Source organism: Phacochoerus africanus, chromosome 16 (assembly GCF_016906955.1).
Source record: "Phacochoerus africanus isolate WHEZ1 chromosome 16, ROS_Pafr_v1, whole genome shotgun sequence".
NCBI classification, from domain to species: Eukaryota; Metazoa; Chordata; class Mammalia; order Artiodactyla; family Suidae; genus Phacochoerus; species Phacochoerus africanus.
Genome location: NC_062559.1, coordinates 32,766,216 through 32,894,830, shown reverse-complemented (window position 1 = coordinate 32,894,830; position 128,615 = coordinate 32,766,216). Strand labels below are relative to the sequence as shown.

Sequence of the window (128,615 nt, the reverse complement as noted above, 5' to 3'; positions counted from 1 at the left end):
CTAGCCTGGGAACCTCCATATGCCGTGGGTGCGACCCTACAAGACTAAATAAAAAAATTAATTAATCTTTAAAAATTGCCTTTATATTAATCCTTCTGAAATTTCATTATGTTTAAGCTTAGGAAAACCCTATATTTTATTTCTTGATTGATTGATTTTTTTTTTAAAGGTCGAATTCCCAGGATAGGGGTAGCATCAGAGCTGCAGCTGCAGGCCTATGCCACAGCAACACAGGATCCAAGCCGCATCTGCGACCTACACCATAACGCACGGCAGTGCTGGATCCTTAACCCACTGAGTGAGACCAGGGTCAGACCCAAGTCCTCATGAATACTAGTGGGGTTCCTTACCACTGAGCCACAATGGGAACTCCTATTTATGTATTCATTTATTTATTTTTTACAGCCATACCTACAGCATATGAAAGTTCCCAGGCTAGGAGTTGAATCAGAGCTGCAGCGAGGCCTACTCCAGAGCCGCAGCAATACCAGATCTGAGCCACATCTGTGACTTACTCTGCAGCTTGAGGTAATGCCAGAAACTTAACCTGCTGAGTGAGACCAGGGATCAAATCTGCATCTTCACAGAGACTACATTGGGTCCTGCTGAGCCTTAGTGGGACCTCCAGAAAAACCTTGTATTTTTAATTTATCCATCTTTTTTTAATTGAAGGATTCTAACCATTCTTAAATTCTGGAAAAATATTGGCCGTTATTTTCCTTTCTTCTGTTTTCTCTTATCTGGAACTCATTTCTAATATATGTTAGAATTTTATCTAGACTTTATGCTTCCATCGTATTTTTTACTTTTTTTTTTTTTCTTTGTGCTGTTTTCTGGAAGAATTTTTCAGTTTGATTTTATAGCTACTAATTTCTACTCAGTCTATTAAAAAAAACTTTTAGGACTCTTTTTATTTCTTTTTTTTTCCCCTTGAAATACCTATTATCCTTTTAAGATCTATTTATCACTTTATGGCATTGCCCTCCTTTTAGGATTAAATGTACATATTTTTAATCCTGTTCTGACTGCTTATTTTGCTGTATTTTAGCATCTGTTCTTCCATTTGCTATATTTGTCATCTGTCTTTCACAAAGTGTTGACTTTCTTCAAGTGTAAGAAATTGTTGCTTTTCCACAGTAGCTTTCCTGCTCTGACCCCCCAAGCCTTCTTTTAATTTGATAGAGTTTTTTTGCTTGTGGTCCTCTTTTGAGAGTTACCTCCCAATTTTCAATGCAGCTATATTTATATTAAGTTATATAAAACATATTCTCTATTATTTTTCTGGACTCATTTAGGAAGGGGGTATTTTTGCATACACTAATTTTACCTTCTTGAATTTTGTTTTATACCTTTTTTTTTTTTTTTGGTCTTTTCAGGGCTCATCCAAGGTATATGGAGGTTCCCAGGCTGGGGGTTGAATCATAGTTGCAGCTGCCAGTCTACACCACTGACCACTGACACAGCAATGCCAGATCCAAGCCACATCTGCAAACTGCACCAGAGCTCCCAACTATGCCAGAACCTTAACCCACTGAGCAAGGCCAAGGATCAAAACTGTGTCTTCATGGATACTAGTCAGATTCATTTCTGCTGAGCCACTATGGGAACTCACCCCCACCCCCTACTTTTTGTCTTTTTTAGGGCCACACCCGTGGCACAGGCATATGGGAGTTCCCTGACTAGGGGTCGAATTAGAGATGCAGGGGCTGGCCTATGCCACAGCCACAGCAACGCCAGGTCCAAGCTTCGTCTGTGACTTACACTGAAGTTCACTGCTTCAGTGGATCCTTAACCCACTGAGTGAGGCCAGGGATTGAACTCAAGTCCTTATGGATACTAGTGGGGTTTGTTATAGCTAAGCCACAGTGGGAACTTCTTGTTTTAAATCTTCTAATTGAGTATTACTTTATTAGAAATATATTTCATTTTTTAAATGGGGCCATCTCACTGAACTTTTAATATTATACTTAGCATTTTTTTCTAAAAATGATGCTTATTTTCTTCCCACTTTTCTTATTTTTCAATCAAAATGTAAAGCATTGTTTAATAATTTTAGTTTGACTTTCAATAGGTGGTAAAAATAGGCCATTTTTGTCATGTTCCTGACATTACTGGAAAAGCTTTAGTAGTTTCACCATTAAACATATTCTTGGTTAATTTAAGAAGGATGTTTGATGAATATGTTCTTTCATTCTTCCTGAGAAATTTTTCATTGTATGTTTTAGTTCACAAACTGGTTTTGAATTCAATCAAATTCTGTTTAAGAATCTTTTGAGGAGTTCCTGTCCTGGCTCACTGGAAACAAACCTAACTACTATCTGGGAGGATGTGAGTTCGATCTCTGGCCTTGCTCAGTGACTTAAGGATCCAGCATTGCCGTGTATTGGTCGCAGATGTGGCTCAGATCTAGAGCTGCTGTGGCTGTGGCGTCGGTCGCCAGCTGCAGGTCTAGATCTGATTTGACCCCTAGCCTGGGAACTATGCGGTGGGTGTGGCCCTTAAAAAAAAAAAAAAAAGAATCTTTTGGGATGATAGATTGATCTATCATATTAATTACTATCATATTAATTACTAATATTAATCTATCCTTGCAATTCTGTAATAAACCCTCACTGGTCTTTTAATTAACCATAGGATTAAATACCCAATATTTTATTTTGGATATAATTTGAAGAGAGATTTGTACATGATTTTATCTTCTAGTATTATCTTTTTAGATTTTTGCGTAAGTGGTATATCTGTTCTATTTAACAAATTTGGTAGTTTTCCTTATATTTTTATATTTTGCACAACAGATTATTTGGTATGGAAATCACCTCTTAACTTGGAAAGAACTCAATCCTGAAAAATTTGGAACTAGAGTTTTTTGGGGTTTGTGGGCCTTTGTTTTGTTTCTGAGAGGTATTTCTTTGTTAAAATATATATTTTGGGGTTTCGTGGGTTTTTTTTGAGAGGTAGTTCTTTATTAAAATATATATGTGTATTTTTGAGAGGTAGTTTTTTATTAAAATATGTATATATTTTTTAGAGGTAGTTCTTTATTAAAATAAATACTGGTATTTCAAGATTTTACTCCTTTTGGGTTTCTCTTAGTAACTAATATGTTTTCATAATATTGACCATTTGATCAAGATTTTGCAATTTTTTTAGATAGTTTAAAAGTGTGTCCTATATTTAAAAATTTAATTTCTGCGAACTCACTTGATATCTTCTATTTCCTTGGTCCCCATGTACTCTCCAAAACACCTGTATTCCACTAATTTATTTACCTCACTTCTTGGCTTGGCCATTTGCTATTTATCTTGAGAAAGAGTATAGGGTAGTGGTTAGGATTAAGCATTTTGGAATGAGTCTGTCTGGAACACTTAGTTCTATGAGTTTCTCCATGTGTAAAACAGAAACAGCATTTCTTCATGTGGTTATCATAAGTATTAAATGAATTAATATTTGTAAAGTATTTAGAATAATCTCCAAAATTAGTAAGCTCTCAACTGTTAGCCATTTTCATTTTAATTGAGATCGTTATAGCCTTTCAGGGCTTCTTTCCATTTTTCCCTTCTCTCATTTTTCAGATCAGCTCCTTAATACTCAGCACTCATCAATAAAGGCATAAAGCTTTTTAGGAAGCAGGTTTTAGGAAGCAGGAAGAAGGCTACAAATACTCTTAATGTCTCTTATCTTTATCACATCTAATCATAAAAAGAGACGAAATAATAACCTTTGACTTTCACATGTAAAGTGATTTAGTCCAACTTTGCTTCATCTTTTCCTCTCCCTTGTCCATTTATTACTTTCCCATATACCCTAGGAATTTAATAGCTTTCTTTCAATTTTGTGTTAGTTATGCATCATTTATATGTTATTTATGCTTTATTTATTTGTAGGTGTTCACTTTCTTTCCTTTCACACTATACCCCCAATTATATATATGGCTCAGTGGCCCCAAAACTATAAGGAACTGTCTGAATACACAGAGTTTGAGGCTGCGCAGAAAACCTACCGAATGACAAGTTCTAGAGGTGCTGCTTCCATACCTCTTTAAAGGCCTCATTTCCAGGTGATTCCAGTTTAATGCCATGTTTGGGACTCATTGTTGTAGCCAATAGAGAAATGAAACTAAAAGCCAAAACCGGTGAGGGGAGCGGTGGAGGTGAAGAGGTGGATGTTTGGTTGACCAAGTCCCCTTCTCCAGTAGCTTAGAACACCAAAATTCTCCTAGTTCTAATCCTACATCTCTGACTACTTTTTCTTCACTTTATTTCTTTAAATTGCTTAAAAAACTGGCCCACTTTCTCTTGAATAGATTATTCCTAATGTCCATTTGGTCCTCTTTTCCTTTTTTTCGTGCCCTTGGCTAGATCTTGATGTGAATTTCACTTCAGTGCAGCTGATTCCCAAGGCCATGTGCCTCAAGTTTCTCCTGAAATCCAGGGCCTGTTTTAAACATGCCTAAATGCTATTTCTTCCAAACTGAACTCTTCCTCTCATCTCTCCTTCATGTGCTTTCTCCTCAGAGCCCTGGCTCTGCTTTCCTCTGTTACCACTGTCTCTACCATAATTCAGCCTCATTTTTTTGGAAAGGACTACATAGCCTCCCTTCTTCAGTGCATCCTGGTATCCAATTAGCCTTCTTAAAATATCATTCTACTCTTAAAAGATTCTTAAACTCGGTCTCTTTCACTTGTTTTTCACTATTTATAGAACTCAAATACATTAGCCTGATAACCAAGACCCACCACAATTGTTGCCTTATTATTATACTCTTATTTCCAAGTAATTTCTCTTGAGTGCCATGAGCTCAATCAAGTAGAAATAGTCTCTTATTAAGAGCCCTTATTTACCCCCTCTGTGTTCTCATCTCATTTCTCTACCCAGAATATTTTTTTCCTGTTTTATTTGTCCTAACCTTAGCTTTTCCTTCAAAGTTCATTTTAAATGCCACTTTCTCTAGGAAGTTTTCTCTGATTGCCTCAGGTGAAAATATTTTCTTCCTTTGATTTCTCATAGATTTTTATCTGTTAGGTGACTGCAGACACTACCTTTTTTGTATTTTCCTTTTCTGTTGTTGTTTAATTACTTTTAAAATGTACAAACTACACTAATTCACACAATTCAAATAAGTTGCGCTGCACAGAGTAAAAAGTGAAAGTTCTTTTCAGCACTTTGCCGGAGCCACTCCCATATGTACATGAAAACTGTATTACTTTTTGATCTACTATGTCCTTCTAAAGTCACCATTTCTCAGCGTGTTGGCCGTAAACTCCACTCCGAATCTTGGAGTGGGGGGGGGGATTAAAGATGGAGGCACCTGTGCATCAACCCAGCCCTGAATCAGAACCACATCAAAGTGGGACCTAGGAAGCTACACTTTGATCCATTCTCAGTCAAACTTAAATCTTGTGAAACATTAATCTTATCTTCTTTCCATGTGTTAATAGGAATTCTTACACAAAAGTATAATTTGGTTTTGTTTGATCGTTATATTCCTGTTACCGTTATTTGACTTGCTTTTTTACTTTTACTAACTCATCTTAGAGATTTTCTCAAGATAGGACACAGAGATCCCTGTGGGGTTTTGTTTTTGTTTTTTTCTGTTTTTGTTTTTTGTCTTTTTGCCATTTCTTGGGCCGCTTCTGCGGCATATGGAAGTTCCCAGGCTAGGGGTCGAATTGGAGCTGTAGCTGCCAGGCTACACCAGAGCCACAGCAACGAGGGATCCGAGCCGCATCTGCAACCTACACCACAGCTCACGGCAACGCCAGATCCTTAACCCAATGAGCAAGGGCAGGGATCAAACCCGCAACCTCATGGTTCCTAGTTGGATTCGTTAACCACTGAGCCACGTTGGGAACTCCCATGGTTTTTTTAAAAAGTTTTAAACAAGTATACAAGATCATTGTAATTGATTCATATTAACTATTTTTCTATTGATGGACATTTAGTCGTTCTAGTTTTGCTGTTATTAAGAATTGTGCTTCAGTGAATACGTAAAATTTGCAGACATGGTGATATGTTTATGGGTTAGAAATTGCTGGATTAAGTGCATATTCAAACTGTTGATATTGCTAAAATTTTCACCAAACTTCCTTTTTGAATTTATACTAAATTTCTCCCAATTGTGAAAGAGAATATTCTGATTCCCCACACCCGCATCAGTACAAATTTCCATTTTTCATTTTTGTCAGGCTGATGGATGAATTAGAGTATCTCTGTTGTTTTAATTTGCTCTTTTTCTCTTTATTAGAGTTGAGCCCTTTGTCATTTTATTTTTTCAATTTGTATTTTTCCCGTGTGAACTGTCAGTTCCTATTTTTGTTCATATTTATTACCATTTATTCAATTGTCTACCACCAGCATTATTGTTTATTCTTTCTCTACTGACTCGAAATGTCATGTTTGTCTTATTCTAAATTCCTATATGTACATTGAGCAGTTTCTGGAGTTTATATTCTGTTCTATTTATCTTTTTGCACCTATACCTTACCATTTATAGTATTACGACTTGTACATTTTTGTACCAGCATTTTCTTTATTCTTTGTTAAAAGATTTCTTGGTTTTTCTTGACTATTTTCTCTCTCACATGGAATTTTAATCAGGTAATAAAATTGATACAAAAGTCTTATTTGGGTTTTGATCGAGATGGGAAAATTTGATATTTTCCAAATATTAATATTTCCCCAAGTCACAGATTTATCTCTGATATTTAGTCTTCCCATCAGGAACTTGACGATGCCTGCAGCTATTCAGTCTTACATTATTTGGTAAAGTTTTAGTATTTTCTTTATAAAGGTTTCAATACTTTTTAATATTATATTTATTGCTAAGTATTTTTCATTGTTTATTTTTGCAACATGAATGGGATATTTTTCTACTAGGTAATTGGTTTTTAATGATTCATAGGAAAGCTAACCTACTAAACTTTCTTATTAATTCGCATAGTTTTTTTGGTCATTTCTCTTATACTTTCTAGTCAGTGATATCATCTATAATGAGCTTTATCTCTTCCTTTCCAGTATTATACCTCATTAATTTATCTCATTTTACTAAATTAAGTCTGTTTGTATTTTGAAGACATCTAGTGCCACTGGGCATCATTATTCTTCTTTCTACCCTTAATGAAAATTTCTTACTTGTTGTTCATTAATTATGAGGTATTCCTGTAGGTTTTTGGTAGATTCTTTTTGTCGTCTTCAGGAGGCTTTCTTCTATTAATCTAAGAGCTTATTCATGAATGAGTGTTGGATTTAAAATATGCTTTTCTGAGCATCCAGATGAGTATATGGTTTTTCTCCTTAATTCGTGCATATAGTGACTTCCATCATTACTTACCTGAATTCATTCTCGAAAGAAAAAGAACCCTCGTTGGTAAGAATTGTGTCAATATATTACTTTCACTTGGTTTTTTTTCCCAGTGTTTTATTTATTAGTTTTGCATTAATAGTTGTAAGTAAAATGGCCTGTGAGATAGGTAGGATAATAGCATTCCAAAGATGTCCTAATTCATGGAACATGTGAATAGACTGCTTTACTTGGCAGAGACTTTACACATGTGATTTAGGTTAAAGACCCTTTGCTGAAGTGGTTTTCCTGAATGATTCTCATTGGCCCAACCTAGTCATGAGCCCTTAAAAGGGGAAAAACCTTTCCTGGCTGCAGTTAGAGATAGATGGAGAGAGATCCAAAGAGGAGCAGAGTTCTGAATCTAAGACAGACATGTTCTGACATCGCTGGTTCTAAAATTGGAAGAAGGGAACTGTGAGCCAAGGATTGCAGGTGGTCTCCAGCTGGAAAATGCAAGGAAAGGAATACTTTGCCAGAGCCTCCGGAAAGGAATGCAACTTTGTGAACACCTTGATTTTGGCCCAGTGACACCCCCGTCATACTTCTGACCTTCTAAACTGTAAGATAATGAATTCATGTTTTTTAAGCTACTAAGTTTATGGCAATTTGTTATAGCAGCAATAGAAATTTAAATACAGTTTGTAATTATATCTATGTGCTCTCCAAGTCTGAATCAACTATAGTTGAAAGTTCCCTTTTTCTTTTTGATATTTCGAGTTCTTGTTAATGCTTTGGAAGAAATTTTAGAAAAAAAATCATTTGTAGATGTTTAATAAAATTCACCTGTAAAACTACTGCTTAATGTTTTCTCCTTTTTAAAGGAGAAAATATTTTACTCTCTTTTCAATTTTTTCAGTGATGTTTCCTTTTCCATCTAAAATTTACTTATAGTTGATTTAGAGTGTTCTGTCAATTTCTGCTGTACAGCAAAATGACCTAATTAAACATATATATGTATACACACACACACACACACACACACACACACACACACACACACACACTTGTTTTTCTCACATTATCCTCCATCATGTTCCATCACAGGTAATTAGATATAGTTCCCTGTGCTATACAGCAGGATCTCATTGCTTATCCACTCCAAATACAATAATTTGCACCTATTAACCCCCAAATCCCAGTCTTTCCCACTCCCTTCCCTACCCCCTTGGCAACCACAGGTTTGTTCTCCATGTCCATGAGTTTGTTTCTTTTCTATAGATATGTTCATTTGTGCAATGTATCAGATTGCAGATATAAATGATATTGTCAAATATGGTATTTGTCTTTCTCTTTCTTATTTACCTCACTTGCTATGAGAGTCTCTATTTCCATCTATGTTGATGCAAATGGCATTATTTTGTTCTTTCATATGGTTGAGTAGTATTTCATTGCGTATATATACCACATGTTCTTGCTCCATTCATCTGTCAACTGACACTTAGGTTGTTTCTATGCCTTGGCTCTTGTGAATAGTGCTGCAATGAACACAAAGGTGCATGTTTCTTTTTCAGTGAAAATTTTGCCTGAATATATGCCTAGGGGTGGGATTGCTGGGTAGTTGTATTTTCAGTTTTTCTGAGGTACCTCCATACAGTTTTCCATAGAAGTTGTAACAATTTACATTCCCATCAGCAGTGTAGGAGGGGACCCTTTTCTCCACACCCTCTCCAGCATTTGTTGTTTGTAGGCTTATTATATTCCGACCAGTACGAAGTGGTATCTCATTGTAGTTTTGATTTTTATTTCTCTAATAATTGGTGATGTTGAGCATTTTTTCATGTGCCTGTTGGCCATCTGTATATCTTCTTTGGAGGGATGTCTATTCATGTCTTCTACCCATTTTTCAGTTGGTTGTTGTTTTCTTGTTGTTGAGTTGTACGAGTTGAAGATGAAGCCCTTGTTGGTTGTGTCATTTGAAATTATTTTCTCCTGTTCCATAGGTTGTCTCTTTTTTTATGGTTTCCCTTGCTGTGCAAAAGCTTGTCATTTTGATTAAGTCCCATTGGCTTATTCTTGTTTTTATTTCTATTGCTTTGGGAGAATGACTTAAGAATAGATTTGAAAGATCAACATCAGAGAATGTTTTGCTTATGTTCTCTTCTAGGAGTTTGATGGTATCTTCTCGTATGTTTAAGTCTTCAAGCCATTTTGAGTTAATTTTTGTGGCATGGTGTGAGGTGTGTTCCAGTTTCACTGATTTGCATGCAGCTGTCCAGTTCTCCCAGCACCACTTGCTGAAAGAGACTGTCTTTTTCCCGTTTTATGTTCTTATCTCCTTTGCTAAAGATTAATTGACCACAGGTGTCTGGGTTTAATTCTGCATCCACCATCATGGTCCATTGGTCAGTATGTCTGTTTTGGTACCAGTACCACACTGTCTTGATTACTGTAGCTGTGTAATATTGTGCGAAGTCTAAGAGAGGTATGCCTCCTGCTTGGTTTTTGTTCCTCAGGATTACTTTTGGCAATTCTGGTCCTTTGTGGTTCCATATAAACTTTTGGATTGTTCTAGTTCTGTGAAAAATGTCATGGGAGATTGATAGGGATTGCATTGAATCTGTAGACTGTTTTGGGTAGTATGGCCATGTTAATGACAGTAATTTTTCCAACCCAGAAGCACGGAATATCTTTCTGTTTCTTTGAATCCTCTTTAGTTTCCTTGATGAATGTTTTAAAGCTCTCAGCATATAAGTCTTTCACCTCCTTGGTCAGGTTTATTCCCAGGTATTGATTTTTTTGGGGTGCACTCTTAAAAGGTATTGCATTTTTGTATTCCTTTTCTAAGATCTCATTGTTAGTATACAGAAATGCAACTGGTTTCTGAATGTTAATCTTATATCCTGCTACTTTGCTGAATTCATTGATCAGTTCGAATAGTTTTTGTGTGGAGTCCTTAGGGTTTTCTATGTATAGTACCACCTCATCTGCGTCGAGTGGCAATTTTACCTCTTTTCTTCCAATCTGGATACTTTTTCTTTTGTTTGTCTGATTGCTGTGGCTAGGGCTTCCAATACTATGTTGAATGAACGTGGTGAGAGTGGGCATCCTTGTCTTGTTCCAGATTTTAGTGGGAAGGCTTTCAGCTTTTCCCTGTTGGGTATTATATTGGCTGTGGGTTTGTCATAAATGGCTTTGATTATGTTAAGGTATGTTCCCTCAACACCCACTTTGGTAAGAGTTTTGATCATGAATGGATGTTGGATATTGTCAAATGTTTTTTTCTGTGTCTATTCAGATGATCTTGTGGTTTTTGACTTTCTTCTTTAATGTGGTGTATGATGTTGATCGATGTGCATATGTTGAGCCATCCTTGTGACTTGGGATGAATCCCACTTGGTTGTGGTGTATAATCTTTTTTTAAATGTTGTTGGATTTGGTTGGCTAAAATTTTGTTGAGAATTTTCGTGTGTATATTCATAAAAGATGTTGGCCTATAATTTTCTTTTTTGGTAGTATTTTTGTCTGGTTTTAATAGTAGAATGGTAGTGGCTTCATAGATTGTCTTTGATAGTGTTCCTTCTTCAACCTTTTGGAAAACTTTAAGAAGGATGGATTTAAGTTCTTCTTTCTATGTTTTGATAGAAGTCACCTGTGAAGCCATCTGGTCCTGGACTTTTGTTTGTAGGGAATGTTTTTATGATACATTCAATTTCCTTTCTAGTGATTGTTCTGTTCAGTTGGTCTATGTCTTCTTAATTCAGTTTGGTGGGCTGAATTTCTCTAGAAAGTTGTCCATTTCTTCTAGGTTGTCAAATTGTTCACAGTATTCTCTTACAGTGCTTTTTTTTTTTGTATTTCTTCAGTATCCATTGAGATTTCTCCTTTTTCATTTCTATTATATTTATTTGAGTTCTTTCTCTCCACTTGGTGAGTCTGGCCAGAGGTTTGTCAGTTTTATTTACCCTTTCAAGAACTAGATTTTGGTTATATATATTTTTTTCTACTGTTTTTTTGAAATCTTTATTTTATTGATTTCCTCTCTGATCTTTATGATTTCCTTCCTTCTGCTGGCTTTAGGTTTTATTTGTTCTTCTTTTTCTCATTCTTTTAGGTGGTGGGTTACACTGTCCATTTGAGATTTTTCTTCTTTGTTGAGGAAGGCCTGTATTACTATGAACTTCCCTCTAAAAACTGGCTTTGTGCCTTCCCATAAATTTTTAGTGGTTGTGTTTTCATTGTCATTTGTCTTGACATACTTTTTAATTTCCCTTTTGATTTCCTTGTGACCCATTGATTTTTAGTAGCATGCTATTTAGTCTCCATGTAGTCAGTATTTTTTTTCATTTCCTGTGGTTGGCTTCTAGTTCTATGTCATTGTAGTCAAAGAAGATAATTGAAATCATTTCTATACTCTTTTATTTCTTGAGGTTATTTTTGTGCCCCAGTATGTGGTCAATCCTTGAGAATGTTCCATGTGCACTTGAAAAGAATGTATATCCAGATTTTTTGGCTGTAATGTCTTAAAAATGTCAATTAAGTCTAACTTTTCTATTGTGTCATTTAGGGTCTCTGCCACCTTGCTGATTTTCTATCTAGAGGATCTGTCCACTGATGTGAGTGGGGTGTTAAAGTCTCCTACTATTACTGTATTCCATTGCTTTCTCCTTTTATGTTTGTTAGTACGCATTTGGGTGCTCCTGTATTAGGGGCATGTATATTGACGAGTGTAATATCCTCTTCTTGAATTAACCCTTTTCTCACTAAACAGTGTCCTTCTTTGCGTTTCTTTATGGCCTTCGTATTAAAGTCTATTTTGTGTGATATGAGTATTACAAATCCTGATTTCCTGTCTTTGCCATTCACATGAAACATCTTTTTTCATCCCCTCACTTTCAATTTATATGTGTCCTTTGCCCTAAGGTGAATCTCCTGTAGGCAGTGTATTGTAGGGTCTTGTTTTTTGTCCAATCTGCCGCTCTGTCTTTTGATTGGAGCGTTCAGTCCACTGACATTTAAGATAATTATTGATAAATATATGTTTGTTGCCATTTTAAAGTTTATTTTCAGGTTGATCCATGTTCCTCCTTTGTTTCTTTTTTTTTTTTTTTGGTTGGATGATTTATTTTCTGCTCGTTTTGTGAATGTATCTTTTGATTTAGACTTGTGGTTGCCTTATTTTTCAAGCATGTTTGCCCCTTCCTATATCTGCTTGTTTTAGCCTGGTAGTCAGGTAGGCTCAAACACATTCTTAAAAAAAAAGTCTAGATTTTCTCAATTTCTTTCCCCACATTTTATGATTTCAGTATCCTTTTTTAACATCTTCATGTTTATCCTTTTGCTGTTCCTTATGCTTATTGTTGCTTTTACAATAGGTCCCCCCCCCCCTTTTAGGATTTGTATACTGACTTATTTAAGTGATTACTTCCCAATTGTGATTTCCTCCATCCTATTTCTTCTTACTGCTTTTTAATTTAGATGAGCCCTTTCAGGATTTCTTTTAGAGTGGGTTTAGTATTGCTATACTCTTTTAGTTTTTGTTAGAAGGAGAAATAAAGAATTTCTCCAACAATTTTAAATGATATCCTTGCTGGGTAGAGTATATTCTAGGCTGCAATCTTTTCTCGTTGAGAGCTTTGAATAGATCTCGCCACTCTCTTCTGACCTGTAGTGTTCTGTAGGGAAAAGAGCTGATGGCCTTATGTAGGTTCCCTTGCAATTAATTACTTGTTTTTTCTCTTGCTGCTTTTAGAATCCTTTCTTTGTCTGTAACGTTTGTCATTTTTATTATACTGTGTCTTGGTGTGGGCCTGTTTGGGTTCCACTTGTTTGGGGCCCTCTGTGCTTCCTGATATCTGTTTGCTTTAGAATTGGGAGGTTTCAGCCATAATTTCTTCAACTATATTTTCAGTCCCCTTTTCTTTTTCTTCGCCTTCTGGAATCCCTATTATGTGTAGATTGGCCTGCTTTGTATTATCCCATAGATCTCTTATATTGCTTTCATGTTTTTTTCATTTGGTTTTCTGTCTGCTGTCCAGATTGGGTCATTTCCATTATTCCGTCTTCCAAGTCACTAGTTGGTTCCTCTGCATTATTCATTCTGCTCTTCAGTGATTTTAACTCAGTTTGCATCTCTGCAAATGAATTTTCTAATTTTTCTTGGCTCCTCCTTAGAGCGTCTAGTTCCATTCCTAAAGTAATCTGCATTATGGTCTATGTCTGCTCTTAACTCTTTCATATTCACCCTTAATTCCTTCCGTATTTTCACTGTCTCCTTTTTGAACTCAGTGTCTGTTAGACTGCAGAGGTCCGTTTCAGTGTTTGCTCCTTCAGGTGAGTTAATTTGTTCTTTTAACTGGGAAGGGTTCCCGAGATGCTTCATTTTGCTTATATTTTTCTTATTCTGTGAGTTTAGGGAAACCAACTACTGGAGTCTTGGAGGGCTGTTTATATGCACGAGTGCCCCTGGGTTTTTCGTGTGGTCTTCCTGTTTATCTTTGGCATGGGAGTTTGGATGCTTGTGGGCTCTTTCCTCAGTGTGAGCAGGCTGTTGTCCCCTGGATAGGGTGCTGCGTGTGCTTCTGGGGAGATGGAGGCAGTGGTCAGGTCTAGTAGCCAGTGCCTGGTTGCTGGGCCCTTGACAGTAGCAGGGACCCATAGGAAGGTTGCACAGGCTTCTCCTAGTTTAAGGGCTGTGGGAAGTGGCAGCTAGGCTGAGGAAGGTGTAGGCAGCACCCAGAGCATTTGGCAGTGTCAGTGACAGGATGTGTGCATTCCCAGGGGCGTGAGAGCAACAGTGGGTGGTGCTCATTTGCCCTGCTCTCCTCTGTGTTGACCTCTGCGATGACTGAGTCCACAAGTGATACTTTCTCATAGACCCCTAGTGATGGTGGGCCATACCCACCTCTGGAGTCAGAGGTGACTGCAATGGTTTGCCCAACCACCTTTAGACCATGCAAGAGGTGCCCCATTGCGCTTAGCACATGCAGGAGGCACTGCTGCCCATAGTCTATGCATGAGGTGCCTTGCCATCCATAGCCCCACCCTCTGAGAGTTCACATATGCAGAAAAAGATATTCCTATGCGGTCTACCCCTCTTCCTCTTGCCCTCTCCAACCATGGCTCCTTGCTTCTCCTGTGGGCCCAGACCTCCTCCCTGTTTCCCTCTGTTGTGGTGCTCCGCTCCACAGCCCTTGGTGTACCACTCCTTGGCACTCAGGCTTTCTCCACACAGCCAGCCCTAGTCCTCTCCCCGGACCCTATCCGGAGTCTGAGTCTCAGTGCCCAGCCCTCTTCTGAGCATCTCAGGCTGTGGTATCTGGGGAGGTGCTACCAAGAGTCTTTGTAGCTCTCTCCCTGCTTTGCCCTCCTCAGTCCAGCTACTATGCTTTTCTCTGAGGCTTGAAGGTCTCTCCATCTCAGCTGATCTCTTTGTCAGTTAGGTGGCCTCCCAGGGTGTGGGTTTCTTTCCTCTTTCTCAGCTCCCTCTCAAGAGTGCTAGTCCTGTCCTGATTCCTTTCTCTCTTTTTTTCCCTTTTGTTCTGCCCAGTTATGTGGCGGGTATTTTGCCCTTTTGAAGGTTTCAAGTCTTCTGCCAGCATTCAGTAGATGTTCTGTGTGAATCGTTCTACATGTAGGTGGTTTTTTGGCGTGTTCTGGGAGATGGTGAATGACATATTACTCCTCTGCCATCTTGATCCCACCTCTATCTTGTATAATAATTTTCATGTATGTATTTTGTCTTTCCTACTAGATTGAAAGTTTCTTGAAGGCATAATCTGTCCAATTTATCTGGTATCAGAACTCCTATGTAAAAGAATGCCTTGCACAATGTAATGAGAACACTTATATGCACATCTCATTCATCTTTGCATCCTCATAGCACTGTGTACAAGGCCCACTCTTTTTTTAATCATTTTTTCTTTTAAAGTTTTATTAAAGTATCATTGATTTACAATGTTGCGATAATTTCTGCTATACAACAAAGTGATTCAGTTATACACTTACACATACTAATTCTTTTTCAGATTATTTTCTCACATAAATGATCACAGAATATTGGGTAGAGTTCCCTGTTCTATACAGCAGGTCTTCATTGGCCATCCATCCATATCCGATAGTGTGCACGTACCAACCCCAAACCCCAATCCATCCCTCTCCCTCACCTGTCCCCCTTTGCTAACTATGTTTGTTTTCAAAGACTGAGTCTGTTTCTCTTTTGTAAGTAAGTTCTTTTGTATCCTTTTTTAAAAGATTCCCCATATAAGAGATATCATATGATTTTGTTTTTCTCTGTCTGACTTACTTCACTTAGTATGATAAGTTTTAGGTATATCCATGTTCCTGCAAATGGCATTATTTCATTCCATGAGATATCTATATAGATACACCATACCTTCTTTATCCATTCGTCTGTTGGTCTGTTGATGGACATTTACATTGTTTCCATGTCTTGGCTATTGTAAATTGTGCACAATGAATATTGCAGCATGTGTATTATTATTTCCTCTGGATAGATGCCCAGGAGTAGGATTGCTATATTATATTGCAGTTCTATATTTAGTTTTTGAACAAACCTCCATAATGCTCTCCACAGTGGCTGCACTAGCCTACATTCCCACCAATAGTGCAACAGGGTTTCTTTTGCTCTGCACCCTCTCTAGCATCTATTGTTTGTAGACTTTTAATGATGGCCATTCTGATTGATATGAGGTAATACCTCATTGTATTTTTGATTTGCATTTCTGTAATAATGAGTGATGTTGAGCATCTTTTCGTGTATTTTTGGCCCTCTCTATGTCTTCTTTTGGAGAAATGTCTATTTGGATTCTCTGCCCATTTTTGATTGGGTTGTATTTTTTTAATATATAAAGCTGTATGAATTGTTCATATATTTTGGAGGCTAATGCCTTCTCAGTTGTTTTAGTTTGCAAAGATTTTCTCCCATTCTCTGGATTGTCATTTTGTTCTGTTGAGGTTTCATTTGCTGTGCAAAAGCTTTCAAGTTTAACTAGGTGTCATTTGTCTGTTTTTGTTTTTACTTCCATTATTACTCTAGGAGGTGGATTCAAAAAGACATTGCTACATTTTACATCAAAGAGTGTTCTGCCTTATGTTTTTCTCTTAAGAGTTTTATAGTATCTGGTATTACATTTAGGTCTTTAATCCATTTATTTTTTTGTGTGGTATTAGAGAATGTTCAAATTTCATTCTTTTACATGTAACTGTTCAGTTTTCCCAGCACCATTTATTGAAAACAGTCTTTTCTCCATTGTATAGTCTTGCCTCCTTTGATGTAGATGAGTTGATCATAGATGTGTTGGTTTTGGTGATTATAGCTTTGTACAGTGTCCACTCTTTACATAGTCATTCAAACAACTATATTGGCTAGGCAACTCAGGCAATGTGGTAAATGAACATAAACATCAAAGCTTGATAGACCCAAGTTACATTTTGTTTGAGGGTCTTTTCTAACTCTGTAAATTTGGACAGTTGTTTAACATTCAATGGTTGTTTCCTCACTAGTGCAATAATGATAATGGTACTGACTTTGTAGGCTTGCTGAGAGGATGAAAGTTAGGCACTGTTTGTGGCATGCTTACTAACCATAATACCTGATATGATTTTATTTAGAACTGAGTGGTATTTTTCAAAATGTGTCTTTTCTGTTGCTCCTTGGTAATTTTCTAAGCTGTTGGAATGTCAAAATGGGATACTCAGTCTTCAATTGTTCTTGTGTACAAGGCTTTTATAGTGCCAGAGCTTTAGTTGGTGAATCCAAACACTCTCCATGTATAAGGTTACACCTATGATTGGAATGTGAATAGAAGCAACAGTAGGCATGTTTAAGAGTTAGAAAAGTCAGTACTTCTGCAGCTGAACTATGTTTCAAAGATTTTATTCCCATTTAATGCTATAATGTGCCTAGTATCTTCCCCCTCAGATAAATCGGTAATTCTCCTAGTTCGTATTAACTGCCATTGTTTATATTTATAGGAACTCCTTCATGCTTAATAATTAGATAGTTGTGCAACCACTTCAGTATGCTTTGCTCCTCTTGATGGTAAATATAAATCATGTTTTAAAAAGACAAGACAATCTTGTGTTGACATTTGTTTTGTCCTTGCCATTGAAGCTTTGCAGGGTAGGTTGTAATGAACTGAGTATCTTTAATGTCATTTGCTGGGAATTCATAAGGAAGAAAATCCCAAGATAAAATTAACACCATCTGACTTGCTCCGTTGGTTCTAAGGAGTGGATATCAGAGATTTTGAATGGATAATGACGGTGGAGATGTCATGGTCATGATGAATGGTCAATGTGTGTAGAAGGCACCAGAACAGGCAAATCTGAGAGCAAATAACAGGGCCATTAAAGCCTATTTGCTAAGATAAATATTAATCACTATGTGTTGTATCCATACCAAGTGACAATATTGTGTTGTTAACTTTATAGAAATTGTTTTTAAACCTATCATCAACCTTGCAAAATGTGTGGATTAAGAAATAAGTCCTGAAATAATTTGCCCAAGTTGTCATTATTTAATAGCAGAAAACTATCTGGATATAAAGTTAGTGGAAAGTAGTTGGAATCATCTATCCCTTCCATGAATTAAGAAACTGCTGGGGCACTGCTTGTGGAGTTGAAGAGATCAATTCATTAAATCTTCCTTTTAAATATGGAGTAAAGCTAATGATGGCTTACAAACTTAAATTCTTTTATTGGCAGTGAGAGGGAACTGGGGATTGGATGCCACAGAGACATGGTGAGAAAATAGGATCTGAAATTAAGGTACAAGAAATCTAAATGGGTAGGAGTAAGCAGAGGGAGCAAAAATGAAATTACCTAGTATTGATCTAAGCTCCATTTTATGCAAACCAATTCAGACTTTTCTGAAGTATAAATTTAGCTATAGCATAATTCTGAGAATACATTAAGTAATTAACAATATAAAAGAGAACTAGACAACTACTGCCCACCCCACCAGCAATAAATTTATAAACTAAGCATTGGTAGTGATCCTGTGTCCTCTTGCATTCTGTAAGGTAAAATGAATTCATTCGCAAATATTGATTACCTGTTTGTACAAGGCACTTTCTAGGCCAAAGATACAGAATAGGATGGATGAGGGCTGTGCCATCTCATATGTGTGTATATATATATACATATACATATATATGTATATGTATGTATATATATACACACACACACAAACAAGGAAAAAAATAAACTTGGAAAAAACAATACAGAGACTACTTTCGATCATGTGGCCTAGGGAGGTTCTTCTCAGGAGGTGACATGTAAGCTAAGATCTGGTGACCAAAATGAACTAGCCATGCAAATCCAATATAAGAGCAAGAAATTCTAGCGGGAGGGACTAGGTTCTACAAAAGTGGGCACAGGCTTGTTTCCCAACCCCAAACCTCCAGGATTTTTAACATAGAAGGTGAAGGAGAATGTAGGAGGCTGAATTGGGAAAGGCAGGGAGGAGCAACTTCATTTACATTTGCTACTTTCATGTTGAAGGATACTCATATTTAAGTAAATTACATCTAGATTGTGTTTTTTTGTTTGTTTTTGTTTTTCTTATTTTTAGGGCCTCACCTGCTGCATATGGAAGTTCCCAGGTTAGGGGTTGAATCAGAGCTACAGCTGCTGGCTTACACCACAGCCACCGAAACTCTAGATTTGAGCTGCATCTGCAACCTACACCACAACTCATGGCAATGCTGGATCCTTAACCCACTGAGTGGGGCCAAGGGTCAAGCCTGTGTCCTCATGGATACTGGCTGGGTTTGTTACAACTGAGCCACAACGGGAATTCCCATCTAGATTGGTTTTGAATGGTGTGCCAAAAGATCACATGAACAGATTTCATTGAAATGTACCGTCACATACTGCAGTGCAAGAATATGCTATTCTTGAATTTTAAGGATTTTCTTGCCTCATATTAATGCTAATGTATTTCTTTTTCTTAATTTACATTGTCAGCCCTGAAAAGTAAAGCAGATATCTATTGCTTATAGTACCTAGTCAAGTGTAATAGTGTGTTAATTACACTATTAACTAGTGAAGCCTCAGTTGGCGAATCAAGCATGACTAAGGAGGAGTTCCTGCTGTGGTACAGTGGGTTAAGGATCTGACTGCAGAGTCGCAGTTCTCTGTGAAGGTGTGGGTTCAATCCTAGCCTTGCTCAATAGGCTAAAGATCAGAGGTTGCTGCAGCTGTGGCTCAAATGTCCCCCCCACCCCCCAAAAAAAGGTGGGGTGGGGATGGGGGCAAGACTAAGGAAATGGTTTGTGACATTCTAAGTCCCATAGCAATAGACACCATTCTCCAGGCCACCAGGGTCCCTCCTACCTTAATAATACTGTTGACACAAGCTCCAGACCTTTTCATATCAAAATGTTAACTTTGAAATTTCCAGGTCTCTTGCACTCTCGTATTTTAATATGTGCTAATGCTTCAGCAGGGCTGGAAAACATAAGCTCCTTTTACAGTTGAGCCATTAATTAGCTCCTGTTTCTGTCTCAGGTTGTTTCTCAAGCATCCTTTTACCTGCAGGCAGGCTGCAAGGATTTAGCCTGCTTGCTTCTCCTCTTTCCAGCAAATCATGCATCTATTCTTACTTTCAGGCCTGGCTTTGGGAAACATGTTGTCTCTTGGATTCCTAGTGAAAAGGCCTGTGGCAATTTAAAAACTATAATTGTTTTCCTGCTGGCTTCATCTTTCCTACATATTTTAGCCTGTCCCTGCAAACTCTTAACAAACAGGGGATGAGTTATAGGACAGGAGCTTGAGGGAGAGCTAAATTAACACTGGCCATTGCCATGTTTGTATACTTTTTCCTTGGTAGAAGGCACTGGTTAACTAAGAAAGATTGGTAGGTAGGTCTGGGGAATAAATGTAAGTGACTTAAATGTGGATTTATTAATAACCCCATGTAGAATATAACTCTGTGACAACAAATCTTTTATATATCTGATTTGCCACCAGCTCAAAGGTGTATGGAAAGAATGGTGACATTAGGAGACTACTAAAAGATTTACTTGGTTGTGACTGCCTTCCGTCGATAAGACACTCATGCAGTAAAAAGAGGCACGTATATTCTCCTGGTTCTTCTTGTAAAGAACTGCAAATAAGCAGAGGTCCAGGAAATACTACCAGGCATTGTTCTGTCTTTGTGTGTGTTGTGCGTATTTGCCATTTTCTTGGGCCGCTCCCGCGGCATATGGAGGTTCCCAGGCTAGGGGTCGAATTGGAGCTATAGTCACCGGCCTACGCCAGAGCCACAGCAACTCGGGATCCGAGCCATGTCTGCGACCTACACCACAGCTCACAGCATTGCCGGATCCTTAACCCACTGAGCAAGGAGAGGGATCGAACCTGCAACCTCGTGGTTCCTAGTCGGATTCGTTAACCACTGAGCCACAACGGGAACTCCTGTCTTTTGGGTACTGCTTCCTGCTACTTTCATGGTTTACATGGGCATTCCAATACAATATTAATAAATTTGTTTTATAGTCTCGTAATTATTAGTGATGAATTCAAGAACCAGTTTTGTAGTCAATGCCCATACCCTAATTCTTTCTATTTTCTTTTAAAAACATAGGTACCATCTTTGGTACCTGATAGGCCCAATCTTAAAATGTTTAAAAATATATGATGCAAAATAGTTGTCAATGTCATTGCTTGTCTTTAAGAATGAAAAATATTGGTGTTTTATATTATTGCAAAAAGTGAAATAGCTTTGTATTAATTGAGCAAAGGTGTTTAAAAATAAAATTCAGTTGAACACTGCTTTTGAAAACTCAAATTTACCACTCGCTATTGCCACTCGTAACAAATTCTTCCTTGAAAACTACATATTAATCTAGAGCTCATTCCGAAACCAATTTGGGATAAACTCAGGTTTGAATGTGTGTTTTAACAGAAATTAAGAGATTACAATTGTTACACTTTGAATTTAAGACAAAATAAGGTTTAGAAAAGCTAATACTCATCTCCTTTTTAACATTCAGAGGTCCCTAATTAAATTGTTAGCTATTGTAACATGTTTATTAGGTATCAGGTAATATAGACCACCACTAGCAATCTTGGAGCTTTATGTTCAGTGGGTCATGGACATTAATTTTTATTGTTAATATCATGGAAGTTACTACAAATCTGGTTTTTGGGAAAAATCAAATTACTATAGTACAAAAATTCTTCATAATAAATTTTTTGATTAGTAATTTAGAGGAATTTTTCACCTTCACTAGCTAACAACTTGCAAAAGCAAGTTTACATTCGGCTTACCTAGGACGTGGACTCTGGAAGAGGGATACCATTGCACTGTGCTCAGAAAAGTGAGGGAACATGAGCAAAACGCTCTCTTCCATAAATCAGAATTTATTTTTAGTTCGCTCTCTTCTAGAGGGATAAGCAATACATTCCTTTAATCTATGTGTTTGCAATTTGCTAGTTTTTGCTGTTAAAAATTTTTTTTTGCCTCCTGTTGCATTTTTAGGAAACAAGGGACTTAGTTAAGCAGGGGCAGAGGTGCAGGATCACTAGGACATCATTCGTAGATACAGATGTTGGCTTCATGTAGAATGTCTAGTGTCATTGTTAGATCATAAGTTCCGTGAAAGCATGGGACTGTGACCACAAGAAGCCCTGCTGTTTCCCCAGTATACTGACAGGGTAGAATTCAAATATATGTTCAATGAATAAAGAACTCTTTCACATCATGAGAAAGCCATCTGCTGCCCTAAAGATAACTGACATACTTAGGTAAATGATCTCAGATATAATTAACTTTCAAGCAAAGTAGAAGATGATATGGTTGACATATAATGAACTAGAATTTATGGTGGCTGTTGTCACTCTATTTACTGGTGAACCAGGACAATGGGGAAGTTTCTTGAGCTCTCTGGATCTTAGTGGATGAATTTAAGGGAATGGACTATTCTAAGTCATTTATGTTTTCAATTGCTTCCCAATTTTGAAATCATTTAGCAAGGTAGGTCACATACCACAAAACTTTCTCTTCATAAGTAACAGACAACGAATATTAGAAAATTTAAAATTTTTAATAAATGTGCTTTGTTCACAAAATGTGAAAAAATACAACAAACACAAACATACATTTTCAGGTAAGCCACCTCCCACCACTTGGCAACTATGATATAAACCACTTGATCTAATCATAATCCCAAAGAATACAAGCAGATGATCATTTGTTTTTGAAGCATCGAATTATTTTGGAGAATACTGTTGTGAATGTGACAGGAGGCCCCTTAACATCTTTATATCCAAACAAAATCATTCTTAAGAGTACCCATACAGTATTAGAAAGCTCTGTTAACTTCTCTTGTCATTACATATATAATCTGGCACCAAGTCACATGACTACTTATATTTTAACATTTATATTTCAAATTGGCTTTGGTGGAATACATATTAAATTCTGCGCCAACCTAATTTCAAAGAAGATGAATTTCCAGTAACAAATGAGATATATAAATCCAAACAAATTTATACTAAGTGGGATTACAGATTTTATAAAGAGATTTTTTTCTTTAAAGTACTACTTAAAATACATCATGCACACTTTGGAGCATAAGCAGAATCAACATCTGTAAACAATCAGAAGAATTTATAGCACCAACATTTTAGCTGTAACACAAAGGCTAACTCCAAGGTCATAAACTCACACCGGCCTGTCAAAAGAACTGTTTTCATTTACTTTCAAAGCGCTTTTGTTTGGTATTTGTTTTCTTTGCCCTTGAGATATTATTTACCCGAATCACAGGGAACAAACTCTATGGTAATGGAGGTACTAGCAACACGTATTTCTGTATTAACTTGAACACTCCCCGACGACTTCTCCCCCCGCCTTCTTTTGGGGGAGCTACAATACTTGACCTGTAGTGCTTAATTGGAAAGGAAGTCATAATTATTCCCTAATTAATTAAGGAATCTTGTGCTAGTGAAAGTAAATGAAAAACTTCAAGTTACTTCTGGCATATATGAGCAACCAATATTTATTGCATTTACTCAACTGACTTTTAGGTTAATTACAATCTTGTTACTTAAATTTAGAATGTGAAATTTAATTTGAAATATCGGGTACACACACTCACCATTTATATCTTAAAGGGTAAATTTTGTATTTCTAAATAAAGTTTGACATTCAAAGTTAACTACAGCAATTCACAATAATCACAAAAACACTTTTACCAGGGTAAAGAAGTGCAGTTTATGAATTTAGGATCAACTATTGAAAATGCAAGTTTTCTTTAAAAACACACATACATAACATTAACCATGAAATCTGAAACTGTGATATTTCAGTGCAAAAACCTCAGTATGAGGTAATTTTAATGTAATAACCACTTGAAAAAAAAAATCCACACAGTGGCACTCTTAAAAATGATAGTTTACATGACAATTGCTGGCTGACAAGACAATGTGGACTAGATGTTCTTAGCCATTTAAACTAATCTTGTCTTGTTGGACATATTTCTCCGTTATCATTTGCTTCTGATTCAGAAACACAGAAAGGCATTTATCAATGTGGAAAGGGAAAACTCCCACAGCCAACTAATGGTTTATATATTCAAAGAAATTTTCTGCTAGGATTTAGATAGAAATTAGAATACCGAAAGGTCAAAACCATTTTATGAGATTACTCGCAGGTTAATTTAAATTTTTTAATATAATTCCAGACTTGTAGTGCAGCACCCTCCTTAATGGAAAGGTGAGGACCTTATTAAGGTTGGTCTAGGTAGAATATAAGCTCTCTTACAAGTGCAAACCCTTTCACAAAGGTGTTTCAGGTCAGTATTGAGTATTACATTGTTCCTTGCTTAAATAGAAAATTTTTGTACATGAAACCTAAATTTAAAAAAGGTAAAAGTGAATTTTCATAGTTAAATGCATTTAACAACAAGGCTCAAGTCAAAAAGAAAGATATGAAAACTCTATTTTGGCAATGCTGTTTACTCTACTGTGCTAATCAACTGGAATACATACTTTGGGGGAACTCTCTCCCCCATGTCTGATGCTGCAAAATGAGCAAGAAAGAAAGAATAAGAATTATCAATTACAAAAAGTTCAGGGAATATTGGATCAAGACAAAACTGAGTCAAAATGGCTTTCTGTAACAAGTAACACGTTAGAAAAAAGAGTAAGATAAGTGCATCACAAAACTACTAAACCATTCTATCTCTGTGTCACATTTAACTTGTGAGTCATCAAAGTGCAACTACAGCTTTCTACATGTCTTAGTTTCTCATGGCAATGGTTTGAAGTCAACACTGAAAAGATGAAAATAGGAAAAATACATAGCAAATTATGCTTCATTTTTCACAATAGCACTAGAGAGAAAAATGTACCTTTCTATGATATCTTAGTGCTAAATGCTAAAGTAACAGTGGTTTCTGCTATGACAGGAATCACTCTGCATGAAACTTTAAGCTTTCTATATAAGAATAAATTTTAAAATCCAGAAGTAGAAAAAAATAGCAAACTCTGTAAACCTTTGCATTTCCTCTATGCAAACCAGGTTTTAAGTACTGAGTTCATGTTAGTATTTCTGATTAGTGTAAGCAATTAAGTTTAGGAGTCTGGACTGAAAGAGCCTTTTGCTTTTATACTAACTTAAAAGTAATATGGGATCTTCTAGCTCATAGAAAGGAATAGAGCTGGCTTGACTTTCTCCAGAATCTGAGTCATATGGAGCATCAGGGAGCTCTGTGAAACCATATGCTAGTTGTTCATCTTCTATATCTGATCGAACGTAGCAGGAAGGGTTAGAATATTCCTCATCTTCTATACTGTTGAAATCTTGAGGAATGTATAGCATCCTGGGTAGTTCCTACTAACCAAGTCACTTGTGGTTTTTAGGGAGGTTTTTCTAAATGCCATCAGATGCATATGTGAAAATTTTGAATACTTGAAACGTTTAAAGCCCAGGGACTCGATAGCAATCTTCCAGCTTTTCATCATCATAGCATGACGGTTCTGATGGGAGGAATCAGGTGTGATGATGAGCAATAAACCATTTAACACTAACAGTTCATGGGCTTTCTTGCAACAAATCCATCGCTGGTAAGGTGACGGAAAATAAGAAAGAAGGAGAGAGAAAACAACCACATGGAAAAGTTCTCCAGGAAGAATATCAATAGGATTTTTTAGCTGCTTCAAAAAGGCATCTATAGCATCTTGAGCAAGCTGGAGTGGTTGCTGAAGCTGCAAGTTCAGGAAGTCACATTTATATACACTCTGCAGAAAGGGAAAAATAAGTTATATTAAGAATTTTAAGATTATCTATACCTAATTACATAGATTTTAAACCACACTATTTCAGAGCATTTCTATATAATTCAAACTTTAATAGTGTATCTTTCCCTTTTAAATTATTCTATTGGCACAGACTTAGTCAACCAAAACTCTTACTCAGAAAAATCTCAAAGCATAATTAAGCCTAGAGTCTTTCTAGTATTCATTTAAAAATATCTTTTTGTGTAAAAATTAATTAAAAATTAGAAGTAATTTTTAAGCATATATTTTTAAAATAGTAAGTTTATTTGAAATTTAATGTGGATAAGAGCTTACAAGACGATTTGTTTGTAAACATAATCATATTTATATTCATTTAAATATTTATAGTTACCAAAACCAGGCTAACATTAAAAATAAACAAGAAATACCATGAAATAAAGATGAAACAAAGATGTACAAGAGGATAGTGAAAGTAGCATTAAAGATCTGCAAAAGCAAAATACCAAATTTTTTTTTTTTGGGGGGGGGCTTTTTAGGGCCACAGATGAGGTATATGGAAGTATCCAGGCTAAGGGTTGAATCCGGGCTACTGCCGGTGTACACCACAGCCACAGCAATGTGGTATCCTAGCAGCCTCTGCAACCTACACCACAATTTACAGCACTGCCAGATTGCCAACCCACTGAGTGAGGCCAGGGATTGAACCTGCATCCTCAGGGATACTAGTCATATTGGTTTTTGCTGTGCCACAATGGGAACTCGAGCAAAATACCAAAATTTTTAAGGTCATGAAAAACATCTTTTCAACCATTAACTTTATCATCTCAAAAGTAATTTTAGTAATACATTTATCCTATTAAAAGTTAATCTCTTGAACCATATTGTATATTAAATTTATTAACTAAGTCAAATGACTGAGATACACTACAAGTAAAGGAATAAACAGCACTGTATAATTTGCTGATTAAAACTCAATGGAAATAATCTAGAATAAGAAAGCAGTTTAAAATTAGATAAATTAGTTACCCTTACATATAACAATAGTTAATTATCAAAGATATGAGCTAATACCTTAGTCTCTCATCCTTGTTAGTATGTAGACAACTGGTCACATACCGATCTGGACTATGTATAGGGACGGTGATAGTCCAGATCACCGTCCCTAATAGATAGGGAAACACAATTCTGTTATAAGAAAAAAGATTGTTTTTCTTCTACCTTTTGCTCCTTTTTTTTTTTCATTGACGTATAACTGAAATATAACTGACACACAAACAGAATTAAAATGTACAGTTTGGGTAAGTTTTAACATTTATACACTCATGAAATCACCACTATAATTACTACTCTAACTGAATTAAGTTTTTTTGTGCCCCTTAAATAATCCTTTCCTTATACCCTTTCTGTTCTTTCCTTTCCACTAGGCAATCACTGATGTGATTTCTACTACTATATATAGTGTGTATTTTCCAGAATGTTTACATAAATGGAATAATACAGAATATTATACTCTTATTTTGCCTGGCTTCTTTTATACAGTACAATTATTTTGAGATTCATCTTTTTTCATGTACTGATCATTCATTCCTTTTTAGCACTGATATATATCCTACTATATCAAGGATATATCATTGTTTGTTTATCCATATACCTTTAATAGGTAGTTTGGTTGTTTCTAGTTTTTGGCTGTTAACACATAATGCTGCTATGAATGAGCACTCCTGTTTGTCTTTGAATGGACATGCTTTCATTTGTCTTAGGTAAATATTGAAGAAAGGGGTGGCTGGATCATGTAGTATATGCATATTTAACTTTTAAAGAAACTCCACAACTAGTTTCAAAAGCACTTATTGAAGGTTTACATTGCCACCAGGAGTTTATGGGATTTCCCGTTCCTCCAAATCCTCAACAACACTTGGAATAACCAGACTTTTAAATTAATCACAGCCATAGATGTGTAGTAGTATACTGAAGTTTTAATTTGGATTTCCCTAATGAGTGGTGATATTTACCTTTTTTTTACATGTACTTATTTACCATCTCAGTATCTTCTCTGGTGAAATAGCTATTAAAATCTTTTGCTGAATTAAAAATAGAATTCTTTTAAAATTTAAAAACCTATATTCTTATTGAATTTTGAGAGTTCTTTATTCTGGATACAAGTCTTTAATCAGATATATGACCTGAAAATATCTCTCTGATTATCACTTGTCTTCTCTTTCTCTAAACAATGTCTTTTTCTTTTTTTACTGAAGTATGGTTGATATTTTACAATATTAGTTTCAGGTATAGAGCACAGTGATTCAATATTTTTGTAGATTATACTCCATTAAAAGTGATCACAAAATAATAGCTATATTCATTCCTCAGTGCTGTACAATATATCCTTGTTGCTTATCAATTTTATACATAGTAGTTTGTATCTCTTAAATCACATACTCCTATCTTGCCCTTCTTCTCTCTCCCCACTGGTAACCACTAGTTTGTTTTCTGTATCTGTGAGTTTGTTTCTGTTTTACCACATATATTCACTTATTTCATCTTTTAGATTCTACATATAAGTGATACTGTACATTATTTGTCTTTCTCTGACTTATTTTACTAAGCATAATATTCTCTATTTCCATCCAAATTGCTGCAAAAAGGCAGAAATTTCATTTCTTTTTTATGGCAAAGTAATACTCCTGCATGTGTGCATGTGTATTATAGCTTGATCCATCCATCTAATGATAGATACTTAGGTTGCTTCCATATCTTGGCTATTATAAATAATGCTGTTATGAATACTGGGGTACAACTATCTTTTCAAATTAGTGTTTTCATTTTCTTCAAATATATACTCAGAAGTGGAATCACTGGATCATAGAGTTTTTTTATTTTTAGTTTTTTGAGGAACCTCTGTATTATTTCCCTTAGTAGCTTCACCAGTTTACATTCCCACCAACAGTGTAGACAGGGTCCCTTTTCTCCATATCCTCTCCAACATGTGTTATTTGTAGGCTTTTTGATGATAGCCAAAAGTATAAGGTGATATTTCATTGTTACTTTGATTTGCATTTCTCTGATTATCAATATCACGCACATTTTCATGTGCCTGTTGGCCATCTTTATGTCTTCTTCAAAAAAATGTCTAGCTCTTTGGCCCATTTTTAAACTTTTTTGGTGTGTGTATTTTTTTTTTCTTTTGATATTGCATTATATGAGTTATTTACGTTTTGGATGTTAAACCCTTATCAGTCATATCTCTTGCAAATATTTTCTCCCATTCTATAGGTTTTCTTTTCCTATTGCCAATGGTTTCTTAGCTGTGCAAAAACTTTTGAGTTTGATTAGGCCCCATTTGCTTATAATTGCTTTTATTTCTTTTGCCTTAGACGAATCTAAAAAAAAAAATTGCTACGATTTATATCAAAAAGCATTCTGCTTATGTTCTTGTCCAGGAGTTTTCTAGTTTCAGGGTGTACATTCAGGTCTTTATCTACTTTGAGTTTGTTTTTTGTCAATAGTGTGAGGCAATCTTTAATCTCATTGTTTTACATGGAGCTGTCCAGTTTTTCCCAGCACCACTTCTTGAACAAAATATCTTTTCTCTGTTGTATAATTCTCGCCTCTCTTGTCATACATTAATTGACCATGTGTGTGTGGGTTATTTCTGGGCTCTCTCTTCCATTCCATTGATCTATGTCTCTGTTTTTGTGCCAGTACCATGCTACTATGTAGCTCTGTAATATAATCCAAAGCCGGATAGGGTTATACCTCCAATTTTTTTTCCCCCCTCAAGATTATTTTGGCAATTTGTGATCTTATGTGATTTCATGTGAATTTGAGGATTAATTGCTCTAGTTCTGTGAAAAATGTCATGGGTGTTTTGATAGGAATTGCATTAAATCTGTAGATTTCTTTGGGTAGTCAGATTCTTTTAACAAAGATTTTAAGTGAGATTTCTCTTTCTGGAAGTTCATTATTAGTGTATAGGAAAACAAAAGATGTCTATATATACTAACCATGTATCCTGGCAAATTTACTAAATTCATTTTTTTAGTTCTAATAGTTTGGTGGTGGAGACTTCAGGGTTTTCTGTATAAAGTAACATGTCATCTGCAAGAGTGACAGTTTTACTTCTTCCCTTCCAACTTAGATGCATTTCTTTTCTTTCTTTTTTTTTTTTTTTGCAAGACTGTGTGTCTAGGACTAGCAATATTATGATAAACATAAGTGGTGAGAGTTTTTATCATAAATGGATGTTGAATACTTTTTCTGTGTCTATTGAGATGATCATGTGACTTATTGTTTTATTAATGTGGTGTGCATCACATTAACCTGCAAATAATGAAATATCTGTGCATTCCTAGAATAAATCCCACTTGATGACAGTATATGATCTTTTAACATATTGCTGAATTCAGTTATCTAATACTTTGTTGAGAATTTATGTATCTATATTCGTCAAAGATACTGGCTTGTAATTTTCTTCTTTGTAGTGTCTCTATTTTTGGTATCGGGGTAATGGTGGCCTTGTAGAATGAAATTGGGAGTATTCTGTCTTTTTCAGTATTTTAGCTAGTTGGAAGAGGAAAGGTATTAGTTATTCTTTGTATGTTTGGTTGAAATCCTCTGTGAAGCTCTCCATTTCTAGGCTTTTGTCTGATGGATTTTTTTTTTAAATTACAAATTCAATTTAGTTACCAGTAATCACACTGTTCAGATTGTGTTTCTGCTTGATTCAGCCTTGGCAGGCTGTATATTTCTAGAAATTTATCCATTTCTTTTAGATTGTCCAATATGTCAGTGTATAATTATTCATAGTATTCTCATGATTTTTTTTTTTTTTTTGGTATCTCTATGGTATTGAGTGTTACTTCTCTTATTTTGTTAATTTGGGTTCTTTTTTTCTTGGTGAGCCTGACTACAGGTTTATAAGTTTTGTCTTTTCATAGAACCAGCTCTTGGTCTCACTGATCTTTTCCATTATTTTTTGGTCTCTATTTTACTTCCTTCCTCTCTGATCTTTATCATTTCCTTCCTTCTGCTGACTCTGGGCTTTGTTCTTTCTTCTCTAATTCTTTTAGGTGGTACACTAGGTTGGTTTTTTTGAGATTTTTCTAAAGGAAGGTCTGTGTTGCTAAAAACTTCCTTCTTTGAACTGCTTTTGCAGTTGAGTTTTCCATTTCCATTTTTCTCAAAGAGTTCTCTGACTTCCTCTTGGATTTTTTAATTGACCCATTGGTTTTTAACCAGTATGTTGTTTAGTCTCTCCTTGTTTGTTCTTTTCTCATTTTTCTTCCTGTAACTGATTTCTAGTTTCATATATTGTGGTCAGAAAAAAATGCTTGTTATAATTTCTATACTCTTAAATTTGTTGAGACTTATTTTTTGCCTAACATGTGACCTATCCTAGAGAACACTCTATGTACCTTGAAAACAACATCTATCTTGCTGGTTTTGGATATAATATCCTGCTTATATTGAGTCCAAGTGGTCCACTGTGTCATTCATGACCACTGTTATCTTACTAGTTTCCTGTCTGGATGACCTGCACATTGATGTCAGTGGGGTGTTCCTCTAATAGTATTTTATTCTTGTCAATTTCTCTCTTTATGTTTGCCAGTATTTGCTTTTTAGGTGCTGTTGTGTTAGATGTATATATGTTAATAAATGTAACTCTTAACCAGCTATAATGGAAAAAAATAAAAATCATTAAAAAAAGAAGTATGAGAAGGAAGAAACTAATCAATAATAAAAAAATAAATTTAACTCCTCTTCTTGTATTGATCCCTTTATCATTATATAATGTCCTTCTTTGTCCTTTGTTATAGACTTTGTTAAATTTTGTCTGATACGAATACTGCTACCCTCATTTTCTTGTCGTTTGCATGAAATATCTTTTTCCATATTCCCTCACTTTCATTCTGTGTTTGTCTTTAAAGTCCCTCATAGGCAGCATCTAGATGGGTCTTATTTTTCATCCAATGAACCATCCTATGTCTTTTGATTGGAACATTTGGTCCACTGGCATTTAAAGTGATTATAGCTAGGCATGTACTTACTGCCATTTTATACTTGTTTTCTAGTTGTTTTCATAGTTCTTCTCTGTTTTTTTCTTTTTTTCTTCTTTTGTGGTTTGATGAAATTTTAGTGTTAAGCTTCTGCTCTTCTCTTTTTAATTTCTGTATATCTATTTTAAGTCTTTTATTTATGGTTACCATAGTATTGATGTGTACTGACCTACATCTACTTAAACTGGTAGTCATTTAAGTTCACATTCTAAAAGATGTATATTTTTTAACTCCTCTCCTATACATTTGTGTTTCTGATGTTATATTTTACATCTTCACAATTCTTTAATTGTTCATTGCAGTTACTGTTGCTTTCACAATTTTGTCTTTTAACCTTCAGGCTGGCTTAAGTGGTTGATCCTCCTTCTTTAATATATATTTGACTTTCCTAATGTGATTTCCCTTTCCTCTATATCCTTCTTTTCCACTTGGTGAAGACCCTTTAATATTTTTTTAAAGGTACATTTAGTATTGATGAACTTCTTTATTTTTTGCTAATCTGGAAGTTCTTTATCTTTCCATCTACTCTAAATGATAGTTTTGCTGGATATCATAAGTTGCAGGCTTTTCCCTTTTAGCACTTTGAATATATCATGCCATTCCTTTCTGGCCTGCAAAGTTTCTGCAAAGAAATCAGCTGATAGCCTTATGGGGATTCCCTTGTATATGACTCTCTGTTTTTCTCTTGCTGCCTTTAAATCCTATCTTTAACTTTTGCCATTTCAGTTATGGTATGTCTTGGTATGGGTCTATTTGGGTTCAACTTCTTTGGGATCCTCTGTACTTTCTGTACCTAGATATGTTTTCTTCCTCAGGTTTGGGAAGTTTTCAGCCATGATGTTCTCAAATACATTTTTGATCCCCTCCTCTCTCTCTTTTCCCTTGGGATTCCTATAAGGCAAATGTTGGTATAATTAATGTTACCCCAGAGATCTCTTATACTATTTTCATTTTTTAAAATTTGTTTGTTTTGCTCATCTGATTGGGTGTTTCCACTATTTTATCTTTTAGATCAGTTATGTGTTCTTCTGTATCACTTAATCTGCAGTTCATTCCTTCTAGTGTGTTTATTTAAGTTACTGAATTCATTTCTGACTGGGTCTTTTTGATATTTTCAAGTTCCTTGTTAAAATTTCCACTGTGTTCATCTATCCTTTTCCTTAATTCAATTACAAAATTTTTTTACCAATGTTTTTGAAATAGTTAAATTGCTTATTTTTCTTTTTTCTTTTTCTTTTTAAAGGGTTTTCTCTAACTCATTCAATTGAGAGCACTTCCTCTTCCTTTTCATTTTGCTTAACTTTCTTTGCCCCTATGAATTTAGGTGGAACAGCTACTTATTGTGGTCCTGAAGTGGTGTTCTTATATGGGAGCATCCCTCTCCAGAATGTGCTCTATGCTTTTGGTGGGAGAGATGGATCTGACAAGGATGGAAGTCACATCTTTCCTCAGTATGTGCCAGCAGCTATGACCTTGGTAGGGACTAAGGCTGGAGACAGAGGGGTGCAGTAAAGTCAGGTGTAAGGTGGGGCTCCACCTCTTTGCTCAGTGGCCATCACCACTGGATTAAATGTGAGTTTTCTCCTTTCCCAGCCTCAGAGTGGAGGAGTACTGAAGCAAAGGCGTGCCTGTGTGGGATCTCAACTCATGGTTACTGCAGAGATCTGAACTGTCTTCCACGCACTGCCTATGCAGGTGCCTGCCACTGTTTTTCTCATTATGCTCAGACATAGCCTTGGCTGCAAGTCCCTTTGTCTATCACAGTTGCTCACTGCCCCTAGCTACCCCTGCCCAGCTGTGGGGTTGCACTGCAGGGCACATAGATTCTTGGCATAAGTCAGGGCATAAAGCTATGGTAGGGCAGCTGCTAGAGTTCTGGGCTGCTTCTCATGTGCTGCCTGAGCCAACAATGGTTGCTGTTGCCACATCTAAGCTCTGTCCTGGGAACCTCTGTAAACCCATGACCAAATTTTCTCCCCAGTTGTGGCAGCTCTAGGTCCTGTGCCATGTTGCAGCATCGAGTACATGAGGCTAGAGCATTCACTCACTTTGGGCTAGGGAATGTGCTAAGGCAGTCATGGGAAACCTGACAGGTATTAAAGTCTTTAAACCACCCTCTCTGTCCTACCTTGGGGGCAGGCCAGCACAAATGTGTTCCTCACTAGTGTATTCCAGGCTTCCCAGCAGTCTCCAACCAGCCAAGGGAGAGGTTCAACTTCCCCGTGTAGGAACCTAGAACTGGGACACTCAAGCTTTTTCTCTGAGCCCCCTCCTAGAGGAAAAGGTCTCAAACTGATCACTTTTCTTCCCTTCTTGTCTGATTATGTCGGAATTTTTCTTACAGACTTGGTTGTACAGGAGTCCTTGTGTCAGATTTCAATTAGTTTCAGTAAGAATTAGTCCACATGTAAATGAACTTTTGATAGGTTCATGGGGAGAAGTAAGTTCTAGGTCCTCCTATTCCACCATCTTGATTGATGTTTCTCTTAACAGTGCCTTCTGAACAGCACTTAAGTTTTAAGTTTTATAAAAGCCAATTTATCAATTTGTTCTTTCATGGACTGCTTTTTGTCAAGGACAGGATATATAAGAAATATTTTCCTTGGTAGTTCTCGTCATGGTGCAGTGGTTAACGAATCCGAATAGGAACCATGAGGTTGTGAGTTCGATCCCTGGGCCTCACTCAGTGGGTTAAGGATCCGGCATTGCCGTGAGCTGTGGTGTAGGTCGCAGACGGGGCTCGGATCCCGAGTTGCTGTGGTCTGGCGTAGGCTGGCAGCTACAGCTCTGGTTAGACTGACCCCTAGCCTGGGAACATCCATGTGCCACGGGTGTGGCCCTAGAAAAGAAAAAAAAAAAAAAAGTTTCCTAATCCAACATCAAAAAGATTTTCTTTGATGCTTCCTTCTAGAACTTTTACAGTTTTAGGCTTTTCACTTAGGTCTATGAGCAACTTTGAGTTCATTTTTTTGTATATAATGTGAATTACAGGCTGAAGTATTCCTTCTATTTATGGATATCTAGTTGTTCAAACACTATTTGCTGAAAAACTACCCTTTCCATCTTACTTAAAAACTGGTATTCCATAAGTTTAGCCCTATTTGTAGATCCTCTGTTTTACTTTAATCTTGACTCTAATACAACACTGTTTTCATTACTCTAGGTTGAAACTAAATTTCGAAATTAGGTAATGTTACTCTCCAACACTGTTCTTTTTGATCAGGTTTGCATGAATTGACAGATCAAATTTGGGAAAATGAACATGTTAATGAGTTTTTTTCCCCCCACCAATAAACACTGTAAATCTCTCTACTTAAGTCTTCTTTACTTTCTCTTAATAATTTAGTTTTCAATGTGCAAGTCTGCCATATTTTTGTCAGCTTTATATTTCAAATAAATATATGCTCATATATTAAATACTTCATACTTCTGATACTATAATAAATGGTACTATCTTAAATATCTACTTGATTGTGGCTAGTATATGAATTGATTTTTTTTGTACATTAATCTTCTATCTTGCAATTTTGTTAAACTCACTACTAGTTTTCTTTTTTTAATTATTTTATTTTTTTCCATTACAGCTGGTTTACAGTGTTCTGTGAATTTTCTACTGTACAGCAAGGTGACCCAGTCACACATAAATATATACATTATTTTTCTCACATTATCATGCTCTATCATAACTGACTAGATATAGTTCCCAGTGCTATACAGCAGGATCTCATTGCTTATTCACTCCAATGGCAATAGTTTGCATTTACTAACCCCAAATTCCCAGTCCATCCTATACACCCCCCTCTCGCTTGGCAACAACAAGTCTGTTCTCCATGTCCCTGATTTTCTTTTCTGTAGAAAGGTTCATTTGTGCTGTATATTAGAATCCAGATATAAGTGATATCGTACGGTATTTGTCTTTCTCTGACTTACTTCACTCAGGATGAGAGTCTCTAGTTTCATTCATGTTGCTCTGCAAATGGCAATATGTTGTTCTTTCTATGGTTGAGTAGTATTCCATTGTGTATCTATACACACATCTTCTTAATCTAATCATCTATTGATGGACATTTACGTTGCTTCCATGTCTTGGCTATTGTAAACAGTGCTGCAATGAACATACGGGTGCATGTGTCTTTTTCAAGGAAAGTTTTTGTCTGGAAATAGGCTCAAAAGTGGGATCACTGGGTCATATGGTAGTCCTATATATAGTTTTCCATACTGTTCTCCATGGTGGCTGTACCAATTTACATTCCCACCAACAGTGCAGGAGGATTCCCTTTTCTCCACGCCCTCTCCAGCATTCGTTATTTGTGGACATATTAATGAAGGATATCTGACAGGTGTGAGGTGGTGCCTCACTAGTTTTGATTTGCATTTCTCTAATAATCAGTGATGTTGAGCATTTTTTCATGTGCTTGTTGGCCATCTGTATATCTTTGGAGAAATGTCTATTCAGGTCTTTTGCCCATTTTTCCATTGGCTTGTTGGCTTTTCTCCTGTTGAGTTGTATAAGTTGTTTGTATATGTGAGAGATTAAGCCCTTGTCAGTTGCATCATTTGCAACTATTTTCTCCCATTCTATAAATTGTCTTTCTGTGTGTGGTTTTTTTTTTTTTTTTTAATGGTTTCTTTTGCTGTGCAAAACCTTGTCAGTTTGATTAGGTCTCATTGGTTTATTTTTGCTTTTATTTCTGTTGCTTTGGGAGACTGATCTGAGAAAACATCTGTAAGGCTGATGTCAGAGAATGTTTTGCCTATGTTCTCTTCTAGGAGTTTGATGGTATCTTCTCGTATGTTTAAGTCTTCAAGCCATTTTGAGTTAATTTTTGTGCATGGTGTGAGGTGTGTTCCAGTTTCACTGATTTGCATGCAGCTGTCCAGTTCTCCCAGCACCACTTGCTGAAAGAGACTGTCTTTTTCCCGTTTTATGTTCTTATCTCCTTTGCTAAAGATAATTGACCACAGGTGTCTGGGTTTAATTCTGCATCCACCATCATGGTCCATTGGTCAGTATGTCTGTTTTGGTACCAGTACCACACTGTCTTGATTACTGTAGCTGTGTAATATTGTGCGAAGTCTAAGAGAGGTATGCCTCCTGCTTGGTTTTTGTTCCTCAGGATTACTTTTGGCAATTCTGGTCCTTTGTGGTTCCATATAAACTTTTGGATTGTTCTAGTTCTGTGAAAAATGTCATGGGAGATTTGATAGGGATTGCATTGAATCTGTAGACTGTTTTGGGTAGTATGGCCATGTTAATGACAGTAATTTTTCCAACCCAGAAGCACGGAATATCTTTCTGTTTCTTTGAATCCTCTTTAGTTTCCTTGATGAATGTTTTAAAGCTCTCAGCATATAAGTCTTTCACCTCCTTGGTCAGGTTTATTCCCAGGTATTGATTTTTTTGGGGTGCACTCTTAAAAGGTACTGCATTTTTGTATTCCTTTTCTAAGATCTCATTGTTAGTATACAGAAATGCAACTGGTTTCTGAATGTTAATCTTATATCCTGCTACTTTGCTGAATTCATTGATCAGTTCGAATAGTTTTTGTGTGGAGTCCTTAGGGTTTTCTATGTATAGTACCACCTCATCTGCATCGAGTGGCAATTTTACCTCTTTTCTTCCAATCTGGATACTTTTTCTTTGTTTGTCTGATTGCTGTGGCTAGGGCTTCCAATACTATGTTGAATGAACATGGCGAGCGTGGGCATCCTTGTCTTGTTCCAGATTTTAGTGGGAAGGCTTTCAGCTTTTCCCTGTTGGGTATTATATTGGCTGTGGGTTTGTCATAAATAGCTTTGATTATGTTAAGGTATGTTCCCTCAACACCCACTTTGGTGAGTTTGATCATGAATGGACATTGGACTTTGTCAAATGCTTTTTCTGCATCTATTCTGATGATCATGTGGTCTTTACTTTTCTTTTATTAATGTGGTGTATGATGTTGATCGATGTGCATATGTTGAGCCATCCTTGTGAACCTGAGATGAATCCCACTTGGTCATGGTGTATGATCTTTTTAAATGTTGTTGGATTTGGCTGGCTAAAATTTTGTTGAGAATTTTCGTGTGTATATTCATAAAAGATGTTGGCCTATAGTTTTCTTTTTTGGTGCTATTTTTGTCTGGTATTGGTATTAGGGTGATGGTGGCATCACAGAATGTCTTTGGTAGTGTTCCTTCTTCTTCAACCTTTTGGAACACCTTAAGAAGGTTTGGTAGAATTTGTGTGTGAAGCCATCTGGTCCTTGACTTTTATTTGTAGGGATTGTTTTTATTGACATATTCAATTTCATTTCTAGTGATCAGTCTGTTCAGTTTATTTCTTCTTGAGTTAGTTTTGGCAGGCTGTAAGTGTCTAGAAAGTTGTCCGTTTCTTCTAGGTTGTCAAATTTGTTGGCATATGATTGTTCATAGTATTTATTCTCTTATGGTTTTTATATTTCTGCACTATCTATTGTGACTTCTTTTTATTTATTTTATTTGGGTTTTTTTCTTTCTTCTTGGTGAGTCTGGCCAAAGGTCTGTCAATTCTATTTACCTTTTCAAAGAACCAGCTCTTGGTTTTATTGATTTTTTTTTTTTTGGTATTGTTTTTTGAATCTCTATTTTATTGATTTCCTCTCTGATCTTTGATTTCCTTCCTTCTGCTCACTTTAGGTTTTTTTTCATTGTTCCTTTTCTAATTAATTTAGGTGGTGGGTTAAGTTGTTGATTTGAGATTTTTCTTCTTTTTTGAGGAATACCAGTGTCGCTATGAATTTCCCTCTAAGCACTGCTCTTGTGGCATCCCATAGATTTTGAATGGTTATGTCTTCATTATCATTTGAGGTATTTTTTAATTTCCATCTTGATTTCCTCACTGACCCATTGGTTTTTTTTTTTTTTTTAGTAGCATGTTGTTTAGTTTCCATGTAAACTCACTAGTGAGTTCTAATAGCTTCTCTGTAGATTCTACAGAAGAGTCTAATAGATGATTGATATCATCTGTGAACAAAGACATTTTTACATCTTTCTTTCCAATCTGGATACCTATCATTGCTTTTTCTTGTTTTACTGCACTGGCTAAAACCTCTAGAAAATGCTAAATAGAGGAGGTGAGAGTAAATATCTTTATCTTGTTATTATTTCATTTTTATTGAAAAAGTCTTTTTCTTTCACTATTAAGAATGATGTTAGCTGTAGGTCTCTTAATGTACTACTTCAGTTTTTGAAAAGTTTTTTTAATGGTATATATATGTTTATTTTTAACCATTTTTAAAAACAGAAGAATAGTTCATTTACAATGTTGTATTAGTTTCAGGTATAACAGCAAAGTGATTCAGTTATGTACATACCTATGTACCTATAAATACATACATATTTCTCTTCAGTTCTTTCCCATTATAGGTTATTACAGGCCACTGAATATAGTTTCTTGTGCTAGATAGTATAGAGGTCTTTGTTGTTTATTTTATACATAGTAGTGTGTATATATTAATCCAAAACTCCTAATTTATCCTTCTTCTCTCCCCACTGTCCCTTTTGGAAACCATAGTGTGTTTGCTATTCCTTTCCTCTTTTTTTTTTTTCTTTTTGGCTCCTCCATGGCATATGGAGTTCCTGTGCCATGGATCAGATACAACTGTAGTTGCAACCTGTGCCACGGATGTGGCAACACTGGATTCTTTAACCCACCGTGCTGGGCCAGGGCTCAAACCTGCATCCTGGCACTGTAGAGCCACTGCCAATCCCACTGTGCTGATCCATGTTTGCTATTTCTGTTTGTTGTCTATTTCTGTCTTGTAAATATGTTCATTTATATAACTTTTTTAGATTCCACATACAAGTAATATCATGATATATTTTTTTCTGACTTACTGCACTTAATATGATAATCTCTAGGTCCATTCATGTTGCCACAGATGGCATTACTGCATTCTTTTCTTACGGCTGAGTAATAGTCCACTGTATGTATGTGTATATACATATACACGTGCACACACACGCCATACCTTCTTTATCCATTCATCAGTCAATGGCATCTAGGTTGCTTCTGTGTCTTGGTCTTTGAAAACAGTACTGCTTTGAACATTAGAGTGTGTGTATCATTTTTAGTTAAGAATTTTCTCCAGACATATGCCCAGGAGTAGGATTACCAGATCATCTCGTAACTCCATTTTAGTTTTTGAAGGAGCCTCCATACAGTTCTCTATAGCAGCTGCACTAATTTACATTCCCATCAACATGTAGGAGGGTCCCCTTTTCTCCACACTCTTGCCAGTATTTGCTATTTGTAGACTTTTTTTTTTTTTGGTCTTTCACGTCTTTTTTTTGGGGGGGGGAACATCTGCGGCATATGGAGGTTCCCAGGCTAATGGTCTAATCAGAGCTGTTGCTACCAGCCTACGCCAGAGACACAGCAATGCCAGATCCAAGCCGTGACCGCGACCTACACCACAGCTCACAGCAACGCTGGATCCTTAACCCACTGAGTTAGGCCAGGGAATGAACCCACAACCTCGTGGTTCCTAGTCATACTCATTTCCATTGTGCCATGACGGGAACTCCTGTAGACTTTTTAATGACAGACATTCTGACTGGTGTGAGGTGATACCTCATTGTAGTTTTGATTTGCATTTCTCTAATAATTAGCAATAATGAATGTCTTTTCATACACCTATTGGCCATATGTATGATTTCCTTGGAGAAAAGTCTATTTAGGTCTTCTGCCTCTTTTTGGAATGAGTTATTGTTTTGATATTAAGCTATATGAGATGTTTGTATATACTGGAAATTAATCCCTTGTTGGCAACATCATTTGCAAATATTATCTTGCAGTCCATAGGCTGTCTTTCACTTTGTTTATGGTTTCCTTGACTGTGCAAAACCTTTAAGTTTAATTAGGTCCCATTTATTTGTTTTTATTTCCATTTCTTTGGGAGATGGATCTAAAAAAAATCTTACTGCATTTTATGTTAAAGAATGTTCTGCCTATGCTTTCTTCTAGGAGTTTTATAGTATCTGGTCATAATTTTAGGTCTTTAATCCATTTTAAGTTTATTTTTGAACAGGTGTCAGAGATTGCTTTTTGAACATTAAACCCATTTTGTACTCCTGGAATAATCCAAATTTAGCCAAGTTGTATATTAACCATTTTGAAATATTGTTGGATTCAATATGGCAAAATTTTGTAGAGAACTTTTGTGTTTATGCTCATAACGGATATGTCTCCTAAGTTTTTGTTGTTGTTCAGTAAAGTCTGTCTGGTTTTGGTATCAGGATAATGGCTTCATACAATGATTTGGGAAGTGAAGCCATTTGATCCTGGAATTTTTAAACTGCCAATTCAAATTTCTTTAATACATTCATGTTATCTATTTCTCCATGAGTAAGCTTTTGGTAGTATGTTTCTTCCAAGGAATTTGTCCATTTTAAGTTGTGGAATTCACTGGCGTAAAGTTTTCATCATATTTATTATCCTTTCTTTTAATATTGGTAACATATGTGATGGCACATATTTCTATTTCCTATTGGCTAGTGATTTACCTGTTTAATTGATCTTCTCAAAGAAGTAGCTTTGCTTTTTCGTCAAATTTTCCTATTATTTTTTGAAAATTTTATATTCCAATGATTTCTGCTGTGATCTATATTATTTTCTCATACTTTGGTGTGGTTCGGGTCATTCCCACCCCCAAATGGAAGGTTGATAGCATTGCTTGGAGACCTTTCATCTTTTCTAATAAAGGTGTTTAGCACTGAAAATTTCCTCTAGGTACTACTTTAGTGATTTTGGTGGCATCCTATGAATACTTTATGTTTTTGTTATCTTATATCTTTATTTTCATCCCAAAATACGATCTAATTTTCCTGGTGAGTTTCTTCTTTGCTGTTCTAAGTGTTCCATCAATTACTGACAGGGATAATGAAATCTTCAACTATAATTTTATAAATGTCTATTTGTCACTGCTAATTAATCAGTTTTTGGTTTATGTATTTTGAAGCTCTGTTATTAGGTGTATAAATGTTTAGGATTGTTCTATACTCTTGATGAATTGACCTTTTTGTCATTGTGAAATGACCATTTTTATTGCTGGTAATATTTTTTGCTCTGACAATTACTTTGATTGTGAAACAGATACTATTTTTTCTTTTTTTCTATTTTTTTTTCTTTTTATGGGTACACCCACAGCATAGAGAGGTTCCCAGGCTAGGAGCTGAATTGGAGCTGCAGCTGCAGGCCTATGCCACAAGCCACTGCAACAAGAGATCCAAACCACATCTGCAACCTACACTGTACCTTGTGGCAACACTGCATCCTTAACCCACTGAGTGGGCCAGGGATTGAATCTGCATCCTCATAGAGACTACATTGGGTCCTTAGCCTGCTGAACCACAAGAGGAACTCCCCACATCGTTTTTCTTTTGATGAGCCTATTTGTGTCTTTATTTATTTTTTTATTTTTTTTGTCTTTTTGCTATTTCTTTGGGCCGCTCCCGCGGCATATGGAGATTCCCAGGCTAGGGGTCGAATCGGAGCTGCAGCCACTGGCCTACGTCAGAGGCACAGCAACGCTGGATCCGAGCCGCGTCTGCAACCTACACCACAGCTCACGGCAACGCCGGATCGTTAACCCACTGAGCAAGGGCAGGGACCGAACCCGCAACCTCATGGTTCCTAGTCGGATTCGTTAACCACTGCGCCACGATGGGAACTCCCCTATTTGTGTCTTTATAATTGCAAGTGCATTTTTGTTTGTCTTTTTAGGGCTGCTCCCATGGCATATGGAGTTCCCAGGCTAGGGGTCAAATTGGACCTGCAGCTGCCAGACTAAACCATAGCTACAGCAATGCCAGATGTGAACTGCATCTGTGACTTAAACCACAGCTCATGGCAATGCTGGATTCTTAAACCACTGAGCAAGGCCAGGGATTGAACCCATGTCCTCATGGATACTAGTTGGGTTTGTTACTGCTGAGACATGATGGGAACTCGGAAGTACATTTTTTTTATGGCCACACCTATGGCATATGGAAGTTCCTGGGCCAGGGACTGAATCCAAGCCACAGCTGAGACCTACACCACAGTTTTGGCAATGTTGGATCCTTTTACACATGGTGCAGGGCCAGGGATTGAACCTGCACCTCTGCAATAACCCAAGCTGCTGCAGTCAGATTCTTAATCCACTGTACCACAGTGGGAACTGCTGAAGTGCATCTCTAATAAGCAAAGTATTTTTTTGACACTTGCTACTTTATCCAATCTGAGTATCTCTATCTTTTAATTGGCATATTCAGGCATATCTATTTAATGTGATTATTGGCAAATAGGTTTAAATCTATAATTTTGCTATTTATTTTCTATTTGTCCCATCTGTTCGTTGTTTCCCTTTTTCTCTTTTCTGCCATCTTTTGGACTAAAGAAATTTCTTTATGATTGTGTTTCATCCTCCTTTACTGGCTGATTACTTCTTTATTGGATGCCAGACATGGTGAATTTTACTTTCTGGGTACTTGGATGGCTTCATATTGTTATATTTTCTTATTTCATAAAAAAAAAATCTACTGGAGTTCTCGCTGTGGCACAACAGGATTGACAGCATCTCTGTAGCTCCAGTACACAGGTTCAACTCCTGGCCTGGCACAGTGGGTTAAAGAATCCAACATTGCTGTATCTGTGGGTCATAACTGTGGCTAGAATCTGATCCCTGGCCCAGGAATTTCATATGCCAAAGGGCAGCCAAAATAGAAAAAAAAAAAAAAAAAAAAAAAACAAACAAACAAAAACAAAAAACCCCAAAAACTTAATTTCTTGAAGTACAGTTGACTAACAATATTGTATCAATTTCTACTGAACAGCAAAGTGATTTAGTTTTTTATGTACATATATTTCAAAATTAGTTATAGGACTCTAGAACTGTAAAAGTCTGATTCTACTACTGAACTTAATGTATAGTAATTCTTTCACTCTAATGACTTCACAGTTGAAAATTTATAGCCCTATCCATAAACAAACAATATTTTAAGAATAATATTTAAGCCTGAGGAGATCAAATGGTCATCATGTCTGAGCAGCCCCTGAAGGACATCTCTAAGGTGTGTCTTGAGGAAGGAAGAGGACAGACTCTATATACAAATATACCTGCACTTTAAAACTAGAGCTTCTGACTACACAGGAATTGTCTGCAGTGGTAAGCTAAGAATAGCTACTTTACTATAAAGAAAGTATGTGTCTATCTTTAAAAGTAGAGGTATTAGTGACACTTTTAGCATTTTCTTATTCATCAGTGTTACACAGATTCAATACAGACAGTCAAGCTCATCAATATTAAATAAAAATTCACATGAAAGTTGACTCTCCATGTAGCAACTTTCAATAATAATAGCAAACACTCCTTAAGTGCTCACTATAAAGCACTTTGCTCAGTGCTTTACTTTTCCTGAAGTAAACATGATACCAATTCTATAAGGTCTGGCCTATTAGCAACCCCACTGTACAGAAGAGAAGACTGAGGTTCAGAGTGAAAGACTGAAAGTAAGATCTCAACCTTTTATTCAAAAAGTACTTAATGAGTACTTAATATGCTAAGCACTCTTTTAGGTGCTGGGAATATAGTGAGAGAAAAAAAAATCTGACTCAAAGAGTTTATTTGTTAACAATAAAAGTGTAATTTATAAAGGAATTTTTGTGCCTGGCACCCCATATTCAAAGCAAAATGGCAAACATTATGAATTAATGTCACTGAGGGAAAAAAAAATCTAAAGGTAGAAGAAACATTCTTTGTAAAAAGTTAAGTAGTTTTATCTACTAAGTACAAATGGCTGGAATTTAATAAATTGTGGCTGTCTCCAAAGCCCCTGCTCTTTCCACTATTCTGTAATGTCTCTATATCACAGTGTATTTTAGAAAGAAAAGCATTAAAAAAAAAGACAAACCCAAATAAACAGCCCAAATACTATAGCTATCTGGGAATCTTTGCAATCTACTAAGGTTTCTTGATTGTAATAACAGACGATAAACAAAAAACAAAACAAATTGAAGACAAATATGTTATTATTCAAATTAACATAGGCTAACTAAATGCTCAAATTTTGACAGAATATCCACTTAGTTTTGAATTGAAATAATCTCTTATCAACTTGTACACAGGAAATATATTTGCCTTTTCAGGAATGTAAAGACAGTGCTTTACTTAGTAAACAGACATGTAAAATATTCAAATCTCAAAAAACAAAACAGACAACTACACATACCTCTACAGCAGGTACAATGTCTATGCCAACAGTCAGAAATTCCTCAAACTTCAGAAATGGGTTAAAGCAGCTGCCAACATCAAGTAATCTGATCTTTCCTGAGGTTTGTAGCAACCTAAAAACAATTATTTTCAGTATGCTTTTATAAAGTGAAATACAGTTTAAGAGGAAATTAAAACATTTGAGAATAAAAACAATCATATTCCTTTACATGTTTAAAAATTACTGAGGGCCCTGAAGAGCTCTTTTGTGTATGTGGGTTCTATGTATCAATAATACCATATTTGAAATTAAAGACTGAGTGGTTTAAAAACATTAACTTATACAACAATAATACTATACATTAAATCATACTTTTAAAATAAAAATCTAGATTAGCAAATAGTAAAAGTGAGTTAATGTTTTACATTTTTTTCAAGTCTCTTTAATGTCTGGCTTAAGAGAAGACATATGGATTCTCATATCTGCTTTGCATTCAAGGTAACATCTCATACCATGAAGTTTTTAGAAAATTTAACCCTATACTCACAGGAAAATGGTTAGAAAAGAAAAATGACATTTTAGTATTATTTTCAAAATAATACCCCCCCCCACACACAGAGGCCACCCTTTGAAAACTGTCTTTGTAGACGAAAGAATTCATTCACAAATTAATTCTCAGTAGTCAATAAAATGATTTCTTTGGACTTTAATTTGTCTCAATGATTTTATTTTTTTCTATTATCTTGAAGTACATTGTTCTGCCAATTTCTGCTATACAGCAAAGTGACCCAGTCACACACACCCACACACACTCCATCATATTCCATTACAAGCGACTATAGTTCCCTGTGTTACACAGCCAGATCTCACTGAGTATCCATTCCAAATGCAGTAGTTTGTATTTACTAGCCCCAAACTCGCAGTCGATCCCACTCCCTCCCCCTCTGCAACCACAAATCTGTACTCCAAGTCCATGAGTTTCTTTTCTGTAGAAAGGTTCATTTGTGCTGTATATTAGATTTTAGTTAAGTGATATCATATGGTATTTGTCTTTCTCTTTCTGGCTTACTTCACTTAGTATAAGAGTCTCTAGTTCCATCCATGTTGCTGCAAATGGCATTATTTTGTTCTTTTTTATGGCTGAGTAGTGTTCCATTGTGTATATACACCACACCTTCTAAGTCCATTCATCTGTCAAGGGACATTTAGATTGTTTCCATGTCTTGGCGATTGTGAATAGTTCTGCAATGAACATGCAGGTACATGTGTCTTTTTCAAGAAAGTTTTGTCTGGCTATATACCCAGGAGAGGGATTGCTAGATCATATGGTAGTTGTATATGTAGTTTTCTGAGGTACCCGCATACTGTTTTCCATAGTCATTGTACCAAATTTACATTCCCACCAACAGTGTAGGAGGGTTCCCTTTTCTCCACACCCTCTCTAGCATTTGTTATTTGTTGACTTGTTAATGATGGCTATGTCTCAAGGATTTTAAAAGGACCAACCAAAGAGAAAAGCAATAACAGAATAGTATTTTTTATAAAAACCAGATGTGACCATTAAAGTTAGTCAAATGCAACTAAAATGGATCTGCATAGCAAATAAGGATGAAAGAAAAGAGTGGATTTTTGCTGGTTTGAAGCCTGTAGTCCTAATGTTTAGACAGTAAAGCAATAAAGAAAATCAACTTCAGATATATGCCATTTTCATTATCTTACTATCAATTTTCTTTTAAAAATTATGAGTAGATACTGGAAACATAAAGGAAAGAAATACAGGAAAATAAGAGGGTGAAAACAGAATCTTGGTTCTTTTTCTTTACACCTTGACTAACATACTGCCTTATGGTCCATTAGAGAGGTGTTAAACTACAGACTGTAGGTTAAGCTCCTGGAAAAGGTACTTAAGTCAAAATAATATAATCTAATGATTTTTTTTTTCAGAAAAGGAATGCAAAGAATTGGGATTATAAGAGCCTGATGTCCTACTATATTTATATAAGTATCCATAATCACCATTTAATTATAAACGAACTATATAGAAGACCTATTTGAATACAGTACATGACACTTTATAGTACCATAAAAACAATATAAACCAATTAAAAGATTTTTATCAAGAAAATTTTAAGAATGTGTCCAAAGAAGGAATTATGAGGGTATAAGGAAATATAAGGAATAGCTAGAAAATTTCTGAGCAAAAAGAACTGCTCCTAGGGCTCAAGAGGTAATTTTCTCTACTGCAGCCAAATTAGGAAGTAGATTACTATGTAGTTTAGGCGATGTACATAACAAATAATAATCTTTAAAGCTGAATTAAGTTTAGCAATATTTGAAATACCACAGTATTCTAGCTCCAAGGAAGAAGGGGATCAGTGAACCTCTGTGGCACAGGTTCCAAGTTGCTAAACAGTACAAAAGACCCAGTAGATAGGGGCAACAGAAATGTCAGGCATGAAGCTGACGTTTGCTGCTGAATTAACAAATCTGAATACTCAAATCATAACTAGTTAAAATACATAAGAATCTATAACAATGTGTAATACTAATACATTAGTAGATTACATGTTAAGAACCAGAGTTTTAGAATCACAGAAACTAAAATCCAAACCTGACTCTGTCCTTTATCTGTGTAATAGGGAGTCAACAACAATGGTATCTTCTCTTAAGACCTGTTTCCAGGACTAAATGAGATAATGCATTTGTAATGCTTGACCCAGTATCTAGAACATGGTAAATGCTCAAAAAGTGGTAGGTATTACTGTTGGCTATCAATATCATGTTCTATGTTAAATCTTTTGTGGTTTGTCCACTAATAAGTGATCTTCCCGAACACAGTAAAAGCAGAATTTGCCTCACACTAAATTCTATACTCACAGATTCTAGTAAACTGAGTAACAAAAAATTTCTGACGGTCTTTTTAAAAAAAGTGCTTCTTGGATCCAGCATTGCCAAGCTGTGGCTTAGGTAGCAACAGTGGGCTTGGATCTGATTCCTGGCCCCAGAGCTCCATATGCCACAGGGTGGCTGAAAAAGAAAAAAAAAAAAAGTGCCTCTTATAAATAAAAATTTCCCCCTGGATGGAGCATCCCAAATTACTCAACCTAATCACCAATAACTTAATAACATGGACTAACTTAATAACAAACTCTCAGTAATACACCTAATCCATTTCAAACTTGGTTAAGCTCTGTAATTATTTTTTTCATCAAACATTTATTTACAGTTTAGAGACAAATCACAACGTGAACAGAACATCCAAGTAATCACCACCAAGGTCAAGAAATAACACACTATCTGTATCCTAGAAACATGATTCTCCCTGATGCCAACCCACCCCATTGTAATGGTAGCTACTATCTTGATTTTAGTGATAATCATTCCTTTGGTTTCCTTTTATAGTCTTACTACCTATGACTGAATGTTTTCTGAATAGTATAGTTTGGTTTTATACTACACATTTGCATTCATGGCTTTCTTCTTTCATTTAATATTAAGTCTGTGAGTGTCATCTGTGTTTCTGTAGTTAATTCACATTTATTGCTGCATCGTAGTACCTTTATACAACACATCTCATTGTGATTTTGATTTAAGTGGCACTGAGTCTAAACATCAATTAACATCTTTACAGTATTGAGTCTTTTAATCCATGGTCATGGCACAGTTCTCCATCTACTTAGTTTTTTTCTCCACTGTCTCCTGATAGCTTTAACAGTTTCTCTTAAAAGGTTTCCATATATCTTCTGTTGGATTTACACTTCTTGTTAATTCATTTTTAATGCTATTACTGCTTTTCTTCTATGGATAAACCTTACTATTTTTTAAAATTTAATTTTCAGTGTTGGTTACAGAAATACAATTCATTTTTTATAATGATTTTGTATCCAGTAACTTCACTAAGTTTCTGTTATTTTAACTGCTTATCTGTATACTGAGAATTGTAACTAAGTGCATAGTTACATAACCTATGAAAAATAACATTTGTATTTCTTCTTGGCTATCCATCTACCCACCCGTCCATTTATATTTGCGCCTCACTCCTTTGCCCACAACTTATAATACAGTATTAAACAGGACTAATACAAGCAGGCACTATTTTGTTTCCGGTCTCAGAGGGAATGTTAAGTATAATATTTACCATTAAATATAATGACTGTTGCAGGTTCTTTATAGAACCCTTTGATAAAGCTGAAGAAGCTTCTTCCATATTTTGCTATTTTCTTTTAAATAAAAATTCACACAAATATATGTTGGATTTTATCAAATGCATTGTATCAAATGCTGCTGAGATACGTGTACTCTGTCACATAAACAGATTAATATAACACTGCAGAATTAATAAAACTTTAATCTTTAAATTATTGGGAAGAACCAAATTTGGTTATAGTAAATTATTCTCTTCATAATTTAAAGGATTTGTTTCATGTATTTATACATAGTTGGTTCTCACTATATGTGGTGGTTCTGGTTTGGAAAGTCGCCACAATCTTTGAACCATGCTCCTACGGGCAATATAAGGTTAGGCCTCTGGTTATAACATTTACATAACCAGATCAATACAAAACTTGGATTTATGTGTATTTCTGATTAAAGATACCTTACTTATATATATTATGGTACATTAACCCTGAACTCTCAGCCAACAGAATTATAACTCATGCCTAACGGAAGCATATCTTCTCTTTAAGGCATGATTCAGACTTTCTGTGCTTAGACAGACTTGACAGCACTTTAACATTATGCTTAAGGGTCATTTAAAAAGTGACATCAGATCACTTATAACTGGAATCTAATATCCAGCACAAATGAACATCTCCTTAGAAAAGACTTGGAGAAGAGACTTGTGGCTGCCTGATGGGAGGGGGAGGGAGTGGGAGGGATCGGGAGCTTGGGCTTATCAGACCCAACTTAGAATAGATTTACAAGGAGATCCTGCTGAATAGCATTGAGAACTTTGTCTAGATACTCATGTTGCAACAGAAGAAAGGCTGGGGGAAAAATGTAATTGTAATGTATACATGTAAGGATAACCTGACCCCCTTGCTGTACAGTGGGAAAATAAAAAAAAAAAAAAGTGACATCAGGAGTTCCTGTCATAGCTCAGTGGGAACGAATGTGACTAGTATCCATGAGGACGTAGGTTTGATCCCTGGCCTCACTCAGTGGGTTAAGGATCCAGCATTGCCGTGAGCTGTGGTGCAGGTCACAGACGTGGGCTCAGATCTGGTGTTGCTGTGGCTGTGGTGTAGGCTGGCAGCTGTAGCTCTGATTCAACCCCTAGCCGGGGAACTTCCACATGCTGTGGGTGTGGCCCTAAAAACCAAAAAAAAAAAAAAAAGTGAAATCATCAACAAAAAGTTTACTGAAGAGACTGAAAAAGGAACACTTTTATACATGACAACTAAAACGATAAGGCAGAGCTTGCCTTATTTGACTTCAGCTGGGAAGGTGTGTTTGCGATGACTCAAACTTTTTGCCACTCTGCATGCCCATGAACGACTCTGAAAATGCCATGAGTACTAATCTCAGAGTTAAATTTCAGCAAGTAGATGAATTTGCAGATACTGAATTTTTGAACAATGAGGATAAACTATATGTATGTGTGTGTGTGCACATGTATATAAAAGAGTTATATATAAATTAGGGTTTTTCATCTATGTTCATAAGTGAGACTGGACCATAATTTTTTGTTCTTGTACTGTCCACAGAGGGTTTTAATATCAAGGTTTATGCTAAACTCTTAAGAGCATAGAAGAATTCCTTTCATTCTATTTTTAAAGAGTATGTGTAAGAATAGAATTCATTTTTTTCCATGAATGTTTACCACAACTTGCTGGTAAAGACATTTGGGCCTGAAGTTTTATTTTTTGAAAAGATTTTTACCCACTGATTTAATGTCTTTAATAAACATAGGTCATTCTGTCAAATTTTGAGCAATAAGTTATTCATTATACTTCTGTGATCTTTTAAATGTCTTCACTATGTATAGTATCATTCACCTTTCTGAATCCTGAAGTTGGTTATTTGTGACTTTGGTTTTTTGTAATATGTCTCACTCAGAGCTTTCAAATTTTAATATAGCCCTTATAAAATTTCAACTTTTATAAAATTTCAACTTTTATCTGTTGACTTTTTCCATCTTCTTGCTTTTTACTATTTCCTTTTCACTTTTTTAATTTTTAACTTTTGAGGTAGATTCTTCTTTATAATACATGTATTTAACTATAATTTTGCTTTAAGCAATGCTATAGTTATATCCATAAGTTATAATGAAAAGCATTTTTATAACATTTTTTGAAAAAGTTTATCACAAAAAGGTGTTATTTAGTTGAAAATATATTCTAATTTTTATTACAATTTCTTCAGCTCATGGATTTTTTGGGGAGGTAAAGGTTATTTACTAATGTCAAAACCTTTGAGTATTTCCTAATTGCCATCTGGTACCCGTATCTAGCTTAATAGCATTGTCTGTACAATTCAACCCTATGAGTCTGACATTTGCTTTATAAATTAGCATTTTAAATATTTGATATAATTTTTAAAATTTACAAATTTTCATTAAAATTGTATATAAATGTTATATATATAGCTGAAATGAATATTACTTTGTAGTATGGGGGTACAATAGTCTATATATGGCTATTAGTTTGTTAATTATATTGTTCAGATACTCTGTAGTCTTACTGTGAATGCTTGTCCTCTGTTATTGAGAAGGTATGTTGAAAGATTTTTTTTTTAACTTTTTTGTTGGTTCCTAGAAAAGATGAACAAAATTGATAGAGGCTCAAAGAAAAAAGGGAGAGCGCTCAAATAAATAAACTTAGAAATGAAAAAGGAGAAGTGGGAATTGACACCACAGAAATATATAAAGGATCATAAGAGAATATATGCCAATAAAATGGACAACCTAGAAGAAATGGGCAGATTCATACAAAGGTACAACCTTCCAAGACTGAACTAGGAATAGAAAATATGAATACACCAATCACAAGTACTCAAATTGAAAATGTGATTTAAAAACTTCCAAAAAACAGAAGACCAGGATTTTATCACTTCACAGACGAATTCTAGTAAACATTTAGAGAAGAGTTAGCACCTATTCTTCTAACATTCTTCCAAAAAACTGCAAAGGAAGGAACACTCCCAAGCTCATCACCCTGATACCAAAACCTGCCAAAGATACCACAAAAAAAGAAAACTATAGACAAATATCAATGATGAACACAGATGCAAAAAAAACCTCAGGAGAATATTAGCAAACCTAATCCAACTATATAGTAAAGGATCATATACCATGATCAAGTGGGACTTATCCCAGGGATGTAAGAATTCTTTAGTATCCACAAATCAATTAGTGTGATACACCACATCAACAAACTGAAGAATAAAAACCATGTGATCAACTAGATAGATTCATAAAAAGTTTCTGACAAAATTCAAAACCCATTTTTTATAAAACCTCTCCAGAAAGTGGGAATAGAGGGAAATTGCCTCAACATAATAAAAGCCATATATGACAAACTCACAGCTAACATCATTCTCACTGATGAAAAACTGAAAGCATTTCTTCTAGGATCAGGAACAAGACAAGGATGTTCACTTTCACCACCGTTATTCATTATAGTTTTGGAAGTCCTAGCCATAGCAATCAGACAATAAAAAGGAATGAAAGAAATTCAAATTGGAAAAGAAGAGAATTCAAATTGGAAAAGAAATGGAACTATCACTGTTTGCAGATGACATGATACTATACCTAGAAAAACCTAAAGATGCTATCAGAAAATGGTTAGACCTCATCAATGAATTTGGTAAAGATGCAGGATACGAAATCAATACACAGAAATCTACTGCATTTCCATATACTAACAGTGAAAAATCAGAAAGAAATTGGGGAAAAAAACATATCTACCACTTCATCAAAAAGAACAAAATACTTAGGAATAAACCTACCCAAAGAAACAAAATGACCTGTATTCTGAAAACTGTAAGACACTGATAAAAGAAATTAAAGACGATACAAACAGATGCAAAGAAACACCATGCTCTTAGAATGGAAAAATCAACATTGTTAAAATGACTATACTATTGAAGATAGTCTACAGATTCAGTGCAATCCCTATCAAATTACCAATGGCATTTTTCACAGAACTAGAACAAAAGTTTAAAAAAATAATATGGCTACTACTGAGTCATAAATAAGAACAAAATAATGTCATTTGCACCAACAAGGATGGAGCCAGATTATCAGACTAAATGAAGTAAGTCAGAAAGAGAAAGACAAATACCATATGATACCACTTATATGTGGAATCTAAAATAACGGCACAAATGAACCTCTTTACAGAACAGAAACAAATTCATGGATATAGAGAACAGATTTGGTGTCGTCAAGGGGGATGGGGAAGGGAGTGGGATGGAGTGGGAGCTGGGGGTTAGTAGATGCAAACTATTGCATCTGGAGTGGATAACCAAATGAGGTCCTGCTGTATAGCACTGGGAACTATATTCAATCATTTGTGATGGAACATGATGGAAGATTATATATATATATATATATATATATATATATATATATATATATACATAGATGTATAACTGGGTCACTTTGCTGTACAGCAGAAATTGACAGAACATTGTAAATCAACTATGATAAAAATGTAGAGAAAAAAATGATCATACCTCATAAAAAATAAATAAAAATTGTATGGAAATACAAAAGACCCCAAATAACCAAAGCAATATTGAAAAAGAAAAAAGGAAGTGGAAGAATAAGGCTTCCTGATTTCAGACTATACTACAAAGCTACAGTAATCAAAACAATATGGTACTGGCACAAAAACAGAAATATAGATCAGTGGAACAGGATAGAAAGCCCAAAAATAAACCCAGACACCTATGGCCAACTATCTATGACAAAGGAAGCAAGCACATACAGTCGAGGAAGGACAGTCTCTTCATTATGCTGGGAAAACAGGGCAGCTACATGTAAAAGAATGAAATTAGAAATTTACTAACACCATACACAAAAATAAACTCAAAATGGATTAAAGACCTAAATGTAAGGCCAGATACCATAAAACTCCTAGAGGGAAACACAGGCTCTGTGACATAAATCACAGCAATAGCCTGTCTGATCCAGCTCCTAGAATAATGATAATAAAAACAAAAATAAACCAATAGGACCTAATTAAACTAGCTTTTGCACAGCAAAGGAAGCCATAAAAAAACCCAAAAAGACAACCCACAGAATGGGAGAAAATCTTTGCAAACGATGTAACAGACTAGGCTTAATCTCCAAAATTTACAAACAACTCATACAACTCAACAACAACTAAAATAATAACCCAATCCAAAAATGGGCAGAAGACCTAAACAGACATTTCTCCAAAGAAGACATAGATGGCCAGTAGGCACATGAAAAGATGCTCAATACCACTAATTTATAAGAGAAGACCAAATCAAAACTACAATGAGGTATCACCTCACACTGTTCATAATGGCCATCACTACTAAGTCTACAAATAACATGTCGGAGAGGGTGTGGAGAAAAGGGATCCCTCTATACTGTTAATGGGAATGTGAACTAGTAGAAACCATTCTGGAGAACAGTATGGAGGTTCCTCAGAAAACTAAATATAGAACTACTATATGATCCAGCAATCCCACTCCTGGGCATCTATTTGGACAAAACTGTAACTCAAAAAGAAACATGTACCCCTATGTTCATTGTAGCACTATTCACAACAGCCAAGAGAGGGAAACAACCTGAATGTCCACTGACAGATGAATGGATTATGAAGACATGGAATACTACTTGGTCATTAAAAAAACAAAACAAAACAAAACAGAATAATGCTATTTGCAGCAACATGGATGCAACTAGAGATTCTCATATAAACCAAAGCAAGCCAGAAAGAGAAAGACAAATACCATATGATATCACTTATATGTGAAATCTAAAATATGGCACAAATGAACCTATCTACGTAACAGAAACAGACTCACAGGCACAGAGAATGAACTTGCGGTTGCCAAAGGGGATGGGAAAGGGAGTGGGAGTTCGGGTTAACAGATGAAAACTATTACATTTAGAATGGATAAACAAGGAGCTCTTAACTGTAAGAACTGTATAGTTCTTGATTGGGAATGATATCCAATCTCTTGCGATGGAACATGATGGAAGATAATATGATAATAAGAATACATATATACATATGACTGGGTCACTTTGTTGTACAGCAGAAACTGGCACAACATTGTAAACTGACTATACTTTGTTAAACGATTTTTATTTCTTTTTTATTAGAGAGTATTAGTAGAACAACAAAAATCTTCCAACTTTTTTTTAAAGAGGAAGAAAAAAAAAGATCTCTCTAAATTTATTTGAATGATAGTATTTTTCAGTTTTGCAAAAAAACAAAAAAAACAAACCTCAGTAACGATAAACCAGAATTAGAGGATTTGGAAATGAGGTAGATGTTTTAAGGAAGGGATGCAATATCTGGGTATACCTTTCTTTGTAATTTTAACTTTTCTAAGTTGTTAATGTTTCACATATTCAGAAAAGAAAATTAAATCACAGGAATGGGAAAAAAAAAACCAAAACAATAAGAAGAGAAACTAATATACCTAGTTATTATCTAGTAACATAGAAGAAAAAAAAATTCAATAACTCTGAACACAGTATTATGACTATAATAATTTCAGTGGGTGATATTTTAAGGACAAAAACCTGCAAAGAAATCCTGAATTTTACTTTGTTGTTATTGTGGTACTGGTGCAGCCATTTTAAAATTATTTTGTGTGTACTGAAGGGCTGAGCATATAGAGAAATAAACTAAAGTTGGGAGATTTGAAATCAAAATAGGGTAAAGCAGGGAAAGAACTCTTTAGTAATGAACTAGAATTAAATATATATAATATATAATAGAGTATAGATGCAATGATGTCCCAGTAGCACTGAGGATACATAATACCATAATTTGGTCCCTTGTGAAAGAAACTCACACTTCTTAAAGAAAGGCATTCCAAGATTAAAGCAGAGAAAGCAAAAGATGAGCCTATATTATCTTGTACAAGAAAGTAAGGTAATGCTCAAAATCTTACAGGAACATATTAAAAGGTCAGAGAACGTAGCTTATATAAGTTTCCAATGGCCTAATCTGGGATGACTGCAGCACTATAATAATGATAGGAATGAATTATAGTACATTGAATTTTTAAAAAAAATCTATCAGTTAATAGAACTTTAAAAAAGAACAGGAAAAGGAGAAAGTTTTTTTAAGAAGAATACCAACATTTCCTGAGTTTGACAACAACTGTATTGTGGTTATGCAGGCAAATGTCCTCTATGTATCTTTGGTGATACATGCTAAAGTATTCAAGGTTGAAGTAACTCAAATGGTTCAGAAAAGAAACAAAAAGAAAAATATGTCTACACATACAGACATTGAATTATTGCACAAGTGTAGCAAAATATTAACTGTTAATGAATGTCAGGTAATAAACATATGTAAAGGTATTAGTTGTTACTACTCTTAAAATTTTCCTTAGAGTTTTGCAATTTATTAAGCTGTAATATTGGGTGAAAAAAAACCTCCCCCAAACAACTGTAGCTTGGTCTGTCAGTTTTTTTTTTTGTCTTTTTGCTATTTCTTGCACTGCTCCCTGGCATATGGAGGTTCCCAGGCTAGGAGTCGAATTGGAGCTGTAGCCACCGGCCTATGCCAGAGCCACAGCAACGCGGGATCCGAGCTGCATCTGCAACCTACACCACAGCTCACAGCAACGCCAGATCGTCAACCCACTGAGCAAGGGCAGGGACCGAACCCGCAACCTCATGGTTCCTATTCGGATTTGTTAACCACTGCGCCACGACGGGAACTCCTTGGTCTGTCAATTTTTGCTTTATTTATTTTTAAGCTACACTATTAAACACACACAAATTGAACAGTTATATTCTTTTGTAAGTCACACCTATTACTATTATGATAAATATTCTTTATCTCTAGAAGAAATATTCCGCAATCTTATGCTTTGGATATATCTCTCATAAGCAACATAAACTAGAAGTAATATTTATTCTGTAATCTTATGCTTTGGATATATCTCTCATAAGCAACATAAACTAGATTTTTAAATTAATTCTAACACTCTGTCTTTTAACTAGAATATTTAGATCATTTACTTTAATGTGATTTACATATTTTGATTTATAGCTAGTATCTTACTTTGCATTGATATTTGTTCCAAGTTTCTTTCCTCCCCTCCTTGCTCTCTTTTGACTCACCTGGGAGGTTCAAAATTACTTAAAGATTCTGATTTAAATGATATAGGATAAAGTCCGGGCATTTTCAAAAGCTTTCCAGGTGAATGTATTGTTAAATTATTGTTAAAATTATTAAATTTTAATAATTCCACATTGTTTCATTTTACTGATTTGAAAAATTCATAGTTTCTGTTCTTTTAGAAAAATGTATACTTAACTACAGAAGAATCTTAGACCTCTCTCAAAACATACAAATGCCTGAGATCACAATTCTGTTAAATTGTGGGTATGTTAGTCTTTTTGTATATTTTATAAATGTTTGTCTAGATTTACCAACATATTTACCATTTTTTTTGTTTTACTTTTCATTCCTTTTTTCATTTCAGACTTTCCATCTGCGATCATTTTCGTTCTGCATGGAATGTATCTTTAGAATTTCTTTTAGTAAAGGTCTTCTGTTCCATTCTTTCCTCTGGTTCTGCAACTCTGACAGGCAGTTAAGACCTTATTTTATCTTCCATGTCTTTAACAATTTTATTTGAATTTGATTTTTTGTAAATTGTATTTTCTTGTCTGTATGTAGTATTCTGGATAATTTCATTTACTCTGTCTCACCCAGTTCAATAATTTCCTCTTTAATTCAGGTCATTAGCTGAGTTATTTATTTTAATTATTTTATTTTTCCTTTCTATAAGTTTTCCTTTTTTTTCCTCTTTAGGGCTGTACCAGTGGCATACGGAAGTTCCCAAGCTAGGGGTCAAAATCAGAGCAGCAGCTGCCAGACCATACCACAGCAACAGCAATGTGGGATCTTAGCTGCATCTGCAACCCACACCACAGCTCACACCTCACAGCAACACAGGATCCTTAACCCACTGAGGAGGCCAGGGATCAAACCCACATCTGGGTACTATTAGGGTTCATTACCACTGAGCCACAATGGGAACTCATAGAATTTTCTTTTTAATTTTGGCTTTCCAAATGGCTTGAAGATCCTTAAAGTTTCTAGTTTTTGCAGAAACTTTCAGGCAATTCTTTTCTTTTTAAAAAGCAATTTGTGGGAACAGGATCAAGATGGTGGAGGATTAAGACATTGTACTCACCTGCTCCCACAAACACATCAAAAAAACCCCATCTACATGTAGAATGATTCGCACAGAACACCTACTGAATGCTGGCAGAAGACCTTAAACATCCAAGAAAGAGCAAGAAACCCTCCACGTGACTGGGTAGAAAAAAAAAAAAGAGAGAGAGAGAAAGGAATTAGGATGGGAGCAACACTCCTGAGGGGGAGCTGAGAAAGAGGAAAGGAACCCATACCCTCAGAAACCACTTAACTGACAGCGAGATCAGCCAAGACGGGGGGGATCTCAAAGCCACAGAGAAAAGTGCAGCAGCTGGACCAAGGAGGGCAAAACAGAGAGAGAGAGAGAAAGCTGCAAAAAGATCATTGGTACCACTACCCCCAGATACCAGAGCCTGAAGCGCTCAGGCAGGGGCTGGGCACTGTGACCCAGGCTCCAGAGTTCAGTTATAGAGAGAGGAATACGTTGGTGGTGTGGAGAGAGCTTGAGGGAGCTAGGAAGCAGTGCACCAAGGGCTGGGGAGGAAAAAGCCACAGCTGAGGGAACCTGGGAGGTCTGGGCTCTCAGGAAAAGCAAGGCACCATTATTGGGGAGGGCAAGAGGAGGGGGATGGACTGACATAGGTATATCTTTCACTGCACATGAGCACTTTTCGAGGGTGAGGCTACAGGCAGTGAGGTGCCTCTTACATGGGCTATGGGTGATGGCCCCTCTTACACCCACTATGGGTGGTAGCACCTCCTGGGATAAGCGGGATGGGGTGATTCTTGCATGGGTTACAGGTGGTAGGAGCAAATCATCACAGTAATCTCTGACTCCAGAGGTGGGTGTTGCCACTAGGGGTCCATGAACAGGCACCTCCTGTGGCCCCAGTCATCTCAGAGGTCGGCACTGAGGAGGGCATTGCAAATGCTCATTGTTGCTCTCACGCCCCTGGGAATGCACACATCCTGTCACTGACACTGCCAAATGCTCTGGGTGCTGCCTACACCTTCCTCAGCCTAGCTGCCACTTCCCACAGCCCTTAAACTAGGAGAAGCCTGTGCAACCTTCCTATGGGTCCCTGCTACTGTCAAGGGCCCAGCAACCAGGCACTGGCTACTAGACCTGACCACTGCCTCCATCTCCCCAGAAGCACACGCAGCACCCTATCCAGGGGACAACAGCCTGCTCACACTGAGGAAAGAGCCCACAAGCATCCAAACTCCCATGCCAAAGATAAACAGGAAGACCACACGAAAAACCCAGGGGCACTCGTGCATATAAACAGCCCTCCAAGACTCCAGTAGTTGGTTTCCCTAAACTCACAGAATAAGAAAAATATAAGCAAAATGAAGCATCTCGGGAACCCTTCCCAGTTAAAAGAACAAATTAACTCACCTGAAGGAGCAAACACTGAAACGGACCTCTGCAGTCTAACAGACGCTGAGTTCAAAAAGGAGACAGTGAAAATACGGAAGGAATTACGGGTGAATATGAAAGAGTTAAGAGCAGACATAGACCATAATGCAGATTACTTTAGGAATGGAACTAGACGCTCTAAGGAGGAGCCAAGAAAAATTAGAAAATTCATTTGCAGAGATGCAAACTGAGTTAAAGCCACTGAAGAGCAGAATGAATAATGCAGAGGAACCAACTAGTGACTTGGAAGACGGAATAATGGAAATGACCCAATCTGGACAGCAGACAGAAAACCAAATGAAAAAACATGAAAGCAATATAAGAGATCTATGGGATAATACAAAGCAGGCCAATCTACACATAATAGGGATTCCAGAAGGCGAAGAAAAAGAAAAGGGGACTGAAAATATAGTTGAAGAAATTATGGCTGAAACCTCCCAATTCTAAAGCAAACAGATATCAGGAAGCACAGAGGGCCCCAAACAAGTGGAACCCAAACAGGCCCACACCAAGACACAGTATAATAAAAATGACAAACGTTACAGACAAAGAAAGGATTCTAAAAGCAGCAAGAGAAAAAACAAGTAATTAATTGCAAGGGAACCTACATAAGGCCATCAGCTCTTTTCCCTACAGAACACTACAGGTCAGAAGAGAGTGGCGAGATCTATTCAAAGCTCTCAACGAGAAAAGATTGCAGCCTAGAATATACTCTACCCAGCAAGGATATCATTTAAAATTGTTGGAGAAATTCTTTATTTCTCCTTCTAACAAAAACTAAAAGAGTATAGCAATACTAAACCCACTCTAAAAGAAATCCTGAAAGGGCTCATCTAAATTAAAAAGCAGTAAGAAGAAATAGGATGGAGGAAATCACAATTGGGAAGTAATCACTTAAATAAGTCAGTATACAAATCCTAAAAGGGGGGGGGGGACCTATTGTAAAAGCAACAATAAGCATAAGGAACAGCAAAAGGATAAACATGAAGATGTTAAAAAAGGATACTGAAATCATAAAATGTGGGGAAAGAAATTGAGAAAATCTAGACTTTTTTTTTAAGAATGTGTTTGAGCCTACCTGACTACCAGGCTAAAACAAGCAGATATAGGAAGGGGCAAACATGCTTGAAAAATAAGGCAACCACAAGTCTAAATCAAAAGATACATTCACAAAACGAGCAGAAAATAAATCATCCAACCAAAAAAAAAAAAAAAAAGAAACAAAGGAGGAACATGGATCAACCTGAAAATAAACTTTAAAATGGCAACAAACATATATTTATCAATAATTATCTTAAATGTCAGTGGACTGAACGCTCCAATCAAAAGACAGAGCGGCAGATTGGACAAAAAACAAGACCCTACAATACACTGCCTACAGGAGATTCACCTTAGGGCAAAGGACACATATAAATTGAAAGTGAGGGGATGAAAAAAATTATTTCATGTGAATGGCAAAGACAGGAAATCAGGATTTGTAATACTCATATCACACAAAACAGACTTTAAAATGAAGGCCAGAAAAAAAGGACACTATTTAATGTTAAAAGATCAATTCAAGAAGATATCACACTCATCAATATATATGTCCCTAACACAGGAGCACCCAAATACAGAGAACAAATACCAACAGGCATAAAAGGAGAAATAGATGGGAATGCAATGGTAGTAGGATACTTTAACACCCTATTCACATCAAAGGACAGATCCTCTAGACAGAAAATCAATAAGGCAACAGAGACCCTAAAGAACACAACAGAAAAGTAAAAATAAACAAACAGGACCTAATTAAACTTATAAGCTTCTATACAGCAAAGGAAACCATAATGAAAACCTACAGAATGGGAGAAAATACTTGCAAATGATGTGACCAACAAGGGCTTAATTTTCAAAATATACAAAGAGCTCATACAACTCAACAACTGAAAAACAACCCAATCAAAAGGTGGGCAGAAGAACTAAATTGACGTTTCTCCAAAGAAGACATAAAGATGGCCAAGAGGCATGTGAAAAGATGCTCAACATTGCTAATTATTGCAGAAATGCAAATCAAAACTACTGAGTTACCACATTGCACCACTCGAATGGCCATCATTAATAAGTCTACAAATAACAAATGCTGGAGAAGGTGTAGAGAAAAGGGAACCACCCTACATTATTAGTGGGAATAAAAGCTGGGTGAAGCCACTACAGAAAAAGGTATGGAGGCTAATTCAAAAACTAAAAATAGAGTTGCCATATGATTCAGAATTTCATTCCTGGCCATATATCCGGACAAAACTATAATTCAAAAAGATACATGCACCCCTGTGTTCACAGCAGAACTATTCACAATAGCCAAGACATAGAAACAACCTAAATATCCATAGACAGAGAAATTGATAACGAAGATGTGGTACATACATACAATGGAATACTATTCAGCCACAAAAATGAAATAATGCCATTTGCAGCAACATGGATACAACTAAGTGAAGTTAAGTGAGAAAGACAAATACCATATAATATTATATGTGAAATCTAAGATAGGACACAAATGAACTCACCTACAGACAGAAACAGATTCACAGACACAGAAAACAATCTTGTGGTTGCCAGGGGCAGCGGGGAGAAGGAATGGAGTAGGGATAGACTGGGAGTTGCAGCTTAGCAGATGCAAACTATTACATATAGAATGTATAAACAGTTGCTAAAATGCAAATAATAACACCTTCTTCATAGTGTATAATGATTAAATGTGTTAACTTCATACCATAGATGGGGACAAGGAGTAAATAATAACAGTTATCAAAAGTTTGGTACAGTTAAAAAAAAAAAAAGCTATGGAGACAGATAATCAACAGGATTCTATCTTTACTTGTGTTTTACTACCAAGTAACCTTAGAAATTTTACTTAAACTATTTGCATCTCAGTTTCCTCATCTGTAAAATGAAAGGACTGGAGTAGATGACCTCCAAAGGCCATTCTAATTCTAAATTTCTAGGATCAGTTCTTGATAGAATAAAATACCACTCTTTACCATTTGAAACCTGTCTATATCAATATCCAGCTGAAAATAATCAAATTAATAAAAACCAAGACTCATTAAAAAATTATTACCTAGTGAATTTTGCTGAGGGCCAAATTTCATGAAAATCTATTCCATCAGATTATTAGTAGACACCCAATAACAGCAAAGCTCTAAGGGGCACTTTTTCAGTGTGCCATATACAAGATAAAAATTGGCATAATTATGGCATTGTCAGATGCAACAAAAATGAATCAAAATCCTTTGCTGCCCCAACATGGAGGCAGAATGGAAAGGGGCACTACACTTAGGCAGTAAGAGACTCAGCATTAGGTTCTCTACCAATGGTTCTTAATCTTTTCAGGTACCAAACTTCTTTGAGTAGCTGATGAAATCTATGATCTTTTCCCCTAGAAAGCAATGTACATATGATACATAGATCATCTGAATTTCTATGCATAGGCAGTGATGATGAAGACCAGGCCTTACAGAATCATTATCTTGGCCTGGTATAGTTTAGTTGCAAGGAACCACTTAAACTAGATTTAAGTAAAAGGCAGATTTTTTTTTTCTTTTTATTCTTTTTTTGTCTTTTTAGGGCCACACCTGTGGCATATGGAAATTCCCAGGCTAGGGGTCAAATCGGAGCTACAGCTGCCAGCCTACACCACAGCCACAGCAACTTGGGATCCGAGCCGTGTCTGTGACCTACAACACAGCTCATGGCAAAGCCAGATCCTTAACCCATGGAGCGAGGCAAGGGATCGAACCTGCATCTCCTGGATACTAGTTGGATTCGTTACAGCTGGCCCACAATGAGAACTCCAAGGCCGATTAACTTTATTTTTTTATTTATTTTTTATTTTCCCACTGTACAGCAAGGGGATCAAGTTATCCTTACATGTATTCTCCGATTAACTTTAAATATGAAAAGACAACTTGAATGCAACTTTAAGAAGCAGAGTTGGTCTTCATGGGAACAGAAAAGTTACCAAGTAGATATTCTTCTGTCTCTTTCTTTCCTGAAAGCTGCCTCAGTTAATCACAAAAAATCTCTGAACTTAATGACTAAAAAAAGACATGGTCCTATATCCCTAGACTATACTATTAAAGTATAATTATTTCTCACTTCAGTTTAGAGTACTTAGTATTCACAAACACAGGATATGAGATAGAACTATTGAGTAAATCTGTGAACTCCTCTCAAGTTAATTCTTAGCTTTCTTTATTAGGATATATGCTCTTTAAATTCCCTTCTAAAACACCTATAACCCTCAGATAGCCCTTCTCAGGGGTTCTTATAGCTATATCATTGTCTCCTGAAACATACCTTCAAAAATTAACATCAAACTCAACCAATGTAGACAATCTGCTATCATTAAGAATGTTTAAAAGGAATGTGATGCATACATTGTAATTGCATTAAACAGTTGTGATAAATGTTGTGGTCTATGGCAGCATTGTTGGCATACGTTAATGCTCACTGGAGACTACTTTGGGGCACCAGTACACATTTTTCTAAATGTGCACTAGGCTGTATGTAAACCCTATACTTGAAAGCCATTTTCTTTTTGGACATACAAAATATGATCCCAAAGAGACTGAGAAAAAAAAATATTATACTTTATGAGAATCAAAACAAAAAAGGAATGGATGAATTTACTAATGTTGTTAAGGCAAATATTTGGAAAAATTAGTTTCTGATAAGGAAAATCTATATAATAGGTCAAAAGTCTGATTAGTTAGGAAACAACTGATTTTCTAAAGGACAGCTAATTGAAATACAGTTAGACTGGTTCCTAATTTCAGCAAATATGCAGTCTCTTCATTTACATTCTGTAAAGTAAATGTACTGATTAGAAAACAAAGTTTGGCTAGAAAGTTTGTTATGTTTCCTCTACATTTTAATGCCTCTTTGAAATGTTTATTTACATTCCTTAGTAAATTTTCATTTTGCTTCTTTGGACAGAAAAACTTTTATGCAGAGAATCTTAAAACTGTATTATTTGAAAACATTTTTAAAACTTGAGATTTTATAGTCTTCTAACTTCATTTGCCAGTTTTTCAAAAGTGTTAAGAAAAATCTTATTATATGTAAAAATGTATAGGCTTGTTCAAATGATAACTTTCTATTTAAATTTCCTATGCTGGAGTTCCTGTCATGGCTCACCAGAAACGAATCTGACTAGCATCCATGAGCACGCGGGTTCTATCCCTGGCCTTGCTCAGGGGGTTAATAAGGATCTGGTGTTGCTGTGAGTTGTGGTGTAAGTCACAGACAGGGCTCAGATCCCACGTTTCTGTGGCTGTGGTGTAGGTCAGCAGATATAGCTCCAATTCAATCCCTAGCCTGGGAACCTCCATATGCCACATGTGTGACCCAAAAAAGAAAAAAATTTCCTATGCTGTTTTTTACTCAATACCGTCTTTGTTCTTTTTTCTAAAACAGTTATAATACAAGATCATATTTCTTTACTCTCTCCTCAATTCCCACTCTGTTGGTTAAGCAGTTTAAAAGATTTTTATTTCCTACAAAGTTTTGTCTGGCATGCTGCCAGCGTCAACAACAGCATCTTGAACTTCTTAAGACATATTAAGAGGGAGCTGTAAAGCATAATTTTTTTTTTCTCATTACTTAAGAAAACCTGGCAATATTTACCTAAGTATGCAGTTTACAACATTTTTTTTTTTTTTCCGAGTGCTCTCTACAAGTCTGTAGGTATTTTCCAGAGTCCATTCAGGAGACAGCAAAAGTAGATAGGTGAGATATCAGAAGTCTTCAACTTCTATACTCTTTGACCAGGTCGTAAACTGTTTCCTCTGAAGAGAAGATTCTATGGTTAAAGTGGTTGAAATCATTGACCTATCTTCTTGAGCAGAAAAAATAAGTAAATGTATTTTTGAGAGTCAGTATGTAAACAGCACTGTCACTCCTTGAATTCATGACAGTCATATGCATGAGAAACTTTGCTAAAGCCAACTTTTGGGGCTAATAGATGACAAATAAATGGGTAGAATTTATTACTAGATACCTTGGATCACATAAAAATCATTAGTTCCACCTGCCCTCTTGTCTCAATCATGTCTTAAAGGAACAGAAAAATTGGTTAAAAAAGAAAACCACTGACTCTGATTAAAGACTTGGCTTATTATTATTTATTTAGCAAGTCATTCTTAGAATTTTGTACAACCCATTTCATTTCTATATATATCACAAATCCCTGGAATTATGACTGCTAGAAATTATTGCTTTTGATGGCAACGTGTAAGGCCAGACTTCAGCTTCCCCTCCATATTTTGGTAGCAAAGAGCAAAAAACGTATTGGAGGGAGATTAAGTGTGTGAGTAAAGGTTGTTTATGGGCTAAATAATCCACACTAAGTAGATGAAGTCAGGCTTAACAAGGAAAAGAGAAGACAAGCGTTGGCTTATGGCATTAATATTTCACAGCTGAAGGGACAATTTTTCCTGAAGTGCATTTCATCAAATAGTCATGCAAGATGCTCCTCTGTCAATAGGTCAATGAATGTGGAAAATACGCAGCTCTTTTTTAAAGAGCTATAGGCATATGACTATATAATAGCTCTATAACTAAGAAATAATTTTAGCTTAATGTCCAAATTAATTTTGTTAATAGACTCCTCTTTTAATTATGTATTACTTATTTTAAAAAACTGCTCTGGGAAACTTTTGAGATCAGAGATAGGGGATTCATGAGAAAAGTACAAATACCTACTTTTTAAGCAAAAAATCTGAAAAACAAAAACAACCAAAAAGATAACCCAGAAAATCCATATACAGAGATCAGAGAAGGGCATGATCATTGTAATTACAGAATAATGGCTGTTACACATGAGTAATGTAAAGTTCTTATATCTCATGTATTAGCTTTTTATCACTGTGATTAACTACCACAAGCTTAACTTTAAAACACAACCTAATTCTATGAGTTAGAAGTTCAGGCATGCCTAGGGTGTAATAAAGTTGAAACCTAGATTTTAGCAGGTCTAGGCTCTTATTTGAGGGTTCTGTGAGAGGAGAATCCACTTCTAGGCTCATTTAGGTTGTTGGCAGAATCCAGTTCCATGGGGATGTAGGACTGAGAGCCCTGTTTTCTTGTTATCTGCTCAGCTTCTAGAAGTTACCTGTATATCAAGGCTCATAGCCCACCCCATATTTAAAGCTAGTAACAGAATGCTGAATCCTTTTTATACTTTAAATCTTCCCCTCCTCTTCTGTTACATTTGGGAAAAGTTCTCTGATTTTAAGGGCTCACATAATTAGATTAGGGCCACCAAAATAATTTTTCTATCTTCACCAACTGATTAGTAACCTTAATTACATCTGTAAAGTCTCTTGACAGCAGTACCTAGATTATTATTTGACTGAACAAACAAGAAATGAAAATTTTGGCAGCAAGAGGTGGGTGGGCATCTTCAGAACTATGCCTACCCCATCATACTTGGGGAAAAAAGCCTTTATATTAGCCACTAATAATTTTAGAAGTTTATTCAGAATATTTGCTTGTGCAGTTAGAGGCAGGAAAAGAACTGAGAGCTTTCTGTGCATATATATATGTACACACTAGCTCCTTATAGATCACTTTGAATCCTATGTTGCTTATTTTGAAGCCATAAATATAGACAAGTATACAATTAACTTGGAAATTCAGTTAAAATGAAGATCTTCATTTCATGTTAAAAATGAAGAAAAATCACAATGGCAGTAGAAATTAATAACTGAATTACAAGTTAAAAAAAAGAAATTGGAGTTTATTATAAGGATTAAAAGGAGCAAATATGAGCCAAGTAATACTGGCATCTCTGCACAACATATTTTTTGTTAAAGGACAGTTTTAAAGTTATTAGAAAAGTTGCATTCAATATAAACTAATTTTGTATATAACTGCCCAGAGAGGTTTTCCAAAGCCAAGAGAAGCAACCTGGCTGTGCAAATGCATGGGTCACACATGTTGTAAATCCTGAAGTACACACACTGTTAGCAACCTATTACAACCACCATGGCACCTCCAATAAGATAAGCATATCAGTGTCAGAGTGGGATGTGAGCAAATGTTGGGCCTCTAATAGCAGCAAATGGGCAGGGGAGGAGACTATTGAGATGCCAGCATAGCTGGGACAGAACAAGCCATGTTTTGAATGTGTGGGTACTGTTTTATGAATAATGGTGTTCTCTCCCACTGCTCCAAGGTAGGGCAGGAGGCAAGACCACCCCACTCAATTAAGTCAGTATATATGCCTACTACGTGAATAGCTTCTCCTTGGATGTGGTGAGCTTTTATGTTATACAACCTGAATACTATTTGTGGCAACTTTTGTAACTCATTTTGTAAAACAAAATAGAAATGTTTAGCAAGAGCACTGAAATATTCATACCTTTAATTTGCAACGTCATTATAAATTTTATCTTAAGGGCAAGAGGGCAGAAGATATCAAACATGAATTTTATGAATTATTATTACAACTATTAAAAATAAATAAATATAAAGACCACAGAAGACATGTATGTTTACTGTGCTGGTGAAAACAGAACAGAATTTTGAAAGCAACAATGTAAAAATAACATATACGTGGAAGGTAACAATAATTTTGAGATGATAAAATTACTAAAGAATGTTTTTTAAATGTCTATAATGATTTTTAAGTCTGAAAATTCCCATTCTTAAATGTTTAAATATCCCAACAGTAAGAGTTATTACTTACTTGTTTAAAAATCCTTTTTTCACTTATAGCAAAGATAAATTTTTGATGAGTCATTAATAATCATGACATTCAAATTCGTGAAGTTTTACTATATGTCAGTCATTTACTTCTGAAAGCTCATTTTTTAATTAAATATTTGTAAATATTTTCTTTGAGTTCTAACAAGTAAGGCTATTTGTAAAGGGCATCCATTACATGTTCCTAAAAATGGGTAATATATAAACTCATCTCTTAGTATGGGAAGCCAATATTAGAACTTAAACTAATCTGTGATTTTCATTTCTATAATAAATTAAGCTTCACTGATATAGGAATCGACACTGACGCCCTATGATGGTTAATTTTATGTGTTAACTTGACTAGACTACAGTACCCAGAGATATTTGATAAAACATCAGTCTAGGTATTACTGTGAAGGTATTTTTTAGATGAGACTAACATTTAAATTGGAAGACTCTGAGTAGAGAAGGCACCCTCTATAAAAGTGCATGATCCTCATCCAGTTGAAGGCCTTACCAGAAAAAGACTGAGGTCACCTGAGGACGTGGGAATTCTGCCTCCAGATTACCTTTAGATTCCAAGTGCAACATCACCTCTTCCCTGGGTGTCTAGCCTGCTCTCTCGCCCTACAGATTTTGGACCTGCCAGCCCCCACAATCATGTGAGCCAATTCCTTAAAATAAATCTCTCTACACAAAACCACTGACTATATTGGTTCTATTCCTCTGCAGAACACTAATACACATACCCCCAGAGTCCTTGTATCTGGTGGTCAAGCTTCCTGTTTTTGCATAGGGTTACCTGAATTCTAGATGAGAGTGAGTTCCAAAACATGGAGGAGTATCAGTGGCATATCCCTACTATTCCCTAGCAGCATACCACAACATATTGAGTTTCCTTGCCCCCAGGTAAGTCAATAGATAGACTGAATTATTAGTTTTAATTAAACGAAGCCTCATGAAACAGTAGCTTATCAAGATTCCTGGTAAAGAAACTTAAAGATTGAAGATAACCTAAAAATGCAAATACGAGGGAGTTACAAAAAAACAGATCTGACACTTTTATTCCTAATAAAACACTTTTTTTTTGGTCTTTTTGCTATTTCTTGGGCCGCTCCCGCGGCATATGGAGGTTCCCAGGCTAGGAGTCGAATCGGAGCTGTAGCCACCGGCCTACACCAGAGCCACAGCAACACGGGATCCGAGCCGCATCTGCAACCTACACCACAGCTCACGGCAATGCCGGATCGTTAACCCACTGAGCAAGGCCAGGGACCGAACCCACAACCTCATGGTTCCTAGTCGGATTCGTTAACCACTGCGCCACGACTGGAGCTCCCCTAATAAAACACTTTTTAGCTACTGAAGCAAAAAAAAAAAAAAGAAAAAAAGAAAAAAAAACTAAATCAGATCTGGCAAGAAATTGGATAAATTCAAAACTATAAAGTTAACTGAAATGCATATTTATATTCACTCATGACCCTGTCCTAAAGTGATATTTTTTTTCTAAGTGATATTTTAAAATACTTTTATTTCAACTATCTCATCTATTATTTATGAAATAAACATTTTTTTTGGTAATCTACACCAGTATTTTTTAACAACACAAAATTTTATGATAGGGCATGATTCTTTAAAGGCAAGGGTCTAGTGTTTGAGTGAGAATATATTTTATATGGAATGGAAATCGTCTAAGAGTTAACAGAGTCTTATCTGTCTCCTTAAAAGTGACTTAAATGAACATAATCTTTTCTTGACATTAGGGGTATTTATCATAACTACCAATCATTTTAAAAGATATACAAGGGCTCTGCCCCTACCAAAAAAAATACTTACGTCTCTAGAATAATCCTGCTGCTTTTCTCTAAGACAGTTGGTCTTTTCTCTCACTGTCACATTTTGTTATATATCTGACTCTTCTATTTTTTTTTTTTTTAGGTTTCTAATCTGTGACACTGAAAAATTCTCCCTTTCTCCTTCTTCATTTTTGTGTATGAAGGCGCGTTCCATGGCAATTACTTGAGCTGATCTCATCTTTACTCAGAGTGGTTAAATACAAGTCTGCTAAAACTAGATATAACCGTTTTTTATTAACTAGGTAAGAAGCCAAATAGTACAGATATTAGACTACCACCATTGTTTTCTGAAGATATGAAGTGTCATATACACCTGCCATCCCCATCTTTTAAAAACCTTTTCTTAGTCTACTGCTAACATTTTAGTCCTTTGTTTTACTCCTCGAGATCAGCCATAATCTGCTGTATTTATCGCTCCATTCTACTCAAAATATTTGGGGCCAACATTGCCTTACTCAATGGTACACAGAACTGAAAAGATCTCATAGGGATAAAAAGAAAATAAGCAGAGTACTACTAATGTTCCATTTCTAACCTCATTAAATTATCTTTGTTCTAAAGCCACAGTTAATCATGAAATTGGCACTACTTGAGGTTTTGGTTAAAATGAATTCTACAGTCCCTTCTAACAGAATCCATTCATTCACTGATTTATTGTGTTCGTTTATGTGCAAGGTTACTGTATTAAGCCCCCAAATCATAGCAGAAAAATAACAGCGTTCAAACATCTGTCCTTATGAAGTTTTACACACTAGTATAATGATTTGGAAAATTATAATGATTAGGAATATTATAATGACCCTGGGGCAGTTACTAAGTGAATAACTTCACTCTTCTATAATTCTCTAATCCTTTTTAAAAGTTCTCAACTACTATTAAGGCCTAAAGAAAGCTTGTCCTTTAGACAGACACAGGTTCTCTTCTGATTGTATGACACAGTAATTTACTTAGAATACTATGAATTCTGTCACGCAAACATACCTTCCCAGGTTTTCAAAACTGTTTTCTACCTCTTGTGAACAGGTATTCAATCTACAGTTAATCCATGGCAGTACAGAGATCTTGGGAGGAATACACTTTTCCTCTTTTTTTTTTTTTTGCTATTTCTTGGGCCGCTCTCGCGGCATACGGAGATTCCCAGGCTAGGGGTCAAATTGGAGCTGTAGCCACTGGCCTACGCCAGAGCCACAACAACGCAGGATCCAAGCCGCGTCTGCAACCTACACCACAGCTCACGGCAACGCCGGATCGTTAACCCACTGAGCAAGGGCAGGGACCGAACCCGCAACCTCATGGTTCCTAGTCGGATTCGTTAACCACTGCGCCACGACAGGAACTCCCACTTTTCCTCTTAAATGGTTTTTAAAGCAAATAAATATTGCCTAAAGGCTTAGACAATGTAATTCTGAAATATCTTGCTACTCTACACTCATATTTATAGTTTAAAAGTTCTATGCTTTGACTATCTTTATTGGATTAGGTAGAAATTAACACAGGTAACAACATTTTTTTGAAACCCAACCACCACTGCTTTGGAAAACTGAGGTAGAAAAGAATGCAGCTGTTTAAGGTTCTTTAACAACTGACATATTTCAAAAAAGGCTTCCACCTGAGGTTCACATTTCTTCTCTGGTCATGTTCTTAAGGCCACACTCTTAATTTTAAAATACTCTCCTAAAGTAAAGCAATTCCCTTGTACTTTCTGTATTAGATTACTCAACTGTTTCCATATTTTTCTTTCATTTATTCAGATATATATTGTACTTGTTATGTGCTAGGTATTCCATAGGTGTTGATGATACAGTAGTACTGTTCTTAAATTTACACAGTGGTAAAATAATTTAGGTAACTTCTGCATAAATAAAGTATCATGAATGTCACATATTATTTAAGTAGGGCTGAACTGAGGGAGAATGGGAAATATACACAATAAATAAATACAAAGTACTACATGAGGACTACCACTTTAAAAAAAAACATAAATAATATATGATTTAGCAACTGAAGCATCTATTCCCTCTTCCATATACAGTTACCCAACACAACTAATTTGGGCATTATCAATATTTTAAGAATAAACTTAGTAATAATGTGTTATTAAATTTGGTACAAGGAAACACTTTGGAGTTTTGTGCAACACTGTGACTAATCTAAATATTCCAGCTCTGATTTTGGCAGATCTTCAGGTACGCAGTCTCCATGAGCCAAGTGAGGCAGTAAGTTCCAGTGATCAGCAGCCTGTGGCTAATAGCTGCTGCCTGGTGAAACATAAGAGGTCAGGAGGGAGTGGGCTGAAACCCAAGAAGGTAGGTGTTTATTGATTACAGAGTTTCAGTTCCTATATTATCTCTTTAAATAGCAGGTTCCCCTTTAGTTTCATGGCAGAAGGTTTAAAAAGCCAAAGACTCTAACCCTACAGGTCTCGAACTACAGATCCTGTCCAGGCATAAGCACTAGATCTCGGAAGAGTATTATATTTCCTTTCTTTGTTTTATTTAACAACAGTCTTCAAATTTATCCATACTTTTATTTTTTCCTTCTTAAACATGCCTTTAAACAATGTTACAACTACACTTTCTTAAAAGAATGAGACTGTAAGCAAAGTGGGAAACTGTTAATAACACCAGATGAAGGTATTTAACAACTGGGCTTCATGTTTTCCCCTGCATATGCCATCAATATTTATACTACTTACTGCACTGTCCATTATTTCACACAAATAATTGGAAAATTAAAATGACACCATAATAAGAAGCTTAATTATCAGTTTTAGTACAACTGAGACAGATAAAATTCATTAAGCCTGCTTAAAGCAGTGAATTTTCAACCTCCCAGTTTCATGCTTACCAGGTATGTGAGAGGCTAAAATTAAACTGTGTCCTCAATTTTATCATTATTAAAGAACATGTATAACATACTGGAAATATACTGTAATATATTGATGTATAATGCTGATTAAAGCATGAGATATAATTAAGAATTTTCTTTTATCTTTTAAGGGAATGGGAATAATAGACCTTTTACAACTGTCCAACTATCTTATATGAATCCATCTGACTCTTTTAAATATTTTTTAAGGAACTCTTAATGTACGAAGAGTACCTGTCCACAAACAGGTTAAAGTGTCTACAGGTCCAAGGCCATTTAGTACACCGAGACGGTAAATGAAATCAGTCTGTTCCGCATTTTTTTCCTTGCTACCGTATATTATCTGGACGTATAAAAATATTTTTAGAATAATATTCCTGGTTGGATAAATCATAAAACATGGCCTAATAATTCTGAAAAGCATAAGATCTATTTTTCCTATACTTAGCATAAAAGAACTACATTTAAATTAAAATGCAAATGAGTCAATTTGTTTGACTATATAATATTGTTAATATTCAAAAGCAAAACATGGAAAATAATGGCTTTGCTCTAGGAACACTATTCTTTTAAACTACTAAGTAAGCAACCAAGAGTAACAAATACAGAAATATGAAGTTGAAGTAAATGTAAACTAAGCCACCTAATACTTTTACATACATTTATCTCCCTTTGTATTATGCTGTGTTTTCAAAAATCTTACCTTCTTCTATTTTCCATGCTAACTAGCCTAGAGATAGAATAGAATTCAGTAAATATTTTTTGAATGACTGAAAATACACCTGCCTAAGTGTTTTGGTTGCTGGGGCTACTTAACACTTACTTCACCCTACTAGTCACTGCTTCTGTCATTCAATTACAGATTTTCAGACTCAATGTTTTCAATTCCAATAGTCTCAATCTTTTTTGTTTGCTTGCTCTTTTAGGCCATTAAAAAAATTACCCAGTTTTTATTGTTGGGGGAAGTGGAGCAATCTGAAAGGATGTATGTTTACTTATTTATATCTCCTTTGTCTACTCACTAAATCTTTCTTTTCTTACTGTACATTCTAACTGAGCTACGGTTATACTGTGTTTTTACAGAAAGGGTCATCATATAGTTTATAGTGCAAACTGCAACGCTTCTTAAAATAAAAGGAAGCGCTATTAACAAGCATAAACCAATAACGTTTAAGACAATCCATGGCATATGATCACTGTATTTAGTGTAACAAAATAAAAATTATAGAAATTAGCATTCCACCAGTTAAAATTTGTCTCAATTGATTTTCCCTCTTAATAAGTGTTAGGACACTTCAAAATAAGACAATGAAGAACCCATGTATGTTCAATATACTCTAGCATGAAATATACTTTCTCTGAAATCTCTGAAAACCATTACTACATGTACAGCATAAATAGTTAAAATCTGCATAGTACTATCCTTAACCATAACAGCTATCACAGGAATATTTTGACACTTTCATATCAAAATGACAAAGTGACAAATAATTAATTATACTTAGCAAAATGCAAGTAATTTAAGGAAAATGGCAAAGAAAACATAAGTATCATCACTCTTCAACACTCCATATAAAATCAGTAAATGTTTTCTAAGGTTCAATACCAAAAACCAAGTTATCCCAGTGAACTAGGAACTATGGAATTAACTAATGGAAAATGTATTCTGAGTGTAATGAGTGATTTTAAAAATTAATAAAACTATGGAGCAGAAAGACATCTATAGATGGGGAGATAAGAATAAAACTTTTGAATAAAGTATTTCTTTGGAGAAGTACAAAACAAGAGATTTTTTACTAAGAAAGTGATTCTCCTCAGGATAAGGAGGTGACAATTTCAAGTTGGAGCAAGAACAACAAAATTTGCTTTCAACACACCCAATTCTATACATACACATACATCTTCTGTTCCCTGACTTTAGCCAACTGCTAGTATCTTTCCATCCCCTAATTTAGTAAATGCTGCTGTATAGCAGTAAAAATAAATTCAGTTATATTCTTATTTAAGTCATTCAAGATAATAAAAAGTTTACTCTATAGACATACAAAATAACATATGTGTTGTAGTCACTTGGGGATAACTCTTCAATTTCCCTAAAGACATTATCCTATTTTTCCTTTCCACTTGTTACTATGCTTCTCCTAACAGTATCATTACTATAAGCCCCTGAAGGACTTCTCTCAGTGTGTATCCAACGAATGATTATCCTTCTGAACTCTTATGTCTATTAAAGTTTCCTTTTCATTCTGATTACCCAAAAGCATTCCCTAAAGTCTCATAATTGAGGTTTCTCTCTTTCCACTCTATAGTCCTTCTCCAGACTGATTAGGTAATAATCTGTATATTCATATGATATCATGTAGTTCCAACAATCAAAATAAACGGCAAATGCAGATGATAATTCTAAATATATTTTTGATTAATTTTTTTCTTAGCTCTAGACTTACATTTGCAACCATATGCAACAATAATAATAAACATATGCTACTGAATTCATTAATTTGCCAAATATCTATTAGGTGCCTTGTACATGTTGACACTGTGCTAGGAGCTGAGTTACCCACAAGGTAGATGTGGACCTTTTCTTCAGAGTTCACAATGTGAAGAGGAAAGACAAACCATAAACAGAATAAGGAAAATACACTATGTTAGAGCATGGATTTTCAAACTTTTTGTTCTATGAATCTTTTTTTACTCTCAAAAACTACTGAAGACCTCAAAGAACTTTTGCTTATGTGGGTTATATCAATTGAAATTCACTGTATAAATATTACGGCTGAGAAAAATTTTTTAAATTCATAAAAATAGCAACAATAATATCATCATAAGCTACCAAAATTACATTTTTTGAAAAAGAATTACATTTTCCAAAATAAAGAGATTAATGAGATGTGTGTCATTTTTGGCAAATCTCTAATGTCTGGCTAAGATAGATAATAGGTGAAAAATCATGACATCATGCTTTAGTATGTTTTTGTATACTTCTCATTTCATCACATGACATATTAAAAAGATAACTACTTAAAAGTTAAGTTTAATAAAATCTGTAAATTTTAAGCTTCATCACCGACAAAAGTTGAAAGTGCCCTTTTTAAAAAAAATATGTGGTTCATGGTGAAGAATACAATGACTATTAATATAACTTGGTTTCACTGCCATAATTTGTGCTAATTTGATAGCAACTTTATCCATCATTGCTTCTGAACTAGCAATACTAGCAATACAAACAGCAATATGATAAAAAAAAGGAAGTCATATTTTAATACTGACATGGAATACTTTGAATCCATAGACCTCCCCAAAAGGGCCTCAGAAACTCCTAGAGATCCATGAATCACACTTTGAGAGAGAAGGAGTGTTAGAGGAGTATATATATAACCTTATTGATGACACCAAGCCTGGGAGTAAAGAAGTTCTTCCTTGCAGTGTTAAATGTTTACGACTACATGTAAGGATTAATGGGAAATTATCCAAGTGAAGGACTGAATGATGGGCTCGGAAAGAATGTTTTAGGCACAAAGAAAAACAACTAGGCATGTGCTGGAATTCTATATGAATAAAAGGAAGATCAGTATTACTGAGTCATACAGTTAAAAAGAAAAGGTACTAAGAAAATGAGGGACACAAAAGTCGATAATGAAGGATTTTTAAATGTTGTATTAAGGAGCCTACATTTTATCTCAAAAGCAAAAGAAAATACCGTAACAGTAACACTGTAAGAGAGTTGGCATTATCAAGTTTATGTTTCAGAAAAAAACTCTCAAGTTGGGGAATGAACTGGAATTAGACTGGAAATAGAAGCCTATTGTAATTGCCCTGGTGAGCGATAAGGATTGAGAGCCAGACGGACTGAAGTGGTACCAAGAACTTGGAACTGATGGTGATTTAACTAGATGTGGGAAGTGAGATGGGGAAGGAGTCAAGAAACTTAAAAGTTTCTAGGAGTTCCCTTTGTGGCTCAGTGGTTAACAAAGCCGACTACGAACCATGAAGATGTGGGTTCGATCCCTGGCCTCACTCAGTGGGTTGAGGATCTGGCATTGCCGTGGGCTGTGGTTTTGGTTGCGGATGCGGCTCGGATCCTGCATTGCTATGGCTGTGGTGTAGGCCGGCAACTGTAGCTCTGATTCAACCCATAGTCTGGGAACTTTCACATGCCACAGGTACAGCCCTAAAAAGTGGGGGAAAAAAAAAAAAAAAGCTTCTAGGTAGGCACACAGGTGCATTTAATGAAACAGGAAACAATGGAAGAGGAACAGATTGGGGTGGTTCAGAGAGAAGGAAAGGAGAAAATTAGCTTGGTCATGACACAAGGATATCTCATGCTACAAACACAGAGAAGTTTAGTAGGCACCTAGATAATATAAAGGTCATTTCAGAGCTCTTAACTGGAGATACAGATTTGGTATCTTCAGCCTTCACCTGGTGAGCTAAACTATCTAAGTAAATTACGCCGCCATGAGAGGATATGAAAATGAAGAGTCGTGAGCCCAGGACTAGCATTTAAGAGGCAAGATGGGGGATATATACTGCTATTAAGAAAGGACAAGTAAATGGACTGATAAAAGGATGTGGCCTTACAGCACATGTACTAAGATGAAGATTGATTGACTGATTTTTGTCTTTTTATCTTTTCTAGGGCCGCTCCTGTGGCATATGGAGGTTCCCAGGCCAGTGTCCAATAGGAGCTGTAGCTGCTGGCCTATGCCACAGCCACGTGGGATCTGAGCCACGTCTGCCACCTACAGCACAGCTCATGGCAACGCCAGATCCTTAACCCACTGAGCAAGGCCAGGGATTGAACCCAAAATCTCATGGTTCCTAATTGGATTCGTTAACCACTGAGCCACGATGGGAACTCCTGATTTATTTTTTAAAGATAACACTGCAGTGATAAGGAGAACACAGAAGTTGATGGTCAATAACCAATAAATTACCCATAAGACTTATAAAATAGGTAATAGCACATGACTCTGCCACCCCCATTAAATGAGTAACATTCACTGATATTTGCTTAAGGAAGAGTTTTATTAGGCTTTATATAATTCATTAGAAAATGGTAATTTGTTAGTTCAAATACCAAAGTCTATTTCCTAAGTTATCTTTCTCTAATTTCACATAAGTCTAATTAGCTTTATATTTTTATTAGATCAATTTAGGTTCAATTCCAGTTACTAAAAATAATAATTTCTTTTAGGTAGCAAATCTTTACTGCATTTTCCTTTATAAACAGATCATAGAGGTCTGGATCACGGTATTCTTCTCAAGACAATTTGCCAATAGTGCTGTTGTTACTGAAATTATGTTTTGAACCAATATAATTATCATTACTTTCATTTTCAACATTCAATAGTTTGGGTCATTACCTGAAAGCTTTAGGGTTTCTATACATAGTTCTTCCTATTTTTTAATATAAGACCCTACAGCATTATTTTACTTTTATAAAGAAAAGAAGACTCAGGTATGTTAGATATTCTCTGAGCCAGCGCTTTGGGAAAGTAACTTCTTAAAAAGGAAGAACTAATAACCATGAATTATTAGCATTTAGCTTATTCATAACCTCCAATATATAGAGATATATATAGCTTTAAAATATTATAGCGTATATGGCTTTAAATGGGACTTAATATAACTAAAATTTCAAATTTGATGTTTGTAATCATTTTAACCATCTGGTGTGACAGTAAAATAGATGAATTTTACTTCCAGGTTCAAATCTGTATTTGATTAATACATAATGCATTTTAAACTAAAAGCAAAATAGCTGAAAAGCACTACTGAAACAAATTTTTCATCTATATACTGAATTACGTTCAAAAGATATGTAGCTTCCTCTTTTACTACGCTAATTATCTTTTAATTATTAGGATACACTTCAACATTAAAAGCCAAAGAATATAAAGAATGCTAAAACTGAATAGAAATCAAGGGCTAACTAAAACTTGAAAAAAAGAACATATAGTATTAAAACTAGTGTTTCATTATTATAAACCAAACTCTCAAAACCAGCGTTAATATGTCTAATCAGGTCCTCTTTATAAGATATTACCTATCATCATGTATTATATATTCTCTCTGTGGCCCAAACCTTTTAAGAATATGTCCAATTATCTTACTACTTTAGGCAGAATAGAGATAAGACCTATAGTAAGACTCCTGGATTGGCAATGACCATCTAATAAATAGTCTTTCTCTTTGCTCAATGCCCTCTCATCCTTCCCCCTTTTCTCCACCAATTACCTAATATCAAGTAGATAATTAAAAACACCTGATTGTACTGTCCTACCCTTGTCCTTTCTTCTTACATTTTCCTGTCCATCTGTCTGTTTTACCCATGAAGCATGTGTTAAGCTCCCACTCTGATAACTATAAATATCAAGTAATATCCTGATTACTAAAGAGCTCAAACAGATTGATATACTGAAGACTGCCATACTTAAGTGAACAAATGACATAAACAATTCTCACAAAAAAGGAAATAATAAAATGATCTTATTCAAAGCTTTGGCTTAGCTGCTAAGAGACTTAAGAGTCAAAATTGTGGGTTCTACAACAGCAACAATGCAATGGACATAAATGGAAGATGAGTTTTTTCTCTTATACTGACTGATTAATTGGTAACAGTTTCTCAGAGTGCCATGTAAAAACGTTTCTGAAGCTAAGTCCATGCTCTGTAAGAAAGATCCAACTACCTATGATTATCATGGATTTTGGAAGGTATTATGAAAGATATATGCCATATTTCTACCTTGGCAAATAAAAGAATATCACAGAATGAATCTCATTTTTCTGATTTTATATGATTTTCCTTTATTTTAAAATTTTCTTTTTTATATTAGTTTGGGAAAGGGGAAGACTGGTTCAGCATCTTAAACTATATTTTGCTGGCCTCACAGAATGAATTAAGAAATACTCCTTCTGATTCTATATTCGGAAATATACTACAGTGAATTGGTGTCATTCTTTTTTTTAACAGTAGATTTCATCAGTGCAACAAACTGGGCCTGGTGCTTTCTGTTTTGGAAGACTATTCATTATTAATTTAACTTAATAAATACAGACCTATCCAGATGATCTATTTCTCTTCGTGTGAGTTTGGTAGATTGCATCTTGCAAGGAACTGGTCCATTTCATCTAAGTTACCAAATTTGTGCATATAGAGTTACTCATAATATTCTTATATTATCCTTTTACTGTCCATGGGATCAGTAGTGATAGCCCTTCCTTCATTTCTAATATGAGTAATTTGTTTCTTTTTTCTCGGTTAGCTTGACCAGAGGTTTACCAATTTTACTGACCTTCAAAGAACCAGCTTTCAGTTTCACTGATTTTTTTCTATGGTTTTCCTGTTTTCAATTTCATTAATTTCTGCCCTAATTTTTATTATTTCTTTTTCCCTGCTTACTTTGGATCTAATTTGCTCTTGTTTTTCTGGTTTCCTAAGTTAGAAGCTTCTATTATTGATTTTACATTTTCCTTCTTTTCTAATATATGTCCAGAATATGGTATATTTGATAAATGTTTTGAAAAAAAACTATACTTTTTAAAAGGCAGCAAAGTAAGTACTTACACATAGTAAAGACAAAAAAAATTACATCTCAATTTTGAGAGATAGATGACTTTAAAAAGTGTTTCTAGTAGTAAAATATTTTTGGTTTTCATAAAATGTAAATTAAAAAAAAACCAAGATATTTTTGCTATGTGAGCCCTCACCATCTGAGCCCAGAAATCAAAATGATTTTGAGATAAAACTGGGAAAAAGATAACCTTTGCTATCTAAACTTGTTATCCAAAGTCAGAAGTCAAGCAGATTTCAATAGTAATGGATACATATCTTCTATATAATAATATCTATAAATAAAGAGAGTAAACATCTGACCTTTGACTATTTCATCTACTTCTCTAAAAAGGGTGTCTGCATAAGAGAACAAGAGGTTCTCTTTGGGAAAATTGCGTATTATTTTGTATTGAGGAATACTTAATATAGACACTTATGGTGGTAGATATAATGCAGGAGCTCCTGCTGTGGCATAATGGGATCGGCAGCATTTTGGGAATGCTGGGACGCAGGTTCAATCCCCAGCCCAGCACAGTGGGTTAAGGATCTGGCATTGCCATGATCGTGGCTTAGGTCACAACTGCAGCTCAGATCTGATCCCTGGCCTGGGGAGCTCCATATGCCATGGGGTGGCCAAAATTGAAAAATAAATTAATTAATTAAATAAAATGAAGAATGAGTAATGAGTGTTTTAACACATTGGAAGATCAGTTTACACAAAAATTTTTAATTACATGATCCCTATTGTGTAAGAAAACAATTAAAAAGACTGGAAAGAAATGCACTTAAATGTAACCAGTATTGAGCAATAATTTTTCCACATCTATAATCTTCTCTACATGTGAAATTTTTTATACTGTGGTATTATTTCACTTGTGATCAGAAAAATATACAATACTGATTTTAATACAATATAAGTGCTATAATTAGAGGTATAAAAGGTTTGATATTGGTACCAGAGTATAAATTCTTTTGAGAAGCTCAAGTTAAGTTCAAGACGGGAAGATGTATCAAATATAGCCTAATATTATATAGCAATAGTTGATCAGAAAGAGGATATAATGCATTTGCAACTGCCAGAAAATGAGAACAAACATGTACTACTAGGGGAATTTAAATTGTTTTAAAAGATTAGAATACAGGCTACAATATGGTAGGAGGAGTGGGAAGAATGAGTCTATATACACATGTTGGGGCCAAACACTACACAAAGTTTCTGAAATGAAGACCTTCTAAACCTAGCCATCCTAGGCTATGATGTTTCAATGTTTAATTTCAATACTAAGGAAATCCTGACCTATAACAATTATATTTGCTTTAAATGCTTAAAATTAATTTTTTCTCTTTTAAAATTAAACCAGTGGCAGGGGAGAAGATGGCAAATCCATTCTTCAAGAAATAGCTATAACAAAACACAATCATCAAAACAACCAACCATTAGGGCTCAAACAAAGGCAAACACTATTAAGACGTGTTTATTTAGGAAAACCAGCTGAACCTAGGTTAACAACAGTGGGGATCTGTGGTGTCTTTGCCTGAAGCCACTCTCATTACCCATCCCTTGCTCAGTTGGTATGGATGTTGTTTGAGGATAGGGCTGGCTATGAAAAAACAGTAGCTTCACTGCTGAAATGGGCCAAGTGGATTTAACAAAAGGTGAAAAAACCCAGAGAGCACTGTCAATAAAAGAATCAAACTTGGTAAGAAACAAACAGGAAAAGTCAGCAGCTATGAGAGCGTCAGGCTGCAGTTGGGCTGAACTGCAGACTGGAAGACTGGTCAGAAATTTAGGAATTTCACAATGATCCTGGAAATGAGAGGAGCATAAAGGGGCTAGATAAGCTTTCCACACAGCCTTGGCTGATTGGGAAGCTAAATGAATACACATGGGAGATTCATGAGGGCCCGGTGAAAAGCAAAAGATGAGGCCAACTTGAAAGCTGCCTGAATTTTAAATGTCCTCCCAAATCAACACACATTCACTGGCAGAGGGTGGAAGCCAGATAGGCTGGAGAGGTTTGAACACAATCTTGGGCCTATCATTGACTACTAGTCTATGCGGACACAGGGGCAAATCCTAGGAAACCAGCCTAAAAAAATAAAAATAACAGTAATGTACAAACTATTACGGAACAGATCCCACAGATTGAGTGCTAGCAGATTACTAAAAACCACTACCACTACCCTCTCTGGGAAAAAAACCCAAAATGGGAGTTTTTAAAATATATTATCAAAATATACCGGAGAATTTTCAACAAAAAATTATGAGACATGAATTAAAAAAACAGGCAAGTGTAGCTCACATTCAAGAAAAAGAACAGTAGGAGTTCCCACTGTGGCTCAGTGGTAACGAACCCGACTAGAATCCATGAGGATGAAGGTTCAATCCTTGGCATTGCTCAGGGATTAAGGATCTGGCATTGCCATGAGCTGTGCTGTATGTAGGTTGGAAATGTGGCTCAGATCCTGAGTTGCTGAGGCTGTGGTGCAGGCAGCTATGGCTCTGATTTGACCCCTAGCCCGGGAACTTCCACATGCTGCGGGTATGGCCCTATAAAGACCAAAAGAAAGAAAGAAGAACAAGAGCAGTAAATAAACAGACTCTGAGTGAGCCCAAATGTTGAAAGACTTCATGTTGAAAAAATATAAAATTTTTATATTTTTTAGCAAAGTCTTTAGCAAAGACTTCAAATCAGCTATTATAAAAAAGGTTCATAGGGTTCAAAGAAACCATGTTAAAGAATTAAAGGAAAATATAACAATGAGTCAACAAACAAGATATTCTCAACAATGAAACAGAGACTATAAAGCATAATAAAATAAGAACGATACAGAAATTCAAGGGTTGATATTTTCCAGTGTTTTTGATAGCACTGTAACTATATAATTTCTTAAACTGGTCAATATTTTTAAAATATTTATAAGGTTCATAACACCTGGGTTATAAGATGCTTAATAACTCATTATGCTTTGTAAGCTTTGTAGTAACCTTTAAATAAAGGTAAAGATCCTTTCCTTCAGAACTAATCAAAGGTGTTTAAGTTTAAATTAAACTGCTTATACCTAACTAGGTAATATTTCAACATGGTATAAAATCAAAGTAACTAAAGATAATGTTACGTTGATACATACAGGTTTGTATCTGTTTTGAGAGGTTAATTTCATTTTATTTTCATGGTTATACTTCAGTGTCTATCAGGAATATTTCTAGAATTATTCAAGTTTAACATTTTCAAGAGATTAATGAAATATTACTTGATTCCACAAATTTATTCTGATACTAGGGTATACAAATAATTTTAATACTATTAATAATTACTTGGGTTATAATAACACACACATTGAAATACTATTTATCCACAAAAAAATGCAAAATCCTGACATTTACAACATGGGTGGGCTTTGAGGTCGTTACACTAAGTAAGTCAGACATGAAAAGGCAAATACCATATGATCTTACAGTATTTATATTTTTTCCAAAAACATTTACCAAATAGCCATGTCCCAGACATAAAACACACCTTAACAAATTTAGAAATATTTAACTTATAGAAAGTATTCTCTCAGACTGCAATAGAATAAACATTATCCTACATAGTGTTAATCATCTAAGTAGGAAAAATGTACTTACTCAGTTATAAATTCAGGGTTTGTAAAGCTGAGGTTAGTTAAATGACCTTCAAGTTTAGAAGAATCATGCATATTTAAGGCTGGAGTGGTCTTAGTGGCGAGTACTGCTCTTTTTTCATCTTTTTCAAGCGCTTTTCTCTTCCCACCATTTTGGAAATATTCTCTGCACACACTACAAGGCAAAATGAAGTTACATTTTAAAATAATAGGTATGAATGTAAAATAAAACAGCAAAATATTAGCTTTATTAAACAAAATGGGAAACTTCTAAATTAGTTTCCTATTTTAAAAGTGTCATACAGAGATAAGTTTTAGCATCTGTAGCACTTTCAATTTTTTTAAGTTACCACATGATATAGCATGATCATATATTATGTTTAATAAAAGTGTTTTTTCAGAACTACAATGTGCCTGTATGTTTCTGCTGAACTTTATTCTTAGCTAAAACAGAAAAGTTTACTTAGTTACTCCAGAAAAGTTTAAATAACTCTGCTATTCATTGACAGCCTCCCAAAGAATAGCAGACACAGTTAATTCTGTGCCAGCTTTGCTGGTAGTATACAGTTGTTCTTCAGATCCCTCTTGGTTTATAAAAACAGAGTCATAAAGTCAGGTTGCCAAATAATAAGAATCCTGCTATTTGCTCTGAAAGAAGGACATAAAAATCTAGTTCAGGTAAAACTGATATCATATTATAAAGGTATCCATTCAGGGAGAACAAAGGTTTGAATATAACGGTGGTTTTTATAATGCTTGAAAATTATTCCCATCCAACAACAAACCATTCCCTGCTTGTCCCAATTCTTATAATATAAATGAATATTAAAATGCAAACTTTTCAAGAAGTATTATTTTAAGTTCATATAGTTTAACCTGCAGGTTGCTATTCAGAATCAGAAATTAATGACTGGCATAATGTTAAAAATTTTTATTCATACCTAATATAATTTTAGGGTGAATATAGAAGGGTGCCAAGTCCACATGTGTAACAAACATGAACCACAGAATCAACTCAAAACACTTATTAGCTACTAAAACCAAGAAACTCAAAGGAAAAAAAACAAAAATGGTAAGATCTGCCTCTGGCCCATGAGCTTACAGTATGACAGGAGATACACACTTAAAGAATTAAGTGATATACTTTATCAAGGCTTAAAGTGTATGTAAATGGAAGCAAAACAAATTTCCTTTCTTTTTAGATTCTTAAAACAAGCCACATTATTATTCCATATAGCTCATGCTCTGATCAAAGCTAGACTAATTTTCTCCATAGACACTGCTTGGTGCAATTCCAAAAACACATGGCTAGAGAAGAGCTAAAAAATTAAAACTGCTTTCTGCAAGTAGAACTATGGTGTCTATGAAACAATGCCCATTTCTCCTCACACTTTAAAGATGCCATTAGTTCAATTTCAGTTTTGTTAAGTATCTATTATTTAAGACTTCTTTAACTTATCCTCTGGAAATTTAATTTTAAACAAATTATATACAGTTGTTGAAACTCGTTTAAGATTAATTAAACATTTATTAAGTACCTATCATGTACCAGGCACGATGATGGGAAGACAAACTGGAGAAGGCATCATTACCCTCAAGGAGCTCAGACTAGGTAAGGAGCAAATAATTATATATAAAAAAATACGACCGATAAATAACTAACCCAATCTAAAATCAGTAACATAAGCTGATTTTACAAAGATGAGCAGGAATAAATCAGTCTAGGAAGAATGTTCGTTAAGGAGGAAAGTGCTCTCTTGGCAGAGAGAATAATCATGATCCAAGGCATGGAAGAGAAAAAGTATCATGGGTCCTAGAGAGATGAACATCAGTTCAAGGTATGGGAATTTAAAATGCCAGGCAGAAAATGGATGGATGGCCTCATAAGTGAAAAGGCCCTGAGGCCAGCACATATATAGAAAGGAATAATAGCTAGATGACACTGGAGAGATAAGCAAATTTCAGATCATGCAAGACTGACAGGACAATTTAGTAATGTGGCCTTTAGAAATCTAATCGAATGATAGAAACAGTTCAGTGGTTTCCTGGAGTGGGAGGTGGGGCTGGCTACAAAGGTGTACACTGGAGGTTTTAGAATGATGGAAATGTTCTATACACATTAAAAAACTTTATTATAATGTTGATTTACAATGTTTTGTCAACTTCTGCTGTATAGCAAAGTGATCCAGTTATACACACACACACACATTTTTTCTCATAGTATCTTCTATCATGTTCTATCACAAGTGATTGGAAATAGTTCCCTGTGTTATAGGGCATGATGTTCTATATACTGATAGTGGTGGTGGTTACATAAGTATAAACAACTGTCAACACTCACTGAACTGTACACTAGGATGAGTGTATTTTATTGCATATAAAAAATGCAGCCCTAATCACCTTGGAATTAATACTAAAAATAATACCCCTATCATATAACATTTCACTAAGGCTTGAACCACTAGGATAAAGAGATTGCTTACCTTTCTATTAGGTGGAATCATACAGAACTGCTGATATTCAACAGTTCTTGAGCCACAAAAATCGCAATTTTATATGGCTTGATCACATAGTTACCTAGAAACCTGGCAGCAAAATATTTAAAGGGCTGGAATTCTAGATACTCATAGGATAGTAACAACCATCTAAATCCCAATCTCTCTACACAACTTGCAAAAAATATACAAATAATTAGGAAGAGCAAATAAAGACACACACAGTTCACACCTAAGGCTTAAGTAGGAAATAGAAAAAGAACCTCCTTTTACACATAATTGGGGAAATAAAAATCTGAGACCAACTGAGTTGTCTCTGGAGTTACCCAAAGTACACTGTGTAAGAAAGAAATGTATGATGAAGTCCTGAGTTGGCACACACAAAAAAATCACCCACAAAAAACACAAGCAAACAAACATGTAATACCAGCTAAAGTTCACCACCAACAGGGAGTTCAACGCTGAGTAGAAAAATCTTAGCAAGAGATTCGGGATCTAGTGTATCAAAGCATTAGACACAAAAGGACCAAAAGAAAGTCTGTCAAATATATGTCAAAATATATCAAAGCATTAGACACAAAAGGACCAAAAGAAAGTTTGTCAAATATATGTGTGTGTGTGTCTATATTTGCCAAAGGTAAGAGCCTGGAAAAAATATTTTTTCTGAGGGAGAAAGGAGGCATCTTGAGAAAAGGGGATATTTCTAGAGATGTGTTGACAAAAGGGAAGAATGAAGATGTTAAGAGTAAAGAGCATACTGAGATATTATAAGCTATACCAATTAAGAAATAATAAATCAGCCAAAAGATAATATTTATTAAAGGAACTCCACTTCTGTATTTGCAGCAATCAAGCTATCCAAACTCATACCTATACAGATAAAACACATAAAAGAAATATCCAATGAACCCAGCAGCCCAACATGTTTCTATTAGAAGAGAAGAGAAAGATTATCAAAACATTTCAGTGGATGAAAATTCTCAAGAACACAGAAAACAAAGACAGCTATAAAAAGGAATGTAACATAACATTTGAATATTAATTAGAATTAAGCAATTACAGATATGAAAAAATTTAAAATTTGAAATTAAAAAACAGAACTAAATAAATGGACAGATATTCCATGAACATGGATAGGAAGACTCAGTACTGTCACTGGCAGTTCTTCCTAAATGGATTTATACATTCAACACAATCCCAATCAAAATCAGGGCAAACAATTTTATAGATGGAAACAAAACAGATTCTAAAGTTTATATGGATAAGCAAAAGACCCAGAATAGCCGGCACAATATTGAGGGAGAAGAACAAAGTTGGAGGACAGACACTATCTGATTTTAAGACTTAAAATAAAGCTATTACTATACTATTACTATTAGTAATCAAGACAGTGTGTTATACAGACAAAGACCAATGGAACAGAAAAGAGAGCCCAGATATAGATCCACATAAATATACTCAATTGATCTTTGACAAAGGAGAAAAAGCAATACAGTGGAGGTAAAGATAGTCCTTTTAACAAGTAGCACTAGAACAAATAGATATCAACATGCCAAAAAATGAAGCTGAATACAGGCATTACACCCTTCACAAAATTAACACCAAATGAGTCACGGACCTAAATGTAAAACATAACACTTTAAAAGTCTTGGACAGTTTTATAAATTTCCTAGGAGAAAATCTAGATGATCTTGTATCTGAAAAGCCACTGCCTGAGAATTCCTGTTGTGGCTCAGCAGGTTAAGAACTCAACTTGTATCCATGAGGATGTGGGTTTGATCCCTGGGCCTCGCTCAGTGGATTAAGGATCTGGTGTTGCCACAGGCTGCCATATTGGTCAAAGATGTGACTTGGATCCAGTGTTGCTGTTGCTGTGGTGTAGGCCAGTAGCTACAGCTTGGATCTGACTCTTAGCCCTGGAACTTCCATATGCCACAAATGTGGCTGTTTAAAAAAAAAAAAAAAAAATCATTGCCTGTACAGATTCAATGTAATTGCTATTAATTTACCAATTGCATTTTTCAAAGAACTAGAATAAAATACTTTAAAATTTGTACAGAAACTCAAGACACTAAAAAGCAAAAGCAACCCTAAAACAGGAAAATGGAGCTGGAGGAATTAAGGCTCCCGAACTGCAGATTAACTACAAAGCTACAGTCATCAAAATAGTATGGTACTGGCAGAAAAACAGAGATATACATCAACGGAACAGGGTAGAAAGCCCAAAAATAAACCCACACACTTATGGTTAACTAATCTATGATAAAGGAGGCAAGAATATACAACTGAGAAAAAAGTCTCTTCAATAACTGGTGCTGGAGGAAGTAAGATGGAGGAATAGAAGGACTGGAGCTCACCTTCTCTCATAAAACAAAACAATTACAACCAAATGCTGACAACCTTCAAGCAAATGGACTGGAAACTTTCAAAAAGATAACCTACTCCAGAAGACAAAGAGGAGGCCACATCAAGAGGCAGGAGGGGCGATTATGTGATATAAGCATCCCCATACCTACAGGGGTGGGAAGCCCACAGACTGGAAAGTAACAGAGACTCACCTACAGGAGTGAGGTTCTGAGCCCCACATCAGGTCCCCATGCCTGGGGATCTGGCATTGGGAGAAAGAGTCCCAGAAGCATCTCGGCATTGAAGGCCAGTGGGGCTTGTGGACAGGAACTCCAGGGGACTGGGGTAAATGGAGACCCCATTCTTGAAAGGCACACACAGGCTTGCACATGCACTGGGTCCCAGGGCAAAGCAGAGGCTCCACAGGAATGGGTCAGAACTGAATGCAGTTCTTGGAGGATTTCCTGGAAAACAGGGGGTGACTATGACTCATTGTGGGGGAAGGACATTGGAGGCAAGATCTCAGGAATATTCATCAGCATGTGTTCCTCTAGAGGTGGCCATTTTGGGAAAATCTGGCCCCACCCATCAGTGCTGACAAGCCCCAGGCCAAACAATAACCCATGTGGGATCACAGACCCACCCACCAGTAAACAGGGTGTCTAAAGACCACCCCCCCCCCTCCAAGACACACAGCCACCTCTAATCTCACCCAGAGACAAAGCCCTACCCACCAGTGGGCAGGCACAAGTCCCTTCCATAAAGAAGCCTAGAGCAAGCCCCCATACCAACTTTAGCCACAAAGGGGGCAGAAACCAGAAGTAAGAGAGGCTACAACTCTATTATCTGCAAAAAGGAGACCACACCAAAAACCTATAAAAATGAAAAGGCAGCGAACTATAACTCAGATAAGTGAGAAAGAAAAAAACCCAGAAAGACAGCTAATGATATGGAGATTCTCAGCCTCCAGGAAAAAGACTTTAGACTGATGATGCTGAACATGATGCAAGACACTGGAAATAAACTGGAGGCAAAGACTGAGAATTTAAAGTAAACACTGAGCAAAGAAATACAAGATTAAAACGTAAGCAAGCAGAGATGCAAAATGAAATAAAAAATTCAATAGAAGCAACAACAGCAGACGAACAATAAGTGAAGTGGAGGACAGGGTAGTGGAAAGCCCTGATGCAGAACATAAAGAGAAAAAAGACTGAGAAGAAATGAGGAGATTATAAGAGAACTCTGGGACAACATTAAACGCACCAACGCCTATAATATAGGGGTGCCAGAAGGAGACGAGAGAGAGAAAGGGACAGAAAAAATATTTGAAGAGATAATAGCTGAAAATTTCCCTAAGGTGGGAAAGGAAACACTCACTCAAAACCAGGAAGCACAATGAGTACCATATAAAATAAACCCAAGGAGGAATACCCCGAGACACATATTAATCAAACTGAACAAATTAAAGACAAAGAGAAAATATTGAAAGCAGCCAGGGAAAAGAAACAAATAACATACAAGAGAACTCCGATAAGGTTATCAGCAGATTTTTCAGTAGGAACTCTGCAGGCCAGAAAGGAGGGCATGATATACTCAATGTGATGAAAGGAAAAAAAACCCCTCTAACCAAGATTACTTTATCCAGCAAGGCTCTCATTCAGATTTGAAGGAGAAATCAAAAGCTTTACAGATAAGCAAAAGCTAAGAGAATTCAGCAACACTAAACCAGCTTTACAATAAATACTAAAGGAATTTCTCTAGGCAGAAAAGAAAAGGCCACAACTAGAAACAAAAAGTCCACAAATGACAAGGCTTACCAGTAAAGGCATATATACAGTAAAGGTAGGAAATCATCCACAAATGAATATGCTACAAAATCAGAAATCGTGAGAAGAGGAAGGTACAAATGCAGGACACTGGAGATGCAGTGACCAACAACTGAAAACAATGTCATATATATATATATATATATATATATATATATATATATATATACACACACACACACACATATATATATATATATTCCTATATAAAAACTTCAGGGTAGCTGCAAACCATAAATCCACAACTGATACACAAATAAGAAAATCAATTCAAACACAACACTAAAGATAGTCATCAAACCACAAGAGAAGAAGGGAAGAAAAAAGAGCAACAAAAACAAATCCATAACAGTTCATAAAATGGCAATAAGAACATACATATCAATAATTACCATAAATGTACATGGACTAAATGGCCCAACCAAAAGACCTAGACTGGCTGAGTGGATACAAAAACAAGATCCACATATATGCTGTCTTCAAGAGACCCACTTCACTTCTAGGGACACATACAAATTGAAAGTAAGAGGATGGAAGAAAATATTCCATGCAAATGGGAATCAAAAGAAAGTTGGAGTAGCAATACTCCTATCAGATAAAACAGACCATAAACTAAATATTACAAGAGACAAAGAAGGACATGATGTAATGATCAAAGGATCAATCCAAGAAAAAGAAATAACAATTGTAAATATATATGCAACTGCTAACAACCTTAAAAGGAGAAATTGACAATAACACAATAACAGCAGGGCACTTTAACACCCCATATACAGCAATGGACAGATCATTGAGACAGTAAATTAACAAGAAAACACAGGCCCTAAATGAAGCATTAGACCAGATGGACTTAATAGATAGTTATAGGACATTCCATCCCAAAGCAGCAGAATACACATTCTTCTCGAGTACACATGGAACATTCTCTAAGACTGATCACATCCTGGGCTAAAAATCCAACCTCAGTAACTTTTAGAAAATTGAAATCATATCAAGCAAGCATCTTTTCCCACCACAACGCCATACGACTAGAAATCAACAACAAGAAAAAAACTGCAAAAAACACAAACATGTGGAGACTAAACAACATACTACTAAACGGCCAATGGAACACTGAAGAAATCAAAGTGGAAATGAAAAAATACCTAGAAGCAAATGACAACAAAGATACAACACTCCAAACCTATGGGATGCAACAAACGCAGTTCTAAGAGGAAAGTTTATAGCAATAAAAGCCTACCTTGGGAAATAAGAAAAAGCTCAAATAAACAACCTAACTTTACAGCTAAAGCAACTGGAGAAACAAGAACAAACAAAACCCAAAGTTAGGAGAAGAAAAGAAATCATAAATATCGGAGCAGAAATTAATGAAACAGAAATGAAGAAAATCACAGAAAAGATCAATGAAACTAAAAGCTGATTCTTTGAAAAGATCAAATAAATTGATAAACCTTTAGCCAGACTTTAGCCAAGAAAAAGAGAGGGCTCAAATAAATAAAATTAGAAATGAAAAAAGAGAAGTTACAATGGACATCACAGAAATACAAAGTGTCCTAACAGACTACTACATGCAACTATATGCCAGTAAAACAGAAAACACAGAAGAAATGGACAAATTCTTTAGAAAAGTACAATCTTCTAAGACTAAACCAAGACAGAAAAGATGAATGGACCAATCACAAGTACTGAAATTGAAACTGTGATTAAAAAACTTCCAACAAACAAAAAAATCCAGGACCAGATGGCTTCACAGGTGAATTCTACCAAACATTTAAAGAAGAGCTGATACCTATCCTTCTGAAACTCGTCCAAGAAACTGCAGAGGAAAGAACACTCCCAAACTCTTTTATGACGCCACCATCACCCTGATACCAAAACCAGACAAAGATACCACAAAAAAAGAAAACTGCAGGCCAATTTCTCTGATGCAAAAATCCTCAACAAAATACTAGCAAGCCAAATCCAACAGTACATTAAAAGGATTGTACATCATGATCAAGTGGGCTTTATCCCAGGGACGCAAGGATTCTTCAATATCTGCAAATCAATCAGTGTGATAAACCTGAAAAAGCTGAAGAATAAAAACCATACGATCTTCTCAATAGATGCAGAAAAAGCCTTTGACAAAATCCAACATCCATTTCTGATAAAAACCCTTCAGAAGGTGTGCATAGAGGGAACCTACCACAACATAATAAAGGCCATATATGACCAACCCACAGCTAACATCATTCTCAATGGTGAAAAGCTGAAAGAATTCCCAGTGAGATCAGAAACAAGACAAGGATGTCCGCTCTCACCACTACCATTCAACATAGTTTTGGAAGTCCTAGCCATGGCAATCACAGAAGAAAAACAAATAAAAGAAATCCAAATTGGAAACAAAGAGGTAAAACTATCACTATTTGAGGATGACATGATACTATACCTAGAAAATCCTAAAGATGCTACCAGAAAACTGTTAGAGCTCATCAGTGAATTTATTAGCAAAGTCACAAGATACAAATCAATACACAGAAATTGACTTAATTTCTATATACTAACAATGAAAGATCAGAAAGAGAAATCAGGGAAACAATACCATTTACCATTGCATCGAAAAGAATAAAAATACTTAGGAATAAACCTACCTAAAGAGACAAAAGACCTGTACTCTGAAAACTATAAGACGCTAACAAAAGAAATCAAAGACGATACAAATAGATGGAAAGACATACTATGCTCTTGGATTGGAGGAATCTACATTATCAAGATGTCTGTACTACCCAAGGCAATCTACAGATTCAATGCAATCCCTATCAAATTACCAAGGACATTCTTCACAGAACTTGAACAAAATATTTTAAAGTTTGTTTGGAAGCACAAAAGACCAAGAATAGCCAAGGACATCCTAAAAAGAAAAATGGAGCTGGAGGAATCAGGCTCCCTGACTTCAGACTTTAGTACAAAGCTACGGTAATCAAATCCGTAGGATACTGGCACAAAGACAGAAATACAGATCAGTGGAAACACGATAGAAAGCTCAGAATTAAACCCACGCACCTACAGTCAAGTAATCTATGACAAAGGAGGCAGGAATATACAATGGAGAAAAGACAGCCCCTTCAATAAGTGGTGCTGGGAAAACTGGACAGCTACATGGAAAAGAATGAAATTAGAACACTTCTTTTGTGTATGTAACACCATACACAAAAATAAACTCGAAATAGGTTAAAGACCTAAATATAAGACCAGATACTATAAAATTCTTAGAGGAAAACATAGGCCAAACACTCTCTGACATAAACCACAGCAACATCCTCTCAGATCCACCTCCTAGAGTAATGACAATAAAAACAAAAATAAACAAATGGGACTTAATTAAACTTAAAAGTTTCTGCACAGCAAAGGAAACCCTACAAAAACCGAAAAGACAACACACGAATGGGAAAAAATAGTTGCAAATGAAGTGACTGAAAAGGGATTAATCTCCAAAATTTATAAACACCTCCTGCAGCTCAATACCAAAAAAAAAAAACCAGCCCCATCAAAAAATGGACAATTCTCCAAAGAAGACATACTGATGGCCAAAAAACACATGAAAAGATGTTCATCATCACTAATTATTAGAGAAATGAAAATTAAAACCACTATGAGGTACCACCTTACACCAGCCAGAATGGCCATCATCAGAAAGTCTATGAACAATAAGTGCTGGAGGGTGTGGAGAAAAAGGAACACTATTACACTGTTGGTGGTAATGTAAATTGGTGCAACCACTGTGGAAAACAGTATGGAGATGCCTCAGAAAACTAAACATAGAATTACCATTTGATCCAGCAATCCCACTCCTGGGCATCTATCCAGAGAAAACCATGACTCGAAAAGACACATGTACTCCAATGTTCATTGCAGCACTATTTTCAATAGCCAAGACATGCAAACAACCTAAATGCCCAATGACAGAGGAGTGGATAAAGAGGACGTGGTACATATACACAATGGAATATTACTCATCCATTAAAAGGAAAGAATGGCATTTGCAGCAACATGGATGGACCTAGAAATTATCATGATAGTAAGCAATGTCAGTCAGACAGACACCAACATCATATGCTACCACTTACATGTGTAATCTAAAAAAGGACAGAATAAATTTCTTTGCAGAACAGGTACTGACCCACAGACTTTGAAAAACTTACGGCTTCCAAATGAGACAGGTTGCAGGGTGGGGGGGATGCACTGGGGGTTTGAGTTGGAAATGCTATAAAATTTGGTTGCGATGATCACTGTACAACCATAAATGTAATAAAATTCCCTGAGTAGTAATAATAGTAATAAAAAAACTAATACCTTAAGAAAAATAAGTGGTGCTGGAAAACTGGACAGTCATATGTAAAAGAACGAAATTAGAACATTCTCCAACACCATACACAAAATAAATTCAAAACAGATTAAGATCTAAATATAGGACCAGATACTATAAAACTCTTAGAGGAAAACATAGGCTGAACACACCCTGACATAAACTGCAGCAGTATCTTTTTGTATCCACCTCCTAGAGTAATGAAAATAAAACAAAAATAAACAAATGAGACCTAATTAAACTTAAAAGGTTTTTGCACAGCAAAGGAAACCACTGGAAAAGAAAAGAAAATACTCCCACATAATGGAAGAAAATATTTGCAAATGATACAACTGGCAAGGCATTAATCTCTAAAATATACAAACAGCTCCTTGTAGTTCATTACCAAACAAACAAACAAACAAGCCAATCAAAAATAGGCAGAAGATCTAAGCAGGCATTTCTCAAAAAGAGACGTAAGAGATGGCCAAAAAACACATGAGAAGATGATCAATATCACTAATTATTAGAGAAATGCAAGTCAAAGCTACAGTGAGGTGCCACCTCACACCAGCCAATAAATGCTGAAGAGGGTGCAGGGAAAAGGGAGCCCTCTTAAACTGTTGGTGGGAATGTACACTGGTGCAACCACTATGAAAACAGTACAGGTTTTCTCAGAAAACTAAAAACAGAACTACCATATGATGCAGCTATTCCACTCCTGGGCACCTATCCAGACAAAACTGTAATTCAAAAAGATACACAAACTCCAGTGTTCACTGCTGAGCTATTTATAATAGCCAAGACATGGGAGCAACCTAAATATCCATGAACAGAGGAATGGTTAAAAAAGTGGTGCATATATATGATGGAATAGTACTCAGTCATAAAAAACAATGAAATAATGCCCTTTGCAGAAACATGGTTGCAACTAGAGATTATCATACTAAATGAAGTTAGACAGTGAAAGCCAAGCACCATATGATGTAGCTTACATGTGGAATCTAAAAAAAAAAAAAGGAAGCAAATGAATTTATTTCAAAACAAAAACAGACTCACAGACTTTGAAAACTTAATGATTACCAAAGGGACAGGTGAGGGGAAGGGATGGACTGGGGATTTGGGACTGGCACATGCACATGGAGGTATACAGAATGACTGGCCAACAGGGACCTTCTGTATAACACAGAGAACTACCCAATATACTGTGATAATCTATATGGGAAAAGAATCTGAAAGACTATGGATGTGTATACATATATAACTGAATCACTTTGTTGTACAATCACAACATTGTAAAGCAACTACACTTCAATAAAACTTTAAAAAAAGCAACAGGAGTTCCCATCGTGGTGCAGTGGTTAATGAACCCAGCTAGGAGCCATGAGGTTGCGGGTTCGATCCCTGCCCTTGCTCAGTGGATTAAGGATCTGGCGTTGCCGTGAGGTGTGGTGTAGGTCGCAGATGTGGCTTGGATCCCAGGTTACTGTGGCTATGGTGTAGGCCAGCAGCTATAGCTCTGATTAGACCCCTAGCCTGGGAAGCTCCATATGCCATGGGTGCGGCCCTAGAAAAGACAAAAAAACAAGAAAGAAAGAGAGAGAGAGAAAAGAAAAGAAAAGAAAAAGAAAAGAAAAGAAAAGAAAGAAAAGAAAGAAAAGAAAAAAGAAAAAAATTTAAATGAGCAAAAGTCCTGAACAGATACCTTACCAAAGAAGTTATAGGTGTCAAATAAGCATAAAAAACAATGATCTAAATCATGTCACTGGAGAAATGCAAACTAAAACAGCAATGAGATACTATTACTATTAGAATGATCAAAATTCATTAACACTAACAACGCCAAATATTGGTGAAGATGTGAAGCAAGAAGGACTTTCATTCACTGCTGGTGGAAATGCAAAATGGTAGTCATTTTGGAAGAGAGTCTGGCAGTTTCTTACAAAATTAAATATACTCTTACCATATAATTTAGCAATCCAGCACATTGGTCTTTACTAAAAGAGTTGAAAACTTACTTCTACATAAAAATCTGGATATGTATGTTTATAGCAGTTTTATTCACAACTACCAAATCTGGAAGTAACCAAGATATCCTTCAGTAGGTGAATGGATAGATAAGCTAGGTAATGGAGTATTATTACCACTAAAATAAAATAAGCTATCAAGCCAAAAAAGACATGGTGGAAACTTAAATGCACAGTATTCAGTGAAAGATGTCAAAATGAAGAGGCTAACTATTGCAATTCCATCTATATACATTTTAGATAAGGCAGAACTACGGAGGCATTAAAAAAAAGTCAGTGGTTGCTGGGGGAGGGGGTTTGGGAGGAAGGGGTCAACAGCTGGAGCACAAAAGATTTTTAGGCAGTGAAACTATTCTGTATGATACAATAATGGTGGATAGTTGTCATTATACATTTGTCAACACCTGTAAAATACATAACACCAAAAGTGAACCCTAATGTAAACTATGGACTTTGGATGATAATGATGTATCAGTGTGAGTTCATCAACTGTGACAAATGAAGCACTATAGATGGATGCTGGTTGTGGCATGACTGTCCATGTGAGGGGGCAGGGTGTATCTGTGAACTACTGCATTTTATGCTTAATTTTGCTATGAACCTAAAACTGCACTAAAAAAATATGAAGACTTTTTGAAGGGGGAAACAAAAAGAACCCAGAATAGACATCATGTGCCTCCTGATGTAGTACACTAAGAAGGATACAATATCCTATGTAATACTCCTGCTAATAATATGCTTAACTTGAATCTAATCACAAAGAAAAACCACACAAACCCAAACTTTGACTTTTGACAAAATAAAATGTCCATGTCATAAAAGACCAAAATATAAATAAATAAGCTAGAGAAACTCCTTGGATTAAAGAAGATCAAAGAGGGATAATAACTAAGTGCCATGATACACTCTGAAGTACCCAAGAGCAAAACCTTGTAATTTCTGCAACGTACTTACAAATGGTTCAGTAGAGAGTGAAGGGAAAAGGCAAGGTGGATGGTAGTGGTGGGGGTGTGGAGACAAAGGGAAAGCAAGATACAATATAAGACTAAAATAGACCAACTTTTTCTTCAAACCAAAAGACATAAAGTGTGAATTGAGGATTTCATAACTAGCCAAGTTGTACATCTTGTAACAAAACTACAGAAAAACAGCTTTTGGTATGTAAGAACTCAGAATATTATAGTTGCAAGCTTTTTCAAAGTATGAACTTCATCTATGAGATGACTAGGAAATGTTGGTGAAGAGGCTGGTAGTGAATAAAAAACATTAAATGAATTTAAAAAGGATACTTTATAATGCTGAAGGCCACAATTCCCAAGGAAGACATAACAGTTACGAGTATAGTATGTGCCATCTACTGTCCTCACAAAGCAGAAACTCCATGAGATGCATGGAAAAATAGAGAATTTTAAATACCACTCTCCATCAAGTCAATGAATAAGTAGGGTTACAGAAGCCCTCAAGAGCATAATAAAGTTTATCACTACATAACAAACTTGGCCTTAATAGAGAGAGTGTAGGATCTTTTTCAAATGCACACAGAATATTTATAAAATTCCATAATAGATATGGTACTAAGTTGTGAAGAAAAGCACTGTAAGAGCCATAGGAAAAATAATAGACAAAATCATCCAATCTCAATGCAATAAAGCCATAACAACAAAATAAAACAAAAATCCATTTCACCTGCAAATTTTTTAAATTAAATAACTGCGGAGTTAAAAGCAAAGTACTAATAAAAGTCACAGAACTTCTAAAAAAACAGTAAAATTACCACGTCAGAATCTTAGAAATGCACTAAAATAGTGACCTAAGGTAATTCAGACCCTGTAATATTTATATCAATACAAATAAAAGAATAAAAATAAATAAAATTAACACCAAAATCACAGGATTGGGGGGAAAAGTAAATCAAAAGAAAGGAGTTAAGATATTAATGTTAGGAAAATAAATATGCAAGCTGGTTCTTTAATTTGCATTACTTTATGCAAATAAAGCTGGAAATTTAGATGAAACATAACTTTCTTAGGTAAGTATACTAAATATAGGATATAGGAATATAGGAAAATTTATCAAACTTGACTCAATTACTGGTAGAGTTAATTCACTGTAATTAATTTTGCATTTAAACTGCAAAGTTTAAACAAAACCAAAATTCATAATAAATATGAGAAAGTTTGAGTTACATCACCAAAAAGCACTAGTCTCCAATGAAGAATTCTACCAAGAGCGACCAGACCAGATAACCTGTGTACAAATCATGTTTTTAATTTTGTTTCTTTTCATGTTTTGCTATCTTGGAGAGAGCCTTACAGACCCAGGGAGAAACTGCCTCTCCCAAGGCTAGCTAATTCCTAAAGGTAATAAACAACTCACTTGGGAGCACACTTCTCATATGCAAGCTAACCACGTCCTCTATTTAACTCTCACACAAGTCAATATTTCCCCTGCTCTAAATTAACCCAGGTCTAGGTACCAGACAGTTAGGGACAGTGACTATGCCCTAAAGCCTACCAAAATTATTCAAACTAGCTAATCCTATACTGTTTACTCTACCCTGCTTTGCCTTTCCCATGGAAACACCACAAAGGATGAGACCTATTCTCTCTCCTCACTCCTGTTTGGCCTCCTGACCAAATGTGGTGCTTCCCCTGTGGCTCCAAGTGACAGGTATATCCCCTTCTCTTAGGAAGTGTAATCAGTAAATTCTTCCAATGGCAATGACCTCTCCAGCCATCACTCAGTCACCTCTATAAATAAAACCCCAAAATACAAATTAGACAACACCAAAACTATTTAAACAGTTCCAGACCATATAAACAGAGGAAAAATTTCTAAAGTTATTTTGAGAGCAAATAATAATGGAAATTAGGTCTGAAAATATCTACAAAAAATACAGACCATTATCAATAACTTATAAATATCAATGTAAAAATATGAAATATAATTTTAGCAAAAAGAATCAAATACAACCAAGGAGTATGTTATTTTAGGACTACAAGGATGATTCAATACAAAAAAGTCCATTCATTCATTCACTATATTCATAAATCTAAGGAGAAAACATACTCATTTCCATAGATGCTGAAAGGACATTCAACAAAATCCAACACATAGTTCTAATAAAATCAATCGATCAATCAGAGCTTGGTAAATAATCCCTAACAGTAAAATTATATTTATATATGAGCCAAAAAGCCCACAACTTATTAATGGGGACATGCCACACACATCAGTAAATAAGACACAGCTAATGCAAAAGATAAAACTAGTTAGGCAAATGAATTAGGAAGAAATAAAACTCCATGTATACACATATGATAATATACCTAGACAATCCAAAAAAAAACAATCATAAATACAAACAGTAAGAGAACTCAGTAAGATGTAAAACATACAAAAATCAAAAGCCTCCACATATATCCAAACAGTAACCTGTTAGAATATACAACAGAAGGGAAGATTACATTTAAAACAGCAACAAAATCAAATACCTAAGAATAAACATAAGAACTATGCATAATCACTTAGAGAAAACCTTTTTAAAACACCAGTGAAAGACTCAAAAAGAAACTTGAACAAATGGAAGGATATATGACTTTTTCATACAATTATTCAATATTATAAAGATGCCACTTTTTCCAATTAGTAAAAAATTTAATCCTAATAAAAGTTAAAACTTTAAAAAATTTAGTTACATTAGGTGATTCTAAAGTACATATGGGAGAAAAACCCAAAAGCAAGAACAACCAAAAAAATCCTAAGAAAGTAATGGTGGGAGGGGAGAGGGAGAAGATGTTATAGAATAGCATGGATTATAAGTTACAGACAATATTGATAACAGAAAGTGCTAAAAAGAATCAACTATGTGGGGAAAACCGGTGTATAAGTATCAAGCCAAATCACTGCAGAAAAGGCAAACATTTTCATAAATTATGTTGGAAAAACTGAAAAATCTTTTTGGGGGGGAAGAGTTCAAGCTATACTTCACAACAAACACTACACTGAATTTCAAAAAGGTCAGAGATCATGAGTGAATTTCTAATAGGAATTCTTACAGTCTGGGAATCAGAAAAGCTTTTCAAAGACAACTGAAATCTGGAAGCAATAAAAGAAGAGACAGATATATCTGATTATATATAATCAGATATATCTTCATATAAATCTTGTGAATGGCAAAAGATACAAACTCAAAGAAAAAGGGCACGTATCTCTAAATCATACACAGAACTCTTGAAAAAAAAAAAAAATCAAGAAAGACGGAACCAAAAACCCTTATTGAAAACAGTGTCAAAAACATAAACACATAATTCAAAAAAAAAAGGCAAATAATTCCTCAAAATATGAAACTTAACCTCATTCATAAGAGAAATATAAATTAAAATCACAGATATCAATTCCCACCTACCAGACTGGCAGACAGGTGGGCAACCTACTCTGTTGGCGAGATTGTGGAGAAACAGGTATTCTCACTTTTGCTGATAGAATTGGAAATTATTATAACTTCTACGGAGCATGATTTGGCAATACCCAACAAAATGACATATGCATTTACTCTTTTACCCGGCAATTCCATGTCTACAAATCTACAAAGATACAATGCCAAAAATATAAAATGAGATGTACAGTTATTCACCACAGCACTATTTGTAACAGAAAAAGCTTATAATTTAACAAAATGAGGAAGCGATCTAAAAACTCATGATAGTTAATTTATATGTCCACTCGACTAGGCTATGGGGCGCCCATAAATCTGGTCAAATATTTTGGGTGTTTCTGTGAAGATGTTTCTGAATGAGGTTAACATTTAAATGGGTAGATTGAGTAAAGCAGATTGTCCTTGGAAAAAAAAATTATTCCCTTGACTGAGCAGTTTAATCAGTTTTCTTTTCTTTTCTTTGTCTTTTTGTTGTTGTTGTTGTTGCTATTTCTTGGGCCGCTCCCGCGGCATATGGAGGTTCCCAGGCTAGGGGTCGAATTGGAGCTGCAGCCACCGGCCTACGCCAGAGCCACAGCAACGCAGGATCCGAGCCGCGTCTGCAACCCACACCACAGCTCACCGCAACGCCGGATCGTTAAGCCACTGAGCAAGGGCAGGGACCGAACCCTCAACCTCATGGTTCCTAGTCGGATTCGTTAACCACTGCGCCACGACGGGAACTCCAGTTTTCTTTTTTTTATACAAAATTTTTTATATTCTTTTCCATTATGGTTTATCATAGGATACTGAATATTGTTCCCTGTGCTATACAGTATGACCCTGTTGTTTATTTATTCTATATATAATAGCTTATATCTGCTAACCCCAACCTACATTTTCCTGCATCCTCCAACCCTCTCCCCTTTGGAAATCACAAGTTTGTTTTCTATGTCCATGAATTTGTTTCAGTTTTGTAGATAGGGCCATTTGTGTCATATTTTAGATTGCACATATAAGTGATATCATACGGTATTTGTCTTACTCTTCCTAACTTACTTTACTTAGTTATGAAAACCTCTAGTTGCTGCTAATGGCATTATTCCATTCTTTTTTATGGCTGAGTAGTACTCCATTATACACATGTACCACATCTTTTTTATCCATTCATCTGTCAATGGGCATTTAGATTGTTTTCGTGTCTTGGCTATTTTGAATAATACTGCTATGAACATAGGGGTGCATGTATTTTCATTTTGAATTACATTTTTGTCTGGATAGATGCCCAGGAGTAGGATTGTTGGATCATATGATAATTCTGTTTTTAATTTTCTGAGGAACTTCCCTACTGTTTTCCGTAGTGGCTGTACCAATGTACATTCCCACTGACAGTGTAGAAGGGTTCCCTTTTCTCCATGCCCTCTCTGGCATTTGTTATTTGTAGACTTATTAATGATGGCCATTCTGACCAGTGTGAAGCGGTACCTACCCAATTGTAGTTTTGATTTGCATTTCTCTAATAATTAGCAATGTTGAGCATCTTTTCATGTGCCCACTGGCCATTGGTATATCTTCTTTGGAGAAATGTCTATTTAGGTATTCTGTCCAGACTGTTCTTAATGAAGTAAGGCCATATCCAATTACTTGAAAGTCTGCATGAAATGAAAAAGTTGACCCTCCCCAGAGTATGAGAGATTCTTCCTGGTGACTGCCTTTTAAAGTGCAACACTGAATTTTTTCCTGCCTTCAGACTCAAACTGAAATAGCAGCTGTTCCAGAGTTCTGAGCCTGCTGGCCTTAATACTAGAAGGATACCATTTGTGGTTCTCCAAACTGTCAATTCATCCTGTACATCTTGGGATTTGTCAGCTTTCACAAACAAATGAGCTCATTCTCTGGAGAACCCTCACAAATACAATACCAAATAGAATGATCTCTATGACATATTATTAAGTAAAAAAAGAAAAGTACAAAAGAGAGTGTATGATATGCACCACTTGAAAAGATTAAGAAAGGGTAGGTATGTATGTGAATTTGTTTATTTCTGCTAAAAAGAGGAGAAGTGAGAAAGAAATGAAGAAAATGGAAGGGATTCTTTCCTAAATATACAATTTTATAAAGTTTTGAGTTTTGAACTATGTAAATGCTTTATATTCCCCCAAATTTAAATAAAACAAGAAAAGAAACTTATAAAGTGAAGCGAAGTAAAACCAACTGTATAGCAAATTGGTACACACAAACTGTACACAAAGGAACTGTTTCAAGTCATTTTTAAACACAGTATTCTGACCTTCAGTAAGATATGTTCTGAAGACAAAACAACAAACTGGAAAGAAATCTTAAATTTCACTCAATCAGTTTACTGTTAGAAGTAAAATCAGTTCAAAATCCCTGTAATTTTGAAACCATCTCATGTGAACTACAAAACAAAACAAATGTGTTAATGTTCTTCAGGACTAAGTCCTTTAGTGTAACAGAAAAGACACAAACATAAAACAAAGAATTTAGGCAAAAAAGATCCTAATGAATAGAAAATATCAATTATGAATTTAAGACTACATATACATATTTTTTCTCACTCTGTTCACTGAAAATTCTAGAAGAAAGGATACCCCGGAAGCATATGTAGTACCCAGATCTTAATTTCTAATCGCTATTTCTCACTACAAGAAATCAAAGTGCCTTTATTCTAGGTCTTGACAGAGAAAATAAAGGCTTATCTCGTAACAAATAGCAAGAAAGTGTTTGAATGAGATGTCAGAACACAGAAGCCTGTTTTGAAGAGATTCCCATTAGCTAAACATGGAATAATTTGAATATATACACACAAATCGAAGACTAATGGAAAAAGTAAATAAATCCCATCAAAAAAAAAATCACTTGTCACAACTTAAATTGACTATTACACCAGTTTCTTACTCAGAAAACAGTTAATTAAACAGAATTATGTACATATGTATAGTTTTGCCTAGCCTTTCTGGAAAACATGTAATCATTCCCTGTTCATAAAGAAAATTTTTATTTACAGAATGACTGCTAATAAATGCAAGGAATGATACAATTTAAAAAATCATTTTGCAGCCACAAATGAAGTAATTAACTTAATAAATAGGGAAACCTGTTAGTTGAAGGATTACTGGGAGACAGAATCGATCCACAAGTCAAAAATGTCACCCCAGGAGGTCCCCTCGTGGCGCAGCGGAAACGAATCTGACTAGGAACCATGAGGTTGAGGGTTCAATCTCTGGCCTCGCTCAGTGGGTTAAGGATCGGGTGTTGCCGTGAGCTGTGGTGAAGGTTCCAGATGTGGCTCAGATCTGGCATTGCTGTGGCTGTGGCGTAGGCCAGCAGCTGTAGCTCCGATTAGACCCTGATTAGACCCCTAGCCTGGGAACCTCTATATGCCACAGGTGTGGCCCTAAAAAGACAAAAAAAAAAAGTCGATCCAGACACTACTTGCTAATTGCAAAGGGAAAACATAAGTTTACAATGGAAGGATCCAGTAGCTACCACCTTAACCAAATGGCAAAATTTAGTATCTGTAATAGTGGAATAACTTGACAGTAAGGACTTGCTAACATGATGCAATATGACATATGCAATTTCACCTAATAAATATTTTGGCAAAAATATGGGTCCTAAATCAATGCTTTTGACTCAACTTCCAGTTCATAAGAAGCAAAGGAGATTGAGGAAGTAAATGGCACCAGACAAAAACAATCAAATAAATCCAAATAAAAACCCAAGCTAGCTTTGGATTAGGATACAGATAATCACAACACACCCCTAGTTGTGCTATGACTAGAAAAAAATTAATCTATACAATCTAAAAAATAAATTGTTAAAAAGAACTCGAGAGAACTGAGGATGCAAAGAGGTCTAATGGAACTAAATTCTAGACAGAGACAAGCCCTTCTGAGGTGAAAACAGATCACAGGCACTTTGTGTATATGCTGAAAAGGTGCATGAATAGCGGTAGAGGAATAAGCCTTCCATAGTAGGAGGAATGTCATTACATTAAAGGGAAACTAGCAGAGCTTTCAATGGCTGCTTAGAAGGATGTAATAGACTGGAAACGTTAAGAATTCACAATTGTTCTCCCCATTCCCCTTCTTTGTCCTATACATCTTTTTTAAGTAAGAAAAAGGTAGGGGATAAAGGGAGCACTGGATGCTTGAGTGGGACTAAAAAAACAAAGAAAATTCTCCGCACTCTTCCATGGGCTTAGGCCCCAAAGTCCTGCTAAAGGGTGGTACCTACAATAAACACAGAACAAGAGTCACCCTAAAAGCACCTCAAGCCAGAGGTGAACTGAAACTATCTAAAGAGGTTATCCACTTGGAACTAGTTTAACGCCTCATGAGGTCAAAGTGTTCAGTGTCTCATCTCAGCTACCTATCATAAAAAAAAGTATGCCCTCTCTAGGGAAAAAATATTTACCCCAGTCTCTTCTAAACATAATGCCAGTATATATATTTTTTAAAATTACCAAATACACAAGGAAGCAGGAAAAAATGATCTATAACTAAGAGAAAAAACAGCCCAAAGGAACAGATCTACATATTAACTTTATGTTGAAATAAGCAGATAACTTAAAATAACTATTACAAATTTTTTAATGGAGAAAAATATTAACAAAACAGATGAACTTCAATACAAAAATGAAATTTTTAAAGAGCCAAATTATTATAGAAAAATCAAGAAAATGATATTCTGAAAATATCTCTCTTGGTAATTAGAGTAAAAAGTCAACAAGAAAAATCAGTAGGGAAATATAGAATACTTGAACAATACTATTAACCTTGAACCAACAATCCAAACTACAAAATGTTGAATATTTTACAAATCAACTGACGTTTCTCTAAAACCTCAATGTTAGGGAAAACAAAATAAGAACCTAAAGAAATGTAATCACCAATGCATGTGCCTTGTTTTAGAAAAAAAAAAAAATCATATGTTTTGCAGACAATATCAAAAATCAGAATTTATGAACTAGATATTTTAAGAAATTAGGAAATTACTGTTAATGGTCTTGATGATAGTACTGTGGTTATATAGAAGACTATCCATATTCTTAGGAGATGCAAGGAGATGAACTGTCATGTTATCTGCAATTTACTTTCAAATGGTTCAGGAAAGAGTATTTTTATATGTTCATCTGTGCGCAGAATTAGAAAAGGCATATTCTTTTACTAAACATACAACTAAAACTTCATATTGCATTTTGTTTCTAATTTAAATATTTCATATTACACATAAATTTTTATTAATTTTTTGAGGAAATAAAAAAATAATTATTCTGTATAATTCTTCAAGCTAAAGAGTCAACAAAATCTTAGCAGGGTAATGTCAGTAAGACTTATTTTATATACCAAATTCCTATAAAATTTTAAGTGTTAACTACTGGAAGCAAACTTTTGTCAAACCTTTAAGACCATTTTAGCTTTCAGAGTGACACTGCTCTCTTAGAACTGCCAACAGAGAAAGGAATTACATATAACCCAAGTGTGAATTACAGATGACTCGTTTCAAAATTTAATATTGTTTTGAAGCCTTTTTTCCCCAATCTAGTTTTAAATTTAAAGTAAAGACATTATAAAACTTCTCTTGGGATTACTTCCCACAGGAAAATCTTTTTACCATACTTTGCCACTGTTCTTTCTCAACATTTTGACCTAAATTCTTATTATTGTTCTTTTTCAGCAGTTTGACCTAAAAATGACCTCTTTCAGAACACATTTAGATATAATAACTATTGATAAAAACACATATCTGAGGAAAGACAAAGAAGAGTGAAGTGTGAGGCAGATTCATTATTCAGGTGGAAGGTATAGGAAATGCTCCTAAGAGACCACCACATAACAAAGTGATATTTGAAATAAAGTCTGAAGCCTGTCTAATGTATGGAGTACTAATTTAAAAGCAGTGCTGCTAAAAGCAAAGAATGATGGTCTTAAATAGTGATGGTACTGATTTCCTGATTGGATTACATTATTACTTTGTGTCACAAGGGAAATATTTAGCTCAGTAGCATGCCTCATTTTGTGTTTTTTAGCTTGAAGGAGAAAAAGTACACTCTGTAGAATAATCAAATTTATAACCATTTTCTCTCTAGAACAAGCAAAAAAAACCGCTTTAATTCCACGCATCTCATTTTTTATTACTCCAGCTCTTTTCTTCAGTTCCCCAACTCCTCAATTCTTTGACTCCACACTGATGATACCAATCTTTTCACTGCTCCTTACCTACCTCACATTTTCAGCTCACTTCTCCCATGTCATCAAAATCACCACAATGTACACATCGGCATCCCTCTGCTCCTCTCTTCAGTCACCATAGCCTTTGACCATTAATCCTACCACACTATCCTGTCTATTTGCTTTCTCCTTCTCCAAGAAAACTGTTTCACTATAACCTCATGCCTTGATTACTGTAGTAGCTTCCTAACTGGTTTCCTTATTTAGACCTTTGCCCTTTCTATAGTCTATCTTTACAGCAATTAATTCTTTAAAATTACTGACACATTTTAAAATTAATGACTTCTCATCTAATGCAGAATAAAGGCCAATGTCTTCACAGTGATCCACAAGAGCCGACAAACTCTGTTATCTTATTTTCTACCACTCTCCTCCTATCACTCTGCTCTAGCCAAACTGGTCTCCTTGCTCCTTCTGAAACATGTCAGCAACCTCCCGCCTCAAGACCTCTGGACTTGTTAAGGCACGCTCTCTCGCTCTCTCACTTCCTTCGTGTCTTTTACACATCACTTCAGTGAGAGCTTCTTTGTCTACCCTATTTTAAATGGTTTATTTTTCCTTGCTTTATTTTTCTCATTGCACTTATCATTAGCTGAACTAACATATATTTAATTTATGTGTTTTTCTTGCTTCTAACTCCCACTGGCATGTAAGTTCCATGAGAGCAAGGGTTTTATCTGTTTGGTTGCTTGCTGTACTCACAGTGACTATGATATGGCTGGTACACAGTGGACAATTATTTAAAATTATTAAATGAATAAGTTAAAAACATATTTTTCGCTGGATTATTTGTTAAACGAATGAAATATGCATTATTACATAATTTTTAAATGAGATTAAAACAGAAACTTAGAATAAAAAATAATCTTAATGAAATATAAACCTAAAGTTGCCATAAACTTATTGTCCAAGCAGAAAAATGTTTTGTTTTCTGAGAATTCATTTTTTAAATTCAGTCAATATACACATCCATTCTTATAATTCTACCACTTGAGAGAAATGATCAGCATACTCCATTTTCTGATTTTTTTTTTTTTTAACATTAGAAGCTTTGCTACAGGAAAAAAAACAATATCTAAAGTCGACATAAGTGCTAGAATACCCTCAATCACATATGAAAATTTAGGATTTGAAAACTTTTAAGATATTTTCGGTTTTAAAGAATGGAAAAGTATTTATTTTTACTTGAACTCAAATATCTGAAAAAATTTCTATAACTTATTAATGATTAGCCAAGTGCTAAATCTCATATTTTAAATATACCATTGCATAATCACATTAAATGTATTTAAAGTTATACTTTTAAAGAGTTGAAAAAGAATTTAAATTATATCAAAGAAAAATGTTTTGATTAAAAAAAGATAAATGAAACAAACCTAGAGAAAGTGAGGCAGTGGGGAGAGTTGTTTAAAAGACATCACTTGTTTTAAAACATTTCTATTTTGCTACAAGGAATCATATACAGCTTTACTTAGACTTAAGAGTTTAATACATTAGAAACCAAAATATTAGTTCATAAAAATACTCACCTACAACACCATTCAATACGACCTTCACCCTCACAAGTTTTTGCCCAATGATTATCTGCCAAATTTTTCATTGCAACAGCATATTCACAGAGTGTTTCCTCATCCTCACAATGTTCTCTCCAGATCTTATCAAAATCTCCCACTAAAAATAAGGAAAAAAAATTAAGTTAACTTTACTTAAAAATAGAGTCAGGCTCTTAAAAGTGTCATCATAATCTAAAATTATTTAAGATGAATAAGAAAAATTATGAAGTAAAAGTTCATGAAGTTTATAATTTTTGAAGATCCTTTATGCAAATAGATTTCATCATTTTTTAACCACAATGATTCAACAACTAAATAAACTTTATGATATTAAACAAATAGATCTGAGAAACTGAATAAAACTAGTAAATATAAGTAGACATACATGAGTTATCAGTTTATAAACCAAAAACATTCTGGTAGGGGGGCAAACATGGCTGGGCATACAAACACTGACTGTTCTGCTACCAATGGGCAACATGACTCTGCAGTAACAGAAAAACCACTTAAACCTGCTTTTGCTTGTTATTTTCTTGGACCTCTACATATTTATCAGTCTCCTATATTACAAGGAGTTGATAAGTGAGATGGCAACATAAATTATCAAGCAAGTTAAATATCTGTATTGTTACACTTGAACCTGTTATAGCCACAATACACTTAAAAACAATTATAAATCCTAGGGCAAAAATGTTGTTAGAGAAATTACTTCGGAAACCTCTCCAAATTTTTTAGTCTTTTCAAAATGAATAAAAATTATAAGCTAACTACATAATCGGGTCACAGCATTACTTCCAGCTACTACCTTTTTTCTTTTTTATTTAAATCAGTTATCACATTTAATACGAAATCTAAAAAAACAATGTGAATTCTGATTTAAAAAAAAAAAAGGCATGAGAATGCCATGGCCAAATAAATAACACTAACATAATTTCATGGGTAAAAAAGTAAACAGAAATTATCAAAGCAGCCTCATTCAATAATCTTAGAAGATTTAGGTTCCCTTGCCACATGCTCAAATGTAGGCAATTGTTTAGTCACAGAACAAACTTAAAAATATAAACAGAACAACCAAATTTTCAGATAGTAATTATAATCAAATACTTTTCCCAGGTGAGACAATTAGATTCTAGTATTTAAGAGTTGGAGTTTTTAAAATAGAAAATGAATTATAATAGTTCAAATTTAACAACACTTATCTACTCAAAATCTGAAAAGTTTTACTGGTTATTTTTAACACTCAGTCCAGCAGGTACTGAGTTGGAAACAAAACTATTAGCCTTCTAGTTAACCAATATAAGAAAGAGCAGTAAGAGTACAAATATGTGTCAGTCTCAGTCTTGGTCTGAATACCGATTTTAAACCCAGAAAGGATGAAAAGTTTTCTCTTTTTATGTAGTTATATTCTTACACAACAGTATTTTCATTTATCACTACTACTTGTGTAGTGACAGGGCTCTCAATTTGTTATAGAGCATAATGGAAGCAACTGTCCACTAAAAACAAGCAAACAGATTTTTCTAAATTCTCAAAGAAAAACTTAGTAACATCTTTAGTAGTTATTTATCAAGTCTCTAAATAGAACTAGAGGAAGTAAAGTCTTTTTAAAAAAGTATTTTGAGTAACAATACTTTAATAAACCTATAATGGCCCCCAAACTATTTCTGACTTTACTCATCAGACCTTGATACCATATGGTTCATTAAGGTACAGTATCCTTTTAAAGGTAATTTACCATTTTTTTTTGTGTGTGATTTACCATTTTTTGAGATGGAGAACACCAACTCTAAAAGATCCTTTGTGTGAACATTAAGTTTCACTGCCCTATGTAATATACATTATTATAAATACATAAATTTATAAGATTTTCTGGTAATAGAACTCATTCAAACAAAAGTTCTATGATCAAATACATTTGGAAAAGCTATGTTTAATATATCTAAACACATTTCCTTTCTTAAGATTTCTTAGTTTAGAGCCTATAGAAGGTACAATGTAAGACAAGGATGTAGGTTCAAGTAGTTTATTTAGGAGAGAACTGGAGGAAACAGGAGTAAGGAAATGGGAAAGAACAAGTTAAGGAAGGGTGCATCATTGAGGCTGCTGCTGTGGGCAACAGAGAAGCATAGAGAATGCCTCTGAAGTTGTGCACCAAAAGAATGGGGGCCTGGAACACTTAATCTAACAGTTACTATCCCTCATTAACTCGAGGGTTGTTTTTTATAGCCTGTACTTTTAGGCACTGAAAAGGCGGATACCTTCAGTGGCCTCCAGCAGTGGAGAAAGGTGGAAAGTAGAAGAGAAAGTGGCATACATTTAAAATGGAAATCTGTCAGGGTTAGGTGCTTCTGAGCTCACAGTCTGTCCCCCACACCTGAGGACCAACAGTGTGTTATATGAAACACCAAAGGCATCTACTATAAATCCTCAGAGTCCTTACTAGCCATTGTATATTGAAAAACTTGATTTATTCTAGAGTTATTCTACTGGCTTGATTTGCAAAGACAAATACATACATATCTATGGAAACCCATTGTCTTTCTGCTTGAGAGGACGTCTAGCTTGTCACACTCAAAATTCTCTCTAAATACTTTGAATTTAAGAAGTTTTCTTCTTTTTGCTTTTTTTTAATCTTAGGAAGTTTGAAGGCTTACTATCTGCTCTACTGGGAGTTTAAAGATAGATTCAAATTTTGGAAGCTATTCAACTCAAACTGATTGTAAGCTTCAATTTAATGTTTTCATTAATATTTAAGAGTCTCCAGACTCCCTCCAAATTGCTGATACTGAAATTAATATGATTAATGAAGTCAGTACACTTAATATATTATTGAGACTAATGCAATTGTATGTACTTTTCATTCTTTCAACAGATTTGCTGAAAAAATACTGTATGTCAAACACTACAAGAGAATAATAAATTTAATGGCATCAAAGGAAAGACATATAATAAAATGTAGTAGCTGATCTCATAGAGATATGAACCTGATATATTCCCTATGGACCATGTAAGCCATTCTAGACCCCAAACTTTTATTATTATTTATTTACTTATTTTTTTTTAGGGCCACACCTGCGGCATATGGAAGTTCCCAGACTAGGGGCTGAATTGGAGCTACAGCTGCTGGCCAATGCCACAGCCACAGCAATACCAGATCCAAGCCAAGTCTTCGACCTACACACCACAGCTTGCAGCAACACCAGATCCTTAACTCAATGAGTGGGGCCAGGAATGGAACCCGCATCCTCATGGATACTAGATGGGTTCCTTTCTGCTGAGCCGAAATGGGAACTCCTGGACCCCAAACTTTTAAATCACTATTTACTCAACAAAAAAGTATCAACCCCCAACTACTTAGGTGTATGCTACAATACATGTCTGGTGGTTACAAAGCTGAACAAAAAACAGTTCACCTTCAGGTATAAGAAAATTCCACTCTCTAGAATATAAGTTTTTTCCAGAATACAACTTCAATCTTTTTCTTGAAAGCGTACTTTTAAAATAAATAAATTTTATTAGAGTGAGAAAATTCAGCTTTTTTCACAATAGCCCATTATTTTGTTTTTACTATACGCAAAATAATATTATTTACCCTTGAAACAGCGTATTTTCAAAATAATTGATGATGTAGATTCTAAAAGCCAAAAAAAGTTATGGTTGACCACTGCACAGTGTATATATTCAAAACCCTCTTGCTAAATTGGTCAAATGGAAAATACAAAAAATACAAGATTGGTATGTGTGCATAGTGTTTTGTATGCTTGCATTCATAGTCATGAGCAGTATATCTAGTAAGCCAATATAATGTTTTTACCAAAGGAAAAACATATAGAAATTTGGCTAATATTGGCAGGACAAATGAATGCTTTCATTTTTTTTTTCCAGAATGAGATTTCAGCTGTACTGCTGCAAAAAAAGTTTGTTACTATGAATGATTAGTTTGAAGTTAAAAACCACAGTTTTCAATTACAGCTTGAGTCTATGTACTTTGTGAGATTTTTCATGAGTAAGAACGTAGTTGCCTAAGGCTATGTGGAAACCATGTAATCACTCCATTAAGATGTAGAACTCTGAATGAATTTACTGACATTTATATCATTCTATAATGTATTAAACTGAAAAAAATTATTAAAGATTTAAGATATGTTTTAAAATATTTTAAACATTTTAAAAAGGTCTAAATTATGCTAAAACTCATCTGGGGATTTTTGTTATCATTTAGATATTAGGTCAACCAATATTTAAAAGACTGTCATATTTAAAAGGATAATACTTTTTCATTATCAAAAGGCAAATTAAGAACTAAGAGGAGTTCCCGTCATGGCACAATGGAAATGAATCTGACTAGGAACCATGAGGTTGCAGGTTTGATCCCTGGCCTTGCTCAGTAGGTTAAGAATCTGGCGTTGCCGTGAGCTGTGGTTTGGTTGAAGACCTGGCACAGATCTGTTGCTGTGGCTCTGGTGAGGCTGGCAGCTATAGCTCCAGTTAGACCCCTAGCCTGGGAACCTCCATATGCCGCAGGTACAGCCCTAGAAAAGGCAAAAAAAAATTAAAAAAATTAAAAAATAAAAAAAATAACTAAGAACTTCATGAGGTATGTATCAAAGATCTACTTAGAGAATAAGAAGTATTCATGTTTAATCATTCAGAGCTCTCATAAATTAATGATCAGTCTTATAATTTTTATATATTGACATTTGTGATGACTCAAAATCACTGTGATTAATAATCTGCTTTCTTATTAATTTCTTACAGGCATCCTATAAAAATATGAATGTGTCAAAGTTAAAAGAGAAAGAGAGCAAGGAGGGAGGAGGAGAGAAGGAAAGAAAAGGGAAAGAAGGGAGAGGAGAAGAAAATCTCCAATATATACATATATTTCGCTTTGCCCAAATACTGAAAAATTTGTTCAATTCAGAAGTTATACTTAGAAGTCACAACCAGGTTCAGTACTGAAATCAATGAACCAAATTATTCTGAATCTTAGGCCTACTATCAGGAGAATACCATAATTACTGACTGAATTCACTTTCACAAACATATGCCACAAATAAAGGATAAATATAATCTATTTCCTATGAAAAGACAATAACTAAGAAAAAAAAAGCATTCATTAATTGATTATAAAGATAGAGTTTCATGGAATCCAAGAAGAAAAAAAGGAGTTCCTGCTGTGATGCAACAGGATCAGGCAGCGTCTGCAATGCCAGGTCCCAGGTTTGATCCCTGGCACAGGGTTAAAGGATCCAACATTGCCACAGCTCTGGCACAGGTTGCAACAGTGGCTTGGATCTGATCCCTGGCTGGAGAACTCCATATACCATGGGGAGGCCAAAAAAGAAAATAAGAGTAATAATAATAATAACCACCAAGCTCAGACACAGAGAACAGACTGGTAGTTGCCAAAGGCAGGGAGTAGGGGAGTGGGCAAATAGGTGAGAAGGGTCAAAAGGCATAACCTTAAAGTTATAAAATAAATATGTCATATGAATGTTAAAAAGACAGAGTTCCATTTTTAATAATTTTTGTGACTATTTTAAAATATTACTTTTATTGTAACTGTCTTTGTAAGAACCAAGTACAATAAGTTAAAGAGTTACTTAATTTTGCTCTTACTCAGTAACCTCAAAACAGCTATATTATAGGTCCAAACTCAAGTAAGCCAGTGGAACCCCTAACCTGTTCTTTAGAATTGATACTCTTCTTCTTTTGAATTAACCTCTCTCATGCCATCTGGTATAGCAGATTTCTTTCCTTCAAAATATAACTGAATTCCCATAATCTTTGAGGGGGTTTATCTGGCTCCTATTTGATCATCTTAGAACTGCCCCATACATGCATCTGCCATCCTCATGGTACTTTGTCACTTGTTTATATACAGAATTGTTTACTAAAACTAGGTGTGATTTTCCCTTTACAAAGTATAAATTGAAAACCAAAGACTACTTTTGACTTATATAAACTACAGATGCTAACCATGGTGCCCCATTAATGGAGAAGTAAATACTTAAATTTTCACCATGGTCAAAAATTACAAATTAAATTAGTTGTTAGAATAAAATTCAGACAGTTGATAACCATCAACAGATTACAATGAGGAATAAGCAGAATTTGAATACTTCAAAATAATGTTCTCAAAATATGAGAGGTTATAAGAGGTTTAGAAAAGCTATAGGTTCAAAGTCAACTTTCTAGAGACCTCTCTCCACTGTTTTAAACTAATTTATAATTTCTTTTCACTTCTCATTATTATTAAAAAAAAAACTTGCATGTGAAATATAGTCACATCCATTAAGTTCTTTGATAATAGTACATGGGTCTTTTTGGAAAAATCTGTAAGACTATGTAGAAACTACTGGTTACGCACTCAATAAAGAATTACTTATATATGAAAAAATTAATAAAAGATGCCAAAGTTCATGCATTTTTACATGCCAGGGCCATTGGATGTTGAGAACTACACTAGAAATAATCTTTTGGAGTTCCTGTTGTGGCTCAGTGGTAACGAATCTGACTAGTATCCATGAGGATGCAGGTTCGATCTCTGTTCTCACTCAGTGGGTTAGTAAGGATCTAGCGCTGCCAGAAGCTATGGTATAGGTCGAAGATGCAAGTCGGATCTCGCGTTGCTGTGGCTGTGGCATAGGCCAGCAGATGTAGCTCAATTTGACCTTTTGTCTAGGAACTTCCATATGCCACGGGTGCAGTCCTAAAAAAAAAAAAAAAGTAGAATAAAAAGCACAGGAGATAACAAATTTATGAAGCCTAAATCTGAGACCAATTTAAGATAAGAATAGTATATCATTATTCTCACTAGTTTAGCCTTGTGAGTCAGGATACCAAAAATTAACACTGTAGTACAGTGGTCCTAAAATGACATACAATGCAAAGAAGGTATCACATGATTCTGTGTATATAAAATTGAACAAATTTATAGCACAAGAGATCAGTGGGGTCAAGAGTAGAAAGAGAGCGGGTTAAGGAACCGGTGTTGTCACTGCAGTGGCTTGGGTCAGGATCACTGCTGTGGCACAGGTTTGATCCATGGCCTGGGAACTTACTCACGCTATGGGTGTGGCAAAAAAAAAAAAAAAAAAAGGGGGGAGAGTAGAAAAAGGGAATGACTGCAAAGAGCACAAGAAATTTGGGGGAACAAGAGATATATTCTATGACTTAATTGTGGTAAAGTTTTCATACAATATATATACATCTGTCAAACCTACTGAGTTATACACTTTAACTGGGTGTAGCTTATTATACATAAATTGCACCTCAATAAATCTCATTTAAAATATGATACACTATGAACAAAGCAAAAGTTACAAAATAAAATTGTACTTCATTAACTTTGAAGATCATCAAATACTCTAAAAAAAACCCAATAACTTTAAGTATCACAAACAAGTCTTAAACATTTAGAAATTCAGAAAAATTTGATTTTTACTTAGGTATATTACCAAATATGGGCTATAAGAGGCATTATCTGTAGATGACCAAATTACCAAATTCAAGTTCAAAGAGCATTTAAAGGTCATTTCCTCTAACTATGAGGTAAGCAGAGAAACTCATGACCAAGTAGAAACAAGTTTAGTAGCCTTTCCAGGACATTAAAACAAAGTGATCAGGACCAGACTGTTGCACAACATAGTTAAACCACACACAGACCAGCCTTCTTAGCATTCTTGAGCATTAGATACAGCGACACACCTAAAGGTGGGACAAAAACATTCAAGGCATTTGGTGTTGAAGTAGCTGATAATCAAACAAAGGAACCACCTGAAAACCTGCATCTTATACCTCTCTTTTTCTGCGACTAGCCATTTCTCTGATAAGGGAAAAACTCAATATTCTAATCTACTAGAAAAGTTGGACCTTTCACATAAAAGTCAGAAATATAAGAAGCAAAGGGGGGGAAACAAAGCTATGGCCAACCTAATACTGAAGAGAGACACTATAGCACAGTCTAGGTAGAAAATCCAGGAACCATTCAATCTTCAATATCCTTAAATGCATTTAGGCATTAGCTACAGATACACCTATTATTTTTAAAATTATGTATTTAACACATGTAATGCATCTTATGTGTCAGATACTGTTTTAAGTACTTTACAATATTAACTCATTTAATTCTAATATCGACCTGCTGAGGCAGATATTTTACTTTACAAATAAGGAAATTGAGGTATAGAGAGATTAAGCACCTTCTCAAGGGTACACATCAAACCTGGCGGTCAAGTGCCAAAATCCATGTCCATAACCACTGTACCACCTTGCCTTTAGTTATGAGTTTTTAATTTATGAACTTTTATGGATATGGACAAAGCTTTGCACTAAAGCAAAGTACACTGACTCTACTAGCCTCAAACAAATGGTCTTTTGTCAGTCAAATGCAGTTATTTAGTCTCTGCAACTGCATTATCTGTTAGATTTGTGGCAGTGATTTCAACTCCGACTGCACACTGGAATCACCTAGAAGTTTCATTTAATTGGTCTGAAGTGGAAACTGGTCATTTATTTCACTGTTTTCTAAATGAATCCACTGTGCAGGCCTATGGCAAGGTTGTAAACTCAAATTCCTGGTGAAATAATACACAGAGCAATTACAACTTAAGGCAAGCTGAAAAGTCAAATTTAATTAAAAAAACAAAACAATATATGGATAAAATTTCCCATTTATAAACATTATTTGGCCCATGTTGCAACTTCTGCACTTGGAACACTCTCTTATTATAAACATACTTATGATAAAAAGTTAATCTAAAATGTAAAACTCTTTGAATACACCCTGTTTAAGAGATGGAAAGAATCAAGAAAAGTTAGAATCCTGTGAAACAAGTTTATTGGTATGTGTACAATCACAGGGATCACTTGTTTAGTGTAAACAAAGGACTTCTGGAGAACCAACTGGGATGTAATTTCTATATAAGTGGGAAGAGGAATTTCTATATAAGTAGAGGAATTTCTGCATAAATGAGAGTAAGGGATACTCAGATATCCCTCTAAAGGTATGGGGATTCTAAAATAACACTTGCAATAAGCATCAATATATCTACACTTAAAGCATAATAAACTAGTATGGTCTAGATGAACATTTCTCAGATGTCTGGATTTATAACCAGTATAAATTTCACCACCAAAATTTAAAAAATTGATATTAGGGCTGCTAAGTTTTTGTGTGAGAAGTTAGAGTACATAAGTAAATATACATAAATACATACACAAAATTATTACCTTCTAATACCAACACACACAGACACACATTACATCATTATAATATCCTTATTAGTTCTCATTTTTTGAGAACAAAAATATTTTTTTTAATCTTAGACTGGACACTGCTATCTGGGAACCAATGGCTACAGAAGGGGGAGTAGCAGATAAGAGGAGAAACAGAATTCATAGTAAACAGTAAAATAAGGCAAGTTGATTCAAAAAACATTTATCAAATGTTAGAACAAGGTACTTTACTGTGTTTATATTCCCCAATATTTACAGGTTTTTTTTAATAGAAAACTAGAATTATGTAATAATGATAATTTGGACCATTACCAAAAGGTTAAATTAATCTAGTACACTCATTTAGAAGCTATGACCATAAATTCATTACAAAAAAAGTGTATCCAAACTCTACTCAATATTCTATAATAACCTATATGGGGAAAGAATCTGAAAAAGAATGGCTATGTGTATAACTGAATCATTGTTGTACACCTGAAACTAACACAACATTGTAAATCAACTATATTCCTAAAATGTTTTCTTTAAATCTGTATCTGAAAGTTCAAATTTTTATGATACAAAAAGGCTAGACTCAAACTATCTGGAAATATCTGTATAAGCTTCTTTCTGCTGTGTGTGTGTTGTGCCTTAAATCTACAAGGCAAGGTGCTAGGTAATTGGGATACAAATATAAAAGGCAGAGTTTAGTGTGAAAGACAGACAAGGGACTTAGTTTAGTGTGAAAGACAGACAAGTGAACTGCTAAGTGATAACTACAATAAGAGCAAGAAAAGTGTGCTATGGGAGCAGAAGGTAGAGTGGGGAGCACTTACTTATGTAAAACTGGACACTACTGGTATCTTCCAAGGATCTGTCCTCAGTTACATATTAACATCACTCTATTGGGCAGTTCATCTGACCTCATTTTCAACTTCAAGAGAGAGCTTCCAATCCTTCACTTCCAAGGGATACATTTCAAACTAAATCATTATGGCTATCTCTATTACAAGGCAACCTGCCTGTCTACTCTTTCCTCCCTGCCCCCATCCCAAAAACACACATTTCCAAAATGGATGGATGCAAATGGCTCCTTATATTTTCCCAGGCAAGAAATCTTGGCATTATCTTTGACTCTTCCCCTTTACTTTCACTAAACTGCTCACTCCAATCTTTAAAAAATATTTAACCTATGTTTCTCTATTTTCATGATCACTACTGTTATTTATGCTATTATTATCCTTTTTTTCTTTTTTTTTTTTTTCTTTTTATGGCTGCACCTGTGGCATATGTTAAGTTCCGGGGCTGGGGGTCCAATTGGAGCCACAGCTGGGGCCTATGCCATAACTTGCAGCAACAATGGATCCTTAACCCACTGAGCAAGGCCAGGGTTCAAACCCACATCCTCACAGAGACAACATCAGGTCCTTAGCTGTCTGAGCCACGATGGGTACTCTTTATTATTAACCTTTAAAAAGTAGATTAGTGTCAGTCTCCTAGCTGATCTACTTTCTTCTGGATTCCTTCTTACTCTAATCTATAGTACTTTAGCTATGCGTTCCTCAACCCCTTTGTCCACTGCATAATCTATGGCGATTCAAATAACATAGATGTCTGTGTTCCACAAAGTTCAATAGATGATACTGATGTGGAATCAAGGCTAATATCCACTGCATTTGTCATTATTTTTTTTCTCAAAAAACAATCAAAGGATCTATACCAATACTTTTGATTTTTATTGTATCTTTTGAAGTGTAAAAAACTCCTAAAAAGATACCTTACTACAAAGATGACTAAAAATAATAAAATTAAATAGTTAACACACTATGTGCTCATCAGTGAGTTGACTATTTACCAGTCAATGTTCCTCTTATCTTTTAATAAATATTACTGATTATCAAACTCTTTTTATTTTTCCCCCTGCTAGAGTAGCAATTCAAACTCCCCTGGGGCAAAGTTAACAAGCCCTTCTGTGGACAGTTTTTACCTAACTTACTTTGTTGATTGAGCAAAGATTCTATCACAAAAAGCAGCACTTTCTGATATCAGAACCAGAAAAGAACATGTAAAGACAACAGAGTAAAAATTCCCTTGAAAAAAAAGTAAACAAAGAATCCATTAAAAATATCTTAGGGTCATGGAGTTGGAATTTTAAAGTAATATTGAAAGCCATCAAAGGGAAAAAAAATTAGGAAATTTCAATTAAAAACAGTCTGCTGTCCTAATTTTAAAAACAATTTCCAAACTTTGCGTCAGAAAAAACTCTCACATTACATTTATTCTTTCATTTTTAGACCTTTTGATTTTAGTTTAAAATTATTCTAATTCAAAGGGTTTTTTTCCCTTCCCCTCTACAATTCTATTTTAGATATACTAAAGAACAATCAATCACAAATGTATTTTTCAGCTTATCCTAAACTGCTATTCTAGCTCACCCTCCATCTCAAACAAGGAGAATATTTTGAATAATCAATAAGAATTAAACATCTAAACGAGGCTATTTTAGCAGTTGACTCTTAAAATGCTGCTCACAGCTGTTAACCTTTGTGACACAATTTTTCAAGATTTAGTCTACAGAACCCACATATCTTGTGTTCTTCTTTTCTGTTTCAATATTAGTAATCTCTAGTTATTTATTCTAAAACTCTTATAATATTATCATCACTACTATTAACAATGATTTTTAATATAGAAATGTGTAATAAAGATCAGCTATTAACCCATAATCTTTAGGATATCACTGTTAACAGGTTAAGAGGAATTTTTTTTTTCTGATTGATAGATAACCTGCATGGGTTTATATGACAAACTGTTTTAACATATAAAATAAGTAAATTCAGAGACTGAATTAAACTGATGAAAATTGCTAAAGTAAAGACATTCACAAGACAGGTTAAAAAATCAAAACTAAATGGAATATATAAAGATCATATTTTTATTCCTAACACCTGTAGCCTTTAATTTTTCCTGCAGTTTTTACATGAATACTTTCAGTTTGAAAAGAGATGACAAGCATAATAATAATAATTATAGGAATGGGATTATGTGACTAGGATTATGGGAAAAAAAATCATACAAAGACAACTGAAAATACACTTGGCTCTTCTTCGGTTTTCAATTAGATATGTACTTATCAGGCAGATTTGATTAAACAATGAACTCCCTGTTTGGAAAGCAAAACTAGCTGTTTCTTATTAAAAAACTGTCTACAGCTCTATGGTATATTTTAAATATTGTTGGCTTACATGGGAGGCCATATTTTGAAAATTCTGTATAGCAAAGACAGAAAACACCTACAACTGAAAGCATATTTCCATCTATATAAACTCAACCTAAAAGACTGTCCTTTAATCTATTAATGGCTGACACCAGAAACACCCCTTCTCATCACCACTGCTAAACATTTCCAGACCATTTCCTTTTGCTAACTACTTCAGTTATCAGCACTGCCTGGAACACTAACCTTTATCTCCAATTCTCACTTTACTCTTATACAAATAGGCAAAGGATCTCTAAGTGGTGACATAGGACAGGCAGTAAAATGGAGTAGAGAGGGGAAAAGCAGCAAAAGAAAAGAGTGTATTATACCTACCCACTAGTCTTTACGATCCTGTCCACTACCCCCTACTCCAAGCCTGCTCATTGCCACAAGCATCGGGTGGACAAATGGATTGGGAAAGGTAGAGAGAAACCATTTTCTACTATGGCAGAAAATTCTTATTTTCGTTCTTTGTCCTGCTTCATTTTCAATTCCACTACCAGAAATAAGAGGAAACTACATTATTCAACCCTACACTCATCATCCAGTTCTCACTCCCGTCCTCACTACCCAGTGAATTTTTTGCCTCCTTCTTCATTCTACCCTCAACTTATTTCCTTCTCTGCCATCACTCCCCAGGAAGCCCACACTTCACATAGCCCTAACTCAGCTAATCATACCTATCCCATGGAATGCCCCATTCCCATCAATTTACATCCTTTTACTGAACACAAATTCTAGGGCTACTTTCTGCTTTCCATTTTCTCTCCCATTCCAACAACATTTGGAGTCACCATAAAGCTTCGAATTGGGAAGAAAAAATATTATTCCCATAAAATGTGTTTGGTGCTAATGATGAACTATTCAACTACCAGCAAGTTATTTTACTAGTTTTGGGATTCAGCTCACTCATAGGTAAAAAGGAAGGAACTAGTTTGGATCACCACGCCAAAACAGGGCTGACAAAATTTCTAAGCACTATTGATAGGGATTCTGAAACTTTATACCTGAGGTGGAATGCAGGAATTTTCTGAACGGTACCCATATGAGTCTACTGTTCATCCATGTTTGGGAATCACTGATAAATGCTAAATTTCCTTCCAGTTTAACATTTCAAGAATCTAAGCTGGAATTTTCACTGCATTTTCTGATAGGATTATTGTTATAAAAGCATTATAGAATCCATGGTTATTGGTATTACAGCTCAGGTATGTTACTGACTTTTGTAACCTGACCTACTGCCTAAGCACCATTTATATTATTAACTTATGACCAGAGCTGACTGGCAAATGAACTTGTAAAATATGTATCACACACTGGGAACCATCAGTATTATAACAATACTAAGACTTCAAAGGAAAGCACTAAAAATCATTTCTATGATATTATTATGTGCATAATCAGACTTTTTCACAGTTGGCTTTTTCATGGATTTTTGTCAAACCACAACTAATATCTGACCTACATGTCAAAAATAAAGATAGAAGGGGCATGCTCTTTAGGACCTTTTACCTTGCTATTTCACTAATGGGGCTCTATATCACTGGAGTAAAGCCTAGAGAAGCCTGGATCACTGGTGGAATTCAGGGCATTAAAAATGCCTATAGAGCAGCTTCATTCATACGTTTAAACTGCCAGGACTTTACCCCCCCAGAAGCACACGAGATGTGTACGATATACATGTACCCATCCTAGCTCTGGTAACTTCCAACTACTAAATTCCATTACAAGTAAGTGTTCCCTCAGTTAATATTCAGGCTTAAAGACATGTTTCAACATGTGGGAACAAAGCAAGTATAAACAGCACTCAAATGTACGATGAAACATTAGTAGTGTTATTAGGTAGAACCTATTCATTTATGAATAAATTAATAATGAATAATAATGGAATTATAACAAAAAGATAAAAAATGGAATTGAATTATATGCTACTGTCTTTCTTTAAAAAGACATGCTTAAATTTGTACAAACTAGCATGCTAAATTAAAGGAAAGCATGTCCATTTATTTCCTCATTTCTCCAAACAACATAGGAACCTACAGTGAATGCCATTATGTAAGTGCATTCTCTGAATATGAAGAATGATGCAATGGTTTCCATGGTAACTACTCATTTTATTGAATAAATTGTGGGGTTTAAAGCATTCTTTTAAAAACAAATCTCAACATCTCAGTGTGCCCGGTAAGTCTCCTTCTATTGATACCTATTAAATAATAACTATAGGCTACCTTTGAGGGTGATTAAAAAATCGAGGCTTGAGTTGCCAAGGGAAAAAAAACCTTGAATTTAAAGTTTGAAAAATGAATCACATAACTACATTCAATAGAACAAAAGACACTTAGCTTTAATCTTCTAGACTAAATGCAAAGTGTTTGTAATTCAAATGTAACCTGATCTTACCTGCCCGTTCCTTCACTCATAATTTTGCTTCTAATCCTAACTTAACTAAGTATAAGGCTCCCACTTTTCAGTTTGCTATTATTGCAATTAAACTAAAGCCAGAGCAAAAAAGAAAGTTTTTCCTCATTTTGATCCTTAGAAGAAATATCTACTGAGCACATAAAAAATTTGAGAATTTTCACTGTCGATTTCCTATTAAAAAAAGCTCTGTAAAAAAAGCCTACATTTTAAAATACTAAGGATACCTGTAGATCCCCACTATAAACACTCCTCAGGCCAACAAAAAGCTACTACAGCTTCTTCTTTTGCTCAAGATCTTCCATAAGAGAGGTCCCCAGCAATGGCAACCGGGATCTGTCCCCTTAGGAGAGGTAGTAGTTACACAGACCATTCGAAAATAAACAGTATTTCGAGCACCTGACCCAGATCCCTTCCTCTCCCACCTGAATAAGATCCAGAATTTGAAGAATGGGGGAGGGGGGCAAGGATGGAGCCCCTCCCCCTTTTAACAAGGTGAAGTCCAGTCAGCTAAAAGGCCTGCTGACTTGGCAGCCCTGGAAGCCAAAGCGAGGAAGCTCTTGCCCGGGCTAAACCCGCTGGAATGAGGTACTAGGTAGGGGGTCTGACGGGGCAGCAAATCAAACAGGCAGGTCAAACGCGAGGCAGTGCTTCTTTCAGTCCGTCTTTCTCGAATGGATTCTACCTGCCTTCGTGTTTCAGCTTCAGGTCTCTTGCAACAAGAGACCTCCACCTCCTGGGTGAGGGTCTAAGTGTTGTGTGTGTGGTGACAACAATCTCAGCACCCCAGCTGGGGACAGGGATGGGAGGAGGTGGGGACTCGGCTCCTCCAAAGGCCTGGAACGCTCCTGAAGGGCCCTCGAAGAAAAGGGGGCGGGAGGAGCGCGCCTGACGCCTACAGAGGACTCGACCAAGAAGGGGGCGTCCAGGCCTGGGTGAGCGGCCCTGGCAGGGGCTGACGTGCAGCTCCTTCAGGTTGTAATGGTGGCCTCTGGGGGCGGGGGAGGGGAGAGGTTGACAAGGGGCTGGGGGCGACGAGGCCGCCGCTTCCCCCCGCTCAGCTCGCTGTTTACCTTCCCGGTACTTCTTGCGGAGCCGCCGGTGGACGCTCTTCACCACCCCGGAGAGCTTCTCCTGCTCCAGCTTCCGCTCTTGCTCCCGGGGCGGCGGGGTGCTTAGGGGCCCGGCCCCGTGCCCGCGAGCAGCGCTTCGGCCGCCGGCCCCCGGCTCCATATCGCTGCCGCCGCCGCCCCTCGGGCCCCCGCGGACGCCCGCCTGACGGAGGAGGTGGGGAAGGAGGAGGCAGCAGCGGAGGCAGCAGCGGGAGGAGGCAGCGGAGGCGGAGCGACGGCCTTGGAGGTGGCCCCTTGCTCAAACGCCCAAGCTGATTGGCGAACTCTGGAGGGCTGGGCGGAAACGGAAAAGGCCAAGGGCCAATGGACGGAGAGCGCCAGGGGCGCACCCGCTTGTTTGGGAAGGCGAGCAGCTGGAGGAGGCGGGGCTTGCAGGCTACGTTGTCGAGGCGGTGGCACTAGGCCAGACGCTTCTCTCCTTTCCCCGCCGCTCCTGGGATCCTGTGCGCAGGCGCTGTGGTGAAGCCACGGGAGACGCGCTGTGAGCCACGCGCTTGCGCGTCTGAGTTTGCTTCGGTTGGATTTCGTTCTCCCGCCCAGCTTTTTCACATCTTTCAGCCATTCCCCTTCCTGCGAGTTATATTCTGGCATGATGTGATCAGGGTCCTCTACCTGAGCTCCCGCTGCACCTGGTCAGTTGTAGGTTCCCTTTAGCTGCGTAGCGCTGAGAAGGGCTTTAGAAATGAAGGCAGCACTGGAATTTTGTACTTTAAGGAACCCAGGCATGGATGCTTTGTTATGTGCAAGTAGAGGTCTAGCTAACAAGTACTGGTTTAATTCACGGGCCAGCAGTGGTTAATGCCTCTAGTTCCAGTGCTGAGCAAAAGACATAGAAATTGGAGAAAGGAGAGGGTCAAGAAAAGCAATAGAAGATGGTGGAAAAGGGAGAATGGGTAGTTAAGAATCCACAACAGATGCACTCAAGAACTTTTATGGTGGTCCGCCCCGGTGTCAGAGAAAGACTGCTTTGGTCTAATTCGCAACAGAACTTGAAACAGTTTTATTTAAAGATGACCTGGATGACCTCCCACCCTTTAATTTGGTGGGTTAATCTATGCGGAGTGTGCCTAGGTGGGTTTGGCAACTTGTTCTACCTCCTTAACTCCTGATTTCATGGGAAGCTTATGGGGAATGTGGTTACCAACTTCTGTCCCAGAAAGGTGGAAAGCTCTTTTCCAAAGAAAGGAAGACTGCATTAGCTTGGAAAGTGGTACTGGGGCTGCTGGAGTGTCAGAGATTCAACCGGCTGAGAGCCCTTAATGAATTGTGCTAGGTTGTAGTTTTCAACTCTCCAGAACATAGGGGGAATAACAGGGAGGAAGTAAAGGGAGAAATTGGTGAAATTAAGATGGAAGATGTGTCCCTACCTGCCCAATGAAGAAGCAGATCAGACACAAATAAACTTCATAAGAACTAATTGTAATTATGAAGAGAAATTAAACGCACATGCCTAACAAGATGAAGAAAGGGGATTTTATTTGGGAGGGGATTTCATTTGGAAAAGGGGGAATTTGATAAAGATACCTCTTTTGGGTCTTTCCATATTTTAATATGAGGCAGACAGATATAATGGAATTTATAATACGGAAGATTTAAGATGGGAGTTATAGTAAAGAGAGCATTAAAATTTTGTTTGTACTCAACTGTAGTTGAAAATTGTTTTTTTCTCCATACTACTACCAGCAAATGAACTTTTAAGTCCTTTTAAAAAGTAGAGATGTACACTGAAGGCCATCTGGGAAATACAGAAGGATAAAGAGAGTAAAAGTGCTAAGAGAATAGATCTTAAGTTTTCTCATCACCAAAAAGAAGTGATGACTATATAATGGGATGGAGGTGGTAGCTCATACCATGGTAGTAATCATTTTGCAATTTATAAGAGTATAAAGTCAATTGTACACCTTAAACTTACACAATGCTATGTGTCAATTGCATCTCGGTAAGACAATTTACTTTACTGAGGGCGGAAGTAAACATTACCTGGAAACCCACCACTGAAAGATAAGAGCTGTTAACATTTTTTTTTATTCTCTTTTATACATACTTATCTCAAATGGGATATATCTTGATGGCTGTGTGGTTATCTATCATGAATAGCCCATGATTTTAGTAAGTGTTCCCAACTATTGTATATTTAGGTTGTTTCCAGTTTTTCTGTATTCCAAACAACACTGTGATGAACACCCTTGTACACAAATGCTTGTCCATTTCTTTAATTATACATTTCACTAGACAAAATTTCTAAAAGTTGAATTTGAGTCAAAGCGTTTAATATATTAAAGGCTTTTTTATGTATATTGCAAAGTTGCCTTTTTAAAAAAGTGGCAGCAATTTATATCTCCTCTAGCTGTACATGTGTCTGTTTCCCTGCACCTTTACCAAATATAGGTAGTACAATTTACGAAGTCATTAATGAGTTTTTTTTAAAGGTCTCTACTTTTAAGAAATATGTAGGAGTTTTCTGCTGTTTCTTAGGCTAGTCTGGTTGGCGTAATTTTTAACACTAAATACTAATATAAGATCAAGTGAAGCAAACAATTTATCTAGTCGTTATCTTTCGAGAAAATTGAAGAGCTCCATCTTTTTATTTTTTCGTTTCACACTTTCTTGAGAAGCAACTCAAGAATAGAAACGAAACAGCTGTGTTTTAGTGTGAATGAATTCACATAGGGCAAAGGCCAACGTGCCCTGAGAAATACTAATACTGAATTTTCTTTGGAAGGCTATGGTAACTGGTCCTCCAAAGGAGATTATCTTCCTCCAGTTTGAATTAGTAATATTAGGGAAAGCTTTCTCACTGCTAAGGTATCAGAAGAATGGTAATAAGATTTTCTATTTAAGTAAAATAATTGTCCCAACTGCTAGTGAGAAGGATTCACTGCAGGAAGTAAGCTTAATGCCATAATCAAAGAGCATATTCTACGCCCAGGAAAATATAAGCAGCTTCCTGTAGCTCTCTCCATGTGTGACAGAATTTCATTTACTGTAAACATCATTTTAAAATTTTCTCATTATTATTTTAAATGGCTGTTGGGAAAAGAGATGTTGGAATAAAATAGTATTTACTGAACAGGACAAACCAGTCAGGGAGGAAGAGACATTTCTAATGACTGCACTAAATCCCTGAAAAT

The 128,615-nt window shown here is 35.6% G+C and overlaps 1 protein-coding gene across 1 annotated transcript; it reads right to left on the bottom strand.

Annotated features, from left to right (window-relative positions):
* Nucleotides 1–22,335: 22,335 nt before the first annotated feature.
* Nucleotides 22,336–125,669, bottom strand: BMT2 (base methyltransferase of 25S rRNA 2 homolog). Its single transcript, XM_047763392.1, is given in 6 exon segments — nt 22,336–25,129; nt 25,132–25,549; nt 44,836–44,950; nt 84,215–84,385; nt 109,432–109,573; nt 125,425–125,669. Coding segments are annotated over 6 exon segments (1,215 nt in total). The 5' UTR covers nt 125,585–125,669; the 3' UTR covers nt 22,336–24,920.
* Between the last annotated feature and the right edge of the window lie 2,946 nt (nt 125,670–128,615).